General features: G+C 45.4%; 1 protein-coding gene across 2 annotated transcripts; it reads right to left on the reverse strand.

The window, feature by feature from the left end:
- Positions 1–7118: 7118 nt before the first annotated feature.
- Positions 7119–90824, reverse strand: SPI1 (Spi-1 proto-oncogene). Of its 2 annotated transcripts, none has more exons than XM_088448621.1 (5): positions 90736–90824; positions 18718–18805; positions 16672–16862; positions 10537–10687; positions 7119–7752 (listed from the first exon to the last, which is right to left on the reverse strand). In XM_088448621.1, the coding sequence occupies exons 1-5, from the start codon at positions 90766–90768 to the stop codon at positions 7436–7438; spliced, it is 780 nt and encodes a 259-aa protein (XP_088304747.1). In that variant the 5' UTR covers positions 90769–90824; the 3' UTR covers positions 7119–7435. The 2 variants fall into 2 exon arrangements, with proteins under 2 accessions (XP_088304747.1, XP_088304746.1); XM_088448620.1 differs by lacking the exon at positions 90736–90824 and adding an exon at positions 52589–52816.
- Positions 90825–144179: the final 53355 nt, after the last annotated feature.

Below are 144179 nucleotides of genomic sequence, written 5' to 3' on the forward strand. Positions count from 1 at the left end.
TTCGGTTTTGGCTTGGTTCTTTTTGCCAAATTAGCGCAATATCATATTTGTTCAGATTCATCTTATTGGCTATTGAAAAATACATGAGAGCCAGATAGTCAATAATCTGATGCAGTTTTTGAGATCCAAACATAACTGAGTAAAACGACCGCACACCTCTAGTTCGAGTACTGTACATTCAGTCCCACCTTGCCTTATATTGGTGAATTTGACCATTTATTTATTTATTACCAATTATTTATATAGCGCACACATATTCCGCAGCGCTTTACAGAGAATATCTTACCATGTACATCAGTCCCTGCCCCAGTGGAGCTTACAATCTATATTCCCTACCACATGCTCACACACACATATACACTATGGTCAACTTTTTGTGGGGAGCCAATTAACCTACCAGTATATTTTTGGAGTGTGGGAGGAAACCGGAGGAAACCCACACAAGCACAGGGAGAATATACAAACTCCATATAGTTAGGGCCGTAGTGGGAATCGAACCCATGACCTCAGTGCGGTGAGGCAGTAACACTAACCATTACACCGGACCATTAAATCTACATCACTGCATACAGAACTCACAAAGTGGTAGATTAAATGTATGTAAGCTTTAAAGGTGTTAAATCATTACATACCATCAGCAAAGACGTATGGTAATAATAGCGATAAATCTGATATAGTATATAGCACATTGCAATGGAAGCCATTGTGAGATACATAATTCCTATATTCCAATTTATTACATAAGGTATCAGAATAAAATTTTCTAGAGTACACTATAGGCTGGTTTTGTTGCATTTGGCCACACATAGGGGCTGATTCTGAGTCCAAATGTGCAAGGACTGAGACGCGCACTTTTAGCACCTGTGCATGCAGTAATGTTGATTGGTGTATCCTTATTCATCAGCATCAGTCGCACTTTCGAAAATTGTAGCAGCCCCATGGCAGGTGTAGTGTCTCCATCTGACCACGGCCTCCTAAGCTGCAAGGACACGCGCGTGGCACTCCCATGACACGCCCACTGAACGGACCATTTGTGCGTGCACTACTAGCCACCTCCCAGTCACCACCCAGGACCGCCCAGCATTTTTCTGCCACACCTCTAAAAGCCGTCTGTCCTGACAGCACCAACAGCACCGTTGTGCATGCACTCAGGGCAATGCAGGCACCGTAGGAGGTTTCTGAATTTTTCACACAGTTGTAAATAATCGCTTAACTAAGTGAACATGGGTATTATGTGTGGATTGCACGTGGCTCTGAATCAGGCCCTTAGGGGCTTATTTATAAAAAAATATTTGCAGGATATCCCCCAAAACCCCAATTCTTGGAGGGGTTACATGCAAATATTAGGCATCATTGTAATGTATATTGGGGGGACCAAAGCAGATATTGGAGATATCTGCTGCGGTCCCCCATTTCCGATCGCAAAAGCGGCCTCCATAGGTTTCTATGGGGCTGCTAAAATATGAAATTTACCTATCACCAGAATGTGACACATTGCAGCGCTTGGCCAGGGTGGTTAGCCCCATCTTCAGGTGGCATTACCTATTGTGGCCTATGGGCTACACTCTGCAATGATTTTCCGGGGATGTTTTTCCCCGGCATCCTCTGCCCGCACATGTGCAGTCTGATGCATGGGCCCAGCAGCCCAGCCAGGTCCCGATCCTGCAAGTAAAGTGATTCCTTCATTTCCTATTGCCACAATGAGCGATGATAATACAATTATAATTATCGGGACCAATTTCCGATTACTGTTAAATGTGGCCCTTAGGCCCTAGAAGTATGGAAGTTAAATTTCTTTTTATGTATTTTTTTTAACAGTAAGAGCACTACATTTGCAGAATGGAGTTCTTAGAGAGGTGGCATGCCGGAAAAAGTGGATATCTTAAGAGAGTTTACTTATGTTCAGAAAAGAAGAGAGACCAAGGTTACAACAGCAACATTTAGGGTAGCGATAAGCACACTTATGCTAAAACATGTTTTGATTGGAGCTCACTGATCAATAGGTTTCCACTAACCTACAAGTTTCATTATGGGCATAGGACAATCGCATTGGGGGCGTCACTGAGCCTGCATTCCAGAAGAGCAGTGTGATATGGAATTTCGGTATCTCTCATCACTCTGAGACCCGTAGAGGAAGCACCCCCCTGCACTGGTTGTATTTCCGCCACTGGATTGCATAAAGCCCTGCCCTTCATTGTGTGAGCAGATCTGGACGAAGGGCAGCGCCTCACAGCATCGTACTGAATACAATTCATGAACATCTCTTTAGTTTGTTTAGCACCCTGTATCCTCAATTCTTTCACCATCAAAGTGGACACTTAGGCTCCGTACACACCTGAACGATATAGGCCCGATTAGGCTAAATCGTTAGGACAAATCAGGCATATCGTGCAGTGTGTATGCCCGATTTGCGCGCTCCCGCGATCACTTGCAATATCGTGTGATTGCCTGTGCTGCACAGTCAATCACACAATATCGCATGTGAAGCTGTACATATTAATGAAGGACGGAACAGTGGGCCTGATTCAGACCCGCTCGCAAGCGTCGATGTTTGGCCACTGCGCATGCGCACGCCTGAGCCGGCTCCGACGTGTGCATGTGCGAGACCCGGCTAGCGACGGGTGCACCATCACTCCGGGTCTCGCACCAAAAGGGGGCAGCTGTCGATTTTGATTGACAGCTGGCCCCGTTTTGGAGGCGGGCCGGGAGGGGTGGCTGGCCAAACGGAGGCGTTCCCGAAGGAATGCTTGTCGTTTGGGGGCGGCCCCACTGACATCACAAGTGATGTCAGTGGGTGAGCTTCCGGCTCTAATAGAGCCGAAAGCTCACTGGGGCTTGCGGGAAAGCTCACTGGGGCTTGCGGGAATGAGGGTCTCCCACAAGGGTCTCGTCGCAAGCCCCGATGGTCGTGATGGCCGAGTCCATTGCGACCATCATCTGGCCGCTCGCAATAGCTGTGGGTGGTCACCCACAGCTATGCGAGCGGCCAGGAGGCCGCACAAAAAAAAAAAAACGCCCTGATTCAGAGCGAGCTTTCTTTCAGAGCGTCCAGCTCTGAATCAGGCCCAGTGATTGTTCCGTCATTCATTAAATCTTTTAAGTGTGTACCGGCAATCATGCGATGTCCAGGGTGAAGGCAAATCGCCCCTGAACATCAGCACGATTGCCGGTCATTTAGGTGTGTACCCAGCCTAAGTTTATCTAGTACAGATTAATATTTGTTTGAGAGAAAAAAAAAATCTTTTGATTATGACAAAATGAGAATGAATTAGAATTTTCATCGAAGATTGATGGAAGCCCCCATCTGACACCCCATTAAACTTTTAATTACATATTAAAATGTAATGCCCACCTCTGTACAATGAATGAGCGTATTGTTTGTACCTCAAACTGTACAAGAACCACCACTTAATATTCCTCTTCACTGGTCACCCATTGGCCAGTGCGCCATGCGCTACAGCATAAAACCTTATGTCCGTAAACTTCCTTTGACCAGGTGTAAACAAAAGTCATCCTGTGTGCACTCTGTAAAAGCTCTTTTGAAAATCATGGGGACATGTTGTCTGTCTGCTCCAACTCTGCTGTCACCCATTGTAATATGTTACCGTGACCACATTGTCCTTTAGCTCTGCACAACACACAAAAAAGATACTTGTCTGCTGATGCTGACAGACTGCACAAAGCCTCCCATTGCCCAGACAAATGATGTACGTCCCCGCCAACCTTCCATTTTGTTGCACAAGTAGATGCATTGTTCATAAGTCTGCACAATCATGTCATCACAGCTATCATTAAGTAATGCTGGGTACACACTTGTCGAAATATCATTTGATCGGTTGACAAACGATATTTCTGTAGGGCATTGGCTCATGTGTACGTCATTCACAGACATATCAGGTCGGCCCTGCAGCCCAGCCGATGCCGATATATAATGCAGATATATCGGAACGTCTGTATGGGCGACCCAACCACCGCCCGTCCGTTCACTGACATCACAACTGGGCCCCCAAATATAAGGTAAATTCCTGACCAGTTGTGATGTCTGGACAGATAAATCAAGCAGCTGTGCACAGCTTACCCAGTGGCGTCTCTCCTCACGGTGTCACCCGGTGCAGGGAGGGACTGTGTGCCACTCGCCGCCAAAAAGGGGGAGTGGTCATGCAGGAAGGGGGCGTGGTCATGTGGGAAGGGGGCGCAGTCACACGGCCCAAACCCCCGTGCCTATTACTTGTGGGGGAAGGAGGGGGTGCAGGAGGTCCCTGTGTGGAGTGCCGGTCGGCTCCCTCAGTGGCAGCAGCAGAGTGCTGCACTTAATGCTGGGTTGGGTAAGTGTGTACCCAGCTTAAGACCTTTAATAATGACAACAGAAGTGTATCACACCGATGCCTGTGATGAACTTTTCCACCAACTCTGTGGCACAGACTAAAGCTGGCCACACACTAGACCAACTTTCATCCAACCAGCCAACTAGTTGATTGGTTGGAATGAAAATCTGGTAAGGTACGGGAGTAACTGATGATCAGTAGTTTGAAAACAGAACCAGAAAACAGATGAAAATGGTCGTCAGACAAGTTTGTTAAATGTTTGATAAAAACCATTTGTTCAAACAACAGTTTTTGTCCATTTTCCTGCGTTTGGGAGCAAATTGCTGATTGTCATTTGCTTTCATCCCTTACCAGGTTTTCATTCCAACCAATCAACTAGTTGGATGGTTGGATGTAAGTTGGTCTAGTGTGTGGCCAGCTTTAGAGCTTCTCTGCCCCCAACTTCTGTCTTCTCTACTGTAAAAATGCTGATTCTTTCCTATCCAAACTGACACAAACAAATTTATAGAACCATAAGATAATGCAATTGTGGTTCTGGGAGTTGACCAGGGGTCTGTTAGGTTTATGTTTGTAACGATCACATTTCTGGGCAACGCAAAATGCACTGTCTGGGGTTTTGTGTCCTGTATAAGTTTCCTCCGACACTTTCAAAGTGGTGTAACAGTTATTTTTATGCAAAGATATGTTGCAACAATTTGCTTAAAACCGATGCAGCTAAGCTTGTTTAGCAGAATCTACAGGAAAACATTAGCAAAAACGTGCATCTTCTGGTAGGTTAAATGGCTCCTGGGAAACTTTGCCCTTGTGGTGTGTTGCTTTGGATGGGATATTAACATGCAGGGGCGTATCTATAATGGGTGCAGGGCGTGCGGTGCACACGGGCCCTTGGGCCCACACCCTGCACTCATACTTTTTAATTCTTACCTCTCTGAAGTCCCATGTCAGCTGGAGAGGTGCTACACAAAACACCGGGAAAATGGCCACCGTGGCCATTTTCCCGGTGTTCTGCACATGCACAGTAGGGAAATTGCCGGGAAAATGTATGCCGTGTCATTTTCCCGATGATCTGCCCATGCGCAGTACACTCCGGGCACAATCTAGTGCCCGGAGTCTACTGAGGCTGACAGTGAGGTCACCGAGAGAGAGAGGAGGGGGAGTGACCACATGCCCCCTCCTCTCTTAATACACCCCTGTTAACATTGTATATTTTACCTTAATAAAAGGCACAGGCTTGTACAGAATATATCAGTGCTATATATAGGAGAGTAATAAATACACTATTGATACATTTATTTATTAACATTTATTTATACAAGGCCAGTTTCAGAATGACTGATGCAACTGAACTCAGTCTATATTCAGTCTATATTATATTCAGTATATAACCTTTGTCTGCAGCCTTTTGAGAAAATGTTTGGTTAGACAATAAACTAAATATGAAAATAAAACTGACCGAACAGACTTCTTTCAGACGCAGCTATTTTTCTGCAGCCAAAAAGTTGACAGTTTCACTTTATGATGTGATGCAGCGCGTTTCGCAATTCAACAGTCTGCTTCCTCAGCATAGTGTTGGAATATACACCTCAGATGTAATGTGAAAATGACGCCAATAAACAACATTTGGTTGAGAAATAATACTGATATACATTCACTAGATGAATATAGCTCACAGATTACTGAGTAAGAAAGTTGTTGTTCCATTATCTTCAACTTCACATGGGAGGGGAAATTGGAATTGAAGGGTTTGTAGATTCCAGTGTTTGATCACTATTACACTTTTGTGTGGAATTTTCTTTCGATTTTGCCTCTTATTCGCATTGCAGGAGCAGTGATACACCACTCACAGTGTACTAGAGATTCCAGGCTGCGACTTTAACCGCAGAGGAATTAGTTTTAAACACGTACTAAGTCGCAGATGAAGCGCAACGGAACATGGCGTGATAAAAAGCCGCGACCGTGGCATCACAGTACTTCTTACACATATACAGACTCAAATTGATCAGAGTAACCTTGAACTGTAGTCAGAGGTGTCTTAAGGGAGGAGGGTGCCAGTGTGTATTCCCTGTCTGGGGCCCCCTCCTCTCTCCCCGGTGGCCGTCTGCATCACCGCAGAGCAGTAAACTCTGGGCACTAGTCTGTGCCCAGAGTCTACTGCGCTTGTGCTGGTCACCGGGAAAATTGGCATATTCCTAGGGCACATGTACAAAATTCCGGGAAAAATGGCTGCGGCTGCCATTTTTTCATGTGTTTTGTCCAGCGCTACAGCCCAACACGGAACTTCGGAGGGGTAGGTATCAAAACATATGGGTGCAGGGTGTGCGGTGTGGGTCCCCCCTGGACCCGGGGGACCGTGTGCACTGCACACATTATAAATACGCCCCTGACTGTAGATATGTCGCTCACAGTTGTTTTATTTATGCGAATAAAACAAACATTTTGAGCAAGAAAGACGTTTGGTGCAGCCATGGCATCCGAAAACTGGCGCACTGAAATGGGCTATTTGCCACAATTTCAGCAACAGTATATGAGGACATATCTGTACTGAACACTGGAAACCGATTTACGTGGTCACAATCTCATTCTGTACTGGAACGTAATTCGTTAAAATTGGTTACAAAAAAATGGTTACAATTCTTAGGGGTCTATTTACTAAGCAGTGTCAGGAGACAGAGTGAAAAGTGATAAGGTGCCAGCCAATCAGCTCCTAACTGTCATCTCCCAGGCTGTGTTTGAAAAATGACAGTTGGGAGCTGATTGGCTGGCACCTTATCACTTTTCACTCTGTCTCCTAACACTGCTTAGTAAATAGACCCCTCAGTCTTTGGACTTCTCAGGTAAAATATTATGCAAAAATCTTTTTTTTTTTTATAGTAATGCTGAAATTAATAAATGTTTTCGGATACCCCTCATTTAGCTCCCTCGTCTCTTTTTACTGAGTGGTAAGATGCTGATTTCTACACTAAGCCACACACCATACAAATAAAAAAATAATTACTATAATATTAGTATTTACAAGTAAATGTTTTCCTCTCCTAAAGGAAGCGTTGGAGTCTTTCGTACCAATGGAATACGTAAGAGCACGTCCGTGCTGTACAGACGTATAGACCAACTCAGTGATGAAAATGCTTCCGTCCGGTGTACATTTTGTGCAGAACCTCCCCGCTAAACTGATAGGTCAACTTCTTCTTCACCTTTCTCACTTCTCCAGTCTTGCCGTAGTTTCGCAGTGCTCTAGCCATCTTCTGATAGGTCATCTTCTTGCGGTTGCCTTTTTGAATACCCCACCGGTGTGCAAGGGCTTCTTTGTGCTTGGAGGAGAATTGAAATGTCCCTTTGTCTTTATCCACCCACCAGATGCTCTCTTTCATGTCCCCGCTTTGCAGCAGCTCTAGGAGGAACTGATACAGTCGGATCTTCTTCTTGTTACCTGCGATATAAGAGGTAAAGATTTGAGACGCCGGCTTGCAGGACATTATAGCTGAACATTGCTTCAGATTGGAAAATTATACCGGAAAGAACTTAGGATAGTCAGAACGTGATATTGCCGTGTGGACTTGAGTCACACTTGTAGGTAGATCCAGGTCAACCATTTTTGTTTTGCAGTGGAAACCTATAACTCAAGGAACAGTTCCACACAAAAGTAAAAATATCCTTTTGGGTAGAAGTTAGAGAGTTAAAATTCAAAGCAAAACTACAATGACCTTGTATGAGCCATACAGCTGATCCAGTATGGTTTCTGATGGTGTGATAGCTCCAAGCCTATGTCCTTCTGCTCTTACTGCTCAGCCTGCCCTGCAACAGCCCACAGAATGGGATGTGTGGCCAGGGAAGAGGGGAGCATGGCGTAAGGTGGTCGTAGGATTTTTCCCTTGGGAAATAGCACATACAAGTTTCCTTTCTGTTTTTACACTTTTTTTATTCTTTAAAGTCCACCCAAACCTATATTCTAATGAGTTCTTCCTTAATTGCCTAAAATTTAGTCTGTCTATACATATAAATGAACACTGCTTGAAAGAGTTGGCTCATCTTGGTGGACTCAAAAGGGTGTGGGTCTCCTGTGCTTTGCCCCACTTTCCTGCCATAGCCCAAAAAACAATTGGCTTATAACGTGTGTGTGTCTGTGTGGTCTGCTGAGGGTTGTGTGGAAGAAAGGGTGAGGGCTCCACTGGTCAGGGACTGATGAGCAGGGCACATAAAAATAGGCCCATTGCCATGACAGCATGATGTTGACCAGCTGCCTAGCAGGCCACACAGTCAGCCATAAGTCATAAGTATTCACATATTTTTTTCTAGTTTCCTCACAAAATGATGCATTTTTTTCTATTTTTATGTATTTAGGGAGACATTGTAGGCTGATAGTGTAGGCAAAGTACACGCCCACACAGCTCTGGCCACACCCACACAGCACTGGTCACAGCTCCTCCCCTTCTCACAATAGGCCCTTTATCATCTTCAGCCCCAAGCCCGTGTGCAGGGGCGCCGAGAGGGGGGGGAGCGGGTACAAATTACCCGGGCCCAGGCTTGCTGGAGGGATCCGGTGGGGGCCCGGGTCGGGCACCGCCCCCCCCCTCTTACATCAAACAGCAGCCCAGCACACGCTGCTGTGTGCTGGGCTGCCCTGGAGACTGCTTGCGGCTGCTAAGAAGCAGCCACAGCAGTCTCCTATGCCTGTGGGGGTAGCGATCAAGCTGATTGCGCCCCCACTGGTATGCGCCAGGCTGAGGGGGCTCACTGTGCTCTCCACTCCAGGGCGCAGCACCGCAAAACTTTTTTTTTAACTTAAGGTGGCATGACCACGCCTCCTGCAGTTAGGCCACGCCCCTTTTTTACAGGGGGCCCCGCACGGCTCTTGACGGGTATGCCCATGTGAACAGCCCCGCTGATGAGAGTCATGGAACATTCTCTGTAAAGTGCTATGCAGCACGGTATCTGGATTTTAGATGGACAGTGAAAAGGTCGACAGTGTCTAGATAGACTCCAGATGTTAGACAGACAATAGGTCAACATGGTCAAAAGGTAGACAGGGACAAAAGGTTGACACAGACAATATCGACATGGAAGAAGGTCGACAGGTACAAATGGTCACCATGGTCAAAAGGTCAACATGAAAATGGTTGACATGTAAATGGTCGACATGTTTATTTTAAAAAACAAACAAAAAACAATTGTTAGGGTTAGGCACTTACCCCGACGGATAGGGTTAGGCACTTACCCCGACGCTTAGTGTTAGGCACCAGGAGGGAGGGTTAGGCACCTGAAGGGTTAGGGTTAGGCACTAGCAGGGACGGTTAGGGTCAGGCATCTACCCCGACGGTTAGGGTTAGGCACCAGGAGGGAGGGTTAGAGTTAGGCACCAATGGGAGGGTTAGGGTTACGGTGAAGATTAGGTTTAGAAATCTTTAAAAAAAAATAAAAAAATGTGTCGACTTTTATGTGGCGATCATTTCCGTGTCATCATTTTTGATCATGTCGACCATTTGTACCTGTTGACCTTCTTCAACTTCAACCTTTTCTGTGTTGACCTTTTGTCATAATCGACCTATTGACTGTCTAATCTATACACTGTCGACCTTTTTACTGTCTACCATACTGTAAACTTAGGAGACATCTGCTTAAAAGGATGCTCTATCTGCAGACAATAACACACACAAGCACCTGCTCAAATAAATTGGAGCACTACCTGGGGGAAATATTATTTTCCAGGCATGGCTTAAATCCTATTCTATGCAAGAAAGTAAAGTCTATTGTTCTTTCTGTCTATGGCAAGATGTGATTTCAGAAGGCAGCTCATATATGACATGAATATTACAAAATGCGATGATTATAATTAATAAAACAACAAATTGTTAACTATGATATTATCTATCTTTGTGTTTGGATTAATTAAAGAGCACTTAATATGTTGCAATACCGTGCACTGTACATATTACATAGCATATATTATATAGCATAGTTTATATTTGTATTTAATGTATGGCTTTATGTGTCAAGTGCGGAGGTGCAGAATTTCAAACAAGGGAAACTTCCCAAAGCATGCCGGGCAAAGGAAAGATATTTAGCTGCAAGGGAGAAGCTTGCACATATTCTTTACTGATTTGAACCATCCTTCTGTTAATGAGACCCTGTTTTATTTACAATGTAAATGAGGCTTCTAGGAGTGGTATTTTAGGATAAAATGCCCAAGTGGAAATGAATACATTTATTTACAAACCTGTTTCTCCAAGTAGCAACCCGTAGCCAGTGTCTCGGGAATCTATCTCTCCATCTGAGACTTCCAAAGGGGGGCTGCGCCTCTCGTGGTCGTCTTCCTCTGAGCTGGGTGGTGCATGGAATTGCACACACATGCGAGGCATATATGACACCTGGAAAGATATGTAATTATATACAATATCTAATATACAATATATATATATACTGTACATATATAATATATATATATACTGTACATATATATATATATATATATATATATACTGTATATGCTGCGGGCGAGCACTTTAAGGCACAGAAATCCCAGGTGATTTCTAATATCCATTATACTTTACACAATAGGGGGTGCATTATTCCTTACAGTACATCAAAGGAACTCACCGATTGTAAGCGGCTGCAATTGGTGACATCCAAACTTACTGTTTACACAGATATTACTTGCAGCAGTTTATACATACTTTACATAGGGATCGGTATGAATGACCGCCGGACGCCGGAAGACCGGCAGCAGTGAAGATCCCGACAGGTAAGTAAACTAACTATAGCTAACCCTCTCTCCCCCCTATCCCTAACCCTCCCTTAGGGGTGCGTAACCCTAACCTCCCCCCTTAGTGCCTAACCCTAACCCCCCCCCCCCCCGTAAGTGCCTAAACCTAACCCCCCATCTCCGCAGCCTAAACCTAACCCTCCCAGGGGGGTGCCTAACCCTAAATCCCCCCCGGGAGCCCTAACCTAACTCTCCCCCCCGCGGCTGTCAGCGCCCGCCGCTCGGCTTACCTTCATTCTGTATGCCGGCCGTCGGGTTCCCGGCATAGGCGTTGGGATTTCGACGCCTATCATTAGTCCCTTGTCGGGATTGCACAGTCGGGAATCCGGCGGCCGGCATTTCGACCGTCGGCTTCCTGACTGCATACCCTTTACGTATACTGTAGTAACACACTTATAATGTGCATTATGTATTATGTCTCTTTCCATTGCCGGCGGAAGTTGGTAGTTGACTTATGATGAAGTCATGTTCTCAGGCAGCAGGGTACAAAAGGAAAGCAGTTTACAAAGTGGTATACTGTATTTATGACCTGGGACCAGGAGAAAATCCCTAAATCCAGTGAATATGGGTGTTTTCGCTGCAGAACGGGCAGGTGATAGCTTCCAGAAGCCTACCACTACTATCCTCTTATCACTGGACCTGATTCAGAGCTGTACGGTATTGCACAGTGGCAGGGAAGCGCAGGGAAGCGGCTGTGCAATACCGTACAACTCATATTTAATGCAGCAGGAGGAGTCTGGTGTATATAAATGCCTCCTGACCGCATCGCAGATCCCAGTGCTGCGTACTAAGACTCAGCATCGTACTAAGACTGAGCATCGGCTCTTCTGAGTAATCCTGAGGTTACTCCTCTCAAGTCAGTAGCTCCGGCCATGAAGTCTGTGTCGGAAGACGCAGAACTTGGCCTCAGCACTCCCAGAAAACGGAGGCTAGGGTCTGCGTTCCTGGAACAGAGGCTGGCCCCGCCCACCATATAAAATGCATTCGCACTCAATCAGCTAATTATAGCGCACTGCGCATGCGTACGCATCGCAGTGCCTGTGAGCGAACAGGCCACTGCGATCGGGACTGGATGGGTCTGCGTAGCCGCTGCGATTGCAGAGGCTACGCAGACCCATCGCAGAGCGATTGACAGGAAGTGCTGCTTGTGGGTGGTGACGGGGGGGTCAGGGAAACGCAGTCGTGCCAGTGCGTTCGCATGCTGCCACAGAGGCGTGCATAAATTAGCCACTGCAATGCCCTATGCAGTGTGAGGACTCATAGCGTGCGTGGTTGTTAGCAATTTCTGAGTAAGGTCAGGGCTTGTGCAAGTGTGCGTGAGGCTGCGATGTACTCGGTTGTACCGATGGTTTTGCAGTCTTGCTAAACAGTACGTATGTGTGCTGAGTAAAGTGGGCATCCCTGTGCAGGGCTGCGAGGGTATTGCGATCACAATGTATTAGCAATGGATTAGCATACTATCGCAGTGCGTAATCGCTATTGCATACGCAGTTGCGTACGGTAGTGATTTAGCCTCTAAATTAAAATTACTGTAACAATTTTTCTGTTGCAGTTCTATAAATCAAGTCAGTTTGAAGAGACTGAGATTTATATATGTGCTTGAAGGGTTTGCGGTGCACTCCTACTATTCCTAATACTTGCAGTGTACAGCTTTTATAGAATTTATAAACAATAATTAATAATAAAAGTAACAAACTTATATACATACTGTAAGACAGAAATACAAAGTAAAAAAAAAATACACTTCCCAGGCTCTTAATGGGTGATAGCTCATTTCTCAGGAAACGGGTTAGGTATAACCGTGATAGTGATCTGTAAGGGGGGTGGAGACAAAACAAGAGCCTAATAGTTTAGTACGTGTAGTAAATTATGAGATTTGTGTAAATTAAAATGTATGATTACCAGAGATACGCTTAATTACGCGTATCTGTAGAGAGTGGTTGTTGGTTGTTGGGAGAAACATTCAAGAAGATTATTTAACAGGAAGTACAGACGGTTACCTAACAACAAACAACCATTCTCTACAGATATTATTATTATTCAAACTAATCTCTGGTATGCATACAACTTTTTAATTTACATAAATCTCATCATTTACTTTATGTACCAGACTATTGTTTTATTTCATCTCCACCCTCTTACAGGTCATATATCTCTCTCTCTCTCTCTATATATATGTATAAAATAAAGTCCCCGGTTTAGGGATCTGTGTGTTCGGGCTAATCTCTTGATGGGGTTTTCAATATTCTATAGAGCATTGGTCGAGGAAGGTTTGGGTGTATGAACCATTCATCTGTGACAAAAGGGAGCTGAGCAGTGATGATTTTGGTGAAGCAACGTCACAGAAACAAATCTTGCACCAAGGTGCTGTATAGGAGCTGGCCAGGGCGCTGAAACAGCAAAAGACAGTGAGAGCCAATCAGGACAGCAATGTACCCTGTTGCTTAGCAGCAGCCTAGAGAGGGAAGGAAGTCAGGGACTGAGCAGGGTCACGTCTGAGGCAGACAGAGAGTGAGAGACAACCTCCAACAAACACATGAAAATTCCCTGATGAAGACACAGTAGCCAAGAAGGAGCAAGTGGAGGCATAGCTATCAGGAATTTAAAAAAAAAACAACCATCAGAACACCATTGAATGATTTCCTTTAGATAGTGTTAAACATTAGACCGCCACCATCAAATGGTAAAAACACTACCATTAGTACAAAAATATCAATGGTTAGTAACTTTTCAGGATTTTGATGTCCATCCCTACAATGAATCTGCAGGCAGACTCCAGCCACAACTCCTCCACTGCAAAGTTCTCCCTCTCCAGCTTGCTGTTCCCACTCAGCCACAAGCCCTCAGTGACCAGGAGGTACCACCCATAGAAGTCAGCGCTGTTCTCGGACAGGGGCACCATGGCAAGTAAGCTCAACAGGAAACCCAGGAAATACAGGCTACGATGTGCAAAGAGGACGTTGCTCATCGCCATGTTCAGCAGCTGGGGAGGGATGGTGTATGGAGCCTGCGGAAATATGCACAGGTGCCCCAGCCACGGGGACATGATGCTATTAATGCTTATGGTAGCTGCAATACAAATTCTTCATCCATGATCCTCCTGCCCTTCCCAGCACATCCCAGTGGCCAGGCCCCAGCCAGCTGCAGGACAGCAGCAGTGGGGGTTGTGGTGACACTGGTGAGATGCAAGGGGCTGGAGTGAGAAGCAGGGGGCTGTGGTGACACTGGTGAGATGCAGGGGGCTGGAGTGAGAAGCAGGAGGCTGTGGTGACACTGGTGAGATGCAGGGGGCTGGAGTGTGAAGCAGGGGCCTGTGGTGACACTGGTGAGATGCAAGGGGCAAGAGTGAGAAGCAGGGGGCTGTGGTGACACTGGTGAGATGCAAGGGGCTGGAGTGAGAAGCAGGGGGCTGTGGTGACACTGGTGAGATGCAAGGGGCAGGAGTGAGAAGCAGGGGGCTGTGGTGACACTGTTGAGATGCAAGGGGCAGGAGTGAGAAGCAGGAGGCTGTGGTGACACTGGTGAGATGCAAGGGTCTGGAGTGAGAAGCAGGGGGCTGTGGTGATACTGGTGAGATGCAAAGGACATGAGTGAGAAGCAGGGGGCTGTGGTGACACTGGTGAGATGCAGGGGGCAGGAGTGAGATGCAGGGGATTGTGGTGACACTGGTGAGATGCAAGGGGCAGGAGTGAGAAGCATGGGGTTGTGGTGACACTGGTGAGATGCAAGGGGCAGGAGTGAGAAGCATGGGGTTGTGGTGACACTGGTGAGATGCAGGGGGCAGGAGTGAGAAGCTGGGGCTTGTGGTGAAGCACAGGGGACTGTGGTGACATGGCTTAGGTTGTTATCAGATGCAGGGGGCTTTGGCGAGATTAAATTACTCCCATGCAAAGTCGCTAGTATTATATATAGTAATTATATATGTCTGGTTCCATGATATCTCTAATGAGTGGGATGTATAACACATGAATGAAGCATAAATACTTAATTCTGAGAAGGCTTTCCATAATGCTTTATACTAATATGTTATGTGCCTGACCGCTCTGGCGAAAGTTGTGATAGCTAGAACGTGGCTTGGGCCGGATCCCCTTTCCCTACATACTGTATACAGCAGGCACTTGTTATTGGTCTATGAAAGGTACAGATGTGTCCTCATACATCTTTGCTGCAGTAGCACCAAACTGCCACTGTCGGCGCGTGAGGTCCTGTGATACTCTGCTAGCGCCGGGCATCTTTATTGCCAATCAATGCATCTAAGGTGCAATGCGATGCGACTAGGACGCACCAGGAGACTGTGCTGATTCAATTTGATAGGTGACACTTGTATATCTGTGTATGACTGAGTCTCTGAGCAGCATGTGAAGTGCTACAATGCAGAGGCCGCAGATTCTTTCCACACCAAGTTCTGTGTACAGTCACACACAGACATACAAGTGTGCAGACAGTGAGAGGAAATGTATTGTATCTTTGTTGGCGCACATATGGAAAAGATTTTGTAACAACTAAAATGTAACTTTTATTATGTAAACATTAAAAAATTCACTTCACCTTCTTAGTGAACTATTCCATGAAAAAGATTAATAAAAATATATTGAAAATGTTTTTATTAATCTTTTTTCATGGAATATTTCACTAAGAAGGTGAAGTGAATTTTTAATGTTACATTTTAATTGTTATAAAATCTTTTCCATACGTGCACTAACAAAGAGACAATACATTTCCTCTCCCTTTCTGCAAGCTTGTATTTATTGTCCTTGACAGCACCCCCACGGAATGACTTTGTAGGTGTTATAAATTATCTAATTGGGGACAATATTTAAATGTTTCATTTGACCTAAGCCTAGTGCAGAGGTGTCTCCCAAGACCCTTATCCCTAGTTTAATAGACATACAAGTGTCACATATCAAATCATTCAGCACAGTCTCATGGTGCATCCCAATCACATTGCATTGCAACTTAGACACATTTTCGGCAACAATAGACGCCCGACACTAGCAGAGTTGTATTGATAAACCTCTGGGAGTGCTGCTCATAGTATCATAAAATTGGGGATCGCTGGTGTCAGTCTCAATATGGTCTCCATTTATTTATTTAAAAACAAATATTTATGTTATATTCTGTGAGCCTGCTATTAATTATATTATTGATTATGTTGCTTTCATAAAATGCAAATAAAAATTACTTAACTCAAAAAATAATAATATATATATATTTTTAAATTATGCAACCAAGATTCATGCCTAGGGCCCAGTGGGCACTGAGTAGCTCAGATTACCCCAACCTGTTTTTATCTTGGGTTTATCCTGGGAAGGAAGCCCAAACCATTATGTTGCCCAGGGTATGTCAGGTATTAATTTGGCTCTTGCTGCAACAATAAGCATTTCATTTCTTTCTTCAAACATTCTAGGAACTCAATAGCAGAGTACATTCCCATCAGTAATAGCTCCACCCACAACATGGCTGTGTCCACGCTATGTAATCTGCAATTGCACTTTTAAACATTAATATTCCAACCCCTCCCTGTGTTTCTATGACAGTGATGTTAGATGAAGAAGCTCCACCTGCACTGTGTCAAACATAGGAATTTACCTGGTGTGTCAGTTGCAGGTGCGGATGAGGAGCAGTAATTCCAGGTTCCAGGACATGCATTTGCTCCAGTTCCATGTGTCTGTATAGCTGTTGCAGCTGCGGGGGTTGTACGCTTTGCAGTTCTGTGAGTTGGGAGTCTGGGAATCCATCGAGATCCGCATGCAGGTGTGAGGGGTACTCCCAGTAATGCTCTAAGAGGGAAGGAAGATTAGATTAGTATATGTTCTATCTATCTATCTATCTATCTATCTATCTATCTATCTATCTATCTATCTTCTCATATCTATCTATCTATCTATCTATCTATCTATCTATCTATCACATATCTATCTATCTATCTATCTATCTACTGTATCTATTTTCTCATATCTATCTATCTATCTATCTATCTATCTATCTACTGTATCTATTTTCTCATATCTATCTATCTATCTATCTATCTTCTCATATCTATCTATCTATCTATCTATCTATCTCATATCTATCTATCTATCTATCTATCTATCTATCTATCTATCTAATGTATCTATTTTCTCATATCTATCTATCTCATATCTATCTATCTATCTATCTATCTATCTATCTATCTATCTACCTATTGTATCTATTTTCTCATATCTATCTATCTCATATCTATCTATCTATCAATCTATCTATCTACTGTATCTATTTTCTCATATCTATCTATCTTCTCATATATATCTATTTTCTCATATCTATCTATCTATTTTATCATATCTATCTATCTATCTATCTATCTATCTATCTTCTCATTATCTATCTATTTTCTCATATCTATCTATGTATTTTATCGTATCTATCTATCTATCTATCTATCTATCTATCTATCTATCTATCTATCTTCACATATATATCTATCTATTTTCTCATATCTATCTATGTATTTTATCATATCTATCTATCTATCTATCTATCTATCTATCTATCTATCTTCTCATATATATCTATCTATTTTCTCATATCTATCTATGTATTTTATCATATCTATCTATCTATCTATCTATCTATCTATCTATCTATCTTCGCATATCTATCTATGCATTTTATCATATCTATCTATTTTGTCATATTTATCTATCTATCTCAGTGGCGTCACAAGGGAGGGTGCGGTCCACACCCGGGTGTCACCTCACCCGCCTTTTCATATTTATTTATCTATCTATCTATCTATCTATCTATCTATTTATCTCGGTTTCTAAACCTTCATACAATTATTTTGTATCCCATGCCACCTGCCTTTTATTATGCAATGATAATTATGCTATATTTATATATATATATATATATATATATAAATGTCTGTATTAATCAGTATCAATATAGGTGTTGTTGAGTTTCATTGTAATCCCTGGGTGATTAGTAATGTTATTCCTCCATCCTGTAGATTATAAGGTTATTATTATCAGTTATCTCCTCCTTGTATAAAATTATGCAGTTTTATTCTTTTGTCTTCAGATGGAGAGGAAATGTTTTAATAACGTCTGACATCCTTATAAATGACAGTGTATAGTGCAGTAAGTTATCATCCTATACATAGTGAGGACACAGTACTACTAATGTTTAGGTATTATTATAACTCACATATTTTATCTTGCTGGCCATTTCCACTATCATGTTACATTTAGGCACATTATTATTAATGAATTTGGATGTTAATATAAAAATATGAAAAAACCCTTATAGCACCATGATCACTAGAAGATTGGTATGTGCCTAATTATCTAAAACAGAAAATCAAAATGATCCATTTACTATTGCAATGATGATGTGCTAGACGTGTACACCATTGTAACCACACCCACTCATTTGCATAACCACACCCTGATGATTTTCCTCATAAGTTGCATATTGCAGCCCACCCCCATGTCCAGCTATAGCTCTGACATCACACAGAGAGATTTCCCTGGATCTCCCACTATGTATTTATTTTATACTTTTACACTAAATTATCAATATCATATGTATAGTAGTGTACACTGATGCACCATGCCATAAATGTCAGCATGTCTGATATTCTGTAGTTACCGTGGCTTTCACTGTCACTGAGATACGGGTAATATTCATGGGGTGGACGAAAAACCTCCGTCTCATAGGGAAGCTCTTCTGGGTGCGCCTGAGAGAGAAAGAGAGAGAGAGAGAGGTTGGTCATTGATGCAGAGGCTGTAACACTAGTATCATTCAGGACTATGAGGCCTCTTAATTCACTTAGAGCCAGTGACATTACTCAGAATGCAGCCTCTCAATTCACAAGGCGTGAGCCACACAACTGAGAGTGTTTGTCCTGAATGTAGATGTATTACGCCGGAGTTAAACTGGAGGAAAACTGCGCTCATACTTTAGAAGTACTGTTCTTTCAACTGTATTTTTTAACATGTTACAACTGTTATCCACACTGTCCTTACATCACACAGCCTCCACTCCAGTTTTCATCTTACTTATCACCTCGTCCACAGCCAGGGCCGGTTCTGCCATTACGCATGGTACGCAGCTGAGTAGGGCGCCACATAGTGGAGGGTGCCTCAGCTGCGTACCATGCGGGCCGCGGGCAGACTGTGTCTCTGTGACACAGCTGCACCGCGTGTGTAGCGCTGACCGGATGGAGTTCGGTCAGCACTACACAGTGCCAAACACAAAGCTGCCGGTGCCGCCAGCTGTGTGTTTGTTTTGATTAGCAGACTATGAGAGTCAGACAGACTCTCATCGGCTGTTGCGCCCACTGCTGGAGCCATCTTCCGGCTCCCACAGTGGGTAATGGGAGAGACGTCATGACGTCTCTCCCATAATGCAAAGCGCCCCGGGAGGACGGACGGAGGAGCTGATAGCGGCGGCGGGAGCAGGATCGGGGTTTCAGGTAAGTGTTTTTTTTTTTTTTTTTTAATTACGTGTATCTGTACTGTGGGGGGACTACTACTGGGGGCACTACAAGGGGGGACTACTACTGGAGGCACTACTACTGGGGGCACTACAAGGGGGGACTACTACTGGGGGCACTACTACTGGGGGCACTACAAGGGGGGACTACTACTGGGGGCACTACAAGGGGGGACTACTACTGGGGGCACTACAAGGGGGGACTACTACTGGGGGCACTACTACTGGGGGCACTACAAGGGGGGACTGCTACTGGGGGCACTACAAGGGGGGACTGCTACTGGGGGCACTATATAAGGGGCTTACTACTGGGGGCACTTTACAGGGGGGACCACTACCGGGGGCACTGTAAAAGGGGCACTGCATAGGGGGGCGCCAAAAAATATACTCGCTTACCAAAAAATTTGGGCTAGGGCCGGCCCTGTCCACATCATGAACACCCTTTCTTCAAACACACCCCTTATTCAGTGTCTACATAATCCTCTACTCTATCCATCCCTATCCTCCTGCTCTTGTCTCCTCCACTTGCTGTTCCCCCTATTTTCTCTCATCAGTCTACTTTCCAACCCTCTGCTTCTTTCCCCCACCTTTTCTGTTCCTCCACTCTCAGCCACCTCCCGCCCTCCATGGCCTGCCAAGAGATATTCTGGGCCCGGATACAGCAACATCCTGTGGGACCACAGCATGTTAGGCATGGCTGCACCCATTTGTGGGTGGATCTAGCATGTGAGAAGCACCCACTTACAGGAGCATGGCATAGCACCCTGCAGCTGGGACTAAAATATTCACTACTGTATTAGGATGGCGGGACAGTCCCATAATAGCTGGATTTTTAGCAGGATGTATTTAGATGCTAAAATGGCTCACACAAAAATTACAGCGCTACAACTTTATTTTGTGCATCTCTTAAGTAAATAATACATAATCAAAATCTATTTTCTGTCATAGAGATATATGTATGAAGAATCTAAGTTTGACATAACATCAGGTCATCTTATACACACACACACATTCCGCAGCATACAGTATATCCTCACCCACTGCTCCATGCTCCTTCCTCACTATCTACCCCATTTGTGTCGCCCCTGTCTGTCTGCCCCTCCCCTTTAGAATGAAAGCTCTCACAAGCAGGGCCCTCATTCCTCACGTGCTTCTCCACCCCCTTCTCATAGTATCGGTTACTGCTAACTCCCCAATTGGCACCTAACACTTGGTTGCTGTCGCCCTCTTGTTTGTGTTATGCAGCAATGTGTATAAACCATGTCCTTGCCCTGCATTGTCTTATATTACTATTAACTGTTTTTCTTGTGCGCTCATTTATGTACTGTGTAAGGCGCTGCGGAACCTTTGTGGCGCCATATAAATAAAGGATAATAATAATAAGATTAGAAGAGGGAGGGGGGTGCAGAGCACCTATCGCTGTCAAAAGTAAAATCCAGGCCCCTTGCATGTATTGCCGCAACTCCTGCTGATTTCACACTGCATACTAACAAGATGTTGCTGCCTACTACATGAAACCACATCCGGAATAATATCCTGACCCCACTATACGTTCACACTCTGGGCCTGATTCAGAGCCGGACGCTCTGAAAGAGCGCTCGCTCTGAATCAGGGCGTTTTTTTTTTTCAGGCCACCCACAGCTATTGCGAGCGGCCAGGATGATGGTCGCGATGGTCAAGACCATCGTAACCATCGGGCTTGCGACAAGACCTTTGTGGTAGGGTCTCGTGGCCGCAAGCCCCAGAGAGCTTCCGGTTCTAATAGAGCAGGTAGCTCGCCCACTGACATCACTGGTGATGTCAGTGCGGGCGCCCACAAACGGCAGGCGTTCGCTTGGGAATGCCTCTGTTTGTGAATCCACCCCCCCGCCACGCCTACAAAATGGGGCGAGCTGTCGATCAACATCGACAGCCGCCCCTTTTGTGGTGAGCCCGCTTGCGAGTGCTATGCGAGCAGGTCTGAATCAGGCCCTCTGTCCTTTCTTTTTCACAGTCAAAAGTCACATCAAAATGCTGCAAACACTTGTTTTCATTTCAGATATTATATTACTAATAGAAATGCGTCTATTCGGAGCACTGCATGTCAGGGGCGGAACTCCCGGAGACAATGGAGTCATTTGCCGCTGGGCACCATCCCTGAAGGGGCCATCCGGCTCCATTGTCACCCGGCCGTTCCGGGCACTGCTGAGGACCCGCACTTGTTGCACTGCTGAGGAGCTGCATGGAGGAGGAGCGCCGCTGATCGGCGCTCCACCTCCATGACCTGCTGCTGCCAGAGTGCTCTATGGTCGCGGACGTGACATAGCATGTGACCGCCGTGACCCACCTGAGCATCCGACGCAGAAAAAGAAACCCCCCCTGTCCACCGATAAGTAACTCTCATTAGCTGCTTTATCCACGGAGGGAGCCGGGCGGAGCTCACTCATGAGCTCCGCCTATCGGCTCCCGCAGTGGTGATGGGAGAGACGTCATGACGTTTCTCCCATAGTGCTGAGTGGGAAGACAGAGCAGTGGACGGTGGCGGATGCAGGAACGGGATTCAGGTAAGTAATCTGTGTGTGTTTGTGTTATATCTGTAAGGGGCACTGCATAGGGGGGATCCACTACTGGGGGCACTACATAACAGGACACTGTATAAGGGGGGATCCACTACTGGGGGGCACTACATAACAGGACACTGCATAGGGGGGACCCACTACTGGGGGCATTACATAACGGTGCACCGCATACGAAGGGCTTCTACTGAGGGCATTGTATAAAGGCACTACTGGGGGCACTGCATAGGGGGACCACTACCCGGTGCACTGTATAAAGGGCACTACTAGGGGCACTGCATAGGGGGACCACTACTAGGGGCACTGTATAAAGGGCACTATTGGGGGCACTGCATAGGGGGAGCATTACTAGGGGGCACTACATAGACAGGCATGCATAAGTTGCACTGTATAAGGGGCACTGCATAGGGGGAGCATTACCCGGGGCACTGTATAAAGGGCACTACTAGGGGCACGGCATAGGGGGACCACTACTAGGGGCACTGTATAAAGGGCACTACTGGGGGCACTGCATAGGGGGAGCATTACTAGGGGGCACTACATAGACAGGCACTGCATAAGTTGCACTGTATAAGGGGCACTGCATAGGGGGACCACTACCCGGGGCACTGTATAAAGGGCACTACTAGGGGCAGGGCATAGGGGGACCACTACTAGGGGCACTGTATAAAGGGCACTACTGGGGGCACTGCATAGGGGGAGCATTACTAGGGGGCACTACATAGACAGGCACTGCATAAGTTGCACTGTATAAGGGGCACTGCATAGGGGGACCACTATTGGGGGCACTGTATATGGGGCACTATTGGGGGCACTGTATAAGAGGAACTGCATAGGGGGGCAGTGGCAGCTGGCATAGGTGCTGGGGGGGTGGTACATTTGAATTTGGAGGGTAGGGGGTGGCACCAACATTTATCTTGCCTCCGGGCACCTGCGATGAAGTTACGCCACTGCTGCATGTCCGTCAGTTTTTATTAAGTTGTTAGGACAATTGTGAAAGGTCAGTCTTGAAGGAGGAGAGCCAGCAGATTCCCATATGACAGACCATAGCTGGCCCTAGGCAAATGCTGGGAAAGGGTGCTGGGCTGGGTGAGGGCCAGGTATTGGGTAAGGGGTGTTGTGCTGAGTGAGTGGGGGGGGGGGTTCTGGGATAGGAGTGCTGGGTCAGGAGAGGGGTGCTGACACCATGCTGTGTTGGGAGAGGGGTGATAGGTGGTGTGCTGTGATCTGTGCTGTGCTGGGAGACAATGCTGGGTGCTGTGATCTGTGATGGGAGAGGGGTACTGTGCTGTGTGAGAGGTGCTGTGATCTGTGCTGTGCTGGGAGACAATGCTGGGTGCTGTGATCTGTGATGGGAGAGGGGTGCTGTGCTGTGATATGTGCTGTAAGAGGGATGCTGTGCTGGGAGAGGGGTGAAGGGTGCTGTGCTGGGTGAAGGGCGCTGTGCTGGGAGAGGGGTGATGAGTGATGTGATCTGTGCTGGTAGAGGGGTGCTGTGCTGGGTGAGGGGTGCTTTGATCTGTGCTGTGCTGGGAGACAATGCTGGGTGCTGTGATCTGTGATGGGAGAGGGGTGCAGTGCTGTGATATGTGCTGTAAGAGGGATGCTGTGCTGGGAGAGGGGTGAAGGGTGCTGTGCTGGGTGAAGGATGCTGTGCTGGGACAGGGGTGATGTGATCTGTGATCTGTGCTGGGATAGGGGTGCTGTGCTTGGTGAGGGGTGCTGTAATCTTTACTGTGCAGGGAGACAATGCTGGGTGCTGTGATCTGTGATGGGAGAGGGGTGCTGTGCTGTGATATGTGCTGTAAGAGGGATGCTGTACTGGGAGAGGGGTGAAGGATGCTGTGCTGGGTGAAGGATGCTGTGCTGGGAGAGGGGTGATGTGATCTGTGCTGGGAGAGGGGTGATGTGCTGGGTGAGGGGTGCTGTGATCTGTGCTGTGCTGGGAGACAATGCTGGGTGCTGTGATCTGTGATGGGAGAGGGGTGCTATGAGGGGTGCTGTGCTGTGATATGTGCTGTAAGAGAGATGCTGTGGTGGGAGAGGGGAGAAGGATGCTGTGCTGGTAGAGGGGTGATGTGATCTGTGCTGGCAGAGGGGTGCTGTGCTGGGTGAGGGGTGCTGTGATCTGTGCTGTGCTGGGAGACAATGCTGGGTGCTGTGATCTGTGATGGGAGAGGGGTGCTGTGCTGTGATATGTGCTGTAAGAGGGATGCTGTGCTGGTAGAGGGGTGAAGGGTGCTGTGCTGGGTGAAGGATGCTGTGCTGGGAGAGGGGTGAAGGATGCTGTGCTGGGAGAGGGGTGATGTGATCTGTGCTGGGAGAGGGGTGCTGTGCTGGGTGAGGGGTGCTGTGATCTGTGCTGTGCTGGGAGACAATGCTGGGTGCTGTGATCTGTGATGGGAGAGGGGTGCTATGAGGGGTGCTGTGCTGTGATATGTGCTGTAAGAGGGATGCTGTGGTGGGAGAGGGGAGAAGGATGCTGTGCTGGGTGAGGGTAGCTGTGATCTGTGCTGTGCTGGGAGACAATGCTGGGTGCTGTGATCTGTGATGGGAGAGGGGTGCTGTGCTGTGATATGTGCTGTAAGAGGGATGCTGTGCTGGGAGAGGGGTGATGTGATCTGTGCTGGGAGAGGGGTGCTGTGCTGGGTGAGGGGTGCTGTGATCTGTGCTGTGGTGGGAGACAATGCTGGGTGCTGTGATCTGTGATGGAAGAGGGGTGCTATGAGGGGTGCTGTGATATGTGTTGTAAGAGGGATGCTGTGGTGGGAGAGGGGTGAAGGGTGCTGTGCTGGGAGAGGGGTGATGGGTGATGTGATCTGTGCTGGTAGAGGGGTGCTGTGCTGGGTGAGGGGTGCTGTGATCTGTGCTGTGCTGGGAGACAATGCTGGGTGCTGTGCTGTGATATGTGCTGTAAGAGGGATGCTGTGCTGGGAGAGGGGTGAAGGGTGCTGTGCTGGGTGAAGGATGCTGTGCTGGGAGAGCGGTGATGTGATCTGTGCTGGGAGAGGGGTGCTGTGATCTGTGCTGTGCTGGGAGACAATGCTGGGTGCTGTGATCTGTGATGGGAGAGGGGTGCTATGAGGGATGCTGTGCTGTGATATGTGCTGTAAGAGGGATGCTGTGGTGGGAGAGGGGTGAAGGGTGCTGTGCTGGGAGAGGGGTGATGGGTGATGTGATCTGTGCTGGTAGAGGGGTGCTGTGCTGGGTGAGGGGTGCTGTGATCTGTGCTGTGCTGGGAGACAATGCTGGGTGCTGTGATCTGTGATGGGAGAGGGGTGCTGTGCTGTGATATGTGCTGTAAGAGGGATGCTGTGCTGGGAGAGGGGTGAAGGGTGCTGTGCTGGGTGAAGGTGCTGTGCTGGGAGAGGGGTAATGTGATCTGTGCTGAGAGAGGGGTGCTGTGCTGGGTGAGGGGTGCTGTGATCTGTGCTGTGCTGGGAGACAATGCTGGGTGCTGTGATCTGTGATGGGAGAGGGGTGCTGTGCTGTGATATGTGCTGTAAGAGGGATGCTGTGCTGGGAGAGGGGTGAAGGGTGCTGTGCTGGGTGAAGGATGCTGTGCTGGGACAGGGGTGATGTGATCTGTGCTGGGAGAGGGGTGCTGTGCTGGGTGAGGGGTGCTGTGATCTGTACTGTGCAGGGAGACAATGCTGGGTGCTGTGATCTGTGATGGGAGAGGGGTGATGTGCTGTGATATGTGCTGTAAGAGGGATGCTGTGCTGGGAGAGGGGTGAAGGATGCTGTGCTGGGTGAAGGAAGCTGTGCTGGGAGAGGGGTGATGTGATCTGTGCTGGGAGAGGGGTGCTGTGCTGGGTGAGGGGTGCTGTGATCTGTGCTGTGCTGGGAGACAATACTGGGTGCTGTGATCTGTGATGGGAGAGGGGTGCTATGAGGGGTGCTGTGCTGTGATATGTGCTGTAAGAGGGATGCTGTGCTGGGAGAGGGGTGATGGGTGATGTGATCTGTGCTGGTAGAGGGGTGCTGTGCTGGGTGAGGGGTGCTGTGATCTGTGCTGTGCTGGGAGACAATGCTGGGTGCTGTGATCTGTGATGGGAGAGGGGTGCTGTGCTGTGATATGTGCTGTAAGAGGGATGCTGTGCTGGGAGAGGGGTGAAGGGTGCTGTGCTGGGTGAAGGATGCTGTGCTGGGAGAGGGGTGATGTGATCTGTGCTGGGAGAGGGGTGCTGTGCTGGGTGAGGGGTGCTGTGATCTGTACTGTGCAGCGAGACAATGCTGGGTGCTGTGATCTGTGATGGGAGAAGGGTGCTGTGCTGGGTGATGGGTGCTGTTATCTGTGATGGGAGAAGGGTGCTGTGATGGGTGATGGGTGCTGTGATCTGCGCAGGAAGGGGAGTGCTGGGAGCACAGCACAATGAGACCATGCCCCTTCCATGAGGTCACACCCCTTTTAAGGATCCCATGGGTGGGGGCACCAACCAAAATCTTGCGCATGCACTGTAGACTCTGGGCACACTCCAGTGACCAGAGTCTATCGGTGCAGCGCTGCACTGAGCGTGCACAGCTGGCCGCCGGAGAGGAGGGGGCCCCGGTGTGAGACCAATGTGTCCCCTAACCCGGCCCTGCATGGGGATTTTGGGCCTGTTCAGCAAGGAACGCACCCTAGCAGACGCACGCACCCGTCCGCTGTGAGAATATGCTAATCAATCTATACGCACGGAGACCGCACCACAAGATGCAGACGCCCAGCCACGTATTAAGCCGCCCATCTCCCTTTACTCACAGCCTGATCAGCACGCAAGATAGCGTAAACATCGGAAACATCGAGAACCATTGGACCCATATGCACAATAGTGGTTGACCTGCGGCAGGAGTTTAGCCACTTCCAGTGTACAGCTTACGGTATGGCTGCGTATGCCACCGTACCTTAATTATGCACGCCCCTATAACGGCGTTATAACGCCTACGTTCGCCTGACCACCCCCATCACCACCCACAAACGGCACTTCCTGTCATTCAATATCGGAAGGGTCTGCATACACATTGTGTGTAGTCTGCGTACCATATCCCAAACGCACAGGCTGCTTTGCACGCGCACAGTGCGATGCATATGCATGCACCGTGCTAAATCACCGGCCAAGTGCGTGCGTTCTCTCCTGTGCGTTCCTTGCGGAATCAGGCCCATTGTCACTGTCAAATTTTTACATTTACACATGGTAACAAAATGATGGCATGAAACACCGGCGTCTATAAGGAGCAGAAAGAAACTCATGAAGGTATCAAAAGTGGGAAAACAGTGGCATAAAAGCCCTGCAACTGTGCAACATCATTACATTTGATCTAATCTTACTGAACATTCACATCCTTAATTAGTTATGGCATACACATCCCCCAGTGCAATTAATTTTCCTTAGTTCATTGCTTTTTCCTAATCCCATGTTTCTTACCAAATCTTTACCTTACCAGCACACTTATATTTTCATTCTTGAGGTGCGTACACACATGATTTTTTTAACTATTTAACTATAACGATATCGTTAAATCGTTTATAAAATTGTTCATCTTTTTAAGGTGAATGATGAACGATAATCGTTCATGCGCGTTCACGTTTGTAGTTCATTCTGACTGTCCAACAAACGATTTTCGTTTAGAAAATCGTTCATGTTGTACAGAATGAACGATGAACCATGTCCATTCACTGTATGCATGATTAAAAAATCATTCATCGTTCATGAAAATCATTCATTAATTTAGTAACCAACGATTTTTATAAACGATTTTCGTTCACTTTTTCAAGGGGAAATCTGAACGAAAATCGTTCACTAAAATCGTTGGTTACTAACATCGTTGTGTGTGTATGCACCATCAGTTTTCATACATTTTTTTTCCTGCATCCACTTTTACAATTTGACTCCTCAAGTCTACAATTAACTAATGAAATAAAGGTCAAATCTCCTCTATAAAGGACTGCGCTTGCATTCACCACTGTATTGCCTGATGAAATGGTCCGATGTTCTTTAAATGTGAAAGAAGTAAATTACACTCCCTACCTATAACAATTTATTTGTTTCACACCTTGGGCAAAATTTACTAAGTGGCGGGTTCTAAACCCCGGCGGTTTGACGGCGGGTTCTATTCTGTTCTAAACCCCGGCGGTTTGGCGGTTTGACGGCGGGTTCTATTCTGTTCTAAACCCCGGGGGTTTGGTGGCGGTTTTGCAGCGGTTTCCAAATGACAGCCCTGTTCTATTCTATTCTAAATTGTGTTTTGACTGTGGTTTTGCAGCGGTTTTGGCCTTAGTAAATCTGCAGATAGCAAAACCGCCGGGGTTTGGAACCTGCCACTTAGTAAATTTTGCCCCTTGACTCATATGTTTGCCTGGGAGTGACGTATTGAACACCCCAGGGGCCAAATGTAATAGGGCGAGAGTTTAGAAAATGTGAGAGTTTAGCAGTAACTAAAGGTTACTGCTAAACTCTCACATTTTCTAAACTCCTACCCTATTACATTTGGCACCAGGTCTTTGAAATGTTTTATTTTTCTTCCACACTATCTGATTGATGTTTTCTAAATATTGATTTCTCATTACTGAGTGAGTAAATCATTGGATCCCCAGGGGCCTATTCATTAAACATAACAATTCTCTGGAGATAATTAGCTTTAGAACTCTCATGGAGTTCTAGCTAATTATAGGTGGAATTCATCATTCCACCTCTCCATAAGTATCTATTCCGAAAAGCTGTCATTTTTGCGATGACAGCTTTTCGGGAAATAGATACTTTTCCCTGCCTACACTACCTTATCGCATCTGGAAACAGTGCTGCGCATGCGCTGTTACATCTGTAAAACCAGCGCATGCGCAGCACTGCCTACAGATGCGTTAAGTTTAGTACCCCCCCGACCCCACCACCCCCTCCGCTCACCTTCCCCACCCCCCCGACTTACCTGTCCGCGCAGCAGCCTCCGGCTCCGTCCTGCTGGTCTGTCATGTGGTTTCCCAGCAGACCACATGACAGATTAGAAAAAAAAAACTTTTTTTTTTGTCTAAACTTTCTTGTGCTCTGCTGGGGAGCACACATGTCCAACCAGCCTCCGGAGCCTGAGGACGGAGCAGAGCGCCGGAGGGACTCGTCGGGGACCTGCACACGTGGATACAGGTAAGTCGATTCTGCTATTCGCCACCTCACAGTGGCGAATAGTAACTGCATTAAATTCCGAAAATTGATAATTTTCGGAATTTGATGAATACCACAATTTCCACATCCCCATACTAATGTACTAATGTACTAATGTACTAATATCCCCATACTAATGTACTAATGTACTAATGTACTAATATCCCCATACTAAAGTACTAATGTATGGGGAGTGTGGAAATTAACGTAGGGGAACTTAGCAAGGAGATATCTGTGATATCTCCTGTGCTAAGTGGCTACATGAATACCAAAATAACATTATTTAAGTAAAATGTCCTTAAAAACGTTATTTTAGTGTTGATGAATAGGTCCCCCAGTCTGTTACAATCTTGATAGCCTTGATCAGAGCCGGCCAGAGCACACGCCATATAATATAGCCTAATTGTTCATTAAAAATATATTAAAATTTCCATCTCCCACTCTCCCTACCTGAAATTCTCCAGGAAGAGGTGACATAAAAGAAAATTATATATAATATGGCTGATTTACTAAACAGCACTTCAATGACATAAAAAGTTCTATCCTTCCATAGTCTGGCATTTAGAATTCATCATGAAGAATAGCAGATAGAAGTCCCCACGTTTTGTATATACTGGGCCTCACTACCTACTGTTTGCTCAGTTTCACATTCTGTTACATTGTATTTTGTGGTAATTGCTACATTACTGAGGAACTTGCATGACAGGGGTGAAATAGACTCAGAACTAGTACTTTTTGTTAACGTCGGCCACTTCACGCCTCTATGGTGTTGTCATCTGATATTGTTGTAGCTGCATCTCTTTCTACCAACATCTCTTTCTACCAACATCTCTTTCTACCAACATCTCTTTCTACCAACATCTCTTTCTACCAACGTCTCTTTCTACCAACGTCTCTTTCTACCAACGTCTCTTTCTACCAACGTCTCTTTCTACCAACATCTCTTTCTACCAACATCTCTTTCTACCAACGTCTCTTTCTACCAACGTCTCTTTCTACCAACGTCTCTTTCTACCAACATCTCTTTCTACCAACGTCTCTTTCTACCAACATCTCTTTCTACCAACATCTCTTTCTACCAACGTCTCTTTCTACCAACATCTCTTTCTACCAACATCTCTTTCTACCAACGCCACTAAATGTGACAAACTGAGCTCATCGCACCATCAGTACGAGGCAAACTGTTATCAGTTCATATCTAGTAGTTAACAAAGGTTGAATGCAGGAGAAATCAGTGATATCTACGGAGTTCCGCTAAGTAATGCGGAAGACACACACAGTGCCTTTTATTCTCAGTGAGGACTATGGGTCTCATTCAGACCCGGTCGCAAGAGCCGATGCACTCGCAACCGGGTCGATGGGCCCCACAGAGCATGCGCACGACGGAGCCGGCTCCGTCGTGCGCATGCGCGAGACCCGGCTAGCGATGGGCACTCCGTTGCTAGGGGTCTCGTAGCAGACGGGGCGAGCTGTCAATGTTGAGTGACAGCTCGCCCCGTTTGCTGGGCGGGCCGGGGGTGTGCCCGGCCACACGGAGACGTTCCAGTCGGAACGCTTGCCGTTTGGGGGCGGCCCCACTGACATCATTGATGATGTCAGTGGGGAACTTTCTGCTCAAACAGAGCAGGAAGTTCCCTGGGGCTTAGGAGAGTCCAGACCCAACCTTAGGGTTTGGTCATAAGCCCCGATGGTCGCGATGCTGATGATCATCGCAACCATCACCCTGATCGCAAGCTAAGCTGTAACCCACAGCTTAGCTTGCGATCAGGGTGATGGTTGCGATGATCATCACCATCGCGACCATCGGGGCTTATGACCAAACCCTAAGGTTGGGTCTGGACCCACAGCTTAGCTTGCGACCTGGAGGCAGCACTTCAAAACAAGAAGTGCCCGCCCTCATTCAGAGTGAGCGATCGATTTTTGCGATCGACTCTGAATGAGGGCCAGTGCCTTTTATTCTCAGTGAGGACTATGTTCTAGGTCCTGACAACTAATGCCATCTTCAGGTAAGCTACAGCCTAAACTGTGCTCATACGCGGGCCTAAGGCCATGCAGGTAATGCAGGTCGGAACCCCAAAAATCATTGCTGCAATATGTGGCTATAATAAATAATAATTGTTTAAGCATGCTAGTTCCCAGAGCACATCGGTAATCAAGACTCGCTATAGGTCTTGTCATGATGGTGCCACAGCCGTAATATTTTGCATAGAATACTTCCAACTTTTCCTGACTCATGATGGCGCTGTAGCCATCGCCCTGGCACCCCATTCCACATTTGGCAGACATCCCTTAGGATCACCACCTTTTGGCTTTGGCTATTTCCAAAATAATAGCTGGTTCAGATTTCCCAACTGACTTTCTTTTCTGGCTATTTAGCCACTCCTCTACGTCCATCTCCAACTATAAGAAATCCCTCCTAAGCGTCTCACTATTGCCGCTAAGGCGGTGATCCCGATTCATTGGAGATCCTCTTCGGCTCCCTCAATGGTTACATTGACTAATACATGGGCATGGAGGACTTTAACATTTCTACCCTAGAAAAGGACTCGAGTTTTTAACCACCTGGTTCTGCTGGATAGAATTTAAGGTCTCCCCAGAGTACCGTAATTTTGCTATAGACACTCACATCCCCTCCCTCCCAAACCATCCCTGTCCCTCTCCTATTTGTTGGTCTCCTCCTTATTTTTGCTTTGGGTTTCTGTCCATTGGTTTCTATACTTGAAAATTGTACCTACTCCATTTCTACGTCTGCGATTCTATTCGCTTTATTGCACAGGACCGTAACTACGGGTGTGAGAGTGGTGCCATCGTATAGAGCGCAAGGCTCTGTGGGTGGCGCCGTCGCTGGCCCACGGGCCTTGCGTCGGGCTAGTAGGGGGCCTGGAACGGCACCCTGCAGCAAGGAAGTTGCTGCAGTGGCGTCCAGCAGTCCTGTACTTCCCAACGCTGGTGGCCTACCCCCTAGGCGTCATGTCATCATGTCATCTGGTCAGTTGGCTTGTCGGCACAGGGCGCATTGCCGACTAGTTACGGTATCGCACGTTTGTATGTTTGATAGTATTCAATAAAAATAGATTACAAAGAAAAAAGAGGAATTACACTTGTCAGGGCCAAACGGTGACCCCTAAATAGTTGAGTCCTAATGAATGACTTAATAAAGACACTCAAATATCATCCATCATACTTAGGAAAGCAGGAGTCAGTGTTTTGCACAATTATAGATTCCTATTGTAATTAGCAAAAAAAAAAATAATTGTACAGCAAACATTGGCCCTCATTCAGAGCCGTACGCTCCCTCCGTCGTGCGCATGCTCAGTCCATAACATCGACCCACTTGCGAGCGGACAGCCGCTCGCGAGTGGGTCTGAATCAGGCCCTTTATCAGCTGCCTTTATTACGTGATCAAGTGAACAGTGGGGTGTATATATAAAAGCATCTTATGTATAAGATTGAAGCATAACTACACCAGTGCCACCAAGACATCACGTGACACGGGTGGATGTGGACACTGGAGGGAGTGCACCTGTACCCCGGAGAAATACACAATCTGGAGGTTAGCGATCGCAGGCATCAAGTTGTGCATGGCGACACTTCCTATGTTCTCCCAGGCCCCTACAGTGGCACGAACCAAAGTTTCCCCGGCAACACTGGTCCATCTGCTCTGGATGGCCACCTCTACTTCAATTGAGTTTTTATTTCTGTTGGGATACATTTTGAACCCCCACTCCCCTCCAAATCTTGGTATGGGGCATGGTTAAGGAGCATTACACCCCTGTTTAAGTATATTCTATTTATTTATTTTTCTTTTGCATCATATTTACAATATGTCTGTGACATTTTGCAATCCCTGACCCGCCATCTGGATGAGGTTTCATATTCTGATGTCATAGACGTACAAGAACAAGTTATAACTGCAAGACTTTATAAATGTCCACAACACAAGTCTATACGGGTAGCACTGTGGACCTGATTCAGACCCGGACGCTAAGAAGCGTTCGCTCGTAGCTGGCCGATGTTCGCATTCTGCGTATGCATCGCAGTGCGCGAACCAATGCAAACGCTCGGGAAGCATTCGTTCGCTGCGCATAGACTGCCCAGCAGAGTGAGTGACAGGAGAAGCCGTTTGTGGGTGGTGACAGGGGCAGGCCACTAGAAACGGGGGAGTGGAGGTGCGAACGCAGGCGTGCCTGAGCGTCTTAAAGCTGTTTCAGAGGCGTGCATAATTAACAGACAGCGTCATAGTGCACGTCACCTGGTTGTATTTCACACTGAAGTGATCGCAGTGCTTGCGGCAAGATACAGTCAACTTCAAGCGCTGCAATTGCATCCATTGGTCCTCGATGTACCGATGGTTACATGCACTTCCAGGAGATGACGTGTGCAAGTGGGCATCTTAAGACAGGCTGGTGGGCGTCTGCATACACACAAAGTGATCGCACGCCAAGACATAGTGGGCGTGCTTATGCCTTGCTGTGCGATCGCTTGCCTTGCTGGGTGTGTGCCGGATTTAAATACGCTGGGTGCGAGCGAACGCATCTAGCATGAATGAGCTCCTGTGTTTTATCACCTGAGGACAAATCATGGACATTACTGAGATGAAAATCAAGCTTTTACCTTAATAAAGTTTTTTTTTATTGATGAAACTGAAATAAAATAAAAAGAAGGAACACACATGTCAAATGACTGAGGGCCTGATTCAGCAAGGATCGCAATTCTGCTTATTCGCACGCAATGCAGTTGCTCAGTTGCTGATATCATCGGGGATAGGTAAATGTTTGCATTCGCATTGCGATCGCAGCCTGACATAAGGGCACCCACTTCCCCTTACTTACATCGGTATACTTTGGCAACATAGCGAAACAATCGGTAACATTGAGTAACATCAGACCCATATGCACAGTTACTTAGAGGACAGAGAATCAATCAGGGTAGCAGAAAATTATTGTTGGCATTAAGCGCAGCAGCAAAGAAAACTATTTTACAAGCGTGTATACAAGTGACGTGCGGTGAGGTCAATGGCTGGGGAGGTACACATGGAGAGGAGATGGGTCTGAGTGCTGGAAACCTGTCTCACCCCCTACTCACTGTAACTCTCCACTCATTACACTAAGGGCCTGATTCAGAGCCGCTCGCAAAATCGCGACCATCGGGCTTGCGGCGAGACCCTTGTGGTAGGGTCTCATCTGCCGCAAGCCCCAGTAAGCTTCCGGCTCTAATAGAGCTGGAAGCTCACTACTGACATCACTCGTGATGTCAGTAGGGCCGCCCACAAATGGCAGGCGTTCCTTCAGGAATGCCTCCGTTTGACAAGCCAACCCCCCACCCCGCCTACAAAACGGGGCGAGCTGTCGATCAACATCGACAGCCGCCCCATTTGTAGCGAGCTCCCGGAGCTATTCAATTCAGTGCGCTGTGTGGTCAGAGAATGCCGGTTATCGTGTTCATTGCTCCCGTCCCTCCCGTCGCTATTCAATAACACGAATTGAATTCGTCCCCCGGAAAGGCCTGGAGGCTGCCGAGAATCGGTTGGTGCTACCCTCCCACACACACACCCTCGCAGCAGGGGGGCCGATGATGCGATTTGCGCTGTAATCTCAGCATTGTGTATTGGGGTGGGGCCACAATCACGCCCCCCGCTCCGTCCCCAATGCCGCGTCAAGTCACCACCACACTCCCCATTATGCCGCGCCATGGCCCCCCGCTGTATCGACCTGGCTGCCCCCTCCCAGGGGGAGGCAACCAGAATATCGACGTGCCCTATTGTTTTGCATGAGGAGTAAGTGCCAGGACCCTCCATTTTGCAACATCCATCATTTAGTTTTGGTTTCAGTTATGGTCACTTATATTGTTCCCATGTTGCACCGTGTTTTTTGTTCTTTGTATTCAACATACTTGTAATCTTTGTGATACAGCACTGTGTTCTTTGTGATACAGCACTGTGTTCTCCAGACTCATTTCATTTTGTATTGTCATAGTCATACTTGTCACGTGCATTTCATTATTTCTGCATGATGCTATTGCTTAAATAAATAATCTATTTAAACTCATTTGAATAATTTTCATTCATTAAAATTGATTAAAACTACATTGTTGCTCTTTCTGTAAAAAAATACAAAAAGTAAAAAGAACAACAAAAAAAGTTGTCACCTATTGGCCAAACTACCTTGCCAAAGGTCGCACAAGTGCCTATCAGTTGCATAAAAACTCATCAACACTGCTAATTGGGGCAGGGCCACATCATAAAGGGGGCGTGCCCATTGCCAGCTCTCTCCTCCCCTAAAATGTTACCTGTATTACCACGTACGCTAATGGCAGGTGTGCAGAAGGTAATGCTGCACTGCTATGCTGAGCGGATGTGAACAGATCATACCTCCCAACATTCCAACAGGTGGAAGTCAACAATGAATGTCACAAACCGTTTGTGGGCAGCAATAGGGTGAGGTGGTGGGGGTTGATGACTCAACTGCAGGCGTTTCATGACCGTTCTTGGGGCGTGTCTCAATTTCCGATTGCAATCCCGTACGCAGTAACAAAAAATGTGTCTCCAGAAACCTAGGGTTACTCAGAACCCTAAGCAGTCGCTTGGATTGGCAAAGCCTCCGGTGGGCGTCTCAATACAAATCCCAGCGGTTGCGACATTTGCAGATTTTCGCACAGCTTCTACGTACACATCCAGAGCAGTGGTGGCATTAGTGGCCGTCCCTGCGTCAGGCCCTTGGACCTTACATGTAACACAAAGCTGCTGTGCGACAACTCTGCTATGCACAATGCTGATTGGTACCCAGTTGAGACAAAACAACTTGGCCAGGGTTGTTCCTTTAGTTACGTCATAGTCCGAGATGTGCAATCCCATCCATCAGTCCATGATGTCATCACGGCTCGGTACGACAACTAGCTCTCCATGTATTCAGGTGATATATTTTTAATTGAGAATGAGTTTGACAAGCGCAGTGATTGGGCTATGTTGGGGCTGATATAGGTAATAGTGCACGGGTTCCGGACTGTAGATAGGCAGTAATTAGAGAGACAATGTCTAGATAGATACCAGATGTTAGACAGTCTATAGATTGACAGGGACAAAATGTCGACACACTAAAGGTCAACATGTAAGAAGGTCGACAGGTACAAAAGGTCGACAGGGTGAAAAGGTCGCTACTAAAATGGTCGACATGAATTTTTTTTATAATAATTTTTTAGGGTTAGGTTTAGGGTTAGGCACTTACCGGAGGGTTAGGATTAGACACCAGGAGGGAGGGTTAGGGTTAGGCACTTACCAGAGGGTTAGGGTTAGGCACTAGAAGGGACGGTTACGGTCAGGCACCTACCCCGATGATTATGATTAGGCACTAGAAGGGATGGATAGGGTCAGGCACCTACCCTGACGGTTAGGGATAGGCACCAGGAGGGAGGGTTAGGGTTAGGCACCAGGAGGGAGGGTTAGGGTTAGGCACCAGGAGGGAGGGTTAGGGTTATGCACTTAGAGGAGGGTTAGGCACTAGAAGGGCCGGTTAGGGTCAGGCACCTACCCCGATGATTACGGTTAGGCACTAGAAGGGATGGATAGGGTCAGGCACCTACTCCGACTGTTAGGGTTAGGCACTAGGAGGGAGGGTTAGGGTTAGGCACCAAGGGGAGGTTTAGAGTGAATATTAGGGCTAGAAAACAAAAAAATCACGTGTTGTCAATGATGTAGCAGAGAGCTGCCAGTGGTGTGAGCGTAGAGGTCAGTGCCAGATTAAGATCCACATAGCGCTGGCGCTGAAATTGATGAAGGGCCTATTTTGTGCTGCCATAGAGGGTGCGATCAGCACAGTGGAGGTGTGGTTAGTTATGTGGGGGTGTATATCTACACAAACACACACACATATATATACAGTATACAGTATATATATAATATATATATATATATATATATATATAAACACATACGCAGGTGCAGGTGCAGTGGAGCCTTGAATCGTGCACCAATAGCTCCCACCGCCGCCCCCTCCCCACGGACCCACAAAGCATTTTGTTGAAACAGGGTGTAATTAAGTTAGGGCCCTGCACCGCCCCCAGCTGCATCTCCTCCCCAGGCTTCTCCCGGAGAGGAGCAATGAACAGTCTGCACATATGACCTAGCATGGGGCTTGTGCAAGTTTTCAGATGCACAAAGTTGATGTCTCGGTCCTTGCACTTTCAGACGCAGGCGTGTACACCAGGGGACGGGCTGTTACTAACATTAGCATAGAGTCACAGGCACAGCAACGGCACAAGATGCTAAAGCTGGTGCAACTCAGAATGTCAGACATTGAGCTACAGGGAGGTGGTTGACTGAAGGCCTGAAGGGTGGCACAATGTTAGATAACTCACTACCACCACCCACAGGAATATATGTGGGTAGAGGGAAACGTTATCAAAAAATATTTTTTACCTGCCAATTTTTTAAGCCGCAATTTAAAATTTAGGTGCACTCGTGTGCACAGAAAATAAGCGATTACAATTTAAATATGAAATACATGCAGTAAGAGAACCACAGTCTCTTTTTTTTTACACTAGTTTTACTTTTTATATGAATATAAGGGTCAAACAAGTGAATACAGGGATTAAAACACATCTCAGAATAGCTGTGAGCATTGTGCAGTTTTGTATGTGGACACAACCAAAATCGGCACACTACTCACGAAAATAGATGCTATTCCTTTCCAAGTGCCCGGCTATCATAAATCACCCCAACATATATCAGACTTGTTAATCGAGTAATGGTCACTTACATGAAAGGTGTGAAAACATGTACCTAATAGTGTTAACACCGACCACTCCACGCCTCCATAGTGTTGTCATCTGATGTTCCTGTACAGTAGCTGTGAAACTTGGCACAAACACAGCTAAAGATGACACATTTTTTATCACACCATCGCTCCAAGGCAAAATGTTCTCAGTTCATATTAAAGCACCGGCCAGCAGCAGCAGCAGCAGCAGCAGCAGCTCTGGGACTGAATAGCAGGGTCCTAATAACTGAGACAGTCGGCAACAACAACATACAACGGTTAAGATTAGTACATACTGGAGCGATGTCGGGCCGATTTGCCGTTTCGTAATGACAAATTGCCTGCACGCTCAGGGTCTCATTCAGACTCGCTCGCAAGCGGGTCGATGTAGAGGCACTGCGCACACGCAGCGGCCGCACTGCGCGTGCACAAGCCATGGAGCGAGAGAGAAATTCTCTCGCTCCGGGGCTTACTACAAAAGGGGCGGATATCGATGGTGATCGACAGCTCGCACCGTTTTGTAGGCGGGGCGGGGGGGGTGGCTTGCCAAACGGAGGCGTTCCCGACAGAATGCCTGCCGTTTGGGGGCGGCCCCACTGACATCACTCGTGATGTCAGTGGTGAGCTTCCGGCTCTAATAGAGCCGAAAGCTCACTGGGGCTTGCGGCAGATGAGACCCTACCACAAGGGTCACGTCGCAAGCCCCGATGGTCACGATGGTCTTGACCATCACGACCATCAACCTGGCCACTCACTAAAGCTGTGGGTGGTAACCCACAGCTTAGCGAGCGGCCAAGAGGCCGGCTCATTTTAGAGATGCGTCCGCCCTCATTCAGAGCGAGCGCTCGCATTTTGCAAGCGGCTCTGAATGAGGTCTTCAGTGTGTACCGGCGATTGCACATCCAACCTAGAGATATCGCTAGTGACCTGTAGTAAGTTGATAAAGAATTGGAGTTATCGTTCCGTCCTTCATTAACTCATTCAAGGGTGTACAGACAATGCCCGTTCAAGGGCATTCTTTCCGATGACGAATGCCCACAAGTGTGTAGCCAGTTTTACTGACCTGGAGGAGTCATGTATGCAATGTACGCTTCCACGGGAGCGCACACGGGATGATATCATGCCCATACACGGTACGATATAGCAGCTATATCGTCCCAATCCAGTTACTATATTGCACCGTGTATGGCCGGCTTTAGATTCCAGAAAAATGTAATTTACAACATTGCTAAATTTCTGCTGCTGAATTTGGGTGGAGTGTGACAGTTCGTTGTTGATTTAGGTGCATGTACACAGAGCCGTAACTAGACTTTTTGGTGCCCTGTGCCAGAGAAAGCCTTAGCGCCCCCCCCCCATTTTTTAAATAGAGACATAAGGTAATGCACCTGAAAAATGGCCATGGCCTCATGGGGAAGGGCCAGGGAAGAGATAGGGGAGGCCAGGTGATGCTGGGGATAAAAGAAGCGGAAGCTACAAGTGAGGATGATAATCAACAGGAAAATTGACAGGCCCAAACAACGCCCCCTGCCCTGGGGTGCCCTGTGCTATGGCACTGGTCGCACCACCCTAGTTACGGTCCTGCATGTACATGTAATACTGAGAATTCATCTTGTGGGAGTTGATTATTTCAATTAAAAGAAGGAATAAAAAAGGTACATTTGAAGTGATGATCCTGGCTTGACGGGGGTGGCACAGACTTTTTTGCTCTACAACAGATCTAAGGTGCCAGAGGTAACTTCCTGAGGAACACCTTCCCTGAAGTGCTACTAGAAGGTACAAAATGCATCCAATTCAAAGAGGATGTAGTCAGGATCCCGACGTTCAGAATGCCAATAGTACCGTACCCAACCAAATTTGGGACTGTATTATGTGCAACTTGGAACCTGGCCTTAATTCTGCAACACCTGGTCTCCACTAATGCACACACATAGCAAACATCAAGTTCTTATTAACAGAAGTAGAAATGGGGGCACAGCAAGGAACATTACCAGGCACGGAGCTTCTCCTCCCTTTCAGTTATCTTTCCAAGCAGAAAGAAATCTCTGCCTACAGCACCTCATCGGAGCGCTCCCTGCATTCTTAGTATTGAACACCCTGACTCCACTCAACTCCTCCCATTGGTCGGTGCAAACTTCCTCTCCTCCGCAGATGCCACCACCTTACGCCATTTAATCCATTAGCTTTGGCAGAAATGTCGGCATACTTACACAAATCAAGGAACATAGGACCTGATTCAGACCCGCTCGCTAAGGCGCGATCGCTCGCTCTGAGCGATTTTCTCACATCTGCGCATGCGTATAATTTGCAGTGCGCGTGCGCAAGCCATTCGTTGCGATCTGATTTTGGTAGCTCGTAAGCCACTATCAGGTCGCTACTTTGGGTGACAGATAGTGCCATTTGTGGGTGGTAACAGGGGAAGGTGCTTGTAAACGGGGAGTGGATGTGCGAACGCAGGCGTGTCTGGCTGCCAAAACAGCGTTTAAAGGGTGTGTATAATTAGCAAAGTAGCGTCATTGTACACGTCACCTGCATGTATTTCAGCCAGCGCTGATTGCTGTGCTTGCGGCGGGGAAAGGCAACCCCAAGGGCTGCGAGCAGCTCCGGTGGCTCACGATGGTCTCGATTAATCAAACAATTCCCGGAGATGACGTGTGTTGCCAGTGGCAAGGGGGCGTCTTCAGACATCAACGAGCGCATTTTGCCGTAGCTCACTAAAACATAGTGGAGAGCGAGCGCTTCGTTTAAATATACGGCCCCTTTTTGCCAGCGAGCGATCGCATCTTGCGAGCGGATCTGTATGAGCTCCATAATGAGGATTTTACACTGTGCCTAAAACTGTGACTTCAGCATTTATTAATGACTGTCAAGACAATACTCTCTCGCATGTGACGAGACTTTACCCTATACACTATATAATATGCAATGTGACTTTAACATTTACCAAAATTACATATCTACGGTGCCATGGGGCTCTGTTGGCCCATGGGGCTTGCTTCTGGCTCGCAGGGTTCCTGGAATGGCACCCTGCCCTCTGCAGCCAGTATCGCTGCTGCAGTGCTGGCCGGACGCTCCGTGCATGCACCCTGCAGCCTGTACAGCCGCCTGGAGCGTCCAGTGCTGTACTTCCCTGGTGTATACCCACGCATCCGAATGTGCAAAGAATGAGCTCACTGTCAGCATCTGTATAAGCAGTAATGCCGATTGGTGCCTCCTTAGTGCCACCATCGCTACCACCATTGAAACTTGCACCAATCCTATGGCAGTGCAGTTTCGCCATCCGAGAATGTCCTCCTGTATTAGAAACTGTGTGCACAACCGTTTTCACCGACACACTCACCATACTCCCGTAACACGCCCATAAGACACCTCCCTGTCACAGCCCAGGAACGCCCACTACTCTCCAGCCAGCATGCACCTGAAACTAGAACTGCGGCATGCATGGGCACAACCGGGGTGTATGCGTGAGTTAGATGTATGAGCAGCAGCAGCAAAAAAAAAAATCTCTTTATCAGAGGGACAATGCTTGTGTAATGACTGTCACTATTTTAAAGTCTGGGGAACTGTTGGTGGGAATTGTATTTGATGGTGACGACGCGTTTTGTCAATTTCGCCTTGGCTGACATAACCCTTCTTCCCATGTGGAAAACCCTTTATGTCTAACACACTATTGTTTGGTACCGATTGCCGGACCTTTGTGACATTTTGACTTGGTCTCTTCAGACTGCTACTATTACGTTATAATATTCAGACACTTTATAATGACACTATAATACCTGCATAGAGAACATGACCAGAGTCACTGAGTAGTCTGTAAATGTGTTGATAATGATATCCAAACTAAAGGGCGATATTACAAATTGGGGTAGATTCACCGTGAGTTTCCGTTCAGTATAAGCACTGCAGGGGATGGGGAACGACGGTACGATTATAATGTCGAATTCGTACTGTCTTCCCTGGGTCACGTAGTGGACCCGCACCTTGAGGATCAAATAGGGTTGAGGTTACCAAAGGGCAGACTAGATGCATACCTCCCAACATGACCCTCTCCAGGAGAGACACAATGCTCTGGTCCTGGACTTCTCTGGTAATTTATGATTGGTGGAGGCTCCAGGGGTAGGGCTGCAGTACAGTCCAAAATTCAAATAGGGGAGTCGCACCAACTGCCAGTGAGTCCCCGCCAGTGATGTTTGGCAGCGTGTGAAATGACAGTTGGTGTGGCTCCCCTATTTGAATTTTGAACTGCGCTGCAGCCCCGCCTCTTACCAGGGAAGTCCAGGACCAGAGCATTGTGTCTCTCCTGGAGAGGGTCATGTTGAGAGGTATGTAGATGGGCCAAGTGGTTCTTATCTGCCATCAAATTCTATGTTATTCTATTATGTATTTGTTCATAAATGTAACTGTCACTGTGTAACATATCCAGTATAAACGATCAGGAGAAGTAGCATCCTGTAGCTACCCATAAATGGGCAATGATACTTAGACCTGGGTCCATCATAAAGAAGAAGAGAAATGTTGCATTACGCATTACACAGAATACCAGATCGGGCCTTAGTCAAATTACTGCCCTAGGCAAGATTTTGGGTGGTGCCCTCTTCCCCGTAAGATCCTGAAAAGGGTACAGCAAGACGTGAGCGGCGGACCCACTTTACCAGTCTCAGGCTGGCAGGCCGCAGCTGTGTGTGATGATTGCTGGAGGCGGAGCCCAGAGGCATGAGGTGTGACTCACTACTACGAGCGCCGCAAAGGCCCATGGTGCAGCAGCCCTCCTGTGACCATTACCTAAAGTCCTGAATGAGCCTCTGCCCATGCGCAAAAGCTCATTCTGAATGTGTGACCTCTCAGAGCTGGTTTGCTGCTAACCACTAACCGCCGTCCAGGTGTGCCGCCCCCGCAAACTGCCGTTGGCTGTTCTACCGCTGTCCACTCACTGTTTGCTGCTGCCAGGCTGTCAGCTGAGCTCCGATCGTGGATGATGTGCAGCGGCAGTAGCCGTTGCCAGAGTCTCTGCCCAGCAGGTGCCCCGGCCTTGCCTGCACCAAACCTCCACCGGCTGTAGGCGGACCTTGGATACCCCTAGGCATTCCAAATGCCCTAGGTATTTGCTTAGTTTGTCTATACCTAGGGCCGGCTCTGCAGAATACATAGGCAATGACTTTACAGTCACAGAGTAAGAACAGATCCAGCATAAATAAAACTGGAGGCCCTCTACAGTCATTCATGCAAACAGGAACAATCAGCCTGATCTCAAGCCGGCTGCAGTTTTGCGGACCAAATGGAAGAGTAAAAATATTTTGCCCACAAATTGTTGATTGGAAGTTAAATAACATTATTGCACAACGTACTAAGGGCCTAATTCAGCAGAGTGCTGAACACAGATTCCCGATGTCCGGGAATCTACACAGGTGCCGGACCCATTGTACGCATGTGCAGAATGGGTCTGCGAGGCCACACGTAAACTGGCAGCAGACTGCCAGTGATTGACAGTCTGCAGCCGTTTGGGGGCAGCAATGCCCCCCGTTTCCCGAAATGGAAGCGTGTCGGCTGACGGAGATTACCTGGCCTCTTCCTCTAAACTGTGGTGGCCGGCAGATGGCACGCAGATTATCCGATGCTGTGTTGGACAATGCAGCTCAGATAAGTAATAATGCACAAGGGGTGTGATGCCTCCTGCTGCATTACCATATCTGCAAGGACTGCAATTGCAAAGCTGCCTGCGTGCATACATCATATATCTATAGCCTGCGTGCATACATCATATATCTGTAGCCTGCGTGCATACATCATATATCTATAGCCTGCGTGCATACATCATATATCTATAGCCTGCGTGCACTACATACTACAGTATATTACTGCGTGCATAGTTACATCATATTTCTATAGCCTGCGTGCATACATCATATATCTATAGCCTGCGTGCATACATCATATATCTATAGCCTGCGTGCACTACATACTACAGTATATTACTGCGTGCATACATCATATTTCTATAGCCTGCGTGCACTACATACTACAGTATATTACTGCGTGCATACATCATATTTCTATAGCCTGCGTGCATACATCATATATCAATAGCCTGCGTGCAGCTTTTGCAATTACGATCCTTGCAAAATCAGGCCCTAGAGGCTGTAAAAACGCATATACAAAAAAATTATGGATTTTATTTATTTATCTATTTCTTAACCATCTCCTATCTATTTCCTATCCATATCCTATATATTTCCTATCCATCTCCTATTTCCTATATATTTCCTATCCATCTCCTATTTCCTATATATTTCCTATCCATCTACTATCTATTTCCCATCCATCTCCTACTTCCTATATATTTCCTATACATCTACTATCTATTTCCTATCCATCTCCTATTTCCTATATATTTCCTATCCATCTCCTATTTCCTATATATTTCCTATCCATCTCCTATTTCCTATCTATTTCCTATCCATCTCCTACTTCCTATATATTTCCTATACATCTACTATCTATTTCCTATCCATCTCCTATTTCCTATACTGTATATTTCCTATCCATCTCCTATTTCCTATATATTTCCTATCCATCTCCTATTTCCTATACATCTACCTTCTATTTCCTATCCATCTCCTATTTCCTATATATTTCCTGTCCATCTCCTATTTCCTATCCATCTCCTATTTCCTATATATTTCCTATCCATCTCCTATTTCCTATATATTTCCTATCCATCTCCTATTTCCTATATATTTCCTATCCATCTATTTCCTATATATTTCCTATCCATCTACCTTCTATTTCCTATCCATCTCCTATTTCCTATATATTTCCTTTACATCTACTATCTATTTCCTATCCATCTCCTATTTCCTATATATTTCCTATCCATCTCCTATTTCCTATATATTGTATTTCCTATCCATCTACTATTCCTATCCATCTCCTATCTATTTCCTATCTATTTCCTATACATCTACTATCTATGTCCTATCCATCTCCTATTTCCTATATATTTCCTATCCATCTACTATCTATTTCCTATCCATCTTCTATTTCTCTTCTATAGGTTTCCTAATCCATACCCTAAGTGTTTAGAATACAGAATTGATATAAAAGCTTCTTACATGTTTTAGATAATAGAAATAATAGAATAGAAATCCAGCATTTATGAAGCAGTAGATTTAAAAATCGCAGTAAAACTGCCGGCAAACCCGCCCAAACAATAGACCTGCCTGTGGCCAGCGAGTTTGAGTAAAGCACCATACAGATCACTATGATCTGTGCAGGCTTTGTTAGGTTGAAAAGGTTGTAAATCCAGGGTCTTCCCTGATTACCGGACTCCTGCTCTGCTCTAACAGGCACAGCAGAGCCTGGAGCCGGCCCCAGTGATCAGCTGTGTAGTCTAAACAGACCAGATGCTGATAAACTGCAAAAAAATAGTAAAAAAAAAATTAACTTGCCTGAGTCCAGGGACCGGAGATCGGGGCTCCGGTGATGTCCTCCCTCCGGTCAGCTGGTCTCCCATGCTGCACTGGGGCCCGGTCATCAGGTGACCGGGTCCCAGTGCATTATGGAATGTCAGCTGACCGGAGCCATGGAGAACATCACCGGAGCCCCGATCACTGCAGGTAAGTGCAATTAAGGGAGGGGGAGTCACGGGAAGGGGGTCGTGATTGCGAGGGACGGGGCTTAGCGGTGGGGCTTAGTGGTGGGGGTAGCAGTGGCAGCCAGTCGGCGCATGCACGGGCACTTGTCACTGAATTTTTTGTGAAAATACCGTGATAAGGCTGCGGAGGAGATTCACAGGGGCAGAGCTTTCTCGCAAGCTCTGTCCCTACAAGGGATTTTTAGTAAGTCCCTGTGATATTGCCTGAATTTGCAATGCGAATTCAGTCGGTAATATCACACTACAATCTGCATTCCCAATGCGGATTGTAGTAAATAGAACCCTAAGAGAGCCACAAAATTTGAAAGTGGGGACTCCCCACTCTCAAATATGGGTAAACACTTGGTTGCAGGTGTCATTATGGGGGTGATTGGGCACATTGTGCCATCCCCCATAAATGGACTCCCCCACCTTTCTACATAATATGATGGGTTCCCTCACTTATTTCTCCTCTGTAAGTGCCACTATGTTCAGCAGCATTGGAATCCTGTCCCTCTCCAGTTCACTACAGAGATTATCCACCCGTCTATGCCGATTATCCATCCTTCTAACAGATTGCTGAGTTGCCAACTCTTTTTCCATCCACTGCCACAATCTTTACGTGCATCTACCGTGCGGTTGGTATAAATCCCGACTGGGGACAGCTTTATATAAACCTGGCATGCCAAAATAGTAGTAATGTGATGTAAAGAATTTTAAGCGTGTCGGCTTTAAAACTTTAAACATACAGACAGTAATGGTAAGATATCATGTTTAAAGTTCTAAAGCCGGCAAGATTAGTAAATCTCCTTACTACCATGTCGGCATGCCGGGTCAGACATAACGCTGCCCCCATTGTTTTTGACCACATTCTGATTCTCAGTTAGCCTAACTACATCCCCATGCAGAAACCTCAGTTTTTCATATCTATCATCTTATTTTGCATTATTTGTTTTACAGCTCCTTAATTCTGAAAGTTAAATGGAGAATGACCAGTGACTAATTTAGCTGCTCCTGTACTGACCCACCAGAAAAGCAATCTGAAGGTCTTCTGTGGGACATGAATCTATAAAGGATAGAAATTATAATCCCTGGAGTCTGACCAGTCTAGATAACTGGGAAACAGTGAATCTGGGGGCTCGAGGGTTGAAGAGTTTATTTGTCTTATTCCTTGATCAAGTGGCAGCTTGGACCTTAAAACTGCCCTGCAAAATATGCAAAAAAATTTACCTTTCCTATAAACACAGTCTATGACTGGAATAAATGCCGAAGTCATAAGGTCTTGTGATCCGTTACCAGGTTGCGTTTTCTCTGACTCATAACTGCTGTAGCCAGATTTGACCTCAGGAACAGTAATTAACAGCAGTCTGTACATACATACAAAGAGTTGTGCAACATACAGTATATTTTCTTGTATTAGTTTATAGTAGAGATGAGCGGTTCGGTTTTGGCTCGGATCTTCCCACCAAGTTCGGATCTCAGAATGAGGCAAAACGCCATCTGTCACTGACACCTGTGCCGAGATGTCCGTGAAAGATGAGGCTTTTAATCGTTCTGAGATCCGAGAACATGGCAGGAAGATCCAAGCCAAAACCAAACAGCTCATGTCTAGTTTATAGTACTTTTAATGTCAATAAGTAGGGGTGGATTTAGCGATCAGGTCAGGTCGCCCCTAGGCGCAACAATAATGGCTGCCCTCCTCTGTCGGATCTCACATTTGATTGTGCCGGGCAGAACTTTAACCCAGGGAGCCTATTCGGACCCAGGGAGCCTGTTCTGAGCCTACCACTGGATTTGGATGAAAAGTTTAATAAGTGTTAACATTGGATCTCAGAAGACATAATAGGGGGTTAAGGTCCTGGTTGGACCTCCCGCAATGGGCAGAACTTTGACCCAGGGAACCTGTTCTGGGTCTACTCGATGGATTTGGATGAAAACTTCACAGAGGGGTGCCTAATGGAATGGTTGGAGTCCTGGTCGGACCTCATGGTGGAGTGTGCCGGGCAGAACTTTGACCCAGGGAGCCTGTTCTGACCCTTCCACTGGATAGATTTGGACGACATCACATAATAAAACTTAATAACTTGAAAATACACCCCTGCACCAAGTGGGATGAAACCAATGAGAGGTGACCCAGTTGGATCCTGGCCAGGTTTTAGGGGGGTTAGAGTCCTGGTCGGACCTCCCGTTGGTGTACACTGGGCAGAACTTTGACTCAGGAACCTGGGCCTTCCACTGGATGGATTTGGAAAAAAACTTCACAGAGTGGTAACACTGGATCCTGGAAGACATACTAGAGGGTTGAGTTCCCAGTAGGACCTCCCGTTGGTGAACGCTGGGCAGAACATTGACCCAGGGAGCCTGTTCTGGACCTTCCACTGAATGGATTTGGATGAAAACTTCACAGAGGGGTGGCAATTGGTCTGGGATACCTAATGGAGTGGTTGGGGTCCTGGTTGGACCTCACAGCGGAGTGCGCCAAGTAGAACTTTGACCCAGGGAGCCTATTCGGACCCGGGGAACCTGTTCTGAGCCTACCACTGGATGGATTTGGACGAAAACTTCACTGAGTGGTAACAATGGATCCCAGAAGACATGCTAGAGAGTTGAGGTCCCAGTTGGACCTCCTGTTGGTGTATGCTGGGCAGAACTTTGACCCTGGGAGCCTGTTATTGGGCTTCCACTGGATGAATTTGGATGAAAACTTCACAGAGGGGCGTCTAATAAAATGGTTGGGGTCCTGTCAGACCTCACAACGGAGTGTGCCGAGCAGAACTTTGACCCAGAGAGCCTGTTCTGGGCCTTCCACTGGTTGGATTTGGACACATCACATGATAAAACTTAATAACTTAAAGATACACCCCGGTACCAATTGGGATGAAAAGTGAGGTGGTCCAGTTGGATCCTTACAAGGTTTTATGGGGGTTGGGGTCCCGGTTGGACATGCCGTTGGTGTTTGCTGGGCAGAACTTTGACCTGAGTAGCATGTTCTGGGTCTTCCACTGGATGGGTTTGGATGACATCACATAATAAAACTTCATAACTTAATGATGTAAACTCGGGCGTTGCTGGGTACTTCAGCTAGTATATGTATATTTACTAATTAGGACAGTTTGCAGAGGCAGTCTGACCACATCTCATGCAAGATCACTAATGGCGCCCCCCATATATCTTTCCAAAGTGGCATTCAGATCTAGTGGGTAGATCAGTCCAAGTAGGGGTAAAACAGAGATTGAATGAAATTTGCTTCAATTATCAGTCAATGGAATGCAAGAAAACCCTTCTCAATCTCACTTCATATTAACTTTAATAAGATTTATCTGTGATCATGATTTTGGTATATCCTATACCACTACATAATCATGATATTGCTATGTCTTATACTACTAAGTAATCATGCTTTTGGTATACCTTATTGTACACCCTATGCTACTAAGTGATCAGGATTTTGGTATGCCCAATACTACTAAATGATCATGATTTCGATATCCCCTATAATACTAAGTGATCATGATTTTGGTATGCCCTATACTACTAAATGATCATGATTTTGGGATACCCTAGACTACTAAGTGATCATGATGTTGGTATGCCCTATACTACTAAGTGATAATGATTGTAATATGCCCTATACTACTGAATGATCATGATTTTGGTATATCCTATACTACTAAATGATCACGATTTTGGTATACCCTATACTACTAAAGGATCATTATTTTGGTATACCCTATACTACTAAGGGAACATGATTTTGGTATACCCTATTCTACTAAGTTATCATGATTTTGGTATTTCCCTTTCTTTTAGGTGCAAAAAAACCCTTTTAATTGTTATGTATGTACATAAAAAGGTCAAAAGATCCTGTTATTTAAGTAAAAAATGTTAAAACTAAAGACCACCGACTAAACCAGAATACATACATTAAAATATCTAAATTGGTCCTATGTAGCTGCTGTATATGGTATCACAGTGCAGTATAGAGTGGCACAAAGAAGCACATTACTCATACACAGCATTATACAAATACAACTGCAGCCTTCAGTATTACTAATATATAACAGCACAAGTTATGGCAGGAAGCAGCAGTCTTTCCTTGTCCTGACATCTGGTTACTCTGTACCTATTCCCTTGCTCACTGCCCTCACAATTTATAACTATCACAAATACACTAACGAGATCAGAGAAGAAAAAGTATTACTGTCTTTGAAGCCCATAGTGTAAAAATGGATGAATTTACACTCGAGTCTCATTCTCAGAAATCCATTTTTAATTGCACAGTTTCCTGTGAAAATGGTCCTCACACTTATGAAGAGAGCCAGCTACACTCACCGACACACGAATAAGAAATGTGTAAGCTAATGAAGTATGAGAGATCAGGAGATATATTAAAGGAGCTCAGGCAAGTTACTGTGATACACATTCAATATAACGGTTCTAGAATACATTGTATTTATGTAGAGTCACACTATTGTCGTTGATGAAAACTGTTGTGTAAATATAGATTACTGGTTCAATTGCATACGTCTGTGTATGTGTGTATATATATTTATATATATATATAATATATATTTTTTTTTTTTCATTATTATTTATTTATACATTTACACGGGGCTTGTTTACAATTAATGTAGTGACTAATTACATCTGAAAATTAGTAACTCAGTAATTCATTGCAGACTCTGGTACAAATCCATTGCCAGTTCCTTGTGACCTTGTACCTCCGTGTCTGAGGTTTAGCACTAAGTAGCGAAAATGGGGAAATTAACGTGCCTATGTTATGAAATGTCTGTTTCCAAACCCGGTCCTTAAAGCTCCCTGACAGTCCTGGTTTTGAAGATATCCATGCTTCAGCACAGGTAACTTAATCAATACCTCAGTCATTTTGATTTAACCAACTGTGCTCAAGCATGGATAATCTTAAAACCTTGACTGTAGAGGGGCTTTGAGGATAGAGTTTGGGAATCACTGGTGTATACGTAGTATTATTATTATTATTATTATTATTATCATCATTATAATTATTATCATTACTATTATTATTATGGTTATTATTATTATTATTATTGCCTGAACTATTGAAGTGTTTTAAGGATTTCTATTGGATATACACTTTTTATGTTCTGTAGGATAGAAAAAAATCTGTTCTTCTATCCAATAATCTAATTCTATGAAATACTCAGTTTACAGTCATAGATATATGACTAAAAAAACCTTTAAACACGTTTCCTTTATACAAACACATTGACGCTCTAGGCACTAGGCACTCCTGCTTAGTCTCCATCTAAACAAACACTACACTTGGTTCTAACAGTACAATACTAGTAGCCAGTACTGTTTGCGTTACGAGAAGATACTATAAATTGTGATGGTATAACTGGGTTGACGAATTCATAATTAGTGAATGGTGATATTATCACTTTGGTATTCAGTACCAGAGAACTTATTACAATAATTAACTTAAACAACCTGGCAAAATAACTAAGTTTTAACATAGGATAGAAGAGATTGAGAGGAGTTGTATCAAGCCTTGGAGAGTGATAACTGTCTAAGGGGTCTATTTACTAAGCTGTGTTAGGCTATAAAGTGAACGGTGATAAGGTACCAGCCAATCAGCTCCTAACTGTCATTTTTCAAACACAGCCTGTGACATGGCAGTTAGGAGCTGATTGGCTGGTACCTTATCACCGTTCACTTTATCTCCTAACACAGCTTAGTAAATAGACCCCTTACTGTCACTTATCACAGTCTTTGAAATGACTTTTGTGCAACTTCCCCACTTTATTACTGTCCAGGGCTTGATACATTCCCCCCCATAGTATTTTAGAAAGGTTCCAGAAAAATTCGGTATTAACATTTATAGAAACATGTACGTGCTAAGTAAGTGGTACAGGAGCCTTTTCAATTTAAACAGGGTAATGCAGTAACCCTATTTACTCTAGACAAGAGGATGACATCTATCCAGAGTTATTTAGTATGAGGGTCTCTCATTCACATGGTCACTTACACACCATTCACTCTCATAAAGCTCCATTTGTATGTTCCCCCTGTGTTTGCCTGGGTTTCCTCCCACATTCAAAAAACATTCAGATAGATTGATCTTAGTGTTTGTGCGGTAGAGAATTTAGATTAGAAATTCCACTGGGGCATGATGTAATAATAATAACAATAATAATAATAACATTAATAACAATAATAATAATAATAATAACATTAATAACAATAATAATAATAACAATAATAATAATAATAATAATAATAATAATAATAATAACATTAATAACAATAATAATAATAATAACAATAATAATAATAACAATAATAACAATAACAATAATAACATTAATAACAATAATAATAATAATAATAAGCAATGGGTTTCAGGATACTTGTATTAATTAAAAAGAAAAAGAAAAAAAAAAAGCACAATTTTCAGCTTTGACCTGGGACAAGTCACCCTACCAGAAAGCAAAATTAATTGTACTGTAGGGGACTGGAACCTATAGGATGCTCCGTATAGCTATGTATATATACGTGCTGCAATTCCTTATAGCAAGTGAATATTCCTAATTTTAACAAGTGCAGGTCTTTAGATTACTTGGTACGAGTAGCTCATAAACTCTATGTTTACCAGGGCCATATAAGATCCAATGGTGTTCCACATGCTCACACTATATAGCGAGGTCCCAAAATAGTACTTTTCTCTACTCTGTGTCCACATATTGCCCTAAAATATATATATATTTCTCTGATGACGGGGTGTTCCCCGAAATGTTGGAATGAACATAAGAACAATTTTTTTCTTCATTGAAAATCTCCCGAGTGCCGCCTCTCTCTACGGACTATATATATATATATATATATATATATATATATATATATATGTATATATATAGCCCTTACAGAATCCTTCCCAGGAGTAGGCCATTGAGATGTCAAGACCCATCGAGCACTCACCGTGGAGATAAGGGTAAACCCTTCCATCCTTCCAGCTGGCAACATCCAAAAGTTTGGTAGCCAGGATCTCCTCTGTGCCTCAGTGTCCCGTTAATGTGGCCCCTGGGAGCAGGCAGCTGGACGGGCAGAGGGGATGTGCCACCTGTGTGACCCCTATGTGTGTCTATGGGGAGGGAGCATACAAGCTGTCACCAACACTGATAATAAGTTTTTTTCCTTCTTTCTCAATACAAGTTCCTGATTTCTATAAACGATAGACAGCAGAGAGCTGGTCATATATACGTAACATCACTACATACTGTAAATCTCTCGGGCACGTCACAGGAAACATCATTTCTATTTGTGGGCAACCGATCCCTCCCCCCAGGCCCTACATACTCATACAGTTTTCCATGTGGAATCTGTACTTTTAAAAAGTGGACTGTAAATAATATATATCCAAGTGATGAGTTGTATATGAGGCATCAGCCAGGGAGATCTGCAGGGTTGGCTGCACAACACTACAGAAATGCCTCACACACCATCCAGATGGGTTCTAAAGATAATAATGATAATAAAGATAATGATTTTAAAAAGTGTCTCAACACTTCTTTAAGACAAAAAGTCTCCCCCGCTGCATACAGGACATCGACACACATCATTCAATAGAACCATCCTCCTCTAACATCAGGATATTTGATTGACGCTACAGATACATAGATTCTGTACATGCCGCCTCTCAGAAGGAGCTCTGGGTTTTATTCTTTCTAAATATTTTAATTAACATTTTTTAAACAAATTTGCATTGTTTCTTTAACTTTCTTTGTGTATTTTTTAATAAATCTGTGCAGAGAAAAATAAATCACACCCTGGATTTTTTTTTGTATTTATATTACAGGTTGAATCTCTCATATCCAAAATGCTTGGGACCAGGGGTATTTGGGATATCGGAATATTCTGTATTTTGGAATATTTGCCTACCATAATGAGATATCTTGGGGATGGGACCCAAATCTAAACATAGACTGCATTTATGTGTTCTATACACCTTATACACACAGCCTGCAGGTCATTTTATACAATATTTAAAAAAATTTTGAGGCTCAAACAAAGTTTGTGTACATACATGAAATTCATTTATGTTTCATATACACCTTATACACACAGCCTGAAGGTAATTTTATACCATATTTTTAATACTTTGCGCCTTAAACAAAGTTTGTGTACATTGAACCATCAAAAAGCAAAGGTTTCACTATCTCAGTCATGCCAAAAATATTCTGTATTTCGGAATATTCTGTATTTTGGAATATTTGGATATGGGAGACTCAACCTGTTTTTATATGTTTTTAATCCCCCTTCTTCTTACATTTCTTGTCCTGTCTACCCTTATCCATTATCGAAGCATTGAATTATTTATCATAATTTAATTTAGTATATATAACTTTTTAACATAATTGTAGAGCCCTTTATTTTTTTACAATTAAATAAATTATATATTGTACCATAACACTATTCATTTATCTGTAATGATTAGACCCTGTCTACACCACTCTTGCGAGCACTGCATCAAGAGAGCGGTAACTGGTTATATACTGTACAGTATTATTTATTTATTAATAATATCAATGATAAATAAATAATACTGTGACCTCAACAGCTAAGCAGCTCATCTCCCATCACTTGATTCATTTAATTAAGCGCGCCTACATTTTTATGTTACTTTTTTAAAACTGAAAGTGCAATTACATTATAATCATTGCATGGGAAACGCCAGTGAATTACCTGGCCTTAAGGTGGCTGTCACAATAGGCAAAAATACTAATACATCATGGTCTCGTAAAGATAACTGAAATCTTTGTTGTAGTATAAGACTGCGGCCTTGTTTCCAACATTTTTCAATTACTGTAGGTAGTCCAACCTGTTCTTTAATGGCAGCACAATTTGTCATACTGCATTAAAGGCCTATTAAACCCAAATCCAAGTTGATCCCCTATATAAAGATATAAATTAACTTAATCACAATACATTCATTTAAATTAGTTTAAGTATACTACAGCAAGTATTTCATATTGTATTCGTTTTTAGCTGAGTAGAATGGCATTGGCAAAAAATATTATCTAAATAGAAAAAAAGTCTCTCCCCCATAATGAAATCCTTATTAAAAACAACTGTATGTATTTATTTGTAAACTTGTTTAAATTGAAGTCCATTATAAACTCTAGTTGTCCTTTAATATATAGTGTACATTCACTAACTGACTGTCACCTTGCTGTTCCATAAATAACACTTCCTGTATGTATGTTTTAAAGGGCTACTAACACCTTTCTAAAATAAAAGTTTTCTTATACAGTATAAAGAAGCCATTAATAACATTTATGTATATACAAGGCTGTAACAGGGGATTTATATCTGATGCCAGGGTGTAAAGATGGGGAGGTGACACAGCACCCCAGACACCCCACAGTTTACAGTTTGTGGTGTGCCTGGGGTGCCTGGGGAGGCAACCCACTATGTAGAAAGGCCCATCTTCCTGGTCCCCTGATGCTTGTTGTGTGACGTCAAAGACAAGTGCACTGGGGGCAAGGCATGGGGTGTTCTGGCACAGTGTTACCCCTCTGTAAACTGTAGTCACCCATGACCTGGTTGAATACAGACATCATCATTGTAAAAACTGAACTGTTTGTAGGGTGAGAGCAAACTCCATTTTTAGTACCATTACATTAACGTGCCAGGTCCTGATGAATTTATTCTATGGTTCTGGGGGTCTTCTCGCTTTACTGAAGTTTGCAGGCTGCACTGTCTCAAGACTGAAAGTTAAGTATCGTTGTCTGTACTGCACAACCATCACACAGCATCACAGTGACCGCCAAACAATACAGAGAGCACAGTGTCCACAATATAATACAGATAGTATCAGTTACCATCATGCAATACAGATAGCATCAGGGACCACCATACAATACAGAGAACATCAGTGTCTTCCATATAATACAGAGAGCATCAGCAACTGCCATACAACAGAGAACATCAGTGACCACCATACTGTATAATACAGAAAGAATCAGACTGCCATACAATATAGACAGCAGTATTGACCAACATAGAATACAGTAAGCAGCAGTGACCACCATATAATACAGAGAATATCAGTACCGCTATACAATACAGAGAGCATCAGTAAGCACTATATAATACAGAGAGCATCAGAGACTACCATAAAATACAGACAGCATCAGTGACGGCCATATAACCAGTGAACATCAGTGATCACCATTAAATACAGAGAGCATCAGTGACCACCATATGATACAGAGAGCATCATGTACCACCATATTATAAAGAGAGCATCAGTGTACAATACAAAAAGTATTGGAAATCCAAGAAAATCCAAACACAGCAAGGCGCACATTTACCTATTTATTAACTCTAATTAGTTCTGATTAACACTCACTCTACACCAGGTTACTTTCCTTTTCCTTCAAGTAAAGAAAATTAACTATCGATGGGTACCTTGTGCCTGGGTGGTTTGCCAATGCCAGTATTTCAAATCCAGGGCCAACAGTCAGACTCTCACTCTCTGAGAGTCACTCTTTGGTCATGAAGTGGCTCCTCAGCTGTCAACAGACACACTGAGCCTGGGCAATATGGAGCCGCAAAGCTACTGATCTCAAGAGTGATGACTGATCAACTTCATTCATTTTATCCCCTCTAACGTGGTGCTGACCAATCACACTACCCCACTGGTGCACATCCTACCTCCTCACCTGGGGCACATGTACACCCCCTCCCAGCTCTCCCCCCTGTCTTGACAAAACATGAGATATTTCATATTGTATTAACAGTTGCTGTGTATCTGAGTGTAAACTATTTTTTTATTTGTTTGGAGCCTGTCTGTCAGGAGATCCCAGAGAGAAAGTCCTACAGACAAGTGGTAGGAGGGTGGTGACACAATTTGCATAAACCTGGCTCCTCCCACAATGTGCAATGCTATGAATCACAGGATTCAACAGGGGATGGCAAAGGCATGATGGCGCGTCTCACAGCAAATCGCATCAGCAAGCTCCTATATACTCTCTCGGGAAGTGAATCTGGTTTGGTGCAAAATTTTGTTAAAAGTGATGTTGTCCATAGCAACCAATCAGATTCTAGCTATTATCTTCTAGAAGGTGCTAGTTATATGTTAAGTAGAATCTGATTGGTTGCTATGGGTAACATCACTTTTAAAACTCACTTCTAAAAACTCTCACTTTAGTAAATTTACCCCCTATACTGTACTTCCCCTATTGGTGACTTTTTGCACTAAATTCTTTTTACCGGAATCCTTCCTCCCATGTCCTAATTAGTCTCCCTACCAAATTTGGGGGGATATGTACTATGCCTTGGGGATTGATACCAACCAATCAGCTCCTGTCACCTTACAGGCTGTGTTTGAAAAATGACAGTTAGGAGCTGATTGGTTAGTACTTTATCACCACCCACTTTATCGCTCTCCAAGGCTTAGTTCATAGACCCCCAGAGATGACATTCTGGTTGTTAGATCAAGTTACCGACGGCTCTGCATCGGGAAGTTTAATTATGGCCATCCTGTATATTTCATACCACAGCACAATATTTAACTTTAAAATTTAGATGATGTTTGGATGTCAGACCTGAGTAAGTGCGGGCTGAATGGAAACACCCTTAGGGCATGCCAGAAGTGTACTGGCGAGAATGAAGCATTTAAATATCAACCAGCACCTGGCAAATACTGTTGAGTTTACGTCGCTACCTCAATTTCGAGTAAAATATCACAAAAACCTAAGGAAAATCTCCAGGAAAACTTCCTTTAGACTGATCTTAAAGTCTGAAGGTCTTCAGAGGTCTCTTGCCCCAATGCCATCTGACCAACATTATAGAATGCCATCTGCGGAGTGACAACTCTGAGTCATCATGAGTCCTGAGAGGAAGAGGAAAACAAGCAAGACGAGAAAAACTCTGTGATGTGAGGACTCTTGAAAGAATGGACTAATTAAAACATAACTTTTATTGAAAAACCTTCAGATAAGAAAAATAGTACCAGCAACTGTATGTGGCTTTATCAATAATGATATGGATGAAGCAAAATAAGTATCATATGTGAAATAATATAAAATTTTAATGAAACATAAAACCAGAGAAGAGACAATGGGCACGATTCAATTCAGCGCGATGTAAATAGCGCCGGGAGATAGCTCCCGGAGCTATTCAATTCATCGCGCTGTTAGGTCGGGGAAGGCTCGTTATCACGCCTTAAACAGGGTGTTTAGGCGCGATAACGGGCATTCTCCGACCTAACTTCCCGGAGCGAGGCTGTTTTCCCAGCGCTAAGGGCAGAAAACAGCCTCGCGCCGGGACTTTTGTCGGATTTCTTCTCTCATCCCCGGAGGGATGAGAGAAGAAATCATTAGTCGGACTTGTCAGCGCGGTGTATTGAATAGCTCCAGGAGCTCACTCCCGGAGCTATTTACATCGCGCTGAATAGAATCGAGCCCAATGATAGGGATACTGAAGATAGGGGTGTATACCCTAAAATACAGTCACCTCCTATAGCTCCACCTTGTAACCCAACATATGATCACAAAGTTGGAAAAATATTCATGAACCTGGGGCAAAATATTACAATATATGTGTATATATATATACCAACTATATATCAGAAATGACACTGATGTCATATGTGCGGGATAATTATGTATCAATGCAATGAGGTCTCACACACTAGAATTATCTCAAACTAGGATAGTATATATATGAGCAGAATAAAAATACTGCTGGTAACTCTCCTATGTCCCACTTGATCCAAGTTCGTTAATGTATAAAGTGAAGAGATAGTCAACGTTCTACCTGAATGAGCATAGATAATCCCAATTGGGAAACAGAATAATTAATCCAGTAAAAAGTGTTAGCGCTTCATAGTATCAAGAAATGAACTGGTATCATAAATATGAGACATATATGAATCAATACAAATAAAATAACACACATTTGAGTGATCTCAATAAACTGGGACAATACATATATGAGCTAAAACAGCCCTCCCGTATCCCACCTGATGCAAGGTCGTATATGTGTAAATTGATAATATGATAAATATACCACCTGGGTGGATGTAAATAGTCACTATTAGAATGGTTGATCAGGTAGAAAGTTTTAGTGCTTTATAGTTAGTATAAAGAGATGATCACATAACAATACACGCCCTCAAGAACAAATTCCAAAACAAAACAATACACAAAAGGCGATATATTAGAGATAAAAATAATTCACATTCATAGCCTAAAAGGCATAATAAGTGAGACTTAATCAGTTTGTATACATAATTCCCTTGCTTAGATGAAAGGCCAGAATAGTTAAGGTATAGACACTGTTGCTCTAAATTCTGCTTCTCCTTACTTATATTATATATGTAAATATCCTATATAATATTCTCACACAAATAGGCCAGTAATATGCTATGACAACGCGTATTAATGCAAATATCGATTTGTTAGAGTCTAGCATACATCATAACATAATGCATATGTATCCTTCAAGTATTTCTTAAAGCAGATAGCTAACATACATCAACTCCTATACACTAAGCTCAATTAGCATACAGCTGTCTGTATGGAGGGATAAATCTGCTCTGTAACAACATATCTATAATTAGTAATATATATCTGGCACAGAGATTTCAAAACAGCCAAACAGGTAGCCATATAAAGGTATGTTTTTGAACATTTGCTTATAGTGCTTATAATAGTGTAGACAAACGAATGGAATTCAATACAAAGCAGGGTAATCCTCAGGCTTAAACTAGTACACCTGTAAGCAAGGAGATCATATCAGATAGCAGCATATGTTCATGTTAGAAATTGCTCTCAAGAATAGACCACCAAGCCATTGCAGAATTACAGCGTAGCATTTCCATTCTATAGATGCCCCAAATAATACCAAACACATATAAAAGGCATGATGAGAAGGGTACAAACTGATAGTTAGAGTGTTCTGTGCTGCGCAGACACAGACACCCGTCGTCCGACGCGCGTTTCGCCGAATGGCTTGTTCACGGAGGAGGCAGGTTTTTCAATAAAAGTTATGTTTTAATTAGTGCATTTTTTCAAGAGTGCTCACATCACAATTTTTTCTCATCTTGCTTGTTTTCCTCATTCATTTTAACTCTAGTGAGCACCACCACCACCTGAGTGTACTGTATTTTTCATCTGTGAACAGATACTTATTGATAGGAATAGTGGTTATTATTATCATGTAAAAAATGTTAATTTCCAACTTGTCAGTGTGACAATATCCCCCTCTCCCCTTGTCCCTTGTCATTGCTACCTACTGAGAGGGAGACTCAGAGACTTAAGCTGGATACACACTAGACCAACTTACATCCAACCAGCCAACTTGTTGATTGGTTGGAATGAAAATCTGGTAACGTATGGGAGTAAATGATGATCAGCAATTTGCTCCCAAACGCCAGAAAACAGATGAAAATGGTCGTTCAGACAAGTTTGTTAAATGTTTGATCTAAACTATTTGTTCAAACAGTTTTGGACCATTTTCCAGCGTTTTGGAGCAAATTGCTGATTGTATACCTTACCAGATTTTCATTCCAACCAATCAACTAGTTGGCTGGTTGGATGTAAGTTGGTCTAGTGTGTGGCCAGCTTTAGGGGTAGATGCATTAAGCCTAAAGTGGAGAGAGATAAAGTAACAACCAATCAGCTACTAACGGTCATTTTTCAAACACAACCTGTAAAGTGACAGTTAAGAGTTGATTGATTGATCCAAGGCTTAGTACAGTACATCTCCCCTATAATGAGATATGTACTTGAGTGTCTGAGAACAAGAGCTTGAGTTCCAGGTAGGAGACTCTGAAAACCAGAAAATGGCAGAAAGGAGTAAGTGGTACCTCTGTAAGAGTGAGAGTTTGGAGATGCTTCATCATCGTCAAAGTCTATTTAGAATAAGGAAACACAGTGCCAGACAGGCAATGAACAGTTAAATAAATCAGAATAAAACAAATAAGACTTAAGATAATGTACAAGTCATGGGATAAATAGAATGTGGGTCAATTCTCAAAGGAGGTATAATTATAGAGTAAAGAGCATGTGCAGATCATGTAGCAATCATACAGTAAGAGATAGAAAGAATGGACAATTTATGGCTGGGCTGACAGATGTGAGACATAAGATTCAGAGGGTCCTGTTTGTGAGAGCTTGCAGTTTAGAGGGATGGAGCACAGGAGAAAACACACAGCCTGATCCATCCCTTCCCTCTTCCTCCACCTATCCCTCCTGAGCAATCTCAGGCGGCTCATCGCGACATGCTGGGATGCTATCCACATCTCCACGTTCTACAGCTTATCAGCACTCAGCAAGTTAGCAGGCAAATCTACAGCATTTCATCCAAATACAGTTTAGGGAAATCTTTACATTTTAACAATGTGAATATACAACATTTTTCCACCATTCAAAGTAACAAAAGAACTTATGGAAGAGAAAAAAAAATGTTTTGGAAGATGATGAGCAGGCTGGTCGATCAGGCATTTTCAAGATTTGTTGAGTACATAAGCCAGTCCAGTTATGGTGGGACTGCAAGTCACAGCACACATTGTCTGGGATGCTCAATTTGCTGCTTGGAGAAAACTGGGACACATATGTTTCATGTACTGTATACTGTCACTGATAAAATCATTGTAATGTATGGTGGGCACTGGGTTGCTGTTTGCACTATATGGTAATCACTGGGATGCTCAAAGCATTGTACAGCGGTCACTGGGATACTCAATGTACTGTATGGTGGTCACTGGGATGCGGCCTGTACAGTGGTGGTCACTGGAATGCTCAGTTCACTTTATTGCAGTCACTGGGATGCTGTCTATACTCTATGGTGATCACTGTAATGCTATGTCCTGTATGATGGTCAATGTGATGCTCTACTGTATAGTGGTCAGGGGAATGCTTAATGTACTGTATGGTAGTTACTGGGATCCTTAATATACTACTGCATGGCAGTCACTAAGATAAGGCGTAATTGTTCATCGTTGATGGATTTTAAAACACAGGCTGCCCAGCTTATGATATCATTTTTAGAGCAGGGTTATCTCCAAACTATTCTAGAACAAGCTTATGATAAAGCAATTAATGTGGATAGAAACACACTTCTTGTAGAAGGTAACAAGAAGAAAAATGAAACCATTGAAGAAAATGGATACTCTATGTCCTTTCTTACACAATTTAATAGCCATGCCTGGGAAATTAAGAAGATAATTAAGAGAAATACTCCACTGCTTTTATTGGATGACTTTCTTAAACCTAATATTACCCCGAGGGGACAGGTTATTTTTCGGAGGTCTGAGAATTTGAAATCAAGATTGGTCTATAGCCACTGTAAGAGAGCACCCACACATAAATTAGATGATAATACATGGCTTCCCAATAGACCAGTAGGTTTCCATAGATGTGTTAAGTTTAATTGTGGTACATGTATCCAAGCCGAAAGAAAAAGCACTGAATTTATTTCAAGTACTAATAAAGAATGTTTTAAAATAAATAATTTTTGAACTGCTCCTCATCTTTTGTCATCTACCTCATCACTTGTGGATGTGGTAGACAATATGTAGGTAGAACCACGAGGTCCCTACACACGCGTTTTATGAAACATCGTCGGAACATTCTTAAAGGTATAAAAACTCATCCTCTTTCTAAACATGTTGCACAATGTCAACAATTAAATTTGAAGGACCTAAGAGTGCAAGCCATAGAACAAATTAAACTTATGCGCCGTGGAGGAGACAGATTCAAAATGCTCTGTAAGACAGAAGCCTACTGGATCTATAGGTTAGGTACATTATTACCAGGTGGTCTTAATGACACCGTAGAATTGAACAATATATGTTAGTGACATTAGTTTGATCTTTGACATGGCTTTTGGATCATTTGGGTTTCTGGTCAGATTACCAAAGTTCCCTTTGGATCAGGACCTCTATGCCCTTTAGATCCATTTTGTATATGTCTTTAAGAGTACATTGATCTCATTTGTTTCTTTTTTTGTATTTGACATATTTGCTCAATATCCTATATGTATTCATTTTTATATTTATAAGATGGATGTTTTGTCATAATGGTCTATCTCTCTCTTGTTTGGCTTTCCGACATATCTCTAAGATATATATAATAATTTTTCATAGGTTTATTATGAGCTAATATAAACTGCACCTATCATTGTAACTAGTTTTATTATATTTTAATTATCTCTATAATCGCATATATGTAGAGGCACCTACATTCTCTAGCTAGGGTAGGTTTGAGAGTCTATTTAGATCTTTACTCTGATCGTTAATATGATGTTAACCATATTCTAGGTTTCACATATATGTTATCCTACGGTGTACATATAGGTTCATAGGGTACTGGCTCCACATTGGTTAAATTTTCTATTGATCTATGTATTGTATACACGTACTTATGTGTGTATGTTTATGTATGTGTATGTGTGTATTGTATGTGTGTATATGTAATCTGTGTATATGTGTATATATATATATATATATATATATATATCTTTCCCTCTTGTTTTCCTTTTCTATTTTATGATTACTTTCTATGTGTCTATATATTTATATAATTTTTTAATATATCTTTATAAAGAGCATATGGGTTTCTATACCCACTAGGTAATGATTTATATATTGCCGATTATATCTGGATATACAATATTCAGATTATATTGAAACATTAATAATAGTATTATAAAATGTTTTACTTGTTTTAACCTGTTGAAATTAAAGGGTTAATCTGAAATGTCCTTTTATAACACAATGAGCAAGATAACATTTAGAGTTTCAGCTGTGTACTGTTTAGAATTTAAGGTACCTATAAAGTTTGGTCAAAATGACTATGAAATGCCTTTCCAAAATGAGGCTTGAATTTACTCCGTGGGCGCATGCGCGCCACGCTGATCGCCGGGATAAATACCGGGTATGTCAGAGTTGACAGTCTACTTCTGAGGAAGCCACTGAGGGATAAGGCGGAGAAACGCGTTAAGAGACTGCACAACAAGTGAATCAACTGGCCTGTATTGATCCATTTAAAATCTCCCGGGAGCATTGTGAGTACAGGCTTTAAAACCACAGCGGATCAGGCTTTTGGTGTGGAATAAGGTATTTGCTGCATGTGATTTAATATCTCTCCATCTAACCATGCGGACACAAACTAACAACTGACGAGCTAATGACTGCACTTGCCTTCAGCTGACAAATCTGAGCTGCTTATCTTTCTGCTGGATCCCTGTTTGCATGCATTAAGACTGCTGTTTTTGCCTGACCTAACTGCTTGCTTATTTTACCATACATATAAGCATTTTTTAAATCAAGCCTAATGATTCCCCTCTGTTCTCTGCTTGACTGACATCGCATAGCATTATAAACATTGCTGTTGGAGTTTTGTTTGTTATACATTCAAGGAACGGAAGGAATATAACAATTTACAGAGGCAAAGGACATTGAATAATTTTACACCCACTGTTGAAATTGCAATATCGATATTGAGCTCCATTTATTTGTTCTCTTGGGACTTTTTTTATATATATACACATTTTTCAACACCGTCCGATTGTTGATTTTTTTAAATAAATTGTTTCTTAAATGTTTTATTATATATGTATTCATTATATTCTATATAATTATGTCATTATTAAATTATTAATCTGTTAGCGTTGTCTAGTTTTTGCTTGTTTACAGTCACTGAGATGTTCTCTGCATTGAACATATGTCACTGTGATGCTCCCTATAGTGCATGGGGGTGACTGCAATGATCTCTGAAGTGCATGGTGGTCACTGAAATGCTCTCTCTAGTGCATGCCGTTCACTGGGATACTTTCTGTTGTGTGTTATTTGGGTTATCAATATTGCATGTTGCACATGAGCAAACTACTGTAGTAAAAAGAAAACTGTATTGCGCAAGAGACAGCAGCTGGAAGGGGAGAACAAGGCAAGGAGTTGGGACGAGATAGAGCAGTTGTTGGAGAGCAGGGCAGAAGTGGTGCTGGGGGGGAAATCTTTGAGAGAGGCATAAGAACTGAATGAGGAATAGGTGAGAGTGACAGCATGGTAGAGGTGATTCTAGGAGAGACAAGCAGCGTTAACTATGACAGAGAGATAGAAAATGCTGACAAGAGCTACAGAGGTAAAGGTTATGATCTACCAGAAGCTATATAAATAATCTAATAATATCTGGCTATTGCCGGCCTAAACAGGCAGTAGTTGGAATGTATTTAACCTTCTAAAGAAAGGAGTAGCGAACAAGTGGAGAAATTGCCCATAAAAACCAGTCAGCTTCTAGCTAACATTTATCAAGTACATAAAATGATAGGTAAAGTTGATTGGTTGCTATGGGCAACTTCTCCAATTGTCTACTTCTCCACTCATTTTGATACGTCTCCCCCTATGTCAATGAAATGTTGAAAATTGTGAGACTCTAAACCATACGTAAGAAATAACCTAGTCAGCCATTTTCCTATCCAGCTGCCAGTCACTGCAAATATATTGTATTGCTAATAATATCAGAATAACTAGCTGGTATGTATCAGAGACTACAAAACAGGGGTATTACAGTTGTGTTGTCTTCTGAGGATATTACAGTTGTTCACTGCATGCTCTGCAGTATATATTGCCACTGGTATGCTCTCTGTAATGTATGCTGGTAACATGGATATTCTCTGTAATATATGGTAGTCATGTGGACGCTCTTTATATTATATGGCGTCACGTGGATACTTTCTGCATAGTATTGTGGCTAGGGCTAACGGTTTTCTAACCCAGCCTATGTTTATTTAGGAACCTGACCACAGTTGATTTGGCCCCACCTATATGAGGCCACTTTTTTCCAGGGCCATTTTAAGGCCCTGATTCAGAGCCGGACGCTCTGACAGAGCGCTCGCTCTGAATCAGGGCGTCTTTTTTTTTTTTTATGGAGCGGCCTCCAGGCCGCTCGCATTCCTGTGGGTTACCACCCACAGCTAATGCGAGCGGCCAGGATGATGGTCGTGATGGTCAAGACCATCACGACCATCGGGCTTGCGATGAGACCCTTGTGGTAGAGTCTCGTGGCCACAAGCCCCAGAGAGCTTTCGGTTCAAACAGAGCCGAAAGCTCTCTCACTGACATCACTTGTGATGTCAGTGGGGCCGCCCCCAAACGGTAGGAGTTCCCATGGGAACGCCTCCGTCTGGGCAGCCACCACCCCGGCCCGCCCACCAAAGTGGGCGTGCTGTCACTCAACATTGAGAGCACGCCCCCTTTGGTGCGAGACCCGGAGCGACGGCTTGCCCGTCGCTATCCGGGTGTCGCGCATGCGCACGCAGAGCCGGCTCTGTCGTGCGCATGCGCTCTGGGCCACCATCGACCCGGTTGCGAGCGCTCAGCGCTCGCAACCGGGTCTGAATCAGGCCCTAAATTCCCAATCTGCTCCTGTAACTATACCTTGTATGTGTATATGGCGAATTTGCGACTGGTGAGGAGCAGGATGCAATTGGAGACTGAGCATATGCACATAAATGCGCTCTTTCAGCGTGAATGTTTGTTTTAGCATAAACTTTATACATTCAACACATTATTAGGCTTATAGGGTATAAGCAGCTACCTTCTTTTGAAAAACATAGACGCCAATAGTATGGCTATGTCTTATCTTGTTGACAGACATAATTTCTTTGACTATCTGTAGACGTGTGGCTGGTTTCTCGGCTGTGTGATTATCATGTAAGCCTTGAGTCTGTTCCATCATAATTACATGTCTATGACACAGTGGTCTCCCCGGTAGAGGTGTAGGATACTGCTGCCGGGTTGGAACAGTTCCTTGTTTTCATGGCCACAAGTTCTCATTTTCCTACTCTCACCTTTCATGGCGTCAGAATAAGGAACACAGGTAACACCTCAGAGTTTCACACAACTTCCCCTTTGATACAGAACAAGAATAGTTATAGGAACGGCTACCTATGATGTGGAACCAGATGTGTCTCCAGGACTTAACCCTTCTCTGATATCAGACCATGCAGCCTGGCAAGTGTTACGGATTGCCAAGCACAAAAAGAGAACAAGTATTCTTCTAAAGGGCACTCTTAGATTTATAATAATGGTTTTATCACAGTTACCTTCAGGATTCTAATAGTACCTTCTAAAACATAACTTGTAATACTTTTTTATTAAAGGCAAAATATAAATCAAAATCAATAACTATTGTCCACATGGACTTTAATAGTTACAATTAAATGTATGACTGTGGAAGCTAGTTGTGCCGAGTGATTATGTAAGTCCTTATGTATCAATAACCCTACAATGCCTTTATCAGTAATTCATTCATGTATCTGGGTATTATTAATGTCTAGAAATTCTCAAGAAATATCGACTAATGCTCTTGTATCTTATAACACAAAGGGCGGGATGTACTAAGGTTGTGGTGACCATTCCGCCAGTCACCGCAACCTTACTAATCGCATATGTACTAACATATGCGATTAGTATCACAAAGGACAGCTCTTGTGATAAGAGCTGCCCTTTGCGAAATAGCCAACACCGGGTGACGGGTTCTCCGTGGGACCCCGTCTCCTCCGAGCCCGGGGAGCTTCCTGCTGGTCACATATGCAGGAAGCCCCGAGCTCTTCCTCCCTGCACCCGGAAAAAGATTAGGAGGAGGAGGAGGAGGAGGAGGACCCAGCAGAAGCACGGGACGGCAACCATGGAGTGCAGGTGAGTGTGGGCCAGCCCTGGGCTCCTCCTCCTCCCTGCAGCCGGAAGATTAGGAGGAGAGGAGGCTGATGACCCAGGAGGACCGCGGGCCAGCGACAATGGAGTGCAGGTGAGTGTGACCCAGCGCTGGGTGACGGCGGGGCGGCGGTGAACCGTCGGGAGCGGGGTGCGGTAAGAAGCCCATAGGCTTCTATAGGGTAACGCCAGGTTTTTCTGGCGTTACCCTCCGTGCCGAAAAAGGGTAAACAGGGCTTAGTACATATGGAAATGTGTCAAAATCCCTGAAAACTGGGTTTTTACTGCATTTTTCCTTTAGTACATCCCGTGCTATCCTATGTGGCAATAATAGTCAATTATATTCAGTATGACCGGACATAGGAGGTATCATTGGAGGATACATAGTCTGCTGTTTATTAGTTGGTTATCTTAATATGATAGATGAATTCTGCTGTTTATTAGTTGGTTATCTTAATATGATCGATGACGCAACATGTGTTCCTATGATTAAGCTATTGGCGAAACGCGCGTCAGGCACGTGGGTGCGCTGTCTCCCTATTTTAATTTACTGTGTGTTGCTATGCAGTAAAAATAAGAAATGAAGTGTCTATTACCTCAATTAGTGACCGGACAAAGTGGGTAGCGTGAACCGCTTGATAGCGGATGCCAGAGGAAGTTAACACTACTCGCTGCACTACGCGCTAGGTTAAGCTGTGATTATTGCTGTGTACTGTGTGACCCGCTTGATAATACACTGCACTCCCAGTTATAATTTATTGTGGATAATAGCCGATCAATATCCCTATATACTTTAATAGTGCAGCAAATTAGTATCGCTCCAGCAGTGGATGTCAGAGTATCACACATTACACACAGCATGCACGAGACCTAAACAAGGACACCTTTGTTATAAGGTAGCTCTTATATGGATACAGTGTTTTATGATTATATCAACATCACACGCAAAGGGTAACATTGATCTAACATTCTATCATTGTTACATAAAGTGTGAAGCTCAGAATAATATGGCAGGATACTCAGAATAATAATTGTTCATGGGATGGAGTAGTAACCTGTAACCATTATGGTCATGTGCTGAGCTTTGAACTTTAACAGAGGTGATTATAACAATAACATCCAAAACACAGTTCTAATCAGGATACATAATATATCACAGAATTTATATATAGCCTTTAGTGGCCTAAGAGGCAGAGCCCTTAAATTAATATAGCGTTAACCTCAGGGAAATAACACATGTTGCATCATCTGTCATATTAAGATAACTAACTAATAAACAGCAGGATATGTATCCTCTAATGATACCTCCTATGTCCGGTCGTACTGAATATAATTGACTATTATTGCCACATAGGATAACACTTTGTGTTATAATATACAAGAGCATTTAGTCGATATTTCTTGAGAATTTATAGACATTAATAATACACAGATGTATGAATGAATTAATGATAAAGGCATTGTAGGGTTATTGATACATAAGGACTTACATAATCACTCGGCACAACTAGATTCCACAGTCATACTTTTTATTTTAACAATTAAAGTCCATGTGGACAATAGTTATTGATTTTGATTTATATTTTGCCTTTAATAAATAAGTAATAAAAGTTATGTTTTAGAAGTTACTATTAGAATCCTGAAGTTAACTACGATATAACCATTATTATAAATCTAAGAGTGCCCTTTATAAGAATACTTGTTCCCTTTTTGTGCTTGGTAATATAATATATTTATTCTTTGGAGCACCTCCCCTCACAGAACAAATTGATGTATAAGAGGGGAATATATTTTCAATTCCTGTGCGGATATATTTTTGTTTGCAAGTGTTATGGATTGAATAGAGGCACAAGCAGCATTTGCCTCCAGTGGGCTTTGCATGTTAAACTTTCCTATGACTTAAAGTAGCTCTTATGCTACTACCGAACTCTGGGGCAGATTCAGCAAGGAACGCAGTTACTAATACGCACGCAATCGGACAAGTGTTGTGTTCTATGCATGCTAACGCATCGCAGTGCGTGTACATGAACTGGCTATTGCGATCGGGACTGCAATTACAGAGGCTACGCAGACCCATCGCAGAATGATTGCCAGGAAGTGCCGTTTGTGGGTGGTCAGGGGGGGTGGTCGTGCAAACGCAGGCATGCCAGTGCGCCTTACCGCCATTTCAGGGGCGTGCATAAATTATCCACTGCGTGGCCATACGCAGTGTGAGGACTCATAGCGTGCGTGGCTGTTAGCAATTTCTGAGTAAGGTCAAGGCTTGTGCAAATGTGCATATGGGTCCGTTATTACTCGATGTTCCCGATTGTTTCGCTATGTTGCTAAGTATTACGGATGTGAGACAAAGGAAAGTGGGCGTCTTTATGTGTGGCTGTGATCGCAATGTTATACTGCGGACGCAATGCATTTGCATATCACCGCTGATATCAGCAACTGCGTTGCATGCGCATTAGCAAAATAGCGTTCCGTAGTGAATCAGGCCCTGAGTCTGTTTTGTCCACAAGGCGCCACAGAATGTGGTCTGTTTAATGGTCACTATCCATCAGAGAATGGGGTTTATTGTGTCCATTAAACAGTGGAACTCATAGTTCTGTGCTGATTTTTTATTTATCTACATTGAAACATACTGTATGCCAGGGTTTCCCAAACTGGGGACCTGATTCAGAGCCGCTCGTATGCGACCGCTCGCTCCGAGCGATGTTCGCACATCTGCGCATGCATATGGGTCGTAATGCGCATGCGCCAACCAGTCAATGCGGTCGGAAATCGTGCGCTCGCAAAACAGCGAGGGCCTGCTAATTTGAGTGACAGAATGAGGCGTTTGTGGGTGGTAACAGTGGAAGGTGCTTGAAAACGGGGAGTGGAGATCCGAACGCAGGCGTGCCAAACGGTCAAAACGGGCGTTTAATGGGTGTGCATAATTAACAAAGCAGCGTCATCGACCACGTCACTTGGTTGTTTTTTAGCCTTAACTGCTCGAAGTGATTGCGGGAAGTAAAACCTACCACAAGCACTGAGCAGTTCAGACTCCTTTCGATGTACTCGATTAATCTAATAAATAGCGGAGATGACGTATGATGCGAACGGCCAGTGGGCGTCTTTACAAAATAGCGAGCACATGTTTCGTTCGCTCGCTCAGACATAGAGGCGTCAACAGACCGCAAAGAGCGAGCGCTCATTTTAAATAGCCAGCCCCTTTTTCTGAACGACCGTTCGCAAATAGCGTCCGGCTCTGAATCAGGCCCTGGGTCCTCAAGGTACCTAACAGTAGAGATTTGGGCCAAACCATTTTTGCTGGATTTGGATTTGGCTCTGATTCATCGTCCAGCTTTGGATTTGGATTTGCCAAACCGCTGTGACTGGTTTTGAATTTGGATTTTTTACAAAAATTCACAAAAAATAGCTAAAATCACATAATTTGGGCTTTTTTTCCCCTAAAGTATTATTAACCTCAATAACATTCATTTCGAGTAATTTACAGTCAATTTAGATCACCTCACAGCTCACAATATTGTTTTCACCATTATTGGCCAAAGGCTACAGTCAGCTGGTTGGTTACTAAGCAACAGAGCAGCGGCACAGACACCGCAGTTTAAAGCACATCTATGAAACATTGCCACACAGTAGTGGCAGAAATGAAAGGTAGTGCAAGATGGAACTGTCCTTGGGCCCTTCCACCCACCCTGTGGGGTACGGCCAGGAGAGTCACAGTACTTGTATACACAGTTGGCTACGGCCCAAGGAGTCACAGTGCTTGTATACACAGTGTGGTATGGCCAGCAGAGTCACATTACTTGTATACATACACAGTGGGCTATGGCCCAAGGATTCACAGTGCTTGTATAGACAGTTGGGTATAGCCCAAGGAGTCACAGTACTTGTATACACAGAGGGTTACGGCCCAAGGGGTCACGGTGCTTGTATACAGAGGGCTAAGACACAAGGAGTCATGGTGCTTGTATACACAGAGGGCTACGGCTCAAGGAGTCACGGTGCTTTTATACACAGAGGGCTACGGCCCAAGGAATAATGGTGCTTGTATACACAGAGGGCTAAGGCCCAAGGAATCACGGTGCTTGTATACACAGAGGGTTACGGCCCAAGGAGTCATGGTGCTTGTATACACAGAGGGCTAAGGCCCAAGGAGTCAGAGTGCTTGTATACACAGAGGGCTAAGGCCCAAGGAATCACTGTGCTTGCATACACAGACAGATACAGCGCAAAAAAAACAGGTGTTTTAACTTTTAGTAATTTTTAAAACTTTTTTTTATACTTTTGTTAAAAATATTATTTAACTTTTTTAATACACTGGAGCAAATGGGCATGAGTATAGCGCACCATTCATTAGCATGCCTTGTACACACAGCCACTTGTGAGTCTGGACACGACCACTTTAATCAGCAGAGTATAGCGCAGCATATATCGTGCAGTGTGACCCCTATACACAGTCACTTAACAGCACAGCCACTTGTGAGTCTGGAGTCTGGAGTGGACACAGGCTACTACAGCCACTTTAATCAGCAGAGTAGTGCAGCATACATCAGCGTGCAGTGCACCCCCTACTGTCACTTTACCAGCACAGCCACTCTGGACACAGCCACTTTAACATACGCAGAGAGACATTGCAGAGCAGTGCGCAGGGTGCGAGTGAACAGTGAAATGGCGCGGAGTCCCGGTCGCGGCGCCTTATATAGAAAAGTACACTCGAGAGAATCCGAATTCGGGAGGATGACGTTTGGCTTCGAAGTGAGATTCTAGTCAGGCGGGAACACCCGAGCCGCGGCTCGGTTGGACTCGGATCCCCGGTGTTCGGAGAGGTTCAGATTCCACAGACTCCGAACCACTCATCTCTACTTAAAAGTCCAGGTTTATAGTATACCCATGCTTGAGCCCAGATCAAACTAAGGTAGTAATTAAGTCACCTGCATGAATATCCGTAAAACCTGGATTGTTAGGCTGCCTTGAAGGAGTGTTTACGCTGTAAACTATATATGTACTAGAGAGTGTACTAGAGAATGGGCTTACATTGGGTCATTGAAATGTACACTACCCACAAGAGAATCGGGATGGTATTGTTCACTATCCCCCAGAGAGTATGGTCTGTATCTGTAATTGCCCCATAGCAGCTGCACCCCTTGCAACTATGGTAGTTACACCCATGGTCTGTATTATTTACTAACAAGAATGCAGTATATAATGTATGCTGGCCACCAGGAAATACGTTCTGTATTGACCACTAGCTACAAGTGAACAGGCTCTGTATTTTATGCTATCCACCACATAATGGTGTATGTATGTTACTCATACTTGCTGACATTCAGCTCCCTCCTTCCGGGAGAGAGCTGAATGCATTTATGCAGCGGGGGCGGGGCCAGACAATGACACTGTATTGGGGCGGGGCCACACGATTGCATTATCGTGGCCCCGCCCCTGCTTCACAATGCCGAAATTAATGGCATTGTGACACGGGGCAGGGCCCCGATGACGCGATTCAGCGCGAATCGCATCACGGCCCCCCTCCCTCTGTGGGGGTCTCTATCATTAGGACGGGGGGGGCGGCGGCCGCCAGGAGGCTTGCCTGCCTTTCCGGTGGGCCGGGAGCGGCACCCGATATTTGGGAGGCTCCTGGTCAAATCGAGAGGGTAGGCAAGCCTGATGTTACTCTAGCAGAATTGTCACTGTATTGTCCACTAATCGCTAGAGGATGGGCCCTGTATTGTTCTCTAGTAATAGAAATATTGGTTAAATATTGTCCACAAGGTTAGAGAGAACGGCGTCTGTATTATTCAAACATCACCAAATAAGTGTTTTACTATATACTAGCTACCAGGGAGAAGGGTCCACATGGTACACAAGTCATATGAGATTTATGTGGACTATATACCAGCCACCAGGGAATGGGGTCACTGCATTGTACACTGGCCTCAAGACACCATACAATTGGGACTGTATTTTTCCAATAGTCATCAGATTAGCTGATTGAGTCAATATTGTAAACTAGCTGCAAGGCCTGGAAGGGACCCTCACTATTGTGGGAAACAATGAGATTGTACAAAATGTGAAAAAACCACAATGGGCATTCCTTTTTAAAAACAACTGTCTAAGAATAAATTTCCCAAAAAATATCCTTTATAGCCGGCCAGGCCAACCTGTGGCTCTCCAGCTGTTGCGACACTACAAGTCCCAGCATAGCCTCCGATTAGCTGGTAAAGCATGCCGGAGTTTGGTAAATGTGACAGCTTCGCAGCACCCATGGAAACCTATGCGGTCTGCGGCTGCTATTGGAAATGGTATAAACGTGTGTTTTTGGGGGATGTTCCACAAATACTAATTGATAAATGGACCCCATGATCACTTTCTGAAAACATAGTCACAGTGTCTCCTATGAGATCATTGTAGTTGTACAGTATCCATAATAATGTGCCTATTAGTGATCAGTAAGGCTGCAAAGACGTAGGCTGCATTAGATTCAAAGTGTTAGATTATAAGTGTAATTACCATTTAATAACTAGGGCCCTCATTCAGAGCCGCTCGCTAGCGGCCGTACGCTCGTTCCGAGCGATGTTCGCACATCTGCGCATGCGTACGGCTTTTAGTACGCATGCGCGAACCAGTCAGTGCGGCCGAAAATCGTTTGTACGCTATATAGCGAGTGCCTGCTATTTTGAGTGACAGAATGAGGCGTATGTGGGTGGTAACAGGGGAAGGTGCTTGTAAACGGGGGAGTGGAATTCGAACGCAGGCGTGCTTAAAGGTCAAAACGGGCGTTTTAAGGGAGTGCATAATTAATACAGCAGCGTCATTGACCACGTCACTTGGTTTTTTTAAACTCAGAACTGCTCGCAAAATAGCGGTTGAAAAAACCAACCACAAGAATAGCGAGCAGTTCATACGCTGGTCGATGTACTCGATTAATCTAATAAATAGCGGACATGACGTATGGTGCGAGCGGCCAGGGGGCGTTTTTAACAAATAAACGAGCGTATGTTTTGCACGCTCGTTCAGACTTAGAGGTGTGAACAGACTGCAATTTGCGAACGGATCATTTGAATAGCCACCCCTTGTTTTTGAACGAACGACCCCAAATAGCGAACGGCTCTGAATCAGGCCCTAAGACGCAGTTACGCTGGAGTTAAGCTGGAGGAAACCTGAGGGAAAACCTCCTCAAAGCCAGAGAACACCTCCTGACCGACATCAAGCAACATATTTATGTGAGTTTCCAAATTCACCATCTGCCGTTGTATGAATACCTAGGACTCTCCTTGCTGCACTCACTGCTTGGACATTGCAAGTACCCCCCTATCTGCTGCTGCTCCTATTGATTGATCTTTGTTGTTCATAACATTTCTGACTGGATGGTCTCTGTACATTGTTATATTTCCCCTCATACTACAAAAAATCTCGTTTGTATTGTAGTGCCTTTTTCCTTTGTGTCACATATGTTCACCTTAATCATTCTTTTAATAACTAATTCCTGCACCCACTACTCACACACCTCTCTTTATATATCACTTTTGTAGCTGCACTAATACATTAGCAGCGCTGTTCTTTTACCTGTATTTCTGAATATTTAACTTCAGTTTTCATCTCACTTATTACCTCGTCCACAGCATGAACACGCTTACTTCATACACCCCCAATATTCAGTGCCAACATAATCCTCTGCTTTATCCACCTCTATCCTCCCCCTCTTCTCTCCTCCACTTGTTGTTTCCCCTTTTTTCTCTCATCAGTCTCCCTTCCAACCCTCTGCTCCTTTCCCCCGCCTTTCCTGTTCCTCCACTCTCAGCCACCTCCCGCCCTCCATGGTCTTGTTACCCTACCACTAAGCCCTATGCCCTCCTGGTTCTGCCTGTCACCTCCAGGGCTGCCAAGAGAAATTCTGGGCCCAGGAACAACAACAACCTGTGGGACCACAACATGTTGGGCATGGCTGCACCCATTTGTGGGTGGGTCTAGCATGTGAGATGCACCGACTGATAGGAGCATGGCATAGCACCCAGCAGCTGGGATTAAAGTAGTCACTACTGTATAAGGATGGCGGGACAGTCCCATAATAGCTGCATTTTTATCTGGATGTACTGTATTTAGATGCTACAATGTAACACACAATAATTAAAACGCTACAACGTCATTTTGTACATCTCTCATGTAAATAACACAAACAAAATCTATTTTCTGTCATAGAGATAGATGTATGAAGGACTTAATTTTGACATAACATCAGGTCATCTTATACACACACATTCCGCAGCACATATCCTAACCCACTGCTCCATGCTCCTTCCTAACTATCTACCCCTCTGTGTCGCCCCTGTCTGTCTGCCCCTCCCCTTTAGAATGTAAGCTCTCACGAGCAGGGCCCTCGTCCCTCATGTGCTTCTCCTCCCCCTATGTATAGTATCATTTACTCCTAACTCCCCACAACAGCACCTAACACTTGGTTGCTTATGTCCTGCTGCTTGTGTTATGCAGCTATGTGTATAAACCATGTCCTTGTCCTGCATTGTATTGTACGGCTAATAACTGTTCTTGTGTGCTCATTTATGTACTGTGTAAGGCGCTGCGGAACCTTTGTGGCGCCATATAAATAAAGGATAATAATAATAATAAGAAGAAGAATCCCTAGCTTACTGCAGCAGAGGCGTACTAAGAGAGGAGGGGGCCCGTGTGCAGTCTCCGTCCAGGGCCCCCTCCTCTCTCCAGTGCCAGGCAGCACACTGAGTGCAGAGCTGCATCAGTAGACTCTGGGCACTAGTCTGTGCCTGGCGCGGCAGCCATTTTTTCCGTTGACCTTCGCATGCACAGTAGACTCTGGGCCCCAGAGTCTACTTCGCTTGCGCAAGTTACAGGGAAAATGGCTGCCGCGCCATTTCCCCAGCGATTTCCAAACTGCGTATGCGCAAAACGGTGGGAAAATGGCAGCGGCGGCCATTTTCCAGCCGAATTTACAGTGCTGATAGCCGGACTCTGTAAACGGTAAGTATTAAAAATATGGGTGCAGGGTGTTTGGTGTGGGCCCCCCTGTACCTGCGTGCCCTGCACACCCTGCACCCATTATAGATACGCCCCAGACTGCAGGAGTGACATGCTCTGGGTATTGGGTCATCCCTGCCAGTATTCATAGCACATAGACAGACACTTTACAGATATACTTTATTGTGGCACACTCAGACTAAACAGCCAACAAAATACACGTATATGGTATAGAGACAAAGCTCGTGAGATCAATATTGTGGCGGTAGCTAAAAAACAATAAATGGTTGGTCCCACCCGAGTTGCCACTACTGTAAGTGATTCATTGTGATTCAGAGCATTATATATAGAAAGAGGCTTAAGTATGACTGCTGCGTGCTAGCACGAGATCTCACATGACTTCCAGCCTGGTGTATTCCATCTGAATGATCTGGATTAGCACAGTGGTAAATTCCCCTCCCCAAATAACATTTGTCTAACTCAGGGCCTGATTCATTACCGTACGTAACTGCGTATGCAATAGCAATTGCGCACGCAGTCTGACTAATCCATTGCGATCGCTAACACTACCTTACACACATCCATAATGTTTAGAAAGACTGCGAAACCATCGGTGACATCGAGTACCATCGGAGCCTCACGCACACTTCCACAAGGTCAGACCTTACTCAGAAATTGCTAACTTCATCGCACGCAGTGAGTACTGAAACTGCGTATGGCATCGCAGTGGATCATTTATACACGCCCCTGCAACAGCGCTCGAACGCACTGGCATGCCTGCGTTTCGCTGACCAACCCCCCCGTCATCACCCACAAATGGTACTTCCTGTCAATCACTCTGCGATGGATCTGCGTAGCCTCGATCACGGTGGCCGGTTCACGCACGCGCACTGCAATGCATACGGATGCGCAGAAGGCAACAATCGGCCAATTGCGTACGTCATCGCAGTTACGATCGGTAGTGAATCTGGCCCTTAGTGCACTAATATACAGACATCAGCGAGGAAATAATCAGATTTATTTATTAAATTGAAATCATTTGCATTCCCAAATCTCTGCATCTTAAATGTGTTTAATGATTAGACGGACATCCCTTTTACAGTTATTGTGAAGAGATGTACCTTCTAGTACAGTGATTCCCAACATCGGTCCTCAAGGCACACTAACAGTCCTGGGCCCTCATTCAGAGCCGCACGTTAACAACAGTACGCTCGTTGCGTTCCGATGTTGACTAACCGCGCATGCGTCGGGGTTACACCGCGCATGCGCGTACGGCAAATTGCGAGCTTTTTTTCTCTCGTTCCTAAAATAGCGTACAGGAAGTGACATGTCAAATGTGATTGACAGAACAGGGCGTTTTTGGGTGTTGACGGGGGTGGAGATGACAAAACGCAGGCGTGGCGAAGCGTTTTTGGGGCGTACATACATTAGCAGATGCGAACGTCAAATGTGTTCGGACCGTCTCATACGTCACTGAAACATCCGCTTTCCCTTCAAAATGCTCGCACAGCTTAGGGTCAGGATTACTCGACCACATTGGCGATGGCCTTCTCCTCCGTCCCGGGACTCCACGATGGTGCTGCGATTAATCGTGGCTGGTCAGTAAAGTAATTAGTGTTGGATTGAAATCCGGCTTGGTATGTGTTTGGAAAGCAGTTTATTGGGATAGCACAAAAGCGTACGCAGGTGGAAATCAGAGCTGCTAATGTCATGATTACATAATCAATTAGCGTACATTTTTGGGTTTTTTTTTTGGCTACAATTTGGTGGTTATGGCCTATTGTAAAAATAATGTCATCATCTTTTAATTAGCTCCCCTTTTTTTTGGTTTACTGTTGAATTTGCATCGCTATGTGTTTTTTTAAACGTTCCTTAAAGAGGCCTTTTTTTTAACATAAGAGGGTCAGTTTTTGCGTTTAAGGCCAGGATTAAATGTAACCCATTTGTACAATAATGTCACAATACAATGTCTGTTTTTTTTGCACAATTTATTGTTTACACACAAACAAATTGGCATAATATTGTATTGCCTTTTTTTGTGGCCAAGATATTTGATCTAAAAAAAAAAAAAACATAACTACTAACATAATCGTAAATACAAAATTTAAAAACATTTCACAAGAAAGGAGAGGGAAGTTTTGACCAGAAAGGAATATGAGCCAAGCACAGAAGGAAAGTGGGAAAAGTCGCCATTGCTGTCACCGTTTTCTCGGCCGTTTGGATGGGTGAGGGTGGGCGCCAGACCGGGTCCGGGATGCCATCGGGCTGGCCTGTCCAGAGGCAGATGTTGTGGCCTCTGGACTAGGCACAGGGCTAGGCACATTTGGAGGATTGCCTGATGTTGTGCCAGAGGTGGAGGATCTGGATGTTCCGGCAGGAAGGGAGGTCGGCTCCACCATGTGCTGGCGAACGAGCTGCTCCAGGGCATCGGCGATGCGGATGTTGGCCCTGGTATTTTCCGCCAGGGCCTGAGCAATGGTCACGTTGGCCGCAGCATTTTGCTCCAGGGCCTCAGCCACCCGTATCAGACTGGCGTCCATCCTCTGCAGAATCTCCGTATGGCAATCCGATTTAAAATTGAGTTCTGTGAGGAGGCCCACTGCCTGCGAGGGGGCACGCCCTGGACTGGCTTCTGCAGGGTCCTCAGCCGGATGTACTGGTTCCTCCCCTGCAGAGTCAGCAGAAATTCTGCGGCCAAGGCTCCCCTCTGGAGCAGACTCATCCGCCTCTGTCTCTGTTAGGAAATTGGAGAAAAGACTCACATTAGAATCTACATATTGGCACAATAGCATTTCTGAGATGGTGACATGACAAGACTTACCTTGGCCAACATGAGGAGCCGCAAAGTCTGGCATGTCCGTATCCATGTTGGACACGCCAAACACCTCCACAGCCTGCACACACCCCTGTGCCATCTCTTCTAAGTCTGTCAACTCCAATGACACAGGGGTGGGACCCCCACCTGTCCCCCTTGCATGCCTAGCCCTGTCGGCAAGTTTTTGCTTTAGACGATATTTGAAGTCTGCCCATCTGTGGAATGAATTTGGAACCATTATCCTTTTTTTTACAATGGGGTTTGTTTATAGGATGGGAAAGTGTTTACTTACCGCCGTTTGACATCCCGGGCTAGACGGACATAATCACCCACCCTATTGACAGCAACGGCGACCTCCTCCCACATTCTCCACTTCTGGCTTTGGCTCATATTCCTGGCTGCCTGGGGCAGGATGTCAACGCACTTCTGGATCAAAACCTCCATCTCCTTGCTTGTGAAATGTGGCTGCCTTTTTTTTTTGGCAGCTTTGGCGGGTTGACTGGGGCCAGCAGTCTCTTCCATGTCATCCTCCTCACCTATTTGGGTAAATATGCAGATTTAGCCACTTCTCAACTTGCACAATATTATGTTTTAAAATACTCATTGACACAAAATGCATGAAGGCCTTACCGCCGCAATTTTGACCATTGTTTCCCTGGTTTGAAGCCATGTCTCTGCTTCCAGCATGAAATCATCCAGAAATTCTATGTGATTTTGTGACGTATTTATACATGCGTCGTTAGATTGCGGCCGCATCATTGATTGTGCGTCCCTATGATTCATCCTTAATTTGTGCGGGAAAATAAACACTATTTATGGCTTGGTGTGTGTGGATTCGAGGTGGGGTTGTTGGAGTGTTGTCGGTTAAGTGGTTTGGATTTGGTTGGTTGCGTTTGGAGGATTTTGGAGAGTTGTTTTTTTGTTTGTTTTTGCTACATTTCTTTGGTTTTTCCGTTCGCATTTTTTTCATTTTTTCTACATCCTTTCCTGATTTGGTAAGTTTTGTGCATTCAAATTTGTGGCCAATTGTTGTATTCTTCTGTTTTGTGGTTAGTTAATTTGTTTAACACTCATTTCATATTTTTTAGTTTTTTTTGGTTTTCGGACCCAAAGAAGTTTTTTGAGGACATCTTATATATTCGAGTTGGGTAAGTCCATTTTTTGTCTTGCATTTGCGAATGAATTACCGCATTTTGGACTGTTGGTGTAGTGACTTGCATTTGCGAATAATTTACCGCATTTTGGACTGTTGGTGTAGTGACTTGCATTTGCGAATAATTTACCGCATTTTGGACTGTTGGTGTAGTGACTTGCATTTGCGAATAATTTACCGCATTTTGGACTGTTGGTGTAGTGACTTGCATTTGCGAATAATTTACCGCATTTTGGACTGTTGGTGTAGTGAGTTGCATTTGCGAATAATTTACCGCATTTTGGACTGTTGGTGTAGTGACTTGCATTTGCGAATAATTTACCGCATTTTGGACTGTTGGTGTAGTGACTTGCATTTGCGAATAATTTACCGCATTTTGGACTGTTGGTGTAGTGACTTGCATTTGCGAATAATTTACCGCATTTTGGACTGTTGGTGTAGTGACTTGCATTTGCGAATAATTTACCGCATTTTGGACGGCTTATTCATCATATAATCCAGTTTTGCTTTTCCCTTTTCCATTTTTTGGGTCCATTTGAACCCTATTTGACGTACGGTGTGCAATGTAGTTTTCAGCGATGGGCAAATGTGTTTTTCCGTTATTTTCTGTGTTGGCTTGCAACAATTTTTTACCTAAAAAAAAACCCTTTACATTTTTGACGTCTCATTGTTGCCTTTTTTACAGTTTATACATATCATGACAATACCCCGGCATGTAAGCAGCTATGGATGGTATCAGAAAGCTAAGTTTTTTTTTCTTACTTTTGGGGTGGGTCAAAAGCCTTACATTGTAAACTTTGAATTTCAGATAGATCTGGGGCGAATTGTTCTGGCCCTGCTCCCGGAAGACGACCAACCTCAAACTCGTCCCAGGCGTAGGCATCGTAGGCATGCAAGGCCCCAGATATTTCGAACACGTGTCACCCTTTTTGGAATGCCCGATGATGAGGTTTTAAGACGCTACCGTCTACCTCCCAAAATCATCATAGACACTCTCTCATTAATAGAAAGTGATCTTGAGCGGCAAATTGACAGTCCAACAGCAATACCACCACTGACGCAATTTATGGCGGTGTTACATTTCTGTGCCTCAGGATCGTTTCAAACAACGGTCGGAATAGTGGCGGGCATCTCCCAATCCTCCTTTTCCCGGATCCTGAGGGCAGTGATGGAGGCACTTTTCAAGCACCTCCATCATTTTATTCAAATGCCTTTGGATATGGGTGCCCTTAGTGTGGCCAAGGCCAATTTTTACCAAATAGCTGGCTTCCCACACATCATAGGGGTTGTGGATGGTACTCACATACCACTTCAGCCTCCAGCACGGCTGGAGGCCATATTTAGAAACAGGAAACACTATCACTCCCTGAATGTAATGGTGGTATGTGATGCCTCCCTCCAGATCCTGTCCCTGAATGCTAAATTACCCGGAAGTGCTCATGACTCCTTCGTCATCCGGCAATCAGGGATATGGCAGAAATTAACCAACCTACAAGCTGGTGATGCGTGGCTTCTGGGTAAGTGGAGACCTTTAGTACATAACAATGTTAAGCTTGATACACAGTGTTCCTGATGTGGTCTATTTTTGTTCACAGGAGACAGTGGATACCCTTGCATGTCCTGGCTGCTCACTCCTTATTTGGCTCCCACACCAGGGCCACAAAGTGCGTATAATTCCGCACTTACAGCCACCAGGCAAGTGGTGGAGCGCTGTATCGGCCTTTTAAAAGGCCGATTCAGATGCCTCCACCGCTCTGGTGGCGAGCTCATGTATGTGCCGGATATGGTGTCTAAAATTGTGGTCCTGTGTGGGATATTTCACAACATTGCCATAAGGAGTGGTGTCCCAATGCAGCCAGAGGATGCCTTACCTGAGGATGGCCCCCCCGAGGTTGGTCGAAGGTCAGTATGTGGGGGGGCCATACGCGATGATGTTGTGGCCAGATTTTTTAGGTAAGTTTGTTCAAAACTCCAGTGTTTATACCTAATGTGTGTTTTTTTTTTGGGCAAACATCTAATTTATTTTTATTTTTCTCACCATCTTCTGTTTGTTCACATAATCTTTGGCACTCCAACGCTCACTACTTCCTGCTACCCTTACCAAACCTGGATCTGGTCCTTTTGGGCATATATTCTGGAACCCATATCGCAACGCCATGTTTGTGGAATCATGTTGGCATGGTCCTTCGTCAACCAGTTCTTGATTTTGTGTTTTTATTTATTTTTTTCTTGGTATGTGTTGTATTTGAATTTATCACTGTGTATTTTTTTGGGGAGTGACCACTTTGTTTGCTCTGTTATGTGGTGAATAAATGTTTGAAGAGTGAAATGGTCTTCCTTTTTTGGGACGTTAACAGCAAGTGTAACCAGGTTAACACAAGTTACATTTGACTAAGGGGTAAACCAGTACTGACGCCAGATGAGCAAAACTGAAATATGTTTTCAGCTTTCCAATCCACACCAAAAGGAAGCCTGGCCCAACCTTGGGATTTGTAAGATTGGCCTAAGCAGCTTGCGCACCAAGTAGGAACCTGGAAAATGTAGAAATCTGAAATTGACACTACACCCAAAAAGGGAAATTACATTGTTACTGTTATGTGTTTCTGGTGTCTGTTTGACATACAAAGACAAAACACAATCTAACTTTTACAAAAGGGAAATCCTTGCAGGAACTTATGTCAGGCTAAACTATTTTGATTTTGGTTTTTAAAAATGATCCACAACGTATATTTGTCTTTAAAATTTTATTGGGAAAATACAACAAAAAAAAAAAATCTAATGCCGAAGGAGGCCAGACAGTCGGTCGAGGGCCACCAGAAGGCCGATTACATGGTGGCGCATCTGCCCCACAACATCCGCCACCTCTTGGCGACGCCTCTGTTCCTCTGTGGGTGAGAAAAGTGTGTGGGTTAATACAACAATAGGGACTCCACAGAAAAACATTAATTAAAAAACAAATCACTCCTAAACCCAAAAACATAAATAAAAAGTGTGGGCTGGCAAAAATACAAGGCCTAGGTACAAATTCCCACAGGTATGATATGTGTATGCTTAAATCACCAGGAAGAGGTAAAGGCAAACCTTCACAATCAACAAAAGTCAAGCCACAAAAACACGAAGAAAGGCACGACACATGATTACATACAAACAGTTTGTGGTTTAAAAAAAAATAATAAAAAACATACCGGGAAAAAAATCGGGAGCTCCGGCAAAACCTCCATGATCCTCCTCGGAGGATCCGTCATTCCCCAAAGAATGGGGCGGAGTTATGCTGGACTCCGGGGACGGGGTAATTGGAAGAGGGGTGGGTGGAGGAGAGGGGGAAGTGGGACGGAGGGGAAGGAGTCCCGACATTTCCGGGAGAGGGTCTGGGAAGGATGGGGAGGAGTGGGGAATAGGGGAAAGATTTGGGGTGGAGTGTTGGCTGGGGGTTGGGGAGAGTGGGCGGGAACGCCGACGTTGACGGCGGAGTCTTGGCTGTCCCCCTAAAATATGTCAAATAAATTGCGTTTAGTTTATGGACAAATCCGGCCAAACAAACAAACAAAAAAAAAAAAAAAAAAAAAAAAATAGCAGTAGAATTAAAAATTCATAAAAAGAGGGAAAACATGCAGACGCAGATATGAGTACAAATAATAAATAGAACAGACAGGAAAACATGCAGACGCAGATATGAGTACAAATAATAAATAGAACAAACATGAAAACATGCACACGCAGTTTGCCCCACAAACACAAACATTAAAACCACAATACATAACACTTACTTGCCAGGATCTGCATGCGAAAGCATGCCAGCAAGCGGGGCGTTCGCCGTTGCAGGTCGGACCACCTGCGCTCCAGCTGGCCGATGTTGCGGCGTGATCCAAAGGACCGCAGGCGGGACCGTACCTCCGCATACGCGGAGCGCTTCTGCCGGTTGGTCATGGGTTCTGGCTGGCTGGTGATCCGGCGATCCATGACCTCCGTAAGCACCAGCAGCTCACGCCTGGTGAATGCGGAGGCTCTCATGATGGCAATGGTGTTTTTCTTAAAAATCATTTTTGATAAAGTGTGTAAAAATTTTCTGATTGGCTAATGTATTTTGGAAATTAACAGGAGCAATTTTATTGGTTAGTGTATGAGTCATGTGTTCGACAGGGCCAGAAATCTCTGGAGAGTTAGGATAGGCTTGATGCAGTGACATGCGTAAGCAAATTTAAATAAAGAAATGAACCCAGGGAAATATGCGGGGATACACAGCAATAGTACAATTGTTTAATTGTGGTTCACATGTTTTTTAAACAATACAAGCGAATGTTTCATCCGTACGTATTCTGCGGGTAAACACAAACACAGACAAGAGTAAAGTTTCTTTCATTGTGTTGAAAAAAAACAAACAATTAAGCTAATTGATACATTGATTGGCATGATACGATTGATGGAGGTAGGCAGAATAAAGGAGCAGGTAATCGACATCTGACAAGGCCACTTCCTGTTTATACTTGTGCGTGCGTTCCTTTCAAGCCATTTCGGGGATGTACGCTCGCTATTTCGTACGCTCGTTAGTTAGAGGAGGGGTCGTCAGAGTTTTGGGAGGAATTTTAGATGCGAACGAAAATACGAGCGAGCCATTGAATTTAAATATTTTTGTACGTACGCCTAACGTACGTGCGCCCGCTTGCGAGTGGGTCTGAATGAGGGCCCTGGTTTTAGTGATATCCATGCTTAAGCACAGATGGTTAAATCAAAATAACTAAGGTCACCTGTGCTCAACTATGGCTATCCTTAAAACCTGGACTGTTAGTGTGCCTTTAGGACCGTGGTTGGGAACCCCTGTTCTAGTACTAAATAAGAAACTCTATTAAAGATTAATCAGAGCACACTCACAATAATACATTATAAGCCTGTTTTAGAGTTAGTGGCAAATTTAGAACTGATGCAGAATTTGCAGCCAAGCAACCATATTGCAATGCTAGGGGTGCCCTGCTAACGTTATTTGTTCTATTTCATTTGCATGGAAGGCAAATACTGCAGGCCTGTCCTGCATTCTGCATCCTTTCCAGCTCTAAGGACCTCATTCAGAGGCAGTCGTTAGTTGCAAGCTTAACGACCGACCAGGTTGATGATCACCATCGCGACCATCGGGGCTTACGACCAGACCCTAAGGTTGGGTCTGGGCACTCGTAAGCCCCAGGGAGCTTTTTTCGTCTCTGATGGAGCAGGAAGCTCCCCACTGACATCACTGATGATGTCATTGCGGCTGCCCACAAAACGGTAGGTGTTCGTAAAGGAACGCCTCCATTTTGGAAACCACCCCCCCGGCCCGCCTACCAAACGGGGCAAGCTGTCGATCAACATCGACAGCCGCCCCTTTGGTAACGAGCTCTGGAGCGACAGAGTTTCTCTGTCGCTCCGGGGCGTGCTCAGGCCAAACCATCGAGTCGGTTACGAGCGCATCGGCGCTCGCGACCGACTCTGAATGAGGTCCTAAGTCTGGTACCCACTATCCAGTTATCGGGCCTACCAGCCGATAATTGGCTGATCGGTCTGTTAATTGGATAGTGTGTATACAAGAGTGTTAGCTGATAAACGGCTTCAAACACTCCTGCGACGGTCAGGTTGGGAGGTTGGGATCTGTTGTGCTGCACACGCTATCTCCTTCCCGACCTCCTGTGGAACAAAGTACACACTGGACTAGAAATTGCTCAGTGAGGGCCTAATTCAGCAGTGCACTGCTAAACGCAGCTTCCCAATGTTCGGGAATCTGCACAGGCGCCAGACCTGTTCTGCGCATGTGCAGAACATGGCTGCGAGCCTGCACGTAAACTGGCAGCAGACTGTCAGTGATTGAGAGTCTGCTGCCGTTTGGGGACGGGGAGGGGGCGGCGATACCCTCCGTTTCCGTAACGGAGGTGTGTTGCCGCTGTTGGGCGGGAGGGAAGAAGCCAGGATCTCTGTCGGCTGAAGGAGATTTCCTTGCCTCTACCTCTAAACTGCGGCGGCCGACTGCGGGACCCCATGGGCCACAGCAGCCGGCCGATGGTACGCAGATTATCCGACGCTGCATTGGACAACACAGCTCTGATAAGTAAAGCACAGGGGGCGTGATGCCTCTTGCTGCATTACCATATCTGCAAGGATCACAATTGCTAAGCTGCCTGCGTGCATACATCATGTCTATAGCCTGTGTGCATACATCATATATCTATAGCCTGTGTGCATACATCATATATCTATAGCCTGCATGCATACATCATATATCTATAGCCTGTGTGCATACATCATATATCTATAGCCTGTGTGCATACATCATATATCTATAGCCTGCGTGCATACATCATATATCTATAGCCTGTGTGCAGCTTTGCAATTACGATCCTTACAGAATCAGGCCCTGTGTACAGTACACACCGACCTGATAATCGCTCTGTCTGATTGGAGCATTTATGGATCAGCAGAATTGTTGGATGCGGAACGCTCAGCACTTCCTCCATCCATGATAGCGAGAGTCGGCGGTCTCTAGGACCCGACACGGCTCTGTCAGGAGATCTGACCTCTGAAATGCGCTACTTCTCTTTATGTCTTTCTCCCTGGTGTCCATGTTAGCCGAATGTGCCCTGAGACTCTCCCCAGCGCTACAGCCTTACAAGGCCCAACATGTGTACCAAACACCCTGTACCACCACCGCTTGTCTAGTGGAGCACAGCACCACACACCACTAGGGTGTATGCTCTGATTCCACCTGGCACACTACAACATCCAGCATACCCAATTGCTCCAGGCTGCATCCACTACCCAGTTATATTACACCCGATTAATCCTTGTGACTACAGCCACCTGTATTTTGTGCCTGGTTAATAAGCTGTTTCACGTGTGGAATAACTGCCATCAGCACCTTTGCCGCGCATGTCACCAATCCAGTATGCACCATCTGTACTCCCAGAGCTCAGAGTACTGTTAATAGCTCCAACTCTGCTAATACTCTTCTAAGTGGTTACAGAGATAGGGGCCTATTCATCATACGATAAATGGCCCGTTAACCATGTGGAAACGCTAGTTTCCGTATATTTAGGTTACCAGGCCATTCATCATCAGGGGTCCAAATAGGACCACCTGATATTCAGCAAACTCTGAAAACTGAAAGTTTTCGGAGTTTGCCTGTGAGAAGAAGCGCCATCTTCAGTTGGCGCTTGTTCTCGTAGCCCCGCTCCTTCCTATGTGAAGGAGTTCCGGGGATGCCAAGAGGGATCAGAGCGGATCCCTCTGCCGCCTCCTCACTGACTCCCCGGCGGCTTTGCGCATGCGTGACGGAGGTGACGCATGTCTAGAAGCGGTGACGGGGAAGAGGTAGGTAATGCAGCTACTTCTGTAGCCATACGGCCCCCGATGATGAATAGGACCCTCAGTGTCCTAACCCTGGTCACTCTGCTAATAACAATTTATCACATATTAGTGCACAGGTTCTCAAACTTGGTCCTCAGGACTACAAACAGTGCATGTTTTCCAGGTCTCCTCTCAGAATCACAAGTGAAATTATTTGCTCCGCCTGTGGACCTTTTAAAATGTGTCAGTGAGTAATGAATACACCTGTGCACCTGCTGGGTGACCTGGAAAACATGACCTGTTTGGGGTCCTGAGGACCGATTTCGAGAACCACTTGCATAGTGTGTACCCATCTTAAATTTGAATTCCAGGACACACCCCCATCACACCTTTAAATCAGGTTGTACTTTAACTTACCCTCCTCCTCCACCCCATGGAATCACAAACTGGATTTTCCAAGTGCACCACTAGCATGTCTTGTGCTTATCTGTAAACCAGGCTTAAGGGACAACTAATGGGTGGTGCTTTGGAGGCACTCTGAAGCCAGTGAAGTAGTGTATAAGTAGTGTATATCTATAATCTATATAGGTTCTAAGCAGGATTTAAACTAGGGATGTGCGGGCTTGGATTAGTTTGGATTTTCCCACCAAATCCAGATTTTTCCCGCCAACAATCGGGTCTCAGAAAGAGGCAAAACGTCATCTTTCATGGACAAACATAATCTTTCATGGACTTTTGTCCAAGATTGATGATGTTTGTCCATGAAAGATGATGTTTTGCCTCTTTCTGAGACCCGATTTTTGGTGGGAAAAATCCAAACTCCGTGGGAAAATCCGAACTAATTCGAGCCCGCACATCCCTAATTTAAATACAATTTAGGTGGTCACTGTTCAGCATTGTCACACATAGACCTAGAGCACAACATCCCCAATACATCATTAGACATCATCATAATATAATTCTATGGTTTTAAATGCTCATAGCCAGGAAATTTTAACCTACAGTATTTCATGTAGCATAATATGATGCTGAGTGTTGCATATGGCATATGGGGGTATATGTACTAAGCGTTGGAGAGAGATAAAGTACCAACCATTCAGCTCCTGTCACTTTACAGGCTGTGTTTGAAAAATGACAGTTAGGAGCTGCCTGGTTGATACTCTGGGGGAGATGTATTATAGCGGAACTTATCGTGCCGAGGTGAAGCAGGAAGCAGTAATGATGAGATGTATGAACATCTCATCGGCCGGAGCGGGGGAGTGAAAACTCCCCCCTCCGGCGATCCCCGGCTGTGCTCACGGCACATTAGCTTAGTGCTGATGCGCTTTGCTTCTCACTCCCGGTCGGCTCCACTGAGCATGCGCGGAATCTTGCAAGCATCGCAAGATCCCGCGTGCAGCTCTGGAGCCGGCAGCCACCGCAGCAGGGACAGTGCTGTTGTGGGGATAGGGCATCGCCAGGCTGTAGCTGTCGATATCAATAGCTGCAGCTGGCGGAACGGTCAGGCAAACTGACCGTTCATACATTGCCCTACCTATCGGCACTGCTATCTTGTAAATAGCAGCGCTGATAATGACAGGGACGCAGTCCCTCAATCATACATGGGGAAGAAACTGTATCAGCGCACATAACGTACACTGATGCCGCTTTGGCAGTTAATATATCTGCCCCTTTATCTCTCTGCATGGCTTAGTACATAGAACCCTGTGCTTGGAAAAAAAAAGGTAAGCAGCTGATTGATTGGTTATTTATCTCCATCCACTTTATCTCTGGACAAGGCTTAGTACATCTATCCCATATATCCTTAGGGCTTACTTATTAAGGCTATAACCATGCCAAAATGTCAGTTTCCGCATTGGTTGAAGTATCCCAGCAATCTGACAAAGGCTGAACGCAGTAAGAGATATTTCCTGCGTTAGGCTAACTATCACAACAGTCCGTAGTCCCCATTATTCTGTGTGTGGCCCGATTTACCAAGCTCCGAAAACTCTTCAGATGCCATCATCCAGCCTTCCCCCATGGTGAGAGGGTATACAATCGGGAAACCGGCTGCCTTAATACCGACAGCCGGCTTCCCGACTGTCATATCCCGGCGAGGGTGAAATGCCGAGCGTCTAGATGTAGGCCGGCGCCTGGCATCCCAATCGAAGGGATGCTGGGCGCCGCAAGCGGACAGCCACGGGGGGGGGGGAGGGTTAGGTTTAGGGCACCCAGGGGGGGACTTAGGGTTAGGCACTTGGGGGGGAGGTTAGGGTTAGGCACCCCTAAGGTGCCCCTAGTCATACCGATTCCGGCACGAGCACAGCCGGGGAATGATCTTCTGATCCATTCCTGGCAGCCGCCAGGCCCCTCCCCTCCCGGTGATCGCTAAATGATACTGCGCATCATCAGTGTCAGCACTATACAGCGATAGTGATAATACCAAGGGCTTATTTGTTAAATACACCCGTAAAATCATTCCTTATATGGAATGTTACTTGTCAGGGCTCCACTGCAGGTGCCACCAATGATAAATATAACCCCAAATGTCATACTGTGCATTGTGTAAATGATGAAATGAAAGACAGACACAGACTTTTAAAGCAGAGACTGACTTTGACCTGGGTATTCATATAGTACTCAACCCCGACAGAAGACAAATACTGGGAGAAGGGCGTCTAACTAACAGTAGGCTCATTTGGAGGTGAGCATATAAGCAAAACATTAAATAATGCCCTGAATCTAATATACTAAGAGTCGGATAAGTTCATCGAATACTTAGACTTGATGGGAAATGAGAGACATTTGTGGGCTGAATTGTGTCACGTTTTGCACAGAGAACTTGTCATGTAGCGGCTGCAGACTGCACACAACACAACACTGACAGGATATTTTGTCACATTATGTCACACTCTGGTTATAATATGACCACTGGTTATACAAACGTTTCACAGCTTGGAAGCGATCAGATGGTTTAAAATTTCGAAATACAACTTATTAAATGGCAGAATGGAAGCCTTGGAGCCTTGAAGGGAATCCTCCCATGGCATTCCAGCAGTGGCTTACAGAGCACGCTGGGACTTATAGTTCAACAATCAGCTAAAAGTCACCTATCAGCCCAGAAAGCTGTGACAGCGCCTGCAGAATTACAAAAGATCATTTGCCCTTACCTTATAGGATACAATGTTCCAGGGGCAGCTCATCTCGTCCCCTCAGCCTGGCCAGGAGCTACACTACCAGAGATACAAGTCCAACCTATCTCTTAGCAAACAGCAATAGGCCCAGCCCGGCTCTCCAGCTGCATGTTGGGGATACACGGATACATTCCACTTTTGATTTAAAGGGGGAAGTGTACTGACTTCCTATACACATGTACAGAGCACCACTTCTCCATGCTGCGAGTTCTTCCAACCTGTCCTAATGCAGAAGGAACTTATTGCAAACTTATTGCAAAGTTCCTATCATAATGTCATAGTATGACACCAGTGATAATCATCAACTAATTGATCAAAAACTCTATGGATATTCCCCGTGACACACTCTGCACACAGAATATACTTACCTTGGGCCAGCAAGCGGGTCCCTCCTTCTCCATGGCACCATCTTCCCAGGGAGTGTGCCAGAGCCTTTGCTCACTAGTGCGCATGCGCCATCTTCCAGCATATTACTGGTAAGATGGGGCCACGGAGTAGAAGGGACCTGCATTATGGAGTAAGGTAAGATGTGGAGCAGCTGGGGCGGAGGGTGCTGCTCAGGGGAGGGGCCAGCTGCACACAGGTCCCCCCAATGTTAATATTCCCCTGTCCACCAGTCACCATTGTTTTGTAAACTGAATAATTGTTCGTAAATGCTGCCCCATCAAGTCACTGGGAAATAACATTGTTGTATAAACCTATAGAAAAAAGTACATTTCATGTGGCCTTGAAAATAATTGCAGATTCAACTTGTATTCAACATTGGCTGCATTTATATGACCGTACCCCTCCATCCATCCATCCGCTTGTGAAAGTAGCTGTCATCACTATTAGCGCACATTCATGCCAGTTGGATCTCTCTGTATGCTCATCTGTGAATGGCTCTCAGGTTTCCCGTACTGTATTGATAAGATGACATTATGACCATGTGTGGTGGTATTTTCTGATAGGCTGCACAATTTGGGACGTGCTTGTATGTACCTGCCCAAGAGAAAAATGGTCATGAAAATTATTTTCAAATTACAGCACACATAGTTAGGGGCATATTCAATTAGACGCGAAAAGTCACGTACTTTTCGCATGCCGGACTTTTCGCCGACATTGCTGATTTTACATGCAAAAAACTATCATGCGTGTCCCCGCTTTTCGCCGTATCCAATTCCAAAGACGCGAAAACGGGACCCGGAGAAACGCAAACAGGCGAAAAGTGCTGTCAGTTTTGGGGAAATCAGCCTGACACCCCCCAAAAGATTCACTAACATTGGGGATCATGGTAGATGCCCCCAAAATATCCCTGCTGAAGCTATTTGGGGTACTTAAATGCTCTCATTAGCTGCTAATTAGCGTTTTTGCACAAGTGGTGAAGAATAGCATTTAGCAGTTTTTTTTGGTGAAGATAACTAGTCCCAGCAAATTTGGGGTACATGAAAATGGGTGCAAGCATGGACAAAAATTGGAAAAACTAGGTTTTAAATAACGTGAAAAACGCACCTTCAGCAAGCACCTGCAATAAAAAAAAACTCCCCCCATACTTGCAGAGCCCCCCAAAGTCTATTTCGCTAGTTTTTAAGTTTGTATCCCAACTTTGTACTTTTTCACGCTCTTTTTCAAAGTCAGTTTTTGGGGTGTTCCTTTTATTTGTGTAGGATTTTTTGACGCAGTTTACCTTTGGGGACCTGTCCTAAGGGTGCAGGGTGGTTTCCCCACCTTTGCACCCCAAAACCGCAATTCTGCACTTTTTTTCGACAGCTATTCATAGGCGAACCTTTTCCGCCGTGTACATTGCATTGCGTTTTCTCACCGGCGAAAAGTTGCAACAATTGAATACGGGGATAAGTTTCCACTGGCGACATAACGTCACCGGCAAAACTATTTAGCAGAAAACGGCTTTTTGACGCTAATTGAATACGGCCCTTAGTGTTCAACTGATCCACTAAATGGTTATCCAGCAATAAATGCGAATTAGAGGCTTATTTTATTTTGTACTCAAATACAACAACACAAGTCTTTTCCATTCAGGGTAATATGACAGGTGTGCACAGAACTATTGGTTAAGGGCAAAAGTAGCTTAATTTCTTGTTAATGGTGTAAGTACTGTATATTCTTCCAAGAATGTATTATATTTAGGGGAATATTTATTAAGTATCAGGAACTAGCCCCGACAATTATAATGTCTTATCGACACTTATCGCAGTAATAAGATTTTAAGTAATAGCCGAATGTATTAATATTTGCGTTCAGGGACAGGGGCTGTGATGGCAGGGGTCTGTGATGGCAGGGGTCTGTGATGGCAGGGGCTGTGATGACAGGGCTGTGATGGCAGGGGCTGTGATGGCAGGGCTGTGATGGCAGGGTCTATGATGGCAGGTGGTGTGATGACAGAGCTGTGATGGCAGGGGCTGTGATGGCAGGGGTCTGTGATGGCAGGGTCTGTGATGGCAGGGCTGTGATGGCAGGGGGCTGTGATGGCAGGGGGCTGTGATGGCAGGGGGCTGTGATGGCAGAGGTCTGTGATGCAGGGGCTGTGATGGCAGGGGCTGTGATGGCAGGGGCTGTGATGGCAGGGGCTGTGATGACAGGGCTGTGATGGCAGGGTCTGTGATGGCAGGGTCTGTGATGGCAGGGTCTGTGATGGCAGGGTCTGTGATGGCAGGGTCTGTGATGGCAGGGTCTGTGAAGACAGAGCTGTGATGGCAGGGGCTGTGATGGCAGGGCTGTGATGGCAGGGGCTGTGATGGCAGGGCTGTGATGGCAGGGTCTGTGATGGCAGGGTCTGTGATGGCAGGGTCTGTGAAGACAGAGCTGTGATGGCAGGGGCTGTGATGGCAGGGCTGTGATGGCAGGGGCTGTGATGGCAGGGCTGTGATGGCAGGGTCTGTGATGGCAGGGGTCTGTGATGGCAGGGGCTGTGATGACAGGGCTGTGATGGCAGGGGCTGTGATGGCAGGGGTCTGTGATGGCAGGGCTGTGATGGCAGGGTCTGTGATGGCAGGGGTCTGTGATGGCAGGGGCTGTGATGACAGGGCTGTGATGGCAGGGGCTGTGATGGCAGGGGTCTGTGATGGCAGGGTCTATGATGGCAGGTGGTGTGATGACAGGGCTGTGATGGCAGGGGTCTGTGATGGCAGGGTCTATGATGGCAGGGTCTGTGATGGCAGGGTCTGTGATGGCAGGGTCTGTGATGGCAGGGTCTGTGATGACAGGGCTGTGATGGCAGGGGCTGTGATGGCAGGGGCTGTGATGGCAGGGGCTGTGATGGCAGGGGCTGTGATGGCAGGGGCTGTGATGACGGGGCTGTGATGGCGGGGGTGTGATGACAGGGGCTGTGATGACATGGGCTGTGATGGCAGCCCGTCCCTGAGATGTGTTAGAAGTAAAGTGAACGCTAAAACGAACACTTTGCTTCCGGGATCCGGACCTGGCCACGCTACTGCGCATGCACGGTCATTAGACCACACATGTTCATTGCCGGGGAGGGATCCATAATCCCTCTCCTGTAAAGTTTTGTGAAGTGTAGCCCATAGGCTGAAGATGGCGTTCACATCCCAGACCTTAGCAAATTTGGCACTTTAGGAGCCACCATAGCCCCCCATGGAGGCTGCTCTTGTTAAAGAAAATAGGGAATCACAGAAGTTAACTCTGATATCTGCTGTCATCCCCCATACATACAGTACATCCAGGTGATACTTAATATTTGTGGGTAGCCCCTGAAAATGGTTCTTTTAGGGGGATTATCCTGCAGTTTTTTTTTTTATAAATATGCGCCTAGTTTACTAGTGATAGAGCTGTGAATTATATGTAGCTGCCACCTTGTGATGTGCTGACTCTCAGATAGCTACACATTTTGCCATCCTCCCGATGATGCGCCTTTTTCTTTTGATGTGAGTGGGATGGGGCCTTAACAATGCAATGCTGGGCCTGGTGCATAATGTGTCATCATGCCCCATGCTCCTTCCCTTGGCCATCATGCCCCATGCTCTTCCCCTTGGATATCATGCCCCATGCTCTTCTCCTTGGACATCATGCCCCATGCTCTTCTCCTTGGACATCATGCCCCATGCTCTTTCCCTTGGACATCATGCCCCATGCTCTTCCCCTTGGACATCATGCCCCATGCTCTTTCCCTTGGACATCATGTCCATGCTCTTCCCCTTGGACATCATGCCCCATGCTTCTTCCTTTGGACATCATGCCCCATTCTCCTTCCCTTGGACATCATTCCCCATGCTCTTCCCCTTGGATATCATGCCCCATGATCTTCCCCTAGGTTATCATGTCCATGCTCTTCCCCTTGGACATCATGCCCCATGTGCCTTTCCTTGGCCATCATGCCCCATGCTCTTCCCCTTAGACATAACAGTGGTAGAATTGTGGAGGTCCTTTATGTAGAGACAAAAGCAGGATTGGAATTCTATTTGCACACGTGCACCCAGATTTACGGCAAGATGGCACATTTTGAAGGAGCAAAGTTTGTTGAAGCTGATAGGTAGAGTTGGGCCGGAGTAGGTGTACTGGTATAGGAGCAGTGGCAAAAATATTTATGTAGCAGAGCATTGAATAAATAGTGGAGAGAGCAACACTGAATAACTATATTTCAGTTTTCAAATGTACAAATAGAAAGTACACAAAAACAGCAATCAACTAATAACACATAATGACATGTTTCGAAAATACGTAACAGATGTCCAATAATTAATATTAAAGGAGATAACATGAGGGACTGCGTAATGGAGGAACAGGGCAGTTGACACAATCTTCATTGCTTCTAACTCTCCCTCAAAATCACCTATTCACCCCAGTCTCCCTTTCCTTTTTACATCCTTAACTATCTTTTATCTCCCCATTACCTACACTCCTTCTCCTTCACATTTAGAATGTAAGTGCTCACAATCTCACAAGTAGGGCCCTCACTCATCTTGCTTCATGTCTCCCCTCACTAACTCAGCCAAGGGGAGATGTATCAAGCCTTGGAGAGAGATAAAGTGGAGAAGTTGCACAAAGCAACCAATCAGCTTCTGTCATTTATCTAGCACAGTCTAGGAAATGCTGATTGGTTGCTTGATATATCCCACCCCCCAATAGGTATACACTGTATCTATGTGTTGTATGTTATTTTGTTACTTTATTTTTGCCCTATTTGTATCTTTGCTCTGTACAGCACTGCAGAAATGTGTGACCCCCTTATAAATAAATGCTAATAATAATAATCTCTCAGATCAGAACTAAGAAACACAAGAAAATATAACAAAAAAGATAAATGCTTGGTAGGTGTATGGAACATAAGCCACGCACCCTGTTCCATCGCAGATCTGAGAGAACACTATTGGTGGAGTTTTGAGGTAGAGTAGTGAATCCATAGGTGCCAACTCTTGAGACATTTATGGGGATTTCGTCCAGGTACACTGATATTTTTCCATGGTGCCGTAGTGTGAGTTCTTGAAGTAGGGGGAGCATTGAGGATCTAGGAGGTAGGTTTATCAGAGAACCTTTGGCATATTCCCAATACGAAGGCCCTAAAGAAAGCACCATAGGATTTTTGGAAATGGATATTGATAAATCTGTCATTAAGCTATCCACATAAGACTCCATCTTGGCACAAGATGGTGTGTGCCTTTAAGTACTCATAGCTTTAAATGTATAATATTACAGAGACTGATTTCTGCTGAGCTTTGAGTTGAAGAACCTTGAAATGTATAAACATGCAGCTAGTGTTATGAATAAGACTGTGTATCCTTACCCCCCTAACACTCCGGCATGTACAGATAATAATGTAATGAATGCTACCAATGACTGCTGTAGTGAGATATAATGTGAATATTTTCATATGTTGCAAAAGTAAGAACACTGTGCTTTATATTATTGTAAGACACGCAAATATAGCCAGAGGGAATCTTGAAACCAAGACTGATGTTTGTGTTGATTCTGTCTCCTGAGATCTCAGTAATGCAAGGGTCTGACATACACTAATGAGCTTGGGCTGGTGATTAATTACAGAAGATTGATTACGATCTATCACTATCAATGTAATACTAGAAATAAGAGAAGCTACATTATCCTGAAAGGAATCAATCTGTGGGAAGGAGCACCAGGTGTGCAAACAGGAACCTGGTTCACAATAGCCAAACATCCCTGAATCATAATGGGAACGTATTCATCTCCTCCTTATTATCAAGCTGGATTTCCTTACTGCTTTAGAGATAGTAATCCTGGCACTGGTGCTATGGGGACTATTCATCATCGATAAATGGCCCGGTAACCATTCGGAAACACTAGTTTTCTCATATTTTAGTTACCGGGCCATTCATCATCAGGGGTCCATTAGGACCCCCTGATATTCCAGCAAACTCCGAAGACTGAAAGTTTTCGGAGTTTGCTTGTGAGAACTAACACCATATTCAGACGACGCTTCCTTTCGTAGCCCCGCTCCTTCCTATGGGAAGGAGTTCCGTGAATGCGCAGAGGGATCCGAGCAGATCCCTCCGCCGCCTTCTCACAGTCCCCCCCCGCACCGGAGCAATGATGAATTGCTCCAGTGTAAAATATCCCCAGCTGCGAGTTGGATACTTAAGTATCCCTCACAACGAGAACAATACTTAATCATGAATAGGCCCCAAAGTCAGTGATGAGCATGGAGGTGCAGCAGCAGGAGAGAGATGCTGGCACTAGGATGCACTGTGGTTTGCTTTGCAGATTCTTTTCCCAAATTCATCAGGGGACTAAACAGTGCAATAAAAGTTGGTCCAATGAGAGTGACCATCGCATGTGGGGGAAAAGGATGGAGGAAATGTGGAAATAACCTTTAAATACCGTGTCATACTTTCCCCTACCGTATTGTCTACATTCAGGGAGAGTCACCAGAGGGGAGATGTAAGTGGCTACTGTGAGAGAGGGGGGGGCAGAGGAGCACCATTACGGCCCCACTCCTATGGGACACTGCCACAAATCATGGCATCAGGCAGAGGACTTGGGACTATGGTGACACAATTCGATGAGAATCCCATTACCCGTCCCGTATAATCTCGCTAGGAAGTAGGTGGGATAGGGGAGGATGACCCACTCTTCCAGGAGTCCATGGGATTCCCCAAAAGTTTGGAAGTGTCCCAGGAAACCCAAGAGAGTAAGAAAGTAGCCACCATGTCCATTCAGTGCACCCTGTTATAGGGGACATTGTATAGTGCAATCACATTATGCCGTGATAAGGAGCAAATTCCTCCCGGCCATATGGCTCCGGTGATTTTCTGTGCACAGGAGATGGAGCAGATCCCAGCAGGTCTTATCTTATTCAGACAGCTTCCTTCCATGACCACATTAACCACAGCTATCCTCAGTCACACCAATGCATGTAACTAGTGTGTAACTTACCTTCTGCCAGGACAGCAAGTACAGATGTGTACAGAAATATTGATGTGTCCTCATACACTGTGGCACTGTGGATTCAGTCACGCCAAATAGTCCCTCTTGGTGCACCAGTTGCTGGGCGCTTTGGCCACACCGAGCGTCTTTCTCGCTCACAATGTGTCTCTTATTCGCATATATAAAACAACTGAAAGCGGCAAAATTACATTGTTAGATTATATTGAGCTATTTAATGTGATGTCATGATGCCGTCATGATGTCACATTATGTGACATCATGACGACATTATGTGACCGAGACCAGCCCAGGACGCATAAGAGTGGCCCTGATCTGATATACTTGGGATATGTTTCACAAATTTAGAGAACTAAATATGTCTCGCCGATGTTTAGCACTTTTGTTCTCATACTGATTCAGAGATGGACGTTAATGCGATTTCCATGCAGATCGAAGCGACTGTTTGCCATCGCACATGCGTATAAGCCGCACTGCACGTGCACAGTGATCACACTGCAATCACAAACGCACGTGGAACCCATTGCAGAGTGAGTGACAGGTAGTCAGCGTTTGGGGGTGGTCTGAGAATTGCAGGCTGGTCTGTCTGTTTAAACGTCGCTACATGCCTGTGTATAAATTAGCCACTGCGAGTGCATACTCAGCTCTGCGTGTCTGAAGTGCTCCTAACACTGTGGCAGGTCAGACCTGCCGTAAAACCAAGATGGCCACCGATGGTACGGCGATGATACGGATAGTAACGCAGGTATGCATGGTCGCACGCAGGTAAGAAGGCAGCAGTGGGCGCAGGGGTGTTTCTAGAGAGGAGGGGGCCCGTGTGCAGTCACCGACACGGGCCCCCTTCTCTCTGTCCGGCGACCGGCAGCGAACTGAGCTGTGCGCAGCGAGCGCCTGAGTTATAGACCCTGGGCACTAGAGTGCGCCCAGAGTCTATAGAGTATGCGCAGGTCGCCGGGAAAATGGCCGCGGTGGCCATTTTCCCTGTACTGCGCATGCGCAAACGACAGGAAAATGGCCACGGCGGGCATTTTCTAGTCGTTTTTACAGCACCGGACCCCCGCGCCGACGTGGGACTCTGGAGAGGTAAGTAATATTATGGGTGCAGGGTGTGCGCTGCGGGCCCCCCCTGGACACAGGGGCCCGTGTGCCCGGCACACCCTGCAACCATTATAGATACGCCCCTGAGTGGGCGTCCTTATGCTCGGGTTATCATGTTTTCGCAACCGCTCTGCGAATGTAATTGCGGCTGCGATCACATTAGCGTCCGTCTCTGTATCAGGCTATTAGTCTATTTAGTATTAGCAGAAATGCCAATTGGTTTGTATGTTTCATGTATTTCCCTTTATGCTGAAATCCATAGCTAAAGAAAAAATGTGCCCTCATTTATTTGCTTGTTTATTCCTATGAAGAAAAAGAAAACAGGAGATGGCGAAATTGCCTGTGTGCCGTGTGTCCAAGGGGAGTAAATCTATTTATTCTTTTAGATGACCTTTACTCTTCCTCTTTTTAGTATGTCTGCAGGTCAACGTAGCTTCTCTCACTGACCTATTCATTAAGGTGAACCGGCTCATTACACATGCGGAAACAGTAGTTTAAGTAACTGGCCCATTCACCATTGAAGACTGTGGCCCTCATTCAGAGGCGGTCGCAAGAAGCGATCGCTCTCTCTGAATGAGGGCGGCCGCTTCTTTTTTTTAGTGCGGCCTCCTGGTCGTTAGCTAAGCTGTGGGTTACCACCCACAGGTTAATGACCGACCAGGGTGATGGTCACGATGGGCAAGACCATTGCGACCATTGGGGCTTGCGATGAGACCCTAAGGTGCAACCGCAAGCCCCAGGGAGCTTCCTGCTCTGATCGAGCAGGAAGCTCCCCACTGACATCACTGATGATGTCAGTGTGGCCGCCCAGAAAATGGTAGGTGTTCCTTAAGGAACGCTCCCTTTTGTGAAACCACCCCCCCGCTCGCCTACAAAACGGGCCGAGCTGTCGATCAATATCGACAGCCGGCCCTTTTGTAGTGAGCTCCGGAACGAGACAGTTTCTCTCTCGCTCCGGGGCTTGCGCACGCGCAGTGTGGCCACTGCGCGCGCGCAGGACCAAAACATCGACCCGGTTGCAAGTGCTCAGCGCTTGTGACCGGGTCTGAATGAGGTCCTGTATGTGGACTTCATTCATTCATCAGGCTCCAAAAACTGAACGATTTCTGAGCTTGATTGCAGGTACTGTACTAACGCCACCTGCACATGGCATTAGCCCCTGCAGACCCCCTCCTTCCAACTAAGAGGAGATCCAAAGTGCGCAGAGGGACCCCACTGGCCTACTCTGTGTGCTTGTGTAAACTAAGGGTCTGATTCATTAAGGATCGCTATTGCGGTCGCAACTCCGTAATTGCAGGTCTGCTGTGAAACTATGCTAATGATGGCTAACGCAATGCCGTCGCACTGCCAGCACAGAGACGTCCACTGCCTCCCTCTACCCATATCTCACATGCGTAATACCTTGCAAACCTCCATAAACATCGGTAACATCGAGTACCATCGGCCCCCCATGCAGAATTACAGCAGCCCTGACCTTACTTAAAAATTGCTAACCTCGTTGCATGCAGTGCTGCGTGTGCAATCGCAGTGGCTAATATATGCACGCCCATGCAACGGCAATCAAACGGACAGACACGCCTGTGTTTTCCCGACCACTCCCCCGTCACCACCCCCAAACGCTCACTGCCTGTCAATCACTCTGCGATGGCTCTCCGTGGTCTGTGTGATCGCAGTGCGATGGCAGTGGTGCCTTCACGCACGCGCACTGCGAAGCATACGCAACAAATGGCCGTGTGCATGCGCTTTAGCAATAGCGATCCTTAATGAATCAGGCCCTAAGTCCATGTATACACACTTTTACCGCCTGTCGGTGTACAATTACAACAACGCTACTGATCAGCAACGGAGGAGGCAGTGAATGGGATTGCGGAGCAGCTGCTTTCTGGAGCAGCTGTCCCACTACCCGAGCAATTCTAATTTGCCCTGGTACATTTGTATGCAGGGCCACAAACTCGCGACGTGTTGGATACTTAATTAATGGTGCCATTGGGGCTTAATAATTAATAGGCTCCTAATACAGTTACGTGGGTCACTAAGGTTGCTCTCTGTGTTGGGTTGCCAACCTAATATTGTGAATCCTTGGTCCATTGGTGTGACTATGGGGCCTATTCATCATGCCTAAACTTTCCCTGGAGGTAATTAGGTTTAGAACTGGCATGGAGTTCTACCTAATTACCGGAGGAATTCATCATTCCTCATCTCCATAACTATCTATTTCGAAAAGTTGTCATTCTTGCGATTACAGCTTTTCAGGAAATAGATAGGTATCTCTATCTACTCTAACTTACCGCATCTCTAGGCAGTGCTGAGCATGTGCTGTTACATTAGTAAAACCAGCGCATGCGCAGCACTGCCTACAGCTGCGGTAATTTTGTGTGTCCTCCCCCTGCCCCCTCCGCTCACCTCCCCCCCGTCCCCGACTTACCTGCCCGCGCAGCAGCCTCCGGCTCCGTCTGCTATGCTGTCATGTGGTCTCCCAGCAAAACACAGTACTGTTTAGGAAAAAAAAAAAAAGTTTTTTTTTCTTTCTAAACTTTATTGTACTCTGCTTGGGAGAACACATGACAGCATAGCAGACAGAGCCAGAGGAGAGTCCGGAGCGATGGAGGAAGACGCCGGGGGACATGCCCAGCTGAAAGCAGGTAAGTGTTACCTACTATACGCCACCTAACAGTGGCGTATGGTAACCCCATCAAATTCCGAAAATACATAATTTTTGGAATTTGATGAATAGCCTAATTTCCATATCCCCATACTAATATACTAATGTATGGGGAGTGTGGAAATTAACGCAGGGGGACTTAGCAAGGAGATATCAGTGATATCTCCTGTGTTAAGTCTCTTCATGAATACTAAAATAACGTTAATTAAGGAAAATGTCCTTAAAAAAGTTATTTTATTGTTGATGAATAGGCCCCCATGTATGTACTTTATATGCAGAGCCGTAACTAGACTTTTTGGTGCCCTGTGCCAGAAATAGCATTGGCGCCCCCCTCATTTTTCAAAGGGACATAATGCACCCAAAAAAGGGGAATGGCCTCATGGGGAAGTGCCAAGGAAGAGATAGGAGAGGCCAGGAGATGCTGGGGATGAAATAAGAGGAAGCTACAAGGGAGAATGATAATAATCAGAAATTTGAGAGGCTCAAACAGCGCCCCCTGCCCTGTAGTGCCCTGTGCGATGGCACCGGCCGCACTACCCTAGCTACCACCCTTTGTATATGTATGGAAACAAGGAACTTTCTCTGCTTTTAATACTATTATAATTAGATCCTTTTTAGCATTTGGTAAACGAGTCTGGTCTGGGGATGTTTTTTTTTTCTTTTTGCTTGTATAATGTGCAAATCATGGCAAAACCCTGTAGGTCAGGAGGCAGCAACATGTGTCTCAGGGGGTCTATTTACTAAGCAGTGTTAGGAGACAGAGTGAAAAGTGATAAGGTACCAGCCAATCAGCTCCCAACTGTCATTTATCAAAGACAGCCTGTGAGATGACAGGAGCTGGTTGGTTGGCACCTTATCACTTTTCACTCTGTCTCCTAACACTGCTTAGTAAATAAACCCCTCAGTTTTGTATTGGAGATAGCAGTAGGCAGATTATTCTACATCCAAGAGGTGCTGTGTGCTGTGTTCTGTGGTCTGTATTGGTGCCTTTCTGTTGTCGGCAAGAGAGGAAGCAGCTCCCTGGCTTAATGTTTAGGGCAGTAACCTTGTGATTCAGATTAAAAAAAAAACAAAAAAAAAAAACAAGAAAACCTATATGCTTATATATTAAATTGTATATGTGATGAGTCAGAATAAAATTCCATATATTCCAAATTCCAGCCATTCTTTGCTGTTACCAAAACGCCACTTCTGCTTTTTGTGAAGGCCTGATTGCATAACTAGGCAGCATGATGAGTCAGGAAGCCTCAATCCCTCCCACCCCTCCCCCTGTTATCTCCCCCTTCCCAAATTCTCCAGCTGTTCACAGAATTCTTTTTGTTTATGCCTAGTAGCAAATAATATATATATATTTCTGTTTTGTAGTTTCAGGGACACTGGGCCATACTGGCCTCCTTTCCTGGAACGGCTAGGAGGCTCCAGAAAACCGGTTGTCATTCCGAGCCACCTAGAAAAGTGGGCCTGTCTCCCCAAACCATCCACTAACCCCGGCCCAGGCAACCCACTTCACAAGTGAGGAGGCCGGTACAGGTGGCTGATGACATGATTCGCGTTGTGAAACGGGGACGGGGCCGCGATGACTCTGACCAAAGCAAATTGCGTTATCATGATCCATATCCCACTTTGCAAAGCCGGTAATCACAACATTGCTCCACTGGGGCAGGGACTGATGTGAATGGCCAAAATATTCTCTGTAAAGCGCTGCGGAATATGGCCCTGATTCAGAGCCGGACGCTCTAACCAGAGCGCTCGCTCTGAATCAGGGCCCACCTCCATTAATATGGAGCATCCTCCTGGACGCTCGTATAGCTGTGGGTCACCACCCACAGCATATACAAGCGTGCATCGGAACTGCCAGTGAAAGCCTGCGGTTGGGTTTCTCAACCGCAAGGCCAGGAGTGATTTTGGCTCTATCAGAGCCAAAATCACTCCCACTGACATCACTAGTGATGTAAGTGGGGCCGGCTTCAGACGGTAGGCGTTCCCTTGGGAACGCCTCCGTCTGGCAGGCACGCCCACCAAAGGGGGCGTGCTGTCAGTCACCATCGACAGTACGCCCCCTTTGATGAGACACTCCGAGCGAAGGAAAGTCCTTCGCTCGTCGGGTCTCGCGCATGCGCACGACGGAGCTCCCTCCGTTGTGCGCATGCGCAGTGGGGAACATCGACCCACTTGCGAGCGTACTGCCACTCGCGAGTGGGTCTGAATGACCCCCTATGTGTGCGCTGTATAAATAACTGGTAATTATAATAATAAAAGACAAAAGACAACAGATGGGTTGAACGGAATGGTCTGAACGTGAGGATTGTAACGGCCCTGCTTGTAAGAGAGTACATTCTAGAGTGTGAGGGAATTCAGAGATCTGAGACGGGACATGGAGTAGAGTGAGAGAATAATTGGTAGCTTCAGTGGGAGTCGTGTCATTAGGGGAGGCCAAAGGTGTGGCGCAGAAGCTTAGTTCTGGACAAGGTAGACTTGCAGGAGGTATGATTTTAGTCAGGCTTGCCTACCCTCCCAATTTGGCCGTGAGCCTCCCGATTTTCGGGTGCCACTCCCGGCCCCCCCGGAAAGGCAGGCAAGCCTCCCAGAAGCCTGTGACCCTTCCGACCTCCCCCCAGAAAAACCTAGAAACTCCCGCAGCGAAGGGCCAGATGACGCGATTCGCGCTGAATCGTGTCATTGTGGCCCTGCCCCCTGCTTCACAATGCTGAAAACAATGGCATTGTGAACAGGGGGCGGGGCCACGATGACGCGATTGCACGGTTCCGCCCTCAATGTGCCGTCAATGGCCGCCCCCGGCTCCGCCCCCAATGTGACGTCAATGGCCGGCCACGCCCCCCGCTGTTAGCCGACAATCAGCTCCCTCCCGGAAGGCTGGAGCTGATTGTCGGCAAGTATGATTTTAGTGTTGCTGGAGAAGTTATCAAATAAAGTTGCAAAAACTGGTAGATGAGCCAATCAGATTCTACTTCACATTTATCTAGCACCTTCTAGAAGAAAATAACTAGAATCTGATTGGTTGCTATGGGCAACACTTCCACTTCTAAAAGCCAGCACTTTAGTAAATATAGACCCTATGAGTGTGGTGAGTTGGACAGACGTTATCTGGATGGGAGATCTACACAAGCTGATCTATACTTGCACTAGCACTTAATGTTTTTATGTAATACTGCATAAAACTGTGAGTCGAGTATGTTTAAAATAACTAAGGTGTAACCAGTGTTGTCAACCACTGAATATCTATTCACTGACGTTATAAAAAGAATTATAAAAAAAGTTTTACAAAAACATTATTCTGCAATAACAAAATCTATCCTTAACAGAAAGAAGTGGCAACATCTACAACAAAATGGTGGTCGGGGATTGTACTCATTTTAATAAGATCAGAATAAACTGAGGAAGTTTACAGTTCCATGACAAGAAGAACACACATATATGTTCCTTCCAGTGTGGATTGTCTACATAATTTTCCTACTGGCTCTTTTAATATCATTATGAAAACTAGTTAAACACCAATTCCACAATGGCTGCTATTTGTGTGGTGATAAAATATTTGTTTTCATATCTACATTTAATAAATTGATTATATTATTATTATCTTTTATTTATGATGTTTAACAATTAATTACACAGGTCTGAGATGAAAAAGCTTTTTTAACGAATTTATGTGATACTTATAGATATTTGGCTTCTGAACACGAAAATGACTCCCGATTTTGCATATCACATCACATTTTTCTGCAAAACGGGTATTTATGAATAAATCATTTTATTTTCATATTCTTTAAAGTAATAAATGTATTCTGCCTACATGTGTTATAACGCTCGCTCGTTGCTGGCGATGTTTGCAAATGTGCGCATGCATATAGTTTACAGTGCACGTGCGCACACTAGTATGAGCGATCGGGATGCGCTCACTCGCCCCACAAAAACAGCCCAGTGGAATGAGTGACAGGAGAGGCCGTTTGTGGGTGGTAACAGGGGATGGGCAGTAGTAACAAGGGAGTGGAGTTGCGGACGCAGGCATGCCTGAGTGTTTCAACGCTGTTTCAGTGGCGTGCATAATTAACCAGCACCGTCATAGTATACGTCACCTGGTTGAATTAGACAATGAAATGCTCGCTGGGCTTGCGGTAGGGTACAGTCAATTGCAAGCGCTGCGGTCTGATCCGATGGAGCCCAATGTACCGATGGTTTAATATATACTTCCGGGAGATGACGTCCGCTAGTGGCTGGCAAAAGATAGGCTGGTGGGCGTCTGGAAACAGAAAGGAATCGCTCGCCAAGACATAGTGGGCATGCTTATGCCTTGGCATGCGAGCGCCTGCCTTGACGTCACTTAGCTGAATTTCCATACATTGGGAGCGAGCGGCCTCATCTAGCGAGCGGCTCTGAATCAGGACCATTGTCTTAAATGAATTCAGTCTGTAGTATAGAATGTAGCAATTCAGTTCTCGTCATAAAACTTCCCCCCGTCCACTGCCAGATTAAGGTCCACATGGTCCTGGAGCTGAAATTTACAAAGGGCCTAAGGGCCTGATTCAGAGCCGGACGCAATTAGTGCTCGCTCGTCCAGAAAATAGGGGTGGCTATTCAAATGAACCGTTCGCTCTTTGCGGTCTGTTCACGCCTCTAGGTCTGAACGAGCGAACAAAACTTGCGGTCGTTTTTTGGATAAATACGCCCCCTGGCCGCTCGCATCCTACGTCATGTCCGCTATTTATTAGATTAATCGAGTACATCGACCAGCGTATGAACTGCTCGCTATTCTTGTGGTTGGTTTTTGCTACCACAATCTTGCGAGCAGTTCTGGCTATAAAATAACCCAGTGACGTGGTCAATGACGCTGCTGTTTTCATTATGCACACCCATAAAACGCCCGTTTTGACCTTTAAGTACGCCTGCGTTCGGATCTCCACTCCCTGTTTTCAAGCACCTTCCCCTGTTACCACCCACATACGCCTCATTCTGTCCCTCAAATTATCAGGCATTCGCTATTTTGCGAGCACATGAATTTCGACCGCACTGACTGGTTCGCGCATGCGTATAACGATCCGTACACATGCGCAGTTGGGCAAACATCGCTCGGAGCGAACGAGCGGCCGCTTACGAGCGGCTCTGAATCAGGCCCTAAATCCCATACTGTGTCAAAACCGGATAATTGGCGAAGACAGAATCTGTTTGCAATCAGACGCACAATGCAATTCAGTGCTGTTTTCCCCGCATACATACATTTAAAAGCAATGGTCCCGTAACGCAAAAAGGATAATTTAAACGCAATGTTAGTATATAAAGAAATGTTTTCTGTAACTATGGCTTAGTAAATGACAATTGAACTGTGTGTGGAACCGTACTGATCGACTCTGTTTCCACAGCGTTCCGGTGACATCAATATGAAGATCAGAACATGCGGCTATGAAATATGAATGTTAGAGAGAATATCTATTTGAAATGTTGTTTTCCATAGCAGCTTAGATTTGCATGTGGGGGATACAAAAGGTGGTTGGAGACCTTTTGTATCCATTTGGAATTGTCCAATAAATGCCCTGTAACAGATTTCTAACCTTTACCAAAAGACAATAACATGGTGTAGGCCTGTTTACATTTTTGTCCAAAGGACTGGTTATTCCAGTCTAATCAATAGAGCTAGCTAGCTGAGAGTAGAATCTAATTAACAGTAGTCTCAGGTAACCAAAAGGATACTCCCTTTCTGATGACCTCACAGGTAAAAGGGGGTGGGAACCATAGCATGCATACACTTGGAGAAACAGACTGGGACACACTGGCAGATTTTGGAAGGAAGAGAGAGGTTCACCCCCTGACCAGACAACGGAAGAATGGGTCTCAGTTCCTCTGGGTTATAGCTGAGTATAAAATGTGCAATATTTAGCCTATTTGGGTGTCTGTAGCTATGTTTGGTGTTAATCTGTTATTAGCTTAGCATGGTGTGTGGTTTGTAGTTTTCTAAGGATATTCATGGGTCTGTGTTGGCATGCAGTGGATGATGTGTTGTCTGGTCTGTGCTTTTCATCTGCACTGCAGGGTACAGTGGTCTGTTGTTAGCATGCAGGAAAGGGATTGATTGTGGAATTGTTGTGATATTTGTGAATAATTGATGCTGGTTGATTGAGATCCTCTGGTGTGTTCTGTGTTAGGGCCTTGCCATGTGTTCTGTGTTTGCCTTCCCATTTGTGAATGATTGATGCTGGTTGATTGAGATGCCATGTGTTCTGTGTTAGGGCCTTGCCATGTGCTTGAACGGTATCTCTGCTTGGGAGAGATGGGCTTTGTGTGTGCTGTATACTCATGAATGTGATCATAGGGTGGTGTCAGTGTTGTATCGTGGAGGTTGAATTGATGACAGCTTTGAATGGTCGTGGGTGGTTGCTGTGTGGTGTTGTGTGAGTCAGATGGGTATGTTGTCTGCGGTTTGTTGGAGATGGCTTGCCTCCATGTGGGGTGAACAAAGGAAATTGTGATTCTGCCCAGTTGTAGTGTTGTGTGGGTCAGATAAGTATATTGTCTTTGTTGTGGTTGTATTTTGTCGATGGATGTATGATTTGCGGAGTTGCAGCTTGGTGCAGGGTGAAGTTTGCCTAGGGATCATGAGGCTTGCAAACAAAGGAAAAACATGTGCTTCGGCCCTTCCCCCTCCCCACGGTCTAGTGACTACTGGATGAGGTCTGTAGTAGGATGGTATTGTTGTATATTGGAATCAGCTTGTGTGGTACATGTTGGAATATTAAATGGTGCAGTGTTTGCCTGATGTGTTGGCATATGATATCCAGCGTGCATATTTAATTAACTATGGCATTATGGGAGATTTCAATGAGGTAGCTTCATAATGGAGTTTGTTTGTAGACCATGCGGTTTGGACAATAGGGCAGGAAGCATTCCCAACCCCCCCTCACACACAAACAAACACACACACACTCCATCACCAGCCATCTTGAACATGTGCTCTCAGTAGACATTGATATATCTCTCATTGTATTTTAATGTGTCTCTCTCTCTCTCAGTCTGATATTGCTCATTGTATTTTGATCTTTAATAACCGTTTCATGTATTTTAACTGTACCTTATGACCTAATGTTTGTACAATTTATTTGCGCTCATTATTAGATCATAGCGTTGTAACATCTGTACATTTACCTGAATAATAATCTTTAGCGCTTCGGACCGCTATTCAACTGTCTTGGTATTTCATTAATGGTATAATCAAAATAGCGACATCTTGTGGTTTTAGAAGGTACAGGCAGGTTTTGTCTTAGAGGTTCTAGGCAGGTGAATCTTAGAGGTTTATAGGCTGGAATGTATTAAAAGGTATTTACAAATTCAACAACTGTCTAAAGGAACATTGCACACACACAACAACTACAACAGTGAGCTGGCGAAGGTGGAACCAAATACAACAGATGAAACATAGTTTTGTCCTGTGCTGGCTCATTTTAACCCCTGCCTACCCCCACATACACACAAATACACACAGTACACACTACAAACACACACAGTACATTTACAGTACACACCACTCATACAGTACAAGTGATTTCAAAATTTTTAGGCAATGTCAAGGATCCATACAAAGAAATTGCCAGGGAAATGTTTAATAGTTACAGAAACCTTAGCTGCAATATGAGTTTTTTTTAATTCCCATATTGAGCATTTCCCGAATAATCTCGGAGACTACAGTGAAGAACAGGGTGAATGGTTCCACCAAGACGTTAAAGATGTAGAAAGAAGATACCAGAGTTGTTGGGACATCAGCATGATGGCTGGCTACTGCTGGATGATACACAGAGACGACACAAAAAAAGCTTGTAAGCGAAAAGCGACAAAACGAAGTTTGAAGACAAAAAAGCACAAGATATTAACAATTTTTTAAAATAATTCTGAATTTGTTTCTATTATTGTTTGATTTTATTGTTATTTTGTTATGTAATTAAGACAAAAACACAGTGATATCATCTACACTTATTTCACAATATGTCAAAAACAATTAAACTTCTTGTTTTTTTCATAAAAATGTATGTAACCCCTTATAGGTAAATGTGATGTGGTAATTTCATATACTATTTCTTGATGTACACAGGAGTATAATTAAGAAAATAAAAGAATTATTAAAAAAGCATTCAATACCTTAAATTTCACAGACCTGTTATCTATCTTCTATCCTGTAAGGGGCTGATTCATCATCGGGGGGTCATCCAGTCGACTTCGTATCCGTGACCTAAGGTTCGCTCGGAAGCCTTTTGGCAAACCCCGGACCTCCTTCACCCAGGAAGGAGCAGGGCTCTGGGAATCAACCATCTGAAGATCGCGCTGATTCCCTCAAGCAAAATCCAAAAACTTTCAGTTGCTGAATACTAGACAGCCCTATCCAGCCCCTAATAAATAATGTGTTTCTGCATGTGTAACGGGCCCATAAATGATGATGAATAGGCCCCTAAAGCTAGGTACACACTGTCCAATTTTTTTGATCAGGCTGCTCCCTAGTCCCCTGATCAGTGTCATGGATGTGATGTGTCACGTGACGCCAATGAGGGGACTCGGGAGCCGCTCTGCATTCAGAACACAGAGCTGTGGCAGCTGAACCGCCATCCGTGAACAGGTGCCTCTGGACACCTGTTTTTGTCGGGGCCACACTTACCCTGTGTTGGGGCCCATCTGTGTGTGGGGGCCCCGGGGAGACTTCCTGAAATCCTGACGCCCGTCTAGATCCCGATATCTCGAAAGATGGCTTCCCAAACGAAGTTAAGCCGGCCTGTCTTAGCTCTTAGCTGCGGGGGGAAGAGGGTTAGGGTTAGGCACCCGGGGGGAACTTAGGGATAGGCACCCCCCAGAGAGGGTTAGGGTTAGGTACCACCGGGGGGATGTTAAGGTTAGGCACCCCCCCCGGGGAGGTAGGTTTAGGGTGTGGGGACAGGGGGTTAGAGCTAGGCACCACCAGGGGGAGGGTTAGGCACTCCCCGGGGAGGTTAGGGTTAGGCACCACCAAGGGAGGGTTAGGTTTAGGGGGGAGAGGGTTAGGGTTAGTATACTTACATGCCCGTGTCGGGATCTTACATGATCGTGCTTTCGGCGTCGGCATTTCACCCGGCGAATATTCAGTAGTACAGCACATGGAAAGATACAGAGCACTGGGTCAGGGCACACGGGTGAAATAAACTCTGTAGTACAGCACACGCAAGAAATTCAGAACACTGGGGCACAGCACACACAAGTGTAAAGTATCAAAATCAGTAACAAGGGTTAATTCAATAAGAACAAGTTGGTTCCTGTGACCTGTTTTCACATCAAATCCACACTGTGATTCTCATTTGCAATCCAATCCCAAACACACAATCCATTTTCTTTTTTTTTTATTTAAATTTTTATTTCAGAAAGGAACAACGAAAAGTGGCACAAAAGCTGTACACTACCTACAACGGTGTTACAAGTTACATGGTACAATTGAAAAATAAGGTATTTGATACATATATCCAAGACCACTACACCTCAAAATAGAGGAAGAGTGAGAAAGTCACAATAAAATTAAAAATCAAAATCAATAGGCGTGGCCGGCACATTAACCAAGTAAGGTCTAGGGAACCATTGTTTGCATATTAATTGGTGCATCTCCGAGTAGCAATCTAGTCTCATACCCATGGGCGCCGAGAGGGAGCGGTTACGGTTTACCCGGGCCCGGGCTTCGCCCCCCCCTCCCTCACAGCAGCTCAGCACTGATCTGCGCTCCCCACCCCCTGCTTAGTGCCGGGCTGGGGCGGTTACAGCGCCCCCCAATCCAGCGCGCAGCACCGCGAAAGTGTTTTTTATATTTTTATTTTGTCAAGGGGGTGTGACCACGCCTCCCACAATTAGGCCACACCCCCTCCTTTACCTGGGCCCGGCCGGGCTCTCTACAGCCCTGCTCATACCATTGTGTAGAGTGAAAGCTTCTGTAATTGATTTTTAAGGTCCCCTGATAAGGAATCTATGAACCCCTCCCATATATGAAAATCTTTTTCAGTACGCTCTTCTTTGTATAGTGAGGCCTTAAACCTGTCCATGTGGAATACGTGAAACATTTTTTGCTTTGAATGATTGTATGGATGGTGTTTCCTAGTGAATCCATTTGTGTAATATACCCTTACGGGCCACTGCAGATATTATGAGCATCAGCCTCCTGTTACCCTGTAACATTTTGGTTGTAGGGGGTACAAATTCCAGGACTGCCCATTCTGCTGAAAGAGTCAGCTCGCTGCGAATCGCCTAATTTATGCTATTGCATTTTGGGCAGGCTCCAGAGTCAGAAATCCCAGTTAAAAATCTACGATTTGGGGAAAGATATCCATTATGAAATATATTGTAAAACATTTCCCTGTACATCGAAGAGGATAATATTCGTACGGAATAGTTAAAGGTTTTCAAAAGAATATCTATTGTCAGATTAGGGAAAATCTGTTTCCAAGAGAAGATTCCTGCCTTTGATTTTGTGAGATCTAGAAGGTCGTGTAATATTTGGTTGTATGTGGATATGGCCAGGGCCGTAACTAGGGTAGTGCGGCCGGTGCCATCACATAGGGCACCACAGGTCAGGGGGGTGCTGTTTGGGCCTGTAAAATTTCTGTTTATTATCATTCTTGCTTGTAGCTTCCTCTTATTTCATCCCCAGCATCTCCTGGTCTCTACTATCTCTTCCCTGGCCCTTCCCCATGAGGCCATTCCCCATTATGTCCCTTTGAAAAATTAGGGGGGCGCTAATGTTCTTTCTGGCACAGGGCACCAAAAAGTCTAGTTACGGCTCTGGATATGGCCTTCCTGTCAGCCGATGGTCTAGTTAGTGTGGCGTCGAGAGGATTGGACCAATCTTTTGCAGAGAGATGTCTCACAATATAGTTAGTGTAATGCTGAGCTTGGTACATGGCTAGATCATGTGATTTTGGTAAGGTATATTTATCCAGCAATGCTTGTATCTGGAGAGGTGAATGAGATGTGTTGTCTACAAATTGTCAGGATGTGGCCTGGGATCGGCCGCTACTCACCTCTGCGCTGGTGTCTTTGGGCTTAGGTGTCCAGACGCTGGGAGTGGAGGTGAGTGGTGACTGAGTATTCTCCCTGGGGTCTGCTAGGGCTTCCATGCGTGCGTCTTGGTTTCCAGGGTGCCAGGCATGGGCGCAGCCATGTTGGCTCATATCACCTGTCTAGTCTCTCCAAATTATAGTCCTGTGGTCACTCAGCTGATCCTCTGATGCAATGATCAGCCACCCAGAGGTATTTAAGTCTGACTCCAGGAACAAGTAACTGCTGTTCAACTTCGTTGTTCCAGTGCCTGTGATACTCCCACTGTTGCTCTGTGCTAATTCCTTCATCGTGTTGCTTCAGCCTGCTCACAGTTCTCCAGTTTCCTGTATTAGCTTCCATGCTAACCCTTAGTCTGAGACTTTAGCTCTCTCACAGTACTTCAGTGTTTCATGCCTCTTTCCTGTGTGTCTTTGTATATGTGCTGCTAATTCTATTGCAGCTTTCCTGTGGCTATTACTCTGTGTCACTGAGGTGTCAGATTACCTGCTATTACTATTAGCTCCCAGCTGCACCTTTTAGCTTCCCCAGTATATGCCTGTCTTTTCTCTGTGTCTTGTCTGTGCAATCTGCACCTGCATATGTAATTATTCCCAGTTTATGCATGTGTCCAGTCTGCTCTGTGTTCGCCTGTGTAGCCAGCACAATCAGTACCAGCATTTCTAGCTTTCCCAGTATTAGCCTTTGTCCATGCTACTCTGTGTTTTCTGCACTAATCAGCACCTAGATATTTAACTGTTTCCAGTCCATGCCTGTGTTCTAGCATCCAGATTCTTCCCCTGTTTTCTAGCATTGAGATCCATCTCCAGAGTTCATTCATTCCGTTCACCTCCAGTATTATAGCTTTCATTATAGTTTCTGGTCTTCTGCCATTCCCAGGTACCTGTCCAGAGGGCCGCGACCTGCTCACTTGGTGCAGTGGAAAACCAAATCCCAATTGGAGGGGTCACTGGAGAAACCACCAAGTGAGTTAGACTCCGCGCATCTGGGCAGGTCTAGCCAAACCTGGGTTCGGCCGCAACTAGGAGACCTAGCTACAGTCACTTCCCCTGTCACCCGAACCCCCCGGCTCACCATCCTCCACAGAGGAACACTTGCACCGGATCGTGACACTAATGCTTTAACCTGGGATATACCCTTAGAACGCCAGGAAAGGAAAGGTTGGGCTGCTTGACCATGTTGGAATTCGGGGTTGGCTATCAATGGAAGAAATAGTGATGACTATTAACACCCTTTTTGTATCTGGTGGTGTGCCAGACGATCCAAGAAGTGGATTCTGAGATATTATGGGGGTTATTTCCTGACGATGATTGTGTAAGAATGATAAGAGGTGCTGTTGTGGTAGGAAGGCTTGATCTATTTCGGAAATTGTATATTGATCCGTACCGTGAATCCAGTCTCGGATATATCGGAGAATGCCGGCATGGTTATATAATTTTACATTTGGAAGATTCAGTCCGCCATTGGCTACAGGCTGTTGCAATTTGATTAAACTTATGCGCGGTCTCTTATTTTTGCCAGATACATTTTCTAAAATGTAGTGTTTATTAACTTTTCTTCCGTTGCCGACAACAGAATTGGAAACATCTGAAGTGGGTAAAGGAGTTTTGGGAACATAATAATTTTTAATAAATGGATACATCCTAGATAGGATAACATTAAATGTTGCCATCTCTCCAATTCTCCCAGTGCCTCCCTAATTAATTATGTATGTTAAAACTATACAGGTTGTGTATATTTTTGGGAAGGAAAATTCCAAGGTACTTAATGGAATTGGAAGGCCATTTAATCCGATAATTTGCACACCAGGGGGGGTAACCCAAGGAGCCTAGTAACTTACCCTGTGATTTATCATGATTGATGACAAAACCAGATATCTGTCCATAGTTTTCCAAGATATGTAATACAGAGGGCAAAGTTGTTTCTGGAAATGAAATATATAATAAAAGATCATCTGTGAAGGCCATGAGTTTTGTTTCGCATGAGCCTAATTTAATAAAAAGTTGGCCAAGATTGCAGAAGTCTTAAAAGATGATCCAGGGCTATATTAAATAGGAGGGGAGATAAGGGGCAACCCTGCCTCGTACCTCGAGCAATGGGGATTGGGGGGCCCTTTTCACTGTTAATTATCAGTGGAGTAGAGGGCGTGGTATAGAGACATCTAAAGAATTGGGAGAAATCGCTTCCAAAAGCTCTGATTTCGAATATTCACGGCAAGCTGAGAAGCATGGTTGGGGCGTCATTTTTATCATTAGCAGCTGAGATAATCGCTGCCAGAGCATTGTGAATTCCCTTCACTGAATATCTATCATGGGTAAATCCTAGTTGATGTGAAGTCAATATATCTGGCAGAATAGATGTAGACGATTTGCCATGATTTTTGACAATATTTTGAAGTCTTCGTTGAGCAAAGTTATGGAGCGATAGGAAGATGTAAGTTCAGGGTCTCTGTCCGGTTTCGGAAGCAGGATAGTGTGAGATTCATTAAAACTAGGGAAAGGAATATGATCTCTATGAATCTTTTTGTATGGTGAGGTGAGGATAGGGACTATGGGTCTCATTCAGATCACGGTCGTTAGATGCAAGCGGTCGCTCTGATTGAGGGCGGCCGCTTGCATCATGAAGTGCGGCCTCCTGGTCGCTAGCTAAGCTGTGGGTTACCACCCACAGCTTAGCGACTGACCAGGGTGATGGTCGCGATGGTCAGGACCATCGCGACCATCGGGGCTTGCGACGAGACCCTAAGGTTGGGTCTCGGCACTCGCAAGCCCCAGGGAGCTTTCTGCTCTGATTGAGCAGGAAGCTCCCCACTGACATCATTGCTGATGTCAGTGGGGCCGCCCCCAAACGGCAAGCGTTCCATTGGGAACGCCTCCGTTTGTCCGGCCACCCCCCCGGCCCGCCTTCCAAACGGGGCGAGCTGTCAATCAACATCGACAGCTCGCCCCCTTTGGTGCGAGACCAGGAGCGACGGAGCGGCCGTCGCTACCCGGGTCTCGCGCATGCGCACGACACAGTCGGCTCCGAAGTGCGCATGCCCAGTGGGCAAACATCGACCCGGTTGCGAACGCTCAGCGCTTGCGACCGGGTCTGAATGAGGCCCTATATGTGGTCTCAAGAGCTTAAAGTATTCCCCAGTAAAACCATCCGGTCCTGGTGATTTATTGTTGGGGAGTTTAGAAATTACCAAAGATACCTCATTCTCTTCTATATCCTCATTAAGAATCTCCAGCTAGACAGAGGAAAGTTTGGGCAACCTTGCCTCCTCTAACAGTAGACTGTGAAGGAGAGAGTCGGATGGGGGAGCTGAATATAATGTTGTATGATAGGAGTGAAATCAAGAGAGCACATCCACTGTAGAATTGCACAAGGGATCACGAATTGTTGTAATGTGATTTTTAGTTCTCTGCGTCCTGGTCATATTTGCCAATAGACGGTCGGTTTTGTTACCCCAGTGGTAGTATGTTAGAGAAGTTGACGCTAAGCTAATGAAACTGTCCTGTAAAGCAAAATCATGCCTCTGCTGATATTCCCACCATCTCCGGGCCTGATAAGGGATGATATGACCCTTAAGAACTGCTTTAGAGGTTGCCCAAAAGAGGGCAGGGTCCTCCCAATGCTCCAGATTATCATTGGTAAACTCTTGCCATTCATTTTGAAGATATTGAGTAAAATTATCAGAGCTGGCCAATGAAGACGGGAATCGACAGAATCTAGAAGAAACAGCAGGATTTCTAGTAGTGAAGCAAACAGATATAAGGGCGTGATTAGATATAAGGATATCTTGTATATCAACTGAAGCAACCCTTGAAAGCACCGGACCAGAGAGCAGAAAGTAGTCTATTCTTGAAGAAGTTTGGTGTACATAAGAGCGAAAAATGTAGGTTCTATCGGATGGGTTGGGAACCTTCTGCATGACTAAAGGTGGAGTGTATCCAATAAAATTATTCTTCATGCTACTTAATGGCACAGGAAATGGAGGGACACTACCTTGAAAAAGTCTACATAGTAGATGAAAAGCGTTGCTGTCCCTTTCTATGACTATTGTGGAGCTGGTGGATTCGCACAGCACTATCCTGAATGTGTATCTGGATGAGGATAACCTATTGCCACTAATACTCCAGCCGCCGTTGCCGTACTTTTGCTGCGGCTGAGGCTGAATTGAACAAAGGGCCTGTGCACGCTGTTGGTGCCCTGTATATATGTGCTTCGCCACGGTCGGACACAAGACGGAGAGTGCTATCTGATTATAAGCAGCACTGGAAACTGCGCTCACAACTGCACTTAAAGACAGTGGGGTCTATGTACTAAGCAGTGAAAAGTGACAGAGTGAAAAGTGATAAGTCTGTGATAAGTGCCAGCCAATCAGCTCCCAACTGCCATCTCACAGGCTGTGTTTGAAAAATGACAGTTGGGAGCTGATTGGCTGGCACTTATCACAGACTTATCACTTTTCACTCTGTCACTTATAACTGCTTAGTACATAGACCCCCTTATCTGGTGCGACAAGTGGGTTAATCACCGTGGAGGAAATACCGTCACCCCAGACCTTATCCCCGCAGTACAGAATATAGTCGGCTGTAGTACGTGAGTAGATTTGTGAAGCTGCTGGGGGATGCCCCGGACTTCACTGTCTAATACACTCCAAATTGATACTACTAAAGGCAGTCTGATTATATTCTTTCACGACAAAAAGACTGTATACAACAGTTACAATACTATTTACCAAGCTGAGATACTGCTATTGATATAAATTTTGCAGGACAGACATTTGCATTATTTGGATAAATGCTTTCCGGTCTGATATTGATTGGATCATTTACTATGTGATGTGATTTACATGTAGTAATTAAGTCTATTTTAGAGATATATATGTATTAAAGTGTCTTTTGTATGTGGAATTTAAACTTTTTATGTTCTAATAAATCGACTAACATTTAGTGTAACTAGCGCTGCATTTTTGTTATTAATGTCTCTGATTTAGTTAGATACATTCTTGATGTTTTGCTACTTTGTGCTATACTGTGGGGCAGCAGATCCCCTGGAATTGCGTGCTGCAGGTGCACTTAGTTATTGACTGATTTAGCTGTCTGGCGCAGACCTTTCTTTTTTATTATTTGGCCAATCCAAGCATTGTGAAGGTTATGGACATTTTGAAGTAAATGTATACCGGCATCTCCCAAAGTAAGCTGGGAGGAGAATCCGGATCTTTCTAAATGGTAATCTGCTACACTGTTTAAATTACCACCCGCTATTAGACTTTGGGTGGCACGTTGCAATAATAGGTTTAGATATAGCGTTTAAATGTTGTGTATTAGGGGTTGTAGGGGCATAAAGGTTAAGTAAAGTGTATAATGTGCCACGTAGAAGTACATCAAGTAGTATAAATCGACCGTCTCCATCTAAGACGGAGTCCACTATTGAGTATTGTAACCGTTTATGGAATAAAATGGCTATGCCGCGTTCTTTAGAAGTAAAGGAAGCAGAGATACATTCCCTGATCCAAGTATCCCTTAGAGTCATGGACTGAGAAGTAGCCCAATAAGTCTTCTGCAAAAACACAATGTCTGGAGACAATTTTTTCAGATGGGTACATACCTTTCTGCGTTTCACGGGGGAGTTTAATCCGTGTACATTCCATGATGCCACATGGACTGAGGGCCTGATTCAGAGCCGCTCGCAAAAAGCGAGCGCTCGCTCTGAATCAGGGCGGCCGCCTAATTTTAAAAACCCGGCCTCCTGGCCGCTCGCTAAGCTGTGGGCGACCACCCACAGCTTTAGCAAGCGGCCAGGTGATGGTCATGATGGTTGCGACGAGACCCTTGTGGTAGGGTCTCGTCTGCCGCAAGCCCCAGTGAGCTTCCGGCTCTAATAGAGCCGGAAGCTCACTACTGACATCACTCGTGATGTCAGTAGGGCCGCCCACAAACGGCAGGCGTTCCTTCAGGAAAGCCTCAGTTTGTCTAGCCACCCCCCCCACCCCGCCTACAAAACGGGGCGTGCTGTCGTTCAACATCGACAGCCGCCCCGTTTGTAGCGAGCCCCAGAGCGAGAAAATTTCTCTCTCTCTCCAGGGCTTGCGCATGCGCATTGCGCGCGCCCGCACGTGCGCAATCCCCCACCATCGACCCGCTTGCGAGCGCATAGCGCTTGCGAGCGGGTCTGAATCAGGCCTGAGTCAGATACGTGTCTCAAAGGGTCGCTAGTGTTATAACCAGACATTAACCCAACAAAAACAAAACAATATGCAAAGTATATTTACCAATGTTTCTGATTCCCCCATCCCAGCCAGTGAGGGAAACAGACGTCCACTTCAATGCTTCGTGCTGACCGCGCCCATCAACTCTCCCACAGAAGAAAAATATACTGTACATATAGTTAGTCTATACATCAATGCAACCGTAACTTTGTTCCAATCGTAACATTTTGCAACCATTCCAAGAAATTACCAGTATGACACTGCATACTGGTACTAGAAACATTGACAAATTGTACAACATCCAATAGCAGTAATAAAAACATGAAGATAAGGAAATAAAATATAAATAAAAGAGAGAGAAGACTCTATAAACATCTGTGTCTCTCTAACAGTAAGTATACTAATGAAAACATTTCCCTTGTCTTTCATCCATGGGAACCAGAGGAGAGGTCGTCACATGACGATAGAGTGGAGATGGGATAGAGTGGAAATTGTTTTGCTGATCGAGGATCATCAAAAAAATAAACCTTTCCTAATTGTGATTTTAAGACACAATCCATTTTCAACAGCAAATGTGTGTTTTTTTTGTGTGCAGCCTCCTGAGCAGGAGAGAAGGTGGAGAAAATACTTATTTTAAGGTTAAAATGTCGGCACACAGACCCTCTGTTACTCCCCTCCTAATGAATAATCATGAACGTGGAGGGGTTTAAATAGCATAATTTGCGCAATAAAGACATGTCAGTTTTCCGGTGTATTTCTCTAAAAAGCTCAATTATGGGGCTCATTTACATTTGGATGTAAGTCAGTGTTATGATACCCCTCTCAGATGTAGCAGTACAGTCCACTTTACCGTCGTGCTCATAGGTGATGCTTTCACAATCTCCCTGGAGTACAGTACTTTTTCAAAAGTAGGCAAGTATAGTCTGTGCACATCTCTAAGTTATAATAGCATTGGCATTGTATTTTTGTATAATGTGGTTGCAGACCTGATCACTGCATCTATCATTGGGATGTAATCCGGAAGCCGATGGTCTAAATGCCAACCCCCGGCTTCCAGACTCTGTAATCCCAACTAGGGACGAATGACAGGCGTCTAAATGTAGACGCCTGTCATTTGACCGATGTCGGGAGACCGGCACCCGGCATCCCGATCGAGCGGATGCCGGGCGCCGCAGCGGACAGCCGCGGGGGGTGGGGAGGGTTAGGTTTAGGGCTCCCGGGGGGGACTTAGGGTTAGGCACCCCCCCGGGAGGTTAGGGTTAGGCTAGGGGGAGGGAGGGTTAGGGTTAGGCACCCCCGGAGGGAGGTTAGGGTTAGGCACCCCCCCGGGGGACTTAGGTTTAGGCAGCGGGGACGGGGGGGTTAGGTTTAGGCACTTAGAGGGGGTGTTAGGGTTAGGCACAGGGGGGGAGGTTAGGGTTAGGCACCCTAAAGGAGGGTTAGGGTTAGGGGGTAGAATTAGATTAGTTTATACTTACCGGCGGTAATACATATCACACCCCTATCATTGTATACTGTTACTGTATATACATCTTTACCTGCATGTTAGCTCATCGACCTCACTGAAGTGGATCTTAGATGGTCAATGATGTAATGTTACGGTCTTTGCAATATCATGAGACTGTCTTGTGTTATGTTCGTTCCTGCTGAGATTTCTGGGTGCCAACTAAAGTCTTAATGCAAAAAAAAAAAAAAATTTCTACATCCTTAGGTGTCAAAATGTACCTGTCCCTACAGTTTAACAGCTCATACTGAAATAATGAGGAGAGAGATGGCAACTGGGGGTAAGCAGAAGTACATTGGCCATAGTACGGCAGTGGAAGTAACATAGTGCCAATAATAGACCATTACAGGAAGCTAAGCAGAAGTAGCTACCAATAATGGGTTTGACAATAAGGCTTATTTACAGTATGAGGTTACATAAATGTGGCCCCGCAGTGAATATTTCATGTTGTCGGACAAAATATTTGAATGATTTTCCAGGGGTACATTCTTTAGATAATCAGATGCCCACGAAGACTATTATCCCTGAGCATGACAGTGGCATAGTGGTTAGTGTTACCTCCTCACAGCACTGAGATCATGAGTACAATTCCTGACTGTGTGGACTGCCCTATCTGTGTGGAGTTTGTGTGTTCTCTTCATGTTTGCGTGGGATTTCCTCTGGGGGCTTCATAAACATACTGGTAAGTTAATTGTCTTCTTGCAAAAAATTTCCCAACTTTGGGTTTCCCAAACTGTTGAGGCATTGTCAAGATATTTTGCAGATATGGCCACCTCCTCCGTCTGTTCCTCCTCCCCCCACGGTATCATTGGGCCTCCGTCTGTTCCTCCTCCCCCCACGGTATCATTGGGCCAAAGTTAGAATGTATGAAATTCAGGGTGCCACTTGCTTTTGATGATTCTTCAAACCAACTGATGTCACCTGATAGGACAGCAGTGGAAAGGAATGTCTCAGAGAAGGCCCGTCCCCATGGCATTTCTTTACTGCCAGCTAAGTGTGGTGTTGTGTTGGAAAATAGACTCTATAGTTCTTATTTAATAGCCTACAATTTGCAGGCGCAATAGTAGTAGAGTTAGTCTGTAGATTTAGAGAGATAATAATTCAAAAGGCAAAAACCAACCTGCAAGCAGAGCAAGATTAAGGGTGTCGGTCCCAGGGGTCCCCCCTTTCCAGCCCCACCTCCCTCTGCTGGAGCTGCACCGACCCAGCTCTGGCGCTGCTGTCCAGGGACCATTCCGCTAGTCTCTATCCTCCGCCGGCAGCAGCAGGTCTCCCAGCAGAGAGCTGCTGCTGGTGGTGGAGGCTGCAGATGAGCACAATTGGTCCCCGTGTTGACTAAGAATCTGCCCTCACTGCAAGAGTGCAGGTAGGACCTGCACTGCTGCTGATGCCTCGTGGAGGTGCAGGGGAAGAAGGCACACCTACAGTGGGCACAGCCAGCGAGGCGGCACTGACAAGAGAGGGAGGGCCAGAGCCGTAACTGGGCTTCACAGTGCCCTGTGCCGGCCATGCCCCCGACCCCATGTCTGCAGCATCCAGACATACCCTGCTAGCCCCCCAAAGGCATAATCCGGCCCTGCCTGCACAGCTTGAGCCAAAAGTAACTTTATAGCATGATGCACATGAAAAATATGTGTGTGTTTGCAAGCCTGCTATGGCTACTGCAGTGTCTGCTGAACTTATCAAGCAGGTGGAAGCGAAGGTAACGCCATCGCAAGATGGTGCTACCTAGGCAAGGCTCAAAGTCGCAATCAGAACTGCGGAATAAGACACAAGGACGGCCGTGACTCTCATCCAACTCAGAATCAGGCTATAAAAGTCAAGTTTAATATTTGTGATGATAGCTGCTATTTTCATATCAAAGATTTATCCCCATCAATAAAATTCCATGACACATCCTGCTGCACACAATGGAAGAAGCAGTTTATAAAGTAATATCTTATATTACATAGATAGTATTCAGGGCCTGATTCAGAGGCGCTCGCAAAAAGCGAGCGCTCTCTCTGAATCAGGGCGGGCGCTGGTTTTTTTAGGAGCGGCCTCCTGGCCGCTCGCATAGCTGTGGGTGACCACCCACAGCTATAGCGAGCTGCCATGATGATGGTCGCGATGGTCAAGACCATCGCGACCATCGGGCTTGCGACAAGACCCTTGTGGTAGGGTTTCGTGGCCACAAGCCCCTGAGAGCTTCTGGCTCAAATAGAGCTGGAAGCTCTCCCACTGACCTCACTGGTGATGTCAGTGGGGCCGCCCACAAACGGCAGGCGTTCGCATGGGAACGCCTCCGTTTGTGAAGCCACCCCCCGGCCATGCCTACCAAACGGGGCGAGCTATCAATCACCATCGACAGCTGGCCCCCTTTGGTGCGAGACCCGGAGCGACGGAGCACCCGTCGCTAGTCGGGTCTCGTGCATGTGCACGACGGAGCCGGCTCCATCGTGCACATGCCCAGTGGGCAAACATTGACCCGGTTGCGAGTGCTCAGCGCTTGCGACCGGGTCTGAATCAGGCCCTCAGTTCAAAAGTATCAAGTACAGTGTGGACGGTTTTACAAGATCCCGTGAGTAGAACTACAGGGGCCTGGGCAATTATGAGCCCACTGGGTGCTCACTTACTGCTCAGCCTACTAGTGGGGAGGTTATCAGTGAGTAAAGGAGGGCTGCCTCTACACTCCTTCCAGTGTGTGATATTTGGCCAGCTCCAAGATGTGCTCAGTGTGCAACATAAACCGAGTCCTTGAGCAAAAGCCAGCTTGTGCAACAGGCGCTCACTCCAAAACCTGCTTCCTGTTTAGCAATTGCTTAAACGGCCTGTTCTCAAGAGAAGAGGGGACCTGGGGTTGAAGACATGGTTTGTCTTTATCCATTCTTTATCTAATGGTCGCCACAGACACAGGAGGGAATTTGCTTATTGCTGTAATGGTCACAGCACACGACCACAAGCAGCTACAACACGTCCCACCACTCTCATACAAAATCTCTATCTATCTATTTATTATATATATATATATATATATATATATATATATATATATATATATATATAATTATGTATGTACAGCTTTCATTAAACTACACAACATAATAATGCTTCATGTGGGCCATTTATAAGCTACAAAAATACAGAGCAGCCGAGCATGTAATTATACACTGGTGCGTCTTGCAGGCGGCCATGTTCAGCTATAGGTGCACGTTGCAGTTCACATTACTGAAGCACATTCACACAGACGCTTTGCGATTATAATGATTTCCATCAGACACAGTAATCTGCATGTCACATAAACACACCACTACAAAGTAATAATAATCAAATAATAATAATTTTATTTATACAGTACTTTTCTCCAATAGTGACTCAAGGTGCTTTACAGAAACCATCAACATAATACAGGTTAGAGATTTGCAGAAAAAAACAAAACAGAAACCATGAACATAATACAGAGTTGAGGCAGCCATTTTGGGTCATCAGTTCCATGGATTATTCATGCACCAAGCGATGCAGCTCTCTTGGGCACACTATAGTTACAACAATGGGCAGAATAGGCAATGCCTGGAAGAGATGACATGTAATGGTGGAGATACAGAATTCTGAAGCGTGATACTCAAAATCATCAAACCCTTGCATTGATCATCCTACCAGTGAGATTACCAGAAGAGGCATCCATCTTGGACACACTACTTATGTTACAATATAGCCGTTTCTGTGTTTTTGTATATATTTTTATAAGGTATTTTAGAGGAGCACATTAGTCCCAGGAAAAATGGCTGCATGGAACAGCCACTGGCGCTTCAGTTAGGGGGAGAAGCACCTCATTAAAATCAATTCTGAGGTAGTGGTGCAGATTTTAAAAAGTAATGAAGGGTCTTCCAAGATCAAGGGGTTTATTCACTAATCTGCTATCACTGCAATTTACTAACAATATATCAATGGCTGTCAGCCGTAAGACTGAACTTACTGCTTTTCTAATCTGTATCTATAATGGGTGCACCAATACATTATACTTGCTTCTCCAGAGTGGGTGCGCATAAAACACCAGGAAAATGGTGCAGCCGCCATTTTCCAGAAGCCTACTTCATAACTATGCTGGCAAGAGAGGAGGGGGGGGGGCATGTACACTACATGTGGGCCCCCTGTCTGAAACCCTATGCACATGTGTGAACTGTGAGCCTGATTCAGACCCGCTCGCAAGCACTTGACCACTCGCGAGCGGGTCGATGGTGTGCTCTGCGCACGCGCAGCGGCCGCACTGCGCGTGCGCAAGCCCCGGAGCGAGAGAGAAATTCTCTCACTCCATGGCTCACTACAAAAGGGGTGGCTGTCGATGTTGATCGAAAGCTCGCCCCGTTTTGTAGGCGTGGTGGGGGTGATGTCAGTGGGAGAGCTTCCGGCTCTATTAGAGCCAGAAGCCCTCTGGGGCTTGTGGCCACGAGACCCTACCACAAGGGTCACGTCGCAAGCCCCGATGGTAGCGGTGGTCTTGACCATCGCGACCATCTTCCTGGCCGCTCGCAATAGCTGTGGGTGGTCACCCACAGCTATGCGAGCGGCCAGGAGGCCGCACAAAAAAAAAAAAAGCCCCGATTCAGAGCGAGCGCTCTTTCAGAGCATCCGGCTCTGAATCAGGATCAGGGGTTGTGTGTTTAATATAGAGTCTTTCACTCACTATTGGCCCCAAAGTTTATAACTCAGTTTTCCAGGACGTCTGGACAATAAATACGCGTTGTTCAGCTGTGTACCGGTTCATATCATACGTAACACACAGACAAGAGGTGGGGCTGTGTTAAATGTCATTAAATTACATCAAGTTATAAGGAAAACTTTGGGGACATTAGTGAGTTATCAATTTTAATATAACTTCGCACAGCAGAGTATTGCAGGTCAGTAGATTTTTTGAGGTGAAGGCTGGAAAAGTACCATCAAATTAGCACAGGTTAAATTGAGGTCTTTTATATACTGTCTTCCAAATGTAGGAACAGAAACCAAAGACTTTAATTGAATCCAGTCTAATAAAAGGGAAGTGCAAGTTATGATGTTCAAAGGAAAAAAAACAAAGGTACTTTTTAGCACTTTAAATACAACTGAACAACAAAGCAATGCTTGCTGGCAGCATGGGTAGAGAGATAAGCTGAGACTGGAAAATACAAGTAATAAGTCTGACATAACAGAGCCTGAAGAATTCTTACACACCAGGTCCCCCAAGTGGACATCAGCTGCTACTACAGCTCCTTCAACTGGTGTAAGCAAAAGAACAGGACCATATTTAGGTTGGTATATTGGGTTGATTCGCACATAGCCTGCCGATGTTTACAATCTGCACATGCGTACAAGTCGCAGTGCGCGTGCGTGAACCAGTCCAAGCGATCGGGAAGCGTTCGCACCCTGTACACAGACACTCATCAAGCATGAGTGACAGGATGTGCTGTTTGTGGGTGGTGACAGGGGGTGGTCGATGGTAACGGGGGTGTGGTGGTGTGAACGCAGGCATGTCTGTGCGTCTGAACGCCGTTTCAGGGGCGTGCATAATTAAGACGCATCGTCAGCATACACGTCACATGGCTGGATTACACACAGCAGCACTCGCAGTGCTTGCGGTAGGGTATGGTCAGCCACAAGTGCTGCGTATGGGTCCGATGTTACTCGATGTTACCGATTGTTTCATACACTTCCTGGAGATGACGTATGTTACTAAGGAAAAGTGGGCGTCTTGTGTCAGGCAGGTGGGCACCTAAATACATATCGCGATAGCATGGCAAGACATAGTCGGCATGCTAATGTCTTGCTAGCAATAGCAGGATTTGCATACTTTGGCTGCTGACGGCTGCGTGCGAACGCATCCTAGCGAGCGGGTCTGGATCAGGCCCATTGTCCTGGCAGGAGTTTGACCTTAACACTGAATTTCCGAGCATTCAGCAGTGAATTTTAATTTCAATTTAGGGTGTACATCTCAATCATTAATCATGAAAAGAGAAACTGTCATTAAGCGAGCGGATGCAGAATGGCTACTGAATTGAAGTGGAAATTATATACATTTTTGTGGTGATATCTGTTAGATTAAGACTGCTTCCAAATGCCATGGTATCTGGCTAAGAACCTAAACCATGAGCTGCAGGGGTATATATACTAAAGTGTGGGGGGTTTTAGAAGTGGAGATGCTGCCCATAGCGACCAATCAGATTCTGGGCCCTATTTTATTGCGTATGATAATGGTGCTCCAGCCAATCAGCTCCCCAACTGTCATCTGTTTGAAAAATGACAGCTGGTAGCTGATTGGCTGGAGCACCATTTATCATATGCAATGAGTTTTATCACTCATTGTGAGTAATAAAACTTGTGATAAATAGGCCCTATATTTATTATCTTCTAGAAGGTGCTAGAGAAATTTTAAGTAGACTCTGATTGGTTGCTATGGGCTACATCTCCACTTCTACAGACCCGTACTTTAGTAAATATAACCCCAAGAATCTACACATTAATCAATAAGAAACTCACAGTTGGTGCTCATGCACAGATGGAATCAAATCTTTTTATCCCCTGCAAATTAGTTTATTATTCTTATTATTTTTTATTGCACATGAGCACTAAACAGTTGTATGCATCCATAGCTAAGCTGACTAAGATGCATTTTGCCCCTTGCGCTAAGGAGGATAGGACGGAGTGGGGGAGGAGCACCAGAAAGACACACATACTGTACAACTGTACGGAGGTCACTGGTGCCAGATACAAACTGTTGATATTGATGATTGGTGGCTGCTTCCGATTGGCTGATTGTGTTAAGGGGTCTACAGCCATGGCCAAATGTTTTGAGAATTACACAAGTATTGGTTTTCACAAAGTCTGCTGCTTCAGTTGTTATGATGGCAATTTGCATATACTCCAGAATGTCATGAAGAGGGATCAAATGAATTGCAACTAATTGCAAAGTCCCTCTTTGCCATGACATTGAACTTAAACCCCAAAACAGCATTTCCACTGCATTTCAGCCCTGCCACAAAAGGATCAGCTGACATCATGTCAGTCATTATCTCGTTAACACAGGTGAGAGTGTTGACGAGTACAAGACTGGAGATCACTCTGTCATGCTGACTGAGTTAGAATAACAGACTGGAAGCTTTAAAAGGAGGGTGGAGCTTGAAATCATTGTTCTTCCTCTGTTAACCATGGTTACCTGCATGGAAACACGTGCAGTCATCATTGCTTTGCACAAAAAGGGCTTCACAGGCAAGGATATTGCTGCTAGTAAGATTGCATCTAAATCAACCATTTATCGGATCATCAAGAACTTCAAGGAGAGAGGTTCAATAGTTGTGAAGAAGGCTTCAGGGTGCCCACGGACATCCAGCAAGCGCCAGGACCGTCTCCTAAAGTTGATTCAGCTGCGGGATCGGGGCACCACCAGTGGCAGATGGTGCATCTTCACGCACAGTGAGGCGAAGACTTTTGGAGGATGGCCTGGTGTCAAGAAGGGCAGCAAAGAAGCCACTTCTCAACAGGAAAAACATCAGGGACAGACTGATATTCTGCAAAGTTACAGGGATTGGACTGCTGAGAACTAGGGTAAAGTTATTTTCTCTGATGATTCCCCTTTCAGATTGTTTGGGGCATCTGGAAATATGTTTGTCCGGAGAAGGAAACTTGAGCACTACCATCAGTCCTGTGTCATGCCAACATAAAGCATATTGAGACCATTCATGTGTGGAGTTGCTTCTCGGCCATGGGAGTGAGCTCACTCACAATTTTGCCTAAGAACACAGCCATGAATAAAGGACGGTACCAAAACATCCTCCAAGAGCAACTTCTCCCAACCGTTCAAGAACAGTTTGGTGACGAACAATGCCTTTTCCAGCATGATGGCCAGGAAACTCCCCAGACCTTAATCCCATTGAGAACTTGTGGTCAATCCTCAAGAGGCGGGTGGACAAACAAAAACCCACAAATTCTGACAAACTCCAAGCATTGATTAGACAAGAATGGGCGGCCATCAGTCAGTGTATGGCCCAGAAGTTGAATGACAACATGCCAGAGCGAATTGCAGAGATCTTGAAAAAGAAGCGTCAACACTGCAAATATTGACTCTTTGCATAAACTTAATGTAATTGTCAAAAAAACCTTTGACACTTGTAATTGTACTTCAGTATACCATAGTAACATCTGACAAAAAGGTCTGAAAACACTGAGGGCTCTATTTACTACAATCCGCATATTGAATGCGGATTGCAGTGTGATATTACCGAGTGAATTCGCATTGCGAATTCAGGTAATATCACAGGGATTTACTATAAATCCCTTGCAGGGACAGAGCTTGCGATAAAGCTCTGTCCCTGCGGATCCCATCCGCACTCTAGTCGCGGTATTTTCGGAAAAAATCCCGCGACTAAGAGCCCGCGCATGCCCCGACCGACCACCGCTACTACCCCCCCACCGACGCTAAGCCCCGCTCCCCGGCGCTAAGCCCCGCCCCCCGCGATTGCGGACCCCCGCTACCCCCCTCTCCCTTCATTGCACTTACCTGCATCCTCCTGGCCTCCGGTGGTCTTCTCCGGGCTTCCCGATCAGGTGATCTCCCATACTGCACTGGGGCCCGATCACCTGATGACCGGGCCCCAGTGCACTGTGGGAGACCAGCTGACCGGAGAGGAGCCATCACCGGAGGCCCGATCACCGGTCCCTGGATTCAGGTAAGTAAAAAAAAAAATGTTTAATTTTTTTTTCTTTTTTTTACAGCAATCAGCTTGCGGTCTATTTAGACCACATAGCTGATTACTGGTACCGGCTCCCACCTCTGCACTCCCCCTTAGAGCAGAGTGGGAGCCCGGTAACCGGGGGAGACCCTGGATAACGCCACCTCCAGGTGGCGTTATTATCACAGGGCTTCCCCCGGTATTTTTTTACAATTTATTTTTAGTAACTAGTTGGAGTAGAATTTTACTAATTCTACTCCAATTGCCCTGTAATAAATACAGGTGAAACTAAAATAATGTGAAAAAGGTGTGAAAACACCCTTTTTCACTTTATTTTAGTAAAAATAATGTTAATAAATAGAGCCCTGAAGCAGCAAACTTTGTGAAAAACAATACTTTTGTCATTCTCAAAACTTTTGGCCATAGCTGTTATGTACTAAGCCTTGGATGGAGATAAAGTGGACGGTGATAAAGTACCAACCAATCAGCTCCTGTCATTTTTCAAACACAGCCTGTGACATGGCAGTTAGCAGCTGATTGACTGGTACTTTATCTTCGTTCACTTTATCTCCATCCAAGGCTTAGTAAATAGACCCCTAAATCCCTGTGGATTGCAATAAAGCAAATAAGGAACGAACACTAAACAGACAATACAACACAACTAGAAGTCACTGAGCATGTGAAATAAATAAATTGCTCAATATTAGTATTGAAATGTCAAGTGGAGAGATTTACTAAATAGCTGTTTTTGTTGATTTATATATACTGTATTTTTTTTTTTGTTTATTTGATTAATTTTGTGATTAATCTTCTTGTGGTCACTTTTTCTCTTGCACCCCTAGCTCATTTAATCCAACTTGTGCCAGGTGTTTCCCCAGGTGTTTAATAGCACAGTAAACAATACAGGGTAGACCAAAAAAAATAACAACGCCTAGGTTGGGCTTGAAAGGACCAGGACTGGGAGCCCCTTTAAAAAAAACATTTTTTTCTGGAACCCAATAAGTTCTCATTACTACTATAGCATGCCTCCCAACTGTGCCGATTTAGGTGTGGCAGCCCTGTTTTTCGCGTACTGATCTGCCGCCCCCATAGTGAGAACGTTTATCCATTCTCAGGAAGTTGAGAGGTATTTCACCGCTCACCACGGTTTGCGGAAATTAAAGAGGAAGGGTAAGGGATTCGAGGGAGCCTATCTCCTTGTGAAGCAGTGCCCACATGTGGCATGTAAATGTTTCTGCTGGCATCTGCCCACTCTCCCAAAGTGATGTGACCATAAGCTTCTTGCATCAATGCAGACATCCTGTTAATAATGTAATGTGTGGCACCAGTTATTTAATAGACGGGTTGGGTACAAAATATTGACAGCCATAATATAGAACATGTAGACATTCATCACATAAACAGTGATAAAATGTCAACATAATTATAATGTCGACATTTTGTCCTGTGACCCAGCAGTGACTTAACTGCTCCTGGTCGGCTGCAGCGGATTCTTCCCAGGTCTCTGACATTCATGTGACCGTCACTTCCGAGTCAGAACTCCGATTCTCTGACGTTCCGGTAAGTATTTCTCCGCTATCCGCAACCTAATCTTAACCTCCCCATTCTGCCTAATCCTAATGTCAACATTCTTATAATGCCGACATTTCATCTGTCCACATTCTAAGAACATTGATCATCGACATCGATGCTGTCGACCTTTTAACTACATCTCTTAATAGAACCGACCTTCTGATTTTCAACTATAGCAGCACCTATTTCTCATACAGCTAGTACCAGGGGTGTATCTATAATGGGTGCTGGGTGTGTGGTGCACACGGGCCCCTGGGTCCAGGGGGCCACACACCATGCACCCATATACTCTTTATACTTACATGTCCGTTGTCTCCAGGTTGCTGTTCTGCATTACATTACAGGACAATATTATTAGGGGCATGTAGCGGAGTATTTTAGTTCATGGAAAAGAACTCGAATTGTACTGTTACTTAGGAAGTGGCAGTAAGTTCCAAAGTGCATTTGTACCGATGTAATACAGATGGCTCCGACGTCACCAAACTTTCAGGACCCATTTTAGATGTACATGAGCTTAAACCATACCTGCCAACTCTCCCTGATTGTCAGGGAGCCTCACTGAAATAGTAGCAATCTCCCTGTCTCCCTAAACAGTCTAACAATCTCCCTAATTGCACCATACCCCAATACTTGCTTACTGTACCGTTTCTTTCTCCTCCCCGGAGTTATTTAAATTTGGATGTAAGTCAGCATTATGACACGCCCCTCAGATGTAGCAGTACACGCCCACTTTACCACCGCACTCATAGGTGCTGCCTTCACACTCTCCCTGAAATGCTTTTTCAAAAGTAGGCAAATATGGCTTATACCGAGCAGCATTTTAGGAGATGAAAAGTTGAAAGTATTTCTAAAGTCTCTTTTCACAGCACGTTTCCGGTGGAACCTGCAAAAGTAAGCACAGACTGATTCCTCTATGGCAAGAGCTATGTGCCCCTATTTGCCTAGTGCATTCATAAGTACATTTGCCAAATAGTACAGCTCTGTGTGTCTGAATGGCTTACACTTTGGTAAATGACTCTTTAGTGTGTAGTAAAAACATCTGTATTCATCTGAGAGGGAGAGCATTGTATACACACAGAAAGTGTCAATGTATGAACACGCTGCATAGGTATGACACTGGAAGCAATCCTGCTGCCTCAGGTGACAGCTGAATGTCACACTCCTCACACCTTGCTCATACTAAAGTAAAAGCTTCTACCATTATTAGTCATTTGCAGTCTGTCGCAGGTAAATATGTCACATATCCCACATTTTTGTCTCAGTAGTGGACATTCTTCTCTCGTGTAATGACACTTAAGGCCGGAGGTGAACGTTATGTCGCTACGTCGATGGCGCACAGAAGCGGACAATGGCCCTCATTCAGAGCCGCTCGTTAGCGGCAGTACGCTCGTTCCGAGCGATGTTTGCACATCTGCGCATGCGTACGCTTTTTAGTACGCATGCGCGAACCAGTCAGTGCGGCCGAAAATCGTTTGTACGCTATATAGCGAGTGCCTGCTATTTTGAGTGACAGAATGAGGCGTATGTGGGTGGTAACAGGGGAAGGTGCTTGAAAATGGGGAGTGGAGATCCGAACGCAGGCGTGCTTAAAGGTCAAAACGGGCGTTTTATGGGTGTGTATATTTAAAACAGCAGCGTCATTGACCACGTCACTGGGTTATTTTAGAGCCAGAACTGCTCTCAAATTTGTGGTAGCAAACACCAACCACAAGAATAGCGAGCAGTTCATACGCTGGTCGATGTACTCGATTAATCTAATAAATAGCGGACATGACGTAGGATGCGAGCGGCCAGGGGGCGTTTTTAACAAATAAACGAGCGTATGTTTTGCTCGCTCGTTCAGACTTAGAGGTGTGAACAGACTACAATGTGCGTACGGATCATTTGAATAGCCACCCCTTGTTTTTAAACGAACGACCGCAAATAGCGAACGGCTCTGAATGAGGGCCAATGTTATCAGTCTGACTAGCACTGCGTCCCGATGGTGATTGCTAAAAACCGCAGAACGAAATTGGACACATAGAAAGGCAGTTTCAGTGGGCGTTCCTGCGCGGTAACAGGGGAGTGGCTAGTCAGACGGCGGCGTGTCACAGTAAGTGGCTGCGGCTTTTGCTGCAATTGCACTGACACCAGTGGCCATGTTCAGACGGACATTGGGCCTGATTCACTACGGATCGCAATTCTGCTTATACGCACGCGTCGCAGTTGCTAATATCAGCGGTGATATGTAAATGTGTGCATTCACATTGCGATCGCAGCCTGACATAAGGACGCCCACTTCCCCTTACTCACATCCGTACACTAGGGGAACATAGTGAAACCATCGGTAACATCGCACCCATATGCACACTTGCACAAGCCCTGACCTTACTCAGAAAATGCTACCAGCCACGTACACTATCAGTGCTATGGCTGCTTATGGCCACGCCGTGGATAATCTATGCACGCTCCTGCAACGGCGTTGAAACACACTGGCACGCATGCGTTCGCCCGACCCTCCCCCCCATCACCACCAGGGCCGGTTCTCCCGTTACGCATGGTACACAGCTGCGTAAGGCGCCACATAGTGAAGGGCGCCTCAGCTGCGTACCATGCGAGCCGCGGTGCAGACTGTGTCTCTGTGACACAGCTGCACGCGTGTGTAGCGCTGACCGGACGGAGTTCGGTCAGCGCTACACAGCACAAACACACAGCCGCCGGTGCCGGCAGCTGTGTGTTTGCTTTAGCAGCTGATGAGAGTCAGACAGACTCTCATCGGCTGCTGCTCCCACTGCCAGAGGGTAATGGGAGTGACGTCATGACGTGACATCACTCCCATAATGCAAAGCGGCGGACGGAGGAGCTGATATCGGTGGCGGGACCAGGAGCAGGAGCGGGTTTCAGGTAAGTGTTTTTGTTTTTTTTTTATTACGTCTCTACTGCGGGGGTGTGGGGGTGGATTACCACTGGGGGCACCACAAGGGGGGATTACTACTGGGGGCACCACAAGGGGGGATTACTACTGGGGGCACCACAAGGGGGGATTACTACTGGGGGCACCACAAGGGGGGGCTACTACTGGGGGCATTACAAGGGGGGGACTACTACTGGGGGCACTACAAGGGAGGGCTACTACTGGGAGCACTACAGTGGGGGGCTACTACTGGGGGCACTACAAGGGGGGCTACTAATGGGGGCACTACAAGGGGAGATTACTATAGGGGGCACTACAGGGGGGGAATACTACTGGGGCACTACGGGGGGGATTACTGGGGGGGGGTACTACTGGGAGCACTACAGGGGGGGAATACTACTGGGGGCACTACATGGAGAGAATACTACTGGGGGCACTACAAGGGGGGGGAATACTACTGGGGTACTACAAGGGGGGATTACTACTGGGGGCACTACGGGGGGGAATACTACTGGGGGCACTACAGGGGGGAATTACTAGAGGGGGAATACTACTGGGGGCACTACAGGGGGGGAATACTACTGGGGGCACTACAGGGATGGAATACTACTGGAGGCACTACAAGGGGGGGGAATACTACTGGGGGCACTACAAGGGGGGATTACTACTGGGGGCACTACAAGGGAGGGATTACTACTGGGGGCACTACAAGAGGGGGGACTACTACTAGGGGCACTACAAGGGGGGGACCACTACTGGGGGCACTATATAAAGGGCCGTCATCAGGGGGGGACTGCCGGGCTCGTAGTCCCGGGCCAGGAGAGAGCAGGGGCCTGGGTGGCAGCGGTGCAAAACTGCAGATATGCACCGCAGCCTGGGAGAAACAGCACCGCTGAAGGCACTTCAAGTATGGCACAGGCTGCGAGTCAATCACCGCTCTTGATTGGCTGCCTATCTGAGAGCTGTGATTGGCTCACGGCCGGTGCATATCTGTACCGCTGCCATCCAGGCCCCCATTCTCTCCGGACCAGCTGTAGAAACCAGGTAGCCTGGTAAGTATATAGTCCCTGCCCTGTTCCCCTCCACCTAGTTCAGCCTTCCCTGCCCTGTGCCTCCTCCCTATTACAACCAGCCTTCCCTGCTCTGTGCCCCCCCATTATGATCCAGCCTTCCCTGCCCTGCCTGTTTTATCAGCACCAGGCCCCACAATTTCTGGTCGCAGACATGCCTACGGATCCCTCTCCTGATCAATGTTGCAAATGTAGCCCTAGCCCATAGGTTACAACGGGCTAATGTCATCTATAGATGGCCGTTGCCGGGGTCAAGCTCCTGAATGCTTGATAAATCCGACAGCCTAGCAGCCCATATAGAAACCTATGGGGGCTGCTTCTTATTTGTGGTCAATGTGATAGGCAAAACTAGTGCTGACGGCTGACAATCACAAAATATGTGGCTAAGCAGAAGCCCAACCCTGTCCACCACCACCACATAACTGAACCTTAGGATGACAGGTCAGCACAAATTTACAATTTACTTAATTTTTTATTTTTTTTTGCAATATATATTTATTGGTTTTAAATGACAGAACAGACAGCACTTCCAAAATGCAAACAAATTATACAGCATTGCTATATAGAATAAAACTATACACTGATATATATTTTCGAAACCTATATTAGAAATCAAAAACATACAATCAATAATTCACCATCAGAAAAAAATAAATATATATATATATATATATATATATATATGAAACAAACACATACACACACACCAAAATAAAAGACGGAAAAGACCAGACTGGGGAAGACACATTGGGAATGGAGGGGATGGGGGGACCTTGAACACCAAATATTCAAGTCAAAGCTGTGGCATATTCAGTGGAAGTTTTAAACTCAATCCAAGGGAGCCAAGTGGCAGTAAATTCACCGTATTTCTCAACTCCAAGACGTAAATCCCCCATGTCCATATAGAGGTCTATTCCTCTATATGGACATGGAGGATTCTTTGTCTGTCTGTTATTACCCTGTTTTGTTCTATAAATGTTTCCAATTGTAAAGTGCAACTAAATATGCTGCGCTATATAAGCAACTGTTAATAAAATAAAAATAAATAAAATATTCCGTCAAACCATTCCTTAAGTGATGGAGGAGCTACTGATTTCCAGTGAATAGGTATTACAGCTTTCGCTGCACTGTTAAGGAATTTGAGGAGAGATTTTTTATATAATGTTAACGGCCCAGGATTTAGGTTTAGTAGCCAAAAGGAAGGATCTGGGGGGACAACCTGTCCTAAAATTAATGCAGAAACAGAAGTCACTTTCTCCCAAAAGGGGCGTAATGCTTGGCAGTCCCACCAGATATGTAGGGGCGAGCCTTCTGTGGAATTACATCACCAACAACAGTTAGATACAGTAGGGAACATTTTAGCTAGTATTTGAGGGCACCTATACCAGTGTGTGATCACTTTATAATGAGTTTCAATACCCGAGTAGCTGACTGAACTGGCAAAAGAGTTATCAAAAATCTTAAGTCTGTCCTGAGGGGAGAAAGAAACTCCCAAATTGCGTTCCCAATCATCTAGAAACTTGGGGGGTAAGGAGTATATATTCTCAATCAATAGTCTATAACACAAAGAAGGGGAATGGGTCGGACGAGTATCCATCAGGCACATATTCTCAAAGGAGGTCAAAGGTCTATTGCAAGCCAATCGCACTTCTCCGCTTTGAACAAAATGCTTTAGCTGAAGGTATCGCCAAATTTCTGCTGCTGGCAGGGCCCATTTGTTCTGGCGAGAGCCAAAAGGTATGACCCTACCTGATTCCACCAACTGCCCAACCCGGGAGACTCCCTGCTCAATCCATTTGTGAAACAAATGTCCAGAAGTACCTGGGGGAAAGTCGGGATTATCAAACAGCGGTGTCAGGGGTGAAAAAAGAGAAGATATCCATGAACATCTCCTCAGTCTATTCCATCGAACCAGGGTAGGGCCTATTGGGGGATGAGACAGACCAGGAACCTTGGACCTCCATGGATATGTAGAGAGGACCTTAGAGGCCGAGTGGCTTTCCAACTGAACCCACTGTCTAGCATCTCCAGCCCTCGTCCAGTCCATTATGCGACCAAGCATAATTGCATCGTAGTAAGTGGGAAAGTGCGGAAGTTGAAGCCCCCCCATTGTCTTGCATCTAAATAATATAGCATGTTTAAAATGGGGTTTGTGACCCCCGGATACAAAATCTCTCACTATATTGTGCAACTCCTGGAACCATTGTTTAGGTATATTTATTGGCAAAGATTGAAGTAAATATAAGACCCTAGGTAGAATATTCATTTTATCCACACTAACCCGTCCCAACCAAGAGAAGGTTTTATTTGTCCAGGTCTTTAACTCTAATCGCAGAATCTGGAGTAATGGTTTAAAATTGTGGTCAAATAGCTTAGAGAGTTCTCTATCTAGGGTAACTCCAAGGTATTTGAGGCTAGACGTGTGCCAGGAAAATGCAAATGTATGTTTCAGCGAGGCTATGGAGTGTGAGCTGGCTGTTAGGTTTACTGCTACAGATTTTGAGTAATTGACCTTGAAATTGGACAGAGCACCAAATCTACTAAATTCCGCTACTAAATTAGGGACGGAAGTAACCTGGGTTGGAAAGCACCGCTAAAAGGGAAACTATTTCTAGGGGCACTACTACTACTACTATTGGCACTACTTCAAGGGGCACTACTGCTACTACTATGGGCACTACTTCAAGGGGCACTACTACTACAACTATTGGCACTACTTCAAGGGACACTACTGCTACTACTATGGGCACTACTTCAAGGGGCACTACTGCTACTACTACTGTGGGCACTACCAGTACTATGGGCACTACTACAAAGGGGCACTACTACAAGGGGCACTACAAGAGGCACTATTACTCTACTTGAAGGGGCACTACTACTGTGGGCACTACTGCAAGGGGCACTACTACTAAATACTGTGGGCACTAATACAAGGGGCACTATTATTGTGGCCAATGTATTGGGGGCACTGTTACTCTTGTGGGCAATGAATAGGGGGCACTACTGCAAGGGGCACTACTACTGTTAGCAATGTATAGGGGCACTATTACAAGGGGCACTACTACTGTTGGCAATGTATAGTGGACACTATTACTATTGTGGGCAATGTATAGTGGCACTACTACTGTGGGCATTGTATAGAGAGCACTATTACTGTGGGCATTGTATAGGGGGGACTACTACCAGGGACGCTGCATAGGGGCACTACTACTGTGTACATTGTATAAGAGCACTACTACTGTGGGGCAATGTATAGTTATACATTATATATGTATAAATATATTATACATATAATATACACACACAAGTGTATATATATATATATATACACACACACACATATACACATACACTTCTAGTTACAGATGGCACCTTCTTGACTTGTATTGACTTGTATTTTCTCCCAGCCTACTTACCGCTGGGTGATGTCCTCAAGGAACAGGTCTGTGTCATGGTTCAGGGGTCAGGGCAGGGGAGCACTGGATGAGAGGAGGTGCGCGCGCAAGGCCCAGCAGCTGCAGAGCTTGTCTTGATGGCATTGGAGGCGGAGCTGCAGTGGGCCAGCCGGTAACATATTGATGTCACCGGCGCCGGGCCCAGCTGCTGCAGACCCCGAAGCCACCGCAGCTCACTGTGTGAGACTGTTTTATTTTTCTAGCCTTCTCTGGGGGGCGAGTGTAAACAGGTGCTGGGTGCCGTCACAGTGTGTACGGGTGCGGTCGCTGGGGTAAGGACATTTTCACCAGGAGAGGCAAGACCGACATAGCTTTAGCAGGCCACCCTACAGGTGCTTAACGGAAGCGCCGGCCCTGCCGGAGAGAGAGGGGTGCCGGCTACAAGTCAATCCACAGCTTGCGGGCCGGCAGCCAATCAGGAGCGGGCGCTCCCGTTTGGCTGACGTTCCGCGAGCTCTGATTGGCTCGCGGCCGCTGACCTATGTTGAAGTGCTGCCAATGATATTTCTACCTGAACGCCGGCCGCACCGCTGCCGCAGCCAACCGGGCCCCCCTCTCTCCGGGCCCGGTACTGGAGTCCCGGCAGTCCCCCCCTGATGGCGGCCCTGCCTGAGTCTCTTTGTGGAGTGTCTAATGGAGGGTCTTGAAATATCAAGTTCAGGTTGGACAGACCAGTTCAAATCCCCACCAATGACAGGGATACCAGATACCAGAGGATCTATCTGATCGAGAATCTGACCAAGAAACACCGGCTGGTTCTGGTTGGGTACATAAACATTAATAAAAGAGTATGAATGGCCATACAAAGAGCATCTAACCATATGCACTCTACCCTCTATCAACACAGTATGTGAAAAATCTTGAAAAGGGAGTGTCTTTGAGAACAGCATGGCCACTAATAATGATCTAGAACTACTATTGTTACTAAGAAAGACACTGGGATAATTACGATCTGAAATTCGAGGAGCTGAACCCGATTTAAAGTGCGTTTCCTGAACAAACACCACCCCTGCTTTAGCTGCATAAAAGTCTCGGAGAGCCCTAGAATGTTTCTCTGGAATATTGAGTCCCTTGGGATTGATAGAGACTATTTTAATAGTCTGCATTCGCGCATTAGCCATCATCATAAAAGTCAAAAAACACTATGTGGACAAGGTGAGGGAAAGACACAAAAGGAAAGTACAAGGGGGAAAAAAGACAGACAACATACAACCCACACAACATACAGAAATTAACAATCATACAATGCAGTAAACTAAAAATGCAAAGAATAATATAAACGGCTCCACCTGAAAGCCCGAACATATACATGTCTAGTATCCCAGTGGGCGCCGTGAACAAAAAAGAGAGAAAATCAAACAAATACATAAACAAATATGATAGAACCGCCACTTGGGAGCTCAGGCATGAAAGAAACGACCGAGACCAAGATCTATTAGGCGGTAAGGGGGTCACCGGAGGTCAGTGACCACAGCATCCCTGAACATTAAACGAAACTGGGGTAGTAGTGAGTACACTCAAATATACGCAACCCAATAAAGTATTCAATAACTAAACAATTCATCTATAGTAGTTGGCCTACAGTAGAACAGATCAATAGTTTTATATAGCCGGAACATCGTTATAGAAATTAAGCATGCCGCTATCGACAAGATACATATCCTAATAGTATGTTACGTCAGTTAGAAATTAAACACACCAAAGAACATTAAACTGAGCAAGAATTAACGAATAATGATCACTAAGGAAAAAAGGCATGTTTGTGAGACAATAGAAGAATGGAACTAAACCACTCCAACCAGTCAGAATGTAGTATTCATTCCCCTCTGGCAAGAAGGTAAATCAAGTAGCTTGCCCGGAGGGGATCAATCGTGTTTAGGTAAGGAACCCGAGAGCACGTGGGACCTTAGGAGGTTTAGGGTTACGATGCACCCTATGCCAATCATTATTTGGGTGAGCAAGTTCCTCTGGGATGGAACGTAGTAGAAGCTCCTGCCAATCCGGTAAGACAATCAAAGGCAGACCCAAGTTTGAACAGAAGGAAGCAAGATCCGCTGAGTCCTTGAAGGTATACATCTTGCCATTGTGAGAAACTTGAAGGCTAAACGGGAAGCCCCACCTATATTTGATCCCCAGCTTGCGGAGTTCAGTAGTTAAAGGCTGAAGTGCTCTGCGTTTCTGTAAAGTCAACCAGGACAGGTCCTGGAATATCATTGATAACATCTCTCTGATGTACTGTGCGAAGAATGCTCTCCTTCTAGGAAAAATAGTGGAGGCAGCAAATTATATCTCTCGGGCGGTCTGAGGGGGCGCCTCTAGGCCTCAAGGCACGATGAGCCCTGTCAAATTCAATTCGGGAATTAGGATCTGCACCAGGAGCTCATTGAAGACTTTAGTGAGAAAGTCAATAATACCCTGAGGTGGAATATCCTCCGAAACTCTTCTGATCCGTAGGTTATTCCGTCTTCCACGGTTGTCCAAATCGTCCAAGCGATCATGTAGTTGTTGAAAATCAGCAGCTTGACGGAAGACAACCGCACGGAGAGCGTTGTGGGCAGCCAGGGCTGCCATCAGAAATTGTGGGGCCCGGTACTGAGAAAATAGGCAGGGCCCCCGGGGTAAGGGACAGAGGTGGGCGGAATTGTGGATGTGGGTGGAGCTACTTCAGCGGTGAGGGACAGGGAGGGCTGGAGCTATTGGGAGCACAGGGATTAGACATGGTGGGGGGGCGGTGGCACAGGGGGCATGGAAGGCTGGACAAGGGGGGGGTACTGGGCTGGGAAGGGTGGCACAGGGCAGGGAAGGCTGTGGGGGCAAAGGGCAGGGAAGGCAGGCTGGCTGGAAGGGGGGCGCAGGGAAGGCTGGTATATTATTGCTAATATTATTATATCATCAATTCATTTTTTTTTGTCATATTCGAGATTTAGACAATTGCAAAAAAAAATACCTTTAAGCACCTTATAAATTTTGGTAGACACAGGCAGCCTGGGAGAAAGAGCATTGGCTGCATTTCCGGAGATAGAGGGGACCCAGGTAGCAGAGCTGCAGAGGTGTGGAATGCAGTGATATGCGGTACCGCACGTCATCACTGGTGGAATGCACCCGGCAGCCAGAGAAGAAACGAAGAGTGTCGGTGGCATTTAAACATAGAGCTGGCCACGAGCCAATCACAGCTCGTGGAACGGCAGCCAGCCAATCAGCAGCGGCCGCTGCTGATTGGCTGCTGTTCCACAAGCTATGATTGGCTCGCAGAACTGCAGCCAATCAGCAGCGGCTGCTGCTGATTGGCTGGCTGCTGTTCCACAAGCTGTGATTGGCTCGCGGAACTGCAGCCAATAAGCAGCGCTCGCAGCCGGCAGACTGCTTTTTTCTCTAGCTTCCAATGCATTCCACCACACCTCTGCTACCAGGGCCCCCTCTCTCTCTGGGCCCGGGACTCGAGTCCCCGCAGTCCCCCCCTGATGGCGGCCCTGTGGGCATCTGCCGAGTCAGAAGTAAATTCCTCCAGGGAGATCAGTCTAGTGTCTAGCTGGGACACTTCTGATTGGATAGAGGCAATCTCTGATCGGACAGTATCACGAAGTCGGTTCTCCAACTGCTCAAAGTCTTGTTTCGTGGGCATGGAGCGGAGCATATTCAGGATCTGAGAAATCCCCTCTGAATCCGCAACAGGAGCATGATCAGAAAACTGTTTCTCCATCCATCTGAGACGGGGAATCAGGGGCCTGAGATAGATCGGGTGTGGAAGGAGCCGATGCGTCCTCTGTAGGAGCCGATCCCTGCGGGAGGAGAAACTGACGTAGAATAGAGGATGACGTGTTGTCCGAATGATGGGTAGAGTCTTGTCTTTGGGATTTTCTCCCTGTTTTTTTGGGAGCTCTGCTTGCCTTTCACCATGGAGCAAATATGATCAAGATACTAGATAACAGTAAGGCAGCACGTAGGAGTAAAATTCGATATCCGTGAAAAGTTGCGCAAGTAGAGTGTAAGGTCACCAGGGACGCCGTGACCACCTTCCCCCCAAAAAGCAGCTAGCTCGGCATTATTAAGCGTAACAGGGTGGTTTCCAGCATTGGGTGTTGGTAGCGCCAACAGAAAAATTGGGCATCATTAGGGCATTAGAATTGGTATGTGAAATCAAAGGCAGGCTCATATATCTAATAACTGAGAGCTTTGTGAGATGTCCAGAACAATTACAGCAGCCAACCACCAGATGGGGCACCAATCTCCAAATAAAGGACAGTCCCCAAAGAAAAGTCAGTGATGAGATATCCCAGCAAAATGCAAAAATGTAAGATATAAAATATAAAGGATTTACTTTCCTGCTGTAATGGCTAGCTGTGAGGCTGTAATGGAGAAGCCACTTGAGTGAGTGATCAGGGTTTCTGATTTCTGAGGGAACCTGTAGCATTTTCTAGGAGACACACTGCCTGTCTCTTCACATGTGCAGGCAAGATGGTGGGGGTGTACATCCGCAGATCCAGTATCCTCCCCAGCTGGGGCTGTCTGCGCAACCCAGTGAAAGTGCCCACAGAAGTCAGCTGTTAGAGCAATCTGCCCTCCGCTCTCCCCTCAGGAAGCTGGTAGTGTGCAGCGGTGGGCAAGGAGAGGTCTCGGCGGCGGGAAGCAGAAGCGCCGCTACTAGAGGCCACGGCTTCTACATGGGGGTAGGCCCCAATCTTCTCATCTGGCGCCGGAGGTTGCGGAGCTCGCAGAGAGCAGCCAGGAGCAGCCCCATGTTCAGGTAAAGCTGCGTGAGGCAGGTAGATTATGGGAAGGGCGGGAGTCACCTAAAAGTTGGCGTTATAAGTCCCGCTACAGCCGGAGCTCAGACACCGCACATCCACCTCGTCCACCGGCCAGGCCACACCCCCCAATTTACTTAATTATATATTTTTTCTGAATTTCTCATTAAAAGCCTTTTGGCCTAGGCGTGCTGTGAGAAAAAAAACGCTGATACTCTAGGGCTCTGTCAAAAACGTTTAGGACCCACTGTGCTACAGTATTCAATGCCAAAGAGTTCTATCAACTAAATACTGTTGGCTGGTGGAAATGATCAGCAGCAGCACTATTTATCCGATTGTGATTGGCTGATTGCGTATTACCCTCTGCAGCTAGCAGTATTTATCCGATTGTGATTGGCTGGTTGCGTATTACCCTCTGCAGCTAGCACTATTTATCCGATTTTGATTGGCTGATTGCGTATTACCCTCTGCAGCTAGCAGTATTTATCCGATTGTGATTGGCTGATTGCGTATTACCCTCTGCAGCTAGCAGTATTTATCCGATTGTGATTGGCTGGTTGCGTATTACCCTCTGCAGCTAGCACTATTTATCCGATTGTGATTGGCTGATTGCGTATTACCCTCTGCAGCTAGCAGTATTTATCCGATTGTGATTGGCTGGTTGCGTATTACCCTCTGCAGCTAGCACTATTTATCCGATTGTGATTGGTTGATTGCGTGTTACCCTCTGCAGCTAGCAGTATTTATCCGATTGTGATTGGCTGGTTGCGTATTACCCTCTGCAACTAGCGGCATTTAGGTGATTAGCTTTGCAGCTAAATCATATAAAGTCGCGGCCAGAACTTAATCAACATTTCCATTTTGACTATTGATGGACAGGAGGTTCCCTTTTTGATTCTAAGGGCCGTATTCAATTAGGTACGAAAAGCCGTTTTCGGCGATAAAGTATCGTGAGTGACGTCATTTCGCCATGCGAAAAGTTTCCTTCGTATTCAATTTGCCAGTGCGGAAAGTCAATGCAATGGAACCGGCTGAAAAGTTTTGCCTATGGATAACTGTCGAAAAAAAGTGCAGAATTGGGGTTTTGGGGTGCAAACTTTGGAAAACCTCCC

Source organism: Taudactylus pleione, unplaced genomic scaffold (genome assembly GCF_031769625.1).
Source record: "Taudactylus pleione unplaced genomic scaffold, aTauple2 ptg000462l, whole genome shotgun sequence".
NCBI classification, from domain to species: Eukaryota; Metazoa; Chordata; class Amphibia; order Anura; family Myobatrachidae; genus Taudactylus; species Taudactylus pleione.

Coding starts and splice junctions, on each gene's coding strand:
- SPI1 (XM_088448620.1), bottom strand. CDS start 52,633: ATGTTGCCAGCTGGAAGGATGGAAGGGTTTACCCTTATCTCCACG. Junction 18,806..52,588: donor GGTTTACCCTTATCTCCACG/GTGAGTGCTCGA, acceptor TTTCTCTCTCAG/GCGCACCCAGAAGAGCTTCC. Junction 16,863..18,717: donor CAGTGACAGTGAAAGCCACG/GTAACTACAGAA, acceptor CTTCCCTCTTAG/AGCATTACTGGGAGTACCCC.